The sequence below is a fragment of the Watersipora subatra genome, chromosome 8, assembly GCF_963576615.1.
Source record: "Watersipora subatra chromosome 8, tzWatSuba1.1, whole genome shotgun sequence".
NCBI classification, from domain to species: domain Eukaryota; kingdom Metazoa; phylum Bryozoa; class Gymnolaemata; order Cheilostomatida; family Watersiporidae; genus Watersipora; species Watersipora subatra.
In genome coordinates this window covers 15420664-15564842 of record NC_088715.1, presented here as the reverse complement: position 1 = coordinate 15564842, position 144179 = coordinate 15420664, and the positions used below count along the sequence as shown (strand labels likewise).

Below are 144179 nucleotides of genomic sequence, written 5' to 3'. Positions count from 1 at the left end.
CTTCCATCTGGCCATCCTGCAAATTAAGATAAACTAAATTACTCCGAGCAAATAACATTGATTGCATGCCTGAACAGGAATTGCAGAAAATTCATTCACGTGTTATCTGGAAATGTCAACTCTTAAGCAAACAACACTGTGGTAATTACCTCTTTAGTTTTCATTGCCTTCAGATTCATCTGGTTCCTCTTCTTCATGGTTAAAACAGTTTCTGCAAGTACAAACATCAGTGCACAGCATGTCATCTCTAAAACACTTGCACTGAGTGCTTCTGCAGTTTTTTTTCTGGTATCCACACGACATCTAACTTGCCAGAGCAGGTGATTCATCACATAGTATCTGTTTAAGCTGATCAGCCCAGGTTTTCCTTTAAGCGATGTAAAGCTAATAATGGGCTTCAATGCCTGTTTCCATAATCTGAATTGGTAGTTAGCATGAGCGATGTGATGGGTCAAAGCATTCTGACTTGGAGGCAACTTCGCTTCTTTATCGACAGCTGTGGTGGCAAATATATTGTACCTTGCATCTGTGATATTGTCATAGTTGCCAAACAGCCTTGCAATGAATTGCATGCAGTTTGCCATGATCCCTTTACGGCACAGTCGCTGTCTCTCAACTCTGATATATCTATTGCATTCTCCTTTATGGTGTTCAGGTCCCTTTTCTTGGATATCCGGAATATACCACTCACACTGTCGCAACTTGTCAAGTGCTAGTATATTTGTGAGGATGTGTGTGGGTAAGCTATCAACCAGATCCCGGACTGAGACATATTGCTTATGAAGTCGCGTGCCTAGCCACAAAGCTATCTACTAGCTAGCCACTAGCTATTGTCCTAGTTTAAAATAGCTTTAAAGTGATGAACTGCCAATACAAGCACATCTGTGTTAACATTTCTGACAACTACTGTATCTGATGTATTTAAAGCGTCAACAGCATGCAAGAGTAATCTGGTATCAGCTTCATCATGATTGGATATCAGCTGATCATAAATCTGTGACGATGCATTGTGATTTTGTAAGCTGAAACTCCATTAAATATCAGGGTTGTATCAGCAATCAACATCTGTTGTTGGAATTTCCATGTGTTGATCAAAAAAGAGACTAAATTGTTCTTGTTGGTTATATTACTCAGGAAAGCTACCAAATTAGTCAGGATACAAACCTTAGCCCCGATCTCAATGTCACACATCTTCTGTTCACCGTGACGCTGTCTTTCTGCTGATTTTATTGATTGAAGGTGGTAAACATCAAACACAACATCTATCATAGCAAAACCCTCACTCTTTCATCTTATTCTTGCTAACAGTTCTGCAGAATACAGACTAAAATTTCCAAAGCCTTTCACTGTTTGTACTAAAGACATTCCATCAATCACAATAGATTTTCCATTCTTGTTGTAGACGTGGACATTGCTGCCTGTCATCAAGCTCTTCAACTTTTTAGCCAGCTGTGATTTAGTAGACTTTTTCATGTCACCATTTTTGTTGAATAATGCCAATGGAGTAGCACATGTCTCATATTCCAGAATTCCTGATATATCCAGCTCTTGACCTTGCCCTAATATTAACAGCTGTTGATATTTTCTTCATTTTCATCTTTACTCTTTTTTGTGTTTCAGAACTCTTTGATAGCTTAGCAAAAGAAGGCACCATCTGTTTGGGAATTACTGCATCCATATGTTTGGCCTTTTGATGACGACGTTCTTCGATGAAATTCTTGGCTGGATCTGCTGCTACTCTGTGGGCTGACAATAGTTGTTGTGTTGTTTTCAGGTCTGACTTTGCTCCTGTTGTGAGATTGACTAAAGTAGTGCCTGATCTAAATAGACATATTTCTGCCTGCTACAAGATGCTTAGAAATGCTTGGACATCAGTTTTATCTTTACCGGTTGTTGAATCTGTGTCTTCTTTGTGTGACTGGAGAGCCCAAGTGCTGATGCCACAAAGATATCTTTGTGCAGCATAGAGGTGGGCTCGGATGTGTGATGTGAGTAACCATTTAGTCCTAGCATTCTCATCTCGACTGATGCTTTTCAACCCACCTGCACCTATAGAATTTTTATTCATGGTTTGCTCCAATACTTGGTCAGTTTGAACATCTGCAAATCTGTTCCCTGTCCGATTAATTACATACTACTCTCTGATGAATGAGTTATGGACTTCAGGAGCATTGTCTTCTAAATCAATCACGTCGGTGATGTACACTGGTAGCCATTTCAAGTAGTTTACCTTCTCATATGCAAAAAAGATAGACAACATTGACATTATAGGCTATCCAAGTAGAGCTGCCAGTCAGCAGACTTCTCTGCACAAACAAATGACAACATAGCTTGCACAGAATGGATGTAGTTGTTGTAGAAGGTTCCCATTGCAGATGTTCTTTCGATGTAGATGTCAAAGTCTCTGAGTAAGGCTGTCATCCTTTTAGCTGTAGGCTCCACTTCATCCATCTCAATGAGAAGATCATCATCTCCCTTTTCGGAAAGCCAATCACCCAAAGTTATCATTGTTTGAGGAAATACTGCTTTGTAAATCAGCTTGTCCAGTCTGACTCCCTTGTTATAGCATTTCCCAGCCATCACCTGGTTGGGAGTCACATCTGAGAAAATGTCTGCAGCTGATATTATCTCTTTCAGCCTACTGCTGTGGTGCATTGTGCCAAAGGTATCCATAAAGTTTGTGATAACATTGAAACCACTAACAAGTTATCTGCCTTATAGTTTTGATAAACCCTTCCGGTCTACTCCATTGTACTTTACCTTTTTCGCCATTTTGTAAATAGCCCAATCAAATGCTATGATTAAAAACTCTTGATTACGCTTTGTCATCATATGATTGAGCTGTGTCATTTCACTATACACTGTACTTGGATCGGTAGAGTTAGCATTTAGCATAGGGCAGTAGCCTATTACTGATATGAAGTCAGGAGGCGCACAAGCCTTACTGTTGAATGCACTCCATGATGGACATGATTGGCTGGTAGGGTTCACATCAAGGTGGAAGAAGCTCATAGGTTCATAAAAACCATGATACATCTATTCGGTTTGCCTGCGATAGCTTGTCTGTAGGTTTCTGATAGTCCCTATTCAGAGTCCGCAGTCCTCGCGCTAGGTTAAAATCAAGTAGGCTCACTTGTTTAGGCATATCTATGCGCTTCAGTTTTACAAGGCATTCGTAGTCATCTGGCTTAAGAGCTCTTTGTCGACTTCTCTGTAGATCTTTATTTGTGATCGCTTGTCTGCCGAAATCCCCTTGATTATGCTCTGATAGAGCACCATTGTTGTACCATGAGTTGTCTTCTTCCCATCTTTGGAATCTTCTCAGAAATCATCATTATCGGCTGCTGCCTTGATCAACCCTTTGCTCCCATCAGATGTATTCATCGGGATGATGATGTCATTTTTGTGAAGCATGTGTTAATTCAGTAAGTGCAACGTTAGTCTCAAAACGCTGAAGCTCTATGCAAGAAACAGAATGTTCAAGTTTCTTAAACTGGTTAATGACTAACTTGATTCCTGTGTGGTGTTTTATAGTAGAAGCTGCAGTAAGATGTTTGGGTAATGTTCAGCCTGTCAATACATACATGATCTCTTGAGAGATGGACATGCATTTCATAGCTGAATCCGCAAGAGCCATGGTTTTCAGAAGAGTCATGAACATGTCAGGTATAATACTTTCAACAAGCGCAACATCAATGTTATACCTGTGAGAATCCAGTGGCCTCTAGCACAACATTTCTCTTTGTATGATCTGTGCAGCTTGTGTGACGATTTAACTTTCATTGTTTGAATTGTTGAGCAAAACAACAATGATTCGTCCACCTTGAAGAAAACTTTACATGAATCTATGTAGGGTGAGGCCATGAGGTCTTCATATCTTTTTTCAAAGAAGCGTATGATGTTGAAAAGCCTCTTATCACTTTCTAAACTTTGAACGTATTGAACAAACATCTTTTGCATCCATGATCCAACCACTTTGTAGCCTATTTTTAAACTGACGGTAAGTCATGTCGATTTCATCCAGAGCATAATCTTTTTTTGTGGTTTTGAAGTCTCGGGTAACTGTAGAACGTTTGAGAAAACTGCTGTAGCAGTTCTTGTGGTACTTCACTTCTGCAGCAACCAAATCAACATCTTTGATTCTGTCACTGATCAAGCGGTCTAATGAAGACTGTAAACAATCATTGTTAGTAACTGCTGCCTTTTGAGTGAAAGAGTTGTACAATGAGCATTTAGATTTTGTGCTTATTTGACAAAAGACACAAAGTTTATTATCAAATGTCAGCTCTTAAAATCTTCTGGTTTTCTTGATTGGTGAATAGCTAGAACATTCCCCATCATTTTCACCTTGTTGTTCTTTTTGGTGCTTGTAACAAGATGCATAGCATCTCTTGTGATGCCGTAACTTATGACATACACTGACTGGTATCTGAAAGAAGTTGAAAATGCTAAATGCCAAGGTAAAATACTACGGCATAGATTGAAACATCAATGATTGTATAGACAAAATGTAGTTAAAACCATTCTAACCAAACCCTTCTCAAAATGCCCCTACATTTCAAGCTCCTGGGCAGGGTTCAAGTAGGTTTTTATCAGAAATATTGGAACCAACAGCAACCCGATCAGGTATAAGCAAATTCTATGCACTTGATATACTATGCTACTTTCACATAATCAAATTGACTAGCTTAACACACTTTTTCTGTTTCATCTGATGTCAAGAGAGCTCCTAATGTACTGAATTGTTTACGTTTCACAAGACACTCACCAGTTTGTTTTGCTAGCACAGTGCACACTTTGCACAATTGAAATGGCATGCATGGTTGTTGGCCTAGAAGTCAACGCACATAAATGGGAATATAAAACGAATAATGAAACGGCTTATGAATCATGAGCTAATAATACAAACTTTTCTCTGTCATTACAATATCATTCACTGCTACCTCACTTGTGGTGATATTTAATGCTAAATTGTTGTATTACTATATTGAAACGCACAGTGTACATCACGTTGTCTATTATGTTGAAACAAGAACGTGTACTGTAAAATATTCATATATCCTGCGCTACAACTCTCATCTGTGAGCATATAAGAAAGAAATTTACTATTCTTGTGTACTTCTTTTCACTCTATCTGCTACAAAATGGCTGCCAAGGTTAAACAAAGGTCGATGTGATCTTTGGGCAAATGAAAAAACAACTCCTGCTAGTGTGAAACATTGAAAATACGCAATCAAACAATTTTTAAATCATTAGAGAGGTTACGAACTCGGAGTTGTTTTCACCGGATCCGGGTTGCTAACTCGTGTATAACACGTAACTCATAACAGGGTTAAATTTAATTGGCCGCTACAAGTATGTGTTCATGGCAACCGGAATGACCTTGACTGAGCAAATCGACACAAATTGATGTGTTGATGCATTCCCGGAAACGTGTTTGAACTCGTTAAAACAGGTACGAAAAACGCGCCAAGTAACGAGTCCCGAGTTGCAACACGTAACCCGTGATAACACACACGATCCGGTTTTGTTTTGCAGCCTCTCTATTGAACAACAAAGGGGAACGGGAAAAGTGCAGTCTCGCATAAGTAGATCATCATGCGACTACAAGACGTGTTTGTTTTATAATTATATGGATAGGAGGCAGTTATTTTATTCTTTTAGTTTTTGTATTTTATCAATAAAATAGCTAAAATGCCATTTCATAATACAAGTTTCATAAACTGATATAGATATGGATGTTAAATGCACCAGATAGCACAAAAACATAAATAATACATAGATACATGATGAATATTATTTTACACTTGTTTTTGCTTATATAAATATTCAGTGTATTGCATTGCACACCAAAATGCTGGTAAGCCCACTTTTCAATATTAATGACTCACATGCTTTAAGTTAACAACTTCTTATATTTCTCGTATTCAACAGTTGTGTAAAATTATATTGTGTAAACTACACATGAGGAATGAGAGCTGAAGACATATAAAGGTGCTATGAAAGTTTGAAGCGCATTAGTGTGATTGATGTGGTTGATTGCATGAAATAGGAATACAGGGTTGCCAGCTTTTTCATTGCCTAATTTATTACGCACCTTGTCAAGCAATGGGCCAGTCATCTCCTTGCGTGTAAATGGCTTATATCCTGGCCTGCATGTTTCCATCAAAGCTCTGTCCCGTGCTCAACTAATCGAAACCAGTTTGTCGCTTAGATCATTTTTGCCACAAGCTGATCAATTCCTTCCCTTTCAGTTTTGCTTTTTGGTTTTTTTGCGCATTATGCGCTCGTAGTCTAATTTTGAAGTTTGAGTCGATTGGACAACTAGTTCTAGAAATATCGCCAAAATACCGAGGACACTTCTAGCTGATCGAGAAATTAAAAATGGCTGCTGACAGAACAATAGTGTCTGGCACTCTGATTAATATTTTATTATATATTATATTATTAATATTTTAGCAAAGAAAAATTTAAACTAGACAAAGTTAGTAAGTTTCTTTTTCGCAACTTGAGCTGCGCACAAAAGCTATTTGTTTTTCTATTCATAACAAATATACAGGCTCTCTCAGACTTTGTGTACTACAATAATTGTTTTTGCAGCTTCCACAATGACCTCTGATCACCACAATGACCTCTGATCACCACAATGACCTCTGATCAGAACATCTTTGAAAGAGTGTGAAAAAAAAACTATTAGCTTTATTTGACTTTTGTATTTTTTATTATTTTCTATAAGTTGGAGCTTCAATATAACGTGTATATATAATATAATATATATTATATAATATATATATATATTCAGTTCAAAAGGAATTGTGCTATTCCAAGTGCTTTCACAGTCAATGGAAATTGGTAATACGGTCTAGGAACAAATATATACAAAAATAGGTTTTAAAGTGTTATTGTTAAATTAGAGTGTTGGTTATGCAAATATTGTTTGTCTTCTTTAGAGTCGTCTCCTCATGTGTTCAATCAAGGATTTCATAAGGTCCCATTCGTCTTTCAAGTGCAGGCTGACAGGTGAGAATGTAATTCAACTTACTGTAAAGTCCCTATTTGGTTGCCATGGTGCTGTATTTTGCAACCTTTTTCCTAGGGTGGCGCTGTATTAGAGGTAATGTTTAAGTGGTGGTGCTTTATTTTTGATCAAATTATCAGAATTTTGGAAAAATAAATTTAATCCTTTTACAGGCGAAGCGATGGTAATGTCGCCTATATTTTGAACTTCCCTTTGGGCAGAGAGGCATTAGTGCCATCAGCCTCCAAATTTTTGCTATATACCATTCTTCATACATGTCAAAAAATTAGACTGAGTTAAACAAGGAACTACTTTGAGTAAAGCATTAGACAAGTTATTAATTATTTTGATGGTGTCGCTTTCAAAGTTGTAAGGCAAGAAACCGTAAAACTTTGGAGTTGGAAAACAGACTTCAATACGGCATAACAATGACTGTTATTACGTCATACAGTGTTTCTGAAGAGTATTTTCAGAGTCAATCAAATATTTTTAACTCTTTATGTCGGGTTGTGAACCACATTATGAACCATTCTGAAAACAACGGATCAGATTTAAACCCTAGTGACTTCGAATCAGAATGTAGTTCTGATGATTGTGACAATAGATCTTCTCAGGTACACCATTCTTAAAACCACGATAACCTCTTCAGCAGCAACTAAATAACATTATTATGTTTGTGGACACTTTTTACTAATCGCTTTCTATTAGGGGTTCGTAACGATCAAAGATTGTCAAAGTGGCAGTGTAACAGGGTGACATCCAATTAAAGAAAGTAGGAGACATTTTGCCTCGACTTACCAAATATATCTCATAAGTACATTTAGAAATTAATTTTAATTATATAAATGACCTACTCTGTTTCAATCCTCTACAAAACTCGGGTGTAATATTTGTGTAAATTATAAATACATGTACGTTTACTGGTTAATACCTCTAGCAGATACATGTACAAAGTACATGTAAATTTGTTCATTTTTGTCTATTGAGCCGTTTGATTCCTGTAGGTATGAATTAAAGCACGCCTTACTCAGTTTTTTTGCCAAGAAAAGTCAATAAATGACAAGTGTTTTGTTTCCATTCATCATGTAACTTTGAGTTGTCTTATATCACAGACTGAGAAAACTTTAGTTTCTAGTAATTTAAGTTCTGTGTTATATATTTGATGACAGCTTTTCAGCTTATGCCGATGTAAATAAATCTTTCTACTTGCAACTTTAAAAACATTTATTCTGACCAAAACCAAACCAAGACCACAAAACAACATCCACTTCTTCTGACTGCCATCCACCAACTGCCTGTAGTCTTTCCTTAGCCTTGTCTAGGCAAACAATGCCAGAAATAAACAAACAAAATGTTCATAGCTTTCATTTTTTTTATTTCTCAGTTTTTTCATTTTTTGTTGTGTACTTTATTTTATATGCAGCAATATGATTCTAATGTGTTTTTGTTACAGGTTTTAACCATTGCATGTATTTATAATTAATACAAATGCTAGCGGCATGTCTCGCATTGCAGAGGTCTTAAAAAATCAGCTTATAATGTAGTTGCCCACAACTTGCTATTAGCCTGGCACATTGCCAATGGCTAATTTAAGTAAGATAGTTATCTACAGCACTTACTAATGCATATACAGTCACATTGCGCTCTAACGGAGAACGGTAGCATACTTTCACCTACTTAGCCACATTTATCATCCAAATAATTCATCAATTTCGTGTGTAGTTAAATTGGTAAGGCTGGTGAGTGAGAAGTTCAAAGATCAAATCTACTGCAATACGGACTCTTTAATTCAAGATTGTAATAGGTATAACTGAACAGCAGGCCCGTATTCCCTGGGGCGGCTGGCCGGCTGAGCCGCCCCAACTTTTTAGGAATTTTTGGCGGCTAAGTACAGTCAAACTAGGATAACTCGCCCTCGGATAAAATTTTATCATGAACACTTGGTTAACTCGAACAGATTTGTTTGGTCCGTTCCCACACAATGATAAATTGCTTTAGATAACTCGAACTCAACAGCATTAACTCGAACAGTTATTTGCCCAACGGCTACAGGAACCGTTTTTTTATCGCTTGTCAAACCGTTTTTTTATTGCTTATGTTTGTCAAAGAGACAAAATAAGCAATAAAAAAACGGTTTGACAAGCGATAAAAAAACGGTTCCTGTAGCCGTTGGGCAAATAACTGTTCGAGTTATGTTTGTCAAAGAGACAAACATAAACTTTTAATAGTTATTGGGTGTCATTATTATCATCAAAATATTCTTGCTAATGACTTTTATAAAGGTTTGCAAAAGGTCAAGTTTTACAAAACATCCGCTTGGTAATTGCCCCACGAAAGCGTAAAAACCTTAGGGTGAACTTAAAATAAAATCGGCAAAATTGATCTTTGTTGAAACGCTCAAAAGAAAAAGATGTATTTTTTCTGAGCGTTTCAACTGCAGTCAAATTTAGCCTATTTTAATCTGAAAACCTCCTGGCAGTCATATTTCCTAAAACAAACAAATCTCAAATAATAGAAAAAATGTTTATACTTTCCGATAAAATTTTTTAAAACTTTACATGAGATGCTTGGTTGAGGCCCTACATAAAAGAAACTGTTGAGGGGGTCTGACACGGCCCCTCCAAACCCCCAAATGCTCATAACTTGTCGCCTAACATTAGCCGCCCCAACTTGCTTAGCCGCCCCAACTTGCAACCAGGGAATACAGGCCTGCTGAACAGGACTAATCACAAACCAATTCACAGATGGACAGACACAGATTTATATGTTTATATGATTTATATATGCGTATAGATTACTAGTTTCTTGCTAAATGTGTTTCCTCAGTATGTTTGAGATTTATACATTCTCTTCCTGTCAGGCACCTGCCTTCTAGCTACGCTGGGCAATGTGGTCGTGACACCTACTCGCTGAGTGCCAAAATGGACCGGTTTGGAGTCATCTTTGATGACAAATCCTCTCTCGTTATTAAAGTTTCAAACCCACCCCCACTGATCATGGCCCTACATAGGGTAGGTGACAATGTTAGCAGATGCTAATAACTAGTAGTTGCATGTGAGTTTCTGATTTAGCCTCTATAAAAGTTACCATAGCCAAAGTTAATCATTGAACAATTGGCGATTTCAGTGAGGTTTACGTATGTGACATAGAATTAAGGCTTACGTTTGAAGCACAGAATTGAGGCTTATGTATGATACATAGTATTAAGGCTTGCATAAGTTACATAGAATTGAGGCTTCCTTATGAGGCATAGAATTGAAGCTTACATATGAGGCATAGACTTGAGACTTATGTACGAGGCATAGAATTGAGGCTTTCGTATGAGGCATAGATTTGAGGCCTATGTATGAGACATATAATTGAGGCTGGCATATGAGGCATAGAATTGAGGCTTACGTATGAGGCATAAACTTGAAGCTTACATATGAGGCATAGAATAGAGGCTTACATATGAGGTATAGATTTGAGGCTTAAGTATGAGACATAGAATTGAGGCTTACGTATGAGGCATAAATTTGAGGCTTGCGTATGAAGCATAGGATTGAGGCTTATGTATGATACATAGAATTAAGGCTTGCATAAGTTACATAGAATTGAGGCTTCCTTATGAGGCATAGAATTGAGGCTTACATATGAGGCATAGAATTGAGGCTGACGTATGAGACATAGAACTGAGGCTTACGTATGAGACATATAATTGAGGCTTACGTATGAGGCATAGAATTTAGGCTCACGTATGAGGCATAGAACAAATTTCAGAACAACTAACTAACACCATGGCTTATCAAGGACACCATTTGATTTGTCTCCTTTGATATGCTATGTCCAAGGAAACATATCTTATTTTTTTGTTATCTTTAGGAGGAATACAAAAACCTTGTTCCATAAAACTCTTGATACTTTTGTGTTAACCAGAGTATCGAATCGGTTTACTTGTTGATCTATCTTTTATTCATACCAAACAAGTCACTTCCTTTTGACCTATTTTAGCACTCCGTCATTGCGGAAAATTCACATACTGATTGCTGCCTCTGTTGTATTTCTGGTCCTGTCATAGTGACAGCCAAATTCAACAAGTCTGGACTTCCGATCGGATCAGGTCTGCAGATTTTTGTCATATTACCTCGCTCGCCTACTGAATGGGTACCATCTGAAGTTGTCAGACCTGCCCCCATTAGACTCCACTAAGATTATGGGTAGTCCAACGTAGCTGATATCTAATTTTATATCAAGTGTAGCTAATAACCTCTAGCCTCCAATTAACACTTGGTGAATAATTATAGGAGTTGCTTTCCCTATCTGTTGTGAGGGAGGATAGTTCTAAATAGAATGCTTTGAAATGAAAATTGTTAATATTTTTTCTTCAACTTCAAAAAACCTAGTTGCAGTTCGTCTGTTATTTAGTATATGTAGACTCACTATAAAGGCTGGAGGAACTTTTAAATGTGCAGTTGAATGAATTTCATTTCAAATTAAATACATTTTTTGTGAGCATAAATGTTTCTGTAGTGTTACCGGTATTCTTTTTCTTTGATTGTTTTGGACCCAAACATAGCATACCAGGAAGAGGCTGTATAAATCCATAAACTATGAAAGCAAATAACAATGACATAATGAAAAGGGAAGATAATCCAGTAAGCACTTGATTACAGACAGTTCAGGTACATCTTTCCTTCTCCAATGCATTTATACATGTAACTATGCAAGTACAGTGACCTATGAATGCAGCTATCATCATGTTTTTGTTTGTAAAACTAACAGCGTACCAAAGCTGAGTACTATATTTGGTCAATGCCTAAAACTAAAATATGATTGGTCAAGCGAGCTGTCCCTCGATATCCTTCACCAATATAATTATAGATATGGTATTATGAAGGTCAGACAACTCCTTCATTTCAACGGTCTACATACTGTTTATGTCGAAGAGTTACCAAAACATTATTAAACATACAATAATGGATCCAGCAAGACCTGAACAAAATATAAAAACTCGAGCTTGTTTGTATTTTTGTGACCTGAATTTTTGAATAAACACGAGTTTTCTGCACAAAGACTTTTTTATTACACGGGCAGCGTCAGGCATTCATCTAGTCAGTTATATGTATAGCTTATTTAGAGTGATCTAAAATTGGTGTTGTTTTTCTTGGAATTAAAACTCAAAAATTCCTAACAGAACATATTGGAAAAACCAGTTAATTAGTCATATGTGCTTTGCTTAAAAACATTGAATATTGAGTAGATTTGGGCAGGTATAATTGTGTCTGTGTGCATTGATTTTGGATATTTGTGTTTTAATACGTTATATTGGCTTTTAATAAGTATGATCAAATTTTTATTGAAGTTCGTTTTTTGCTAGTATTAATATATTATTGTGCCTAATCAATCATGTTTAATAGTGCAACGTGTATATTTATATGATACATACATGTATTACATACACACATTATAGATAATATACATTATATATATTATACATATAATACTCTGGTAGTATATCATCTACCTGCAGTATGTTTACTCTGTACTACTTTATCAATAGTACTCTAGTGGTATATCATCTACCTGTAGTATGGTTACTTTGTACTACATTATCGATAGTACTCTAGTAGTATATCATCTACCTGTAGTATTGTTACTCAGTACTACTTTATAAATAGTACTCTAGTGGTATATCATCTACATGTAGTATTGTTACTATGTACTACTTTATCAATAGTACTCTAGTAGTATGTCATCTACCTTTAGTATTGTTACTCTGTACTACTTTATCGATAGTACTCTAGTAGTATATCATCTACCTGTAGTATTGTTACTATGTACTACTTTACCAATAGTACTCTGGTAGTATATTATCTACATGTAGTATTGTTACTCTGTACTACTTTGTCGGTAGTACTCTAGTAGTATATCATTTACCTGTAGTATTGTTACTCTGTACTACTTTATCGATAGTACTCTAGTAGTATATCATCTACCTGTAGTATTGTTACTATGTACTACTTTACCAATAGTACTCTAGTAGTATATCATCTACATGTAGTATTGTTACTCTGTACTACTTTATCGATAGTACTCTAGTAGTATGTCATCTACCTGTAGTATTGTTACTATGTACTACTTTACCAATAGTACTCTAGTAATATATCATCTACTTGTAGTATTGTTACTCTGTACTACTTTATCAATAGTACTCTAGTGGTATATTATCCACATGTAGTATTGTTACTCCGTAATATTTTATCAATAGTACTCTAGTAGTATATATTCTACCTGTAGTACTATTACTATGTACTACTTTATCATTATTATTCTAGTAGTATATCATCTACCTGTAGCATTGTTACTTTGTACTACTTATCGAAAGACGACTAAATGATAAAAGCATTACAAAGCTATTTTACAAAAATTTTGATCATAAGCTTTGGAGTAAAACGTTTGAATTTTTAGCTGTCAAACAAATCATTTATCTTGAGAGAATTCGTCCTTGAGCAGGAGGTAGTTTCGTGGTTATAAGAAGGAGAAAGGAGTTTGTTGAAACTATCCATGATTCTCTTGTGACTGATCTACCCTAACTATTGAATCATAATCTTTTTAGATGAAACTCTCAAAGTTAGCTTATCTGTGATCAACATGAAAAGGAAGGCGATTACTCCCAAGGTGTGCATCATAGAAATAACAAAGTTTATAGCGGTATTTAGTTCTTAAACTTGCACAAAGGTAATAGCTGTAGCAAAGCCAGGTCAGCCAATCATGCCAAACACTCAGCATAACAGGAGTTCATACGTGATTGGACCAATCCCTCCGACTGTTTGTGGAAACATCAAATCAACTCGAAACATTTTCGTCTCGTATGCGGTATTGGTGAGTTTCAATTGTGTATTGCTGTTTGTTGGCTGTTGCCATAGAGATTTCTATACTGTCACCACGCCGATTAAATCATAGTTATTCTGTACTGGCTTATCAATAGTACTCTATTAGTATATCATCTACCTGTAGTATTGTTACTCTGTACTACTTTATCAATAGTACAATAGTAGTATATCATCTACCTGTAGTATTGTTACTCTGTACTACTTTGTAAATAGTACTTTAGTAGTATATCATCTGGCTGCAGTATTGTTACTCCGTACCAATTTGTCAATAGTATTCTAGTAGTATATAACATAAGCATATACTAGTAGTATATCCCGCAATAGGTTTCATATTTTAGGCATATTTATAATAACAATATAAGTTTAACAGTATCTATATCTGCTAACTTCAAACTGGAACATTCACAGTTATGATCTAGGTGACGATGAAAGGCTCAAGATTTAAGATGCGGTATCCGATTTTCCTTGGAGAGGATAAAACTGCATATCCTAAACACCAGTTCCGTGGTTTGTCTTCAAAGCCCGGAGATGATCCCGATGCACCCCCGATGGATCATGGCAGCGCTAAGTATGCCCCATCTCAGCCAGGACAACCTGATGCCAAGAAGTATTAACTATGACGGTTCTGCATACGATTTTTTGATGTCCAACTTCTCATAACGAAAGCAGTCAAAATTATAACATTTTTAATAATCTAGCTTTTGTTCTACATCTTCGCTTCCGTTATTGCACATTCTTTTGTGTAGTAAGTTTTCTATCATTACATTCCTGGCTACTATTGTGTTGTGTTATTACTTATAACTACAGACTATGACGGTTATCAACACTCTATTCGTAATCTTTTACTTTTTACATGCTCACCATTATAATATTTCATCGAGTGTTTATTCATATACTACTTTTAGTTTTATTGCAGTTCTATTAAATTTATCGATTTGTACATTTTAATAAATTATCTGTGTTGATATGTTGGCAGTCTGACATTATGATAAATTGTCATGCGTAATAAGTATGTATACAAGTTTACTCAAAAATAATTTAAGTAACATAGTGGTAGCATAAAAACGATTAATGCGCCATGCAATTTTGGCGACAGATAGACACGCCTCTGTGTTTTAGTAAAAATTCATGTGATTGGTTGGTAAGCCCTGATTTTTAATTATATATGACATCATTTAAAAATTTAGACAGTTTAGGAGTTCATTTAAGATTAAGGTTTGTAACATTGTTCATTTGTGTAATCCCTTGAAGGTCTAGCATGTAAGCTACTGCAAGCAGAGCTGTGTGTGTTTTAAGAACATTGTTGCTAAAATTGGCGCCGTAATCTTGGCTGGACACGTCTACGACCATTAGCTAGGAAGCCTGTACGGCCATGCTGGTTGCAGAACAAAATTCATGCCATTCCCGTCACAACCAATTTCCTTTTGGGGAATTGAATCTAAACTTGTGGTTTGCAACAGGTTCAAGGTGTTCAGGTCATATATTCTAGATAATTAGGTCACTGTAGTCCTCTGTACACCACACATGCAATAGTCTATGCTACAGGTGACTAATTTGGAGCAGCACTCAATTAATAGAACTCATATTATGATATATAACTAGTAGATAAATATTATTCATAGAATCAATGTGAAAACCTCTAAAAATAATAACCAAGAGTTTACTAGGAAACACTGTACTTTGCCTTCTCTGCTGAGTATTACAGCTCAAATTAACATCCAATTAAAATTTACAATTTTACAATCAACAACATATTGAATAAAATGTCAAAAATACAATTTTTTTATGCAAAATTTCACACTAATGTTTATCTGATAAACCTTACATTTCTAATTAGCTATCTATCACACATAGCCAGCAGGTAGCTTAGGCACCTGTTGGCTATTGTATTTGCTCCTCAGTCCGTTAGCCTTAAGAGTAAGTCAATATAATTTTCTTTTTATGTACAAATCTACTAAATCTCTTCTCCTGATTTAAACTGCATTTACATCATACAAGTGCTAGCAAAACTTACCAATGATGTACACCAAAAAGTGCGTATCTACTATCGTTTGTGTCTCTATGTAAGTTTATTCACTGAATATCCGATTTATCTTCACATTCACATTATCTTCATATTCGATTTATCTTTAGAGTCACCGCAGGTTTGTTCAACATTAGTATTTTAATTAATTTGTCATTGACAAATCTCTTCTAGAATGGACCTTACTAAAATTTACCAAAAAAATATTTGTATCAAATATTAAATGTCATCGCAAAAAAGAAAGACAGGTTTTTTTCAACTTGGCATGGTGGGTCTTTTTATGTCTTCACATGGCTTTTTTTCAACTTTTTATTTCCTTCAATCATCATGACGTGGGTAAATTACCCAATGTGGATATTCGTCAACATTAGCAAAAACTTCACGGCATGTTAAAAGCAATCGATATTCGCAAATGCACCGTTACTGCTGAGACAGCTTGAAGGAATCGGGTCAGGGCACGTGACCTAACATATCCACCTTTTAGATAAGTAGCATACTGTAATAGATCTATTGAGTTAGACCCTAATGACTAGATTCTAATGACTTAGACCCAAGTACGATGCGTCAACCTTAATTATTATCTACTCGCATGTTTAGTTGTTCTTTAGCATAAAAACACATCATTCAATAACTTTTAAAATCTCTACATTTTGTTTTGCTTATAGATTACAACTTAAATCATTTGTTACACTTTTTGATTTCAGTGGTCTCTTTTTTCTCACTAATTTTTCACAAACCTAAAAATATATTACATTTGCATATGTTAACAAAAACATAAACCAACATATAATTTTCATGTTGTGGGTTCAAATCCTGTCTGGCGTAAACCTTTTTTCAAACACCAATCGTGGTTTCAGAAAGATGGGCACATATATATTATAGTAAATATTCATAATTTCAACACTAAAGTATAGGACACTTTATAATTTCAGTACTTTATACTTGAGTGCTGAAATTATAGATCTTTACTATAATAAGAGCCATGTCCAGCTGTCTGAAAGCACGACTGGAAGTTGGATAAAGGATGACATCACTCTATCGCCAATCAAACACCTTCCATCCAGTTGTAATAATTATGCAGATAATTATTTTCGGTACAGTGACAATTCCTCACAGCACACTAGACTGTTAGGTACTTGAATTTAAATAATTGTACAATGGCTGCTATGTCTTGCTTATGATGAATAGTAAAACCTTCCAGATCAGCCCTGACCCCAGCAGTTTCAAAGCCGTGAAATTATGAACAACTGTGTTGAAATTGTTAGTTTTTTGTGCTTGTACACATAGCCACATTTTTGGAGACATCAACAAATCATTTATCAGATTTAATCAAAGAGTTATTTTTCTATTACTTGTGATTATTTTTTGTGTTTGAGGTAATCTGACTGCCAAAATGTTTCAAGATGTTTCAAGCGAACCTGCGATTATGATGTCTATAGTTGCGTAAAGACTGACAGAAAAGAGAAGCGTAACGCTGTAACTTGAACACAACATCTGATATTACTTACAAAAGAGAGAGACAGACACAAGCAACTGGTGATGTCATTTTTGGCACGTTTTTCTTCTGAGCATTTTAACCTCGATCAGGTTTTTTGATTTTAATCTTAAAACACCCTGGCCATCACATCAACTCAAAACATCAAAAATAATGCAGAAAATAGGAAAATACCAATACGTTTTGATAAAATTCAATTAAATTTTGCGTAAGTTAATATTTAATTGTAATCTATTTGAGGTTTTATCCATTACAAAGTCATCTCAACATAATTTGAGAAAAGTCCATACAAACACAGCTCAACAAGTGTGCAGTATACATACGTTCCTCCAGCTCTATCACAATGGCCCCAGAGACACACAGACATCCAGAAATAGCTGGTGGAATGGTGGCAGGATCAGTATTGATTGTCACACAAAATACTTTTACTTTTCCCATGGTAGGCAATCTGTAAATGAATTTTTCATCATTTAAAAATGACTATGCTGTAGGATTAGAATATAAGCAAAACATGATTTGTTTAGAGATCATATAATATACAAAATAATTAGTTTGTTATGAGTTTCTGATAAATCAATTAAAAAATCAAGCGTTTGCCACACGGACCAATTATTGGTGTTAAAGGCCCATCGACACGCAATAGGCATGCCCAAATAATAGTAAACTCCTGTTTTTTTCTGTTTGATGACATTTGCTGTGGGTTGCCCAACTTTTTTACTATTGTTTTACAAGCATCATTGTATTATGAACACGTTCCGATATATATAATAAAAGTTTAAAAACTTTGGATCATTGGTCAGATTGCCCAGGGTTACTGACACGCATTGACACAAAGACCAGGCTTCAAAGGGTTAACATGTGGGTTATTAAACTGTGTTTAGAGCGCAGAGCGCAATAGACCGGGTTTTTGTCTACTCTACTTGACGAATCTGTGTAACAAAATCCGAACTCGCAAGTCAAACCCCAAACCCGCAAAATCAATTTGCACAATTGTACAATATCAAGTGAGGAACATAGGCCCTTTGAGTATATTGCGCAATATGAAGTGAGGAACGTAGCCCTTCTTGATTATATTTATATTATAATTAAATGAGGAACATAGGCCCTCATTATTATATTTATAATATAATAAAGTGAGGAACAGAGACCCTCATGATCATATTTATATTATAAGAAAATGAGGAACATATTATATTTATAATATACATAACTACACATGTATATATAAGTAATGATATAACTAATTTAACTAAAAAAATATTTGTGATATAACATTATTATATTTATAATAAAATAGCGTGAAGAACATAGGCCCTCATGGTTTTATTTTTATGGTAATGGAATGAGAAATGCAGGCCATCAGGATTATATTTATAATAGAGTGAGAAAAATAGGCTCAAACAAGTATATTGTACAATATCGAGAGAGGAACATAGGCTCAAGCGAGTATGTTGGGCAATATCACGTGAGGAACATAGGCCTAAGCAAGTAAACTGTGCAATATGAAGTGAGGAATATAGGACCAAGAGAATATATTGCGCAATTGCAACTGAGTAAAATAGGCCCAAGCGAGTACATTGTGTTGATGTTTGTGACTCAAACATAAATGTTTAATAAGTAGAAGTTGTCCGTTCAATGTATCTGTTCTATCAAACTGGTTTTTGGTTCATCACGATATTTTGAATACGTTTTCGGGTTACCGTTTTTACTTTGTGTTATTCAACTTTGTACTAGTTCAGTTAGACTAATCACCAATTAAAGATATACCAACCGCTGATACTCACTAACATTCACTCGTATTTAATAGCAACCTGCACATCATAAAACATGGTGCCCCGACTGAGGAGTGAAAGTAATCACTAAGCAGTTGATCGCACTCATCAGAAAAACCTACACCCCTCTAATGACACACGGCAACATGGCTGAGACCAACGATTTCCTTGTTCTCAATACACTACAAGATAGAACTGATCAATCAAATCAATGGACACGCTTCAAAAAAGAGTTTGGGTATTACTTTATCGCAGCTGAGAAATCGAAAAAAGTGATGCCATCAAAATAGCCATTCTTCTTCGATGCATTTGACCCAGAGGAGTAAACATTTTTAAGACCTTCAAGTACGAAACTGGAAAATCAAACAATGACTATGCTGATGTGATTAAAAATTTTTATCAATTCTGTAACAAACAATCCAACAAAATCAACAAAAGACACCAACTACTCTCCATCAAACAAGGAAGTCTATCAATAGACGAGTCTGTGACATCACTACACAAAGTAGCCAGAGGTTGCAGCTTGGAAGATATGTACGATGACTTCATGATGCAAGCGCTACTACTGGGGCTTATCGCCAAAAGATTAAGAAACTTTTTGAAGAATCTGAAGATCTCACTTTAGAGAATGCTATCAGGAAGTGTAAGATTTCAGAGAGTTCCCAAGCAGACCTAAAGGCGATCAAAACAGACGGAGAGCTTGTTCAAGTACAGTACTGGACAATAATCAATCCAAACCTAACAACAGAAAACTTTTTTCTAATTCAACAATTATGTCAAACTGTAGAAATTCTCACCAACGACGCAAGTGTCCGGCATATGGCAAATAATGCTAAAAATGCAAGGGGTTCAACCACTTTCAAGCGGTATGCAGATCAAAGAGAGGTCGCAAACTACATCAGGTGTCATAGGGAACCACTGCAGAGGACGAAGACAGTGAGTCCAGTGACTCCCTTATGTGCATCCGAGTAGAGAGGAAAAAGCTTACCTAAACTCTCGAGACTGACACTAGCACCGGGAGAACACGTATAGAATACCAACTGAATACTGGCGCCTCCTGCAATGTATTCAATCACAAAAATTACAACTTTCTTGGAAAACTGTCGCTGAGCAACAATAGGTTACCAAGACTGCAGCTTTACGATGGAACCGAAACCAAACCACTAGGGAGATGTGAAGTTGTGATGAACCAACAACACTTCAAGTTCTATGTTGTCAAAACAGAGACATGAGTCTACTTTCCCTAGAGCCTGCCTAAACTTACAACTCCTTAAAGTCAACAGAGAATGAGTGAATGTGATAAAGGAATCCCAAAACAATATACTACACGACGTAATGAAACAACATGCTGATGTGTTTGAAGAAGTGGGCTGTCTCCCTGGAACCGCATCGAGTTAGAAACTAGCGTTACTCCAACCCAATGTCACAACAGGAAAGTTGCACTCTCAATGAGACAAAATCTCAAACAGAAACTACAATCACTAGCAGACAAGCAGATAGTTGCCAAGGTAGATCATCCAACTCTGTGGATCAGCAACACATTAGCTAGAATAAAGCCCAATAGAAAGTTACGAGTATGCATCGATCCAGCCAGTCCGAACAAAGCCATAAAGCGTAACCACTTCCCAATGCCCACGCTAAGGAACATGTTGCCGGAACTACAGAGAGCTAAAATGTTCTCACTATGCGATGCCAAAGACAGGTTCCTCCAGGTTAAACTGAATAAGAAGTTTAGCAATCTTACCACTTTTTTGTCTCCGTTTGGCAAATACAAGTGGCTCCGCTTGCCATTCGGACTATCTTCAAGCCCTGAAGAATTTCAGAGAAGACTATCATATGCACTCGCCGGTCTGGATGGTGTGACACTAGTAGCAGATGACACTCAGGACCACAACAAGCTAAAACACTTGTTAAAACAAGCCCAACAGATAAAACTCAAACTGAATAAGGAGAAATGCAGATTCTTACTAAATGAACAGAAATATATTGGCCACGTCATCTCAAGAGAAGGATTGGAAAAGACCCAAAGAAATTTAGCGCCATCCGAGACATGGTGAAACGAAAAGATGGAGATGCAACTTAACAGCTCTTAGGCAACATCAACTATTTGGCTAAGTTCATCTCCAACTGTTCAGGTGAAACCGAACCTCTCAGAAGACTGGTTGGAGCAAAAGAAAGCAATTTTAACTGAGGAGAAGACCAAAACCAAGCATTCATCAAACTCATGCACCTAGCTACCGCAGACATCACATTGCAATATTTCAAAGTAAACGACCCGATCATCATACAAACCGATACATGCTTTGAAAGACTACGGGGAGTGCTGCTCTAGAATTGCAAGTCAGTAGCTTATGCACTCAGAAGTCTAACAGGCAGTGAGCGTAACTTTACACCTATAGAGCTGGAACTACTAGCCATTGTGTTTGCCATGAAAAGATTTGATCAATATGTTTTGGAAACCCTGAGGTGACGATACACGCAGACCATGAGCAACTAATTCCAATATTCAACAAGCTCCTGTTAAAAGCTTCAAAGCGACCAAGCAATGCCGTTAGCTTTACAGAGATACCCAGCACACATCGTCTACAAACCTGGATCTCAGCAAATTACTGCTGACATGCTATCTCATGCGCCGATCTACAAACTAACACAAAGTGAAATCCCTGAAAGACAGATTTTTTCAAATAGAGTCATTCTTATCAGATCTAGATATTGTGAACCCGCTCCAAGACTTACCTGTGTCAGGCAAAACATATGGAGGGATCAAAAAACCTCTAAACCAGATCTTGAGCTACTAGCAGTCAAAAATCTTATTATTCAGAGATGGCCCAAAAATCAGATTGGCCTACAGGAAAACCTCAAACCATACTTCCATCTTTGAGATCAGCAGTACTAGATAGTGTCATATACAAAGGTTCTCAACTGGTGATTTCTATGACATACCAGCCCACTATTCTGAAGAAACTTTGTGTCAGCAACACTTTTGCGAGCCAGATCGTGTGTCTTTTAGCCACAATTGTGACCCGGGCAGTCAGAATATACAATCGTGCTAAAACAAAATTTTTGAGTTATTTAAAGATTTAAAATCAGCAAAATTCTGAAGATTTTAATGCATTTCAAAGTTTTTAAATTGGACGATATATGCCAAGGTTATGCAAGATTAAATAGAGAAGGTCTCGCAATGAACTAAAATTGTTGTTCTGAGTTTAAACAGGATAAAGTTGACGATTCATGAATCGTAAATCATGGTATTTGTTTACAAATTAAATGCCATAGTAACTGACCACTTATAATCTCAACCTATATTGAGGAAACCTGGCATTCAACACATTAAAACCCTCAGAAAGATGATGGTCACATTTTTATTCAAATTCAATTCTTGGTTGACCTCCCAAAGGTCATGGTAAGGTCAACAATATATGTGGCTAAAAGCTCAACATCCTGGAGATTTTCATTAAAAAGGAATGCTTCAAACTGGGCCATTCTCATCAAGCTATATTGCGATGACTGCATATAGTAACAATCAACGAATTATCAAAGTGTTGAATGTGAATTCAGAATTGTCAAACTATAAAGAAGGTCCTGGTAAGGTCAATGAAAGGTGACAACAAAGGCCATCAGCATGTGGAAATATCAACCCAACTCATCAAGTGACCATTCAATCTAAAGCTCTTTTTATGTAGTTTAACACTCACACAGTGTAGCACAGAGTATACTGCAGATATTTATTGTAGCACATTAAACGGGTTTGCTTGTTATGTTAGTGGCAATTTGTTCCAACACAACCATATCCAATGTTTTTTCAACCAGATCAGTGCTTCCAACAAGGCTTTCATTTTACAATCCCCACCTAAGATAACATACTAAGAGAGAAGGCAGCCAGAAAGCTTACTACTCGGAGAAACTACAACAAAAGAGCAAAGGATTTTGTTCTTCTGGCCATCGGCTCACCTGTCCTCATCAAGAATATTCATAACACACAAAAAATCTATGGGCCTCAGATTGATCATATACTATTCTAAATGAAGAAATCGGCAATCTCGTTTGAAGAAACATAGGTCTGAGAGAAACTTTTACCGAACCTTCAGGGCTACAGCAGCCAATATCTGTAACATCTGATTCCACCACAACAACACGCTGGAATGAAACTAGACAGCCATCAACACCAAGTCTAGTAGCACACCCAGATGCAGATGAACCGCAAGCATCTACCACCTGTAACAACACTGTCACAAAAGATGCGCAGAAAACTTATGAACTAAGACCCAAACGATCCAGATATCCTCCAACCAAATACAAAGATTTTGTGATGCAGTAGCAGCTACTGTTTGAGATCCAACCAAAGAAGCACTAACAATATTACTTATTGCGACCAACAAAATAGGGTGTCCAAACAGTCAATGTAAAATTACTATGTTCTTAAAAGAAAGGAGATGTTGATGTTTGTGACTCAAACATAAATGTTTGATAATTATAAGTTGTCTAGTCAGTGTACCTGATCTATCAAACTGGTTTTTGGTTCATTATGATATTTTGAATACGTTTTCGGGTTACTGTTTTTACTTTGTGTTATTCAATTTTGTACTAGTTCAGTTAGACTAATCACCAATTAGAGATATACCAACCGCTGATACTCACTAACATTCACTCTTATTTAATATCAACCTGCACATCATAAAACACATTGTACAATATCGAGTGAAGAACTTAGGCCCTATGAGTACTATATCACACAATATCGAGTGAGGAACTTAGGCCCTATGCGTACTATATCACACAATATTGAGTGAGGAACATAGGCTCTTTGAGTAAACTGCGCAATATTGAGTGAAAAATATAAGCCCCAACCAGTACATTGCACAATTTCTAGTAAAGAACATAGGCTATCATTGTTATATTTGTAATACATGTATAATAGAGTGAAGAACATAGGCCTTCGTGATTATATTTATATTATAATAGAGTGAGGAACAAAAACGCTCATGATTATATTTATATTATAATAGAATGAGGAACATATTATATTTATATTATGCTTAACTATATATAGCAAATGGTATAACTAGTTTAACTAGTTAAGTATTTATAATATAATATCATTAAATTTATAATAAAATAGAGTGAGGAACATAGGCCCTCATGATTTTATTTTTATGCTAATAGAATGAGGAACACAGGCCATCATGATTATATTTATAAAAGAGTGAAGAACATAGGCCCTCATGATTATATTTATAATATAATAGTGTGAGGAACATAGGCCCTCATGACCATGATACCTGTAATATAATCAAGCGAGAAACTTGGGCCCTAATGATTATATTTATAATACATTTTAGTGAGGAATATAAGCTTCATGATTATATTTATATTATAATTGGCCATAATTGAGGGAGAAACATAGGCCCTCATGATTATGTTTATTTACTATATCATTTAGTGCAGAGCACCGGTTTTCTTGGCATACAATATTATGTGGTGAAAACATTACGTCTAGAAGAAACGTTATATAATATCACAGAGTACGTAACATAGGCTTACATGGTTATGTTAATATTGTTATGGAGTTCATGGCTTTTTATGATTAGAAATGTAGGCTTACACGAATACTGGCCCATACCTGCCAACTCTCACGCATTGGGCGTGAGCATACCTGCCAACTGTCACACATTGGGCGTGAGACTCACGCAATCACCCCAAAGAAAAAATGAAAATGCGTGAGATCTTTGCTCTAATTTCCACAACTTTATGTATACTATCAATGATACATCAAGTGCCCCAAAACCTTATCTCGCGCATTGCCCTACTCTTGGGTCGGCAGGTATGTACTGGCCTTAGATGTATTTAATTAAATAGAAGAATGAAGAAGTCTTTGGATTTATCTATATTACTTCAGTATAATAAATAAATGACTGGAAAAGATTGTTTTTTTTTTGCGTATTCTAAATTAATAATTCGTGTATAATTATCACTACTAATTTTTTGCGAACGTTCATTCGTCAGATTTTTTTTTTCAAGTTTAACAGAGCGACTTGTATCTTTCCAACGGCGTGATTTTGTAACGACGATTTTAATCTAAACAGCAATACTTGTTTTAGAAGTTGTCTGTCATTTTGAGATAGTCTGGTGGCCACAGGGCATTATCGTGTCAACAGGTGGCAGAAGATGGGGTCTAAGGTAGCTTGACACTTTTAACATGTTTATAATTTATTCATTACTAATTTAGTTTCCTACCGCTATTTTAGTTGATAAGCTAAGAGTAATTTGCCATTAAATGGTGAGTAGTTATACAAAAATAAATTTTTTCTTACGCCGTGTGCAGTCAGTCGGACCAGCCAATCAGAGCCGTAGACCAACATTTACGTCATGTTGTAGTACGGGGGTATTAAATTACCCCGATATCAATTAGGTTTGTTGACAGTTTCCTGTCTCATCGAGCGACCGCTGGCCTTTGGAGTAATGATCGAAAACTTTAATTTACTAATTATCCCGATTTCCAAAGCTAGCTGTCATGGATTACATAATTCAATATAATCAACTACCACATTCTAATAAATAAAAGGTTGTTCAACGATCTAACACGTTCAACACTGCATCTTTATGGCAAGTCTGATTCTACAAGTGAAGCCGACGCCAGATACAGGTTGTTCTCATCAAGGACATCTTATGAAAAAAAAAACCTTCCACCGAGAGGGTTCTCTCCGTCGGCATTTAATGAGGGTCAATTACTAAGCAGCAATACAGCAGTGGAAAATTCAACCATTAATGGTGCCCCCAGATCCCACAAACCATGTCTGGAGTAAAGATGATGATGAGATTTCTGGGCAATGCTTTCCTGGTGAGCAAAGAGCTATTCCTAGGCAGCTTGTCCAATGGACCAGTTGCTCATGCAAAAAGAGTTTGCACAAGTCTATGCGGCTGTGTAGAGTGCAGTAATGAAATGACTGATGAGATTGAGGATGGTAATCAATTAGATGGTGATGATGAGCTTTAAGATTATAATTATGTAATAGTTTTATTAAATACTTTGCAATACGCTTTCTAGAATCAATTAACAGTTTTTGATGTATCATGATAAACAGACTATGTACTTTGGTAAACATGCTATATAATAATCATACTAGTCTTCATAAGTCTTCATAGTCTTCATACTAGTCATCATAAGTACTAAGATACCCATACAAAGACATGATATTAATTAATCATCCAGAAAGTTGGTTGTCATCGAACATACTGCACCACACATTCCGTCATACTGGTTACATTCAACATTTCAACCATACATGGCTTCAAAATACTGCATGGTTTTAACATGGTACTAGTACAATAAATCTAAAGCTAAGCCAGAAATTTCGCATATTGATGTCAGTTAAATAAAAAAGAAATAATTTTAATAATAATAATTTCATTTAAAAGATTAAGTTTACATTAGATTCGTTAGTTAGTCTGCGTCACAACCAGTGTACCCAATGAGGTATACAGTACAGCCTGTCAATCAATAGTTGTACAGGTATCAATGTAACGAGCATGAAGAGGGTTTCTGGCAGATCAGTGGCTAAGGTGATGGCGAGAAATGTTTGTCATATCAAGTCCCTGGCGGCCGACTACAATGTAAAGAATCGCATCCATTAGAGACAATGAGTTCAAAATACAAAATGATCATATAGACATATAAGAGCTGACATACATTTATGGTGCAATATTTATCGATCATAACCTACCAGAAAAACGATCTATCAAAGCATGTAGCAATAAATTTAAAACTTGAAAATAGGAAGAGCAACAATACTGATTTGAACGTGTACGCAATGTGCATAGCCCTACATAAAAGTAATAGATGTACCCCCTTTAGCTTTAACCACAACAATAATTAGTTAACTCATACATCGCATACTTCTGTAAGGTAATAATTGATACGTAAGCGCTATAACAATACAATATAATTGTATTGGAAGTAATTAATGGGTACAGTTTGAGTTGGCCAAACATAAGAAAACATAGTTAGTATACACGTAGGTAGCGTAGTGTGTATCATATATGTGTCATCGCTACTAATGCATTTTTTGTGTGACCACAAACAGCCAGTTTTTATTATGCCAAGTGGTTGTTTGTTTCTTCCTCAGTTTTTCAGCTGTAACTGAACCAATAAGTCAGCCATTTTTCTAATACCTATCTTAACTTGGATTGCAAAGAATCATATACAATTATGTAGCATCAAAAGCTGTAAGTACTGAAATAATGTCAAATTCTATCAGTAATTTGTCTTTTTCTTGATAAATGCTTTAGTATACTGTGTAATTGCTCTTTGTATACAATTCTGATAAGATTGCTGTGAAATGTTAGCTCAACTTTCATTACTTTTAATACTTTTATTTTAGAACCTCTTTATTCCAACTGTGTCAGTGGGCACTTGTTTTGTGTAAACACTCCAAAAGACCAGTAACTTTTTGTAAGTAAGATTAATGTTTTAATTTGTGAACTTTTAACTTGAGTCATAAAGTAAAACCATAATTCATTTATTTGCTGCAATCCATAATGTAAAAAGTTTGTTTCCGTTTGTATAACAATTCAATACTGCTTTCTTACAGCACGGTTCTCTTAATAATAAAAGAGGTAGCACACTTTATGAGAGGACCAGTTGATCTATTACTATATGGTTTTCTGGATGTACCAGTACAGTGAAAAAGTTACTACCGCATAACCGGAGACCGACACACTTAGCACATCATGGAGAAACAGTTGCAGAAGCTCAGGGAGCAACGTGTCAACGGCATCACTCAGGTGAACTCTATTTCAAACAAGATTGCTTTGGCAATAAAGAGACACAAACCAGTTGATGTCCTGGACAGCTTCTTAGAAAGTCTGACCGAGATGATGGCTGATTTAACATCTGCAAACACTCTTTATGATGCATTGCTGAATCATGATGTAGAGGGAAATTTTTCTGCCTATAAACTGACTGCAGGGAAATCCGTTTCTGAATTTTTGCATAGTGCCCAGACAGTGTATGACAGTACTGTGACTTTAATAGTAGATTATGAGATGTCAATCAAATGTCAGTCGGCGACCAACTTGAAGCAAGAGATTGAGTCATTGCTTTATAGTAATGATTTTATGCTAGGGCAATTAGATGGCATCTCAAGTAATAGTGCTAGCCAATCACAGGCAGCTGTTGTTTTTGGGGAAGTGGATATTTTTCTAAACAAGCTACGCAATAGTGTACGAAGCCTAAAGGCTGCTGATGCAAGCGGAGATAATAGTGATTTATTTTCTAGTGTAGATAAGTGCATTACTAACTTAGAACACAAAGTAGTAGTATCTAAGCAGATGCCTCATCTTCTTGCAAGCCAAAAACAGGCAGTGACGCCACAGGCAAATCAGCATCAAACTAAAGCAGTAAACAAACTTGTAGAGAATATCATTACCATCCCTCAAACACATCAATCATCTGCCTTCAATCCTAGCACTTCTGGTCTCAGTGGAGACAACTCAAATACTCTCACCAGCCCTTCTGATTCTGTCAATGTTACCTCTGCTAACAGTATGCTATTGACAACTGACACCAGTGTGTCAGTAACTGACACAGGTGTGTCAGTTGCTGACACCAGTGTGTCAGTAACTGACACAGGTGTGTCAGCGTCATTGAGCGACACTCAAACACAGATCGGTGCAAGTGCACCTAGTACAATTCAGGTAAGCAGTCTAAGTACGCCCGTGATGACTGACACAAGTGTGTCAGTGACTGACACAGGTGTGTCAGCGTCATTGAGCGACACTCAAACACAGATCGGTGCAAGTGCACCTAGTACAATTCAGGTAAGCAGTCTAAGTACGCCCGTGATGACTGACACAAGTGTGTCAGTGACTGACACAAGTGTGTCAGCATCATTGAGCAACACACAAATGCTACCAGGTGCATGTGCACCGAGTACTAGTCAGGTAAGACAAAATATGAAGGCAGATCGGGTAGTCTTTTCTTCGAGAACACCAAGCCCATTAGTAAATAGTGGATTAGCCACCATCCCAGAAGCCCAAGATGTTTCAAGTTTTAGGCTGACAAATCGTAACTCTCGTTACCTAACTAGCACTCCACTAAACAGTGAGTCACAGGTAAGACCTCTAAATCTCAGTATTACTGCCGCATATGATAGTAGTTTGAGGACAGGGACAGGGATTGTGTCGAACAATACCTCCACAAGGAGAGAAAATAGTCGATTCCAAAAAGCCCCCCTTCCAACGTTCGGGGGAAACAGAAGAGAGTGGGCAGAATTCAGGGCTGTGTGGTTATCTTATGCATACCATGAAATAGACTCTGAAGAAGAACGAGCTTGGGCACTGAAACAGTGTCTTAAAGGAGAAGCTCTATCGCATGTCAGAGCGATTTTGGCCAATCAGCCAAATGCACATGAGAGGATGTGGAAGCGCCTGGAAGATCTTTACTCTGATGCCAGTGTAGCGGTTAAAAGTACGTTCCTGGAGCTTGAAAGGCTTAAACAGCTCACTGAAGGAGATAACAAAGGTCTTGTGAGTTTTGTCAACACAATTGAGCTGTGTTACAGTCAATTGGGTGAGGTACGACAACTCCTAGCAGTCACACCAACACAGGTTGATGTGCTGAGGTCGAAGCTGCCACCGATAATCAGACGCGAATGGATGAGAGTTTACTCCACACTCCCCACAGAGGAGAAGATACATCCTTTTACAAGTTTCATGAAATTCTTGGAAAGTGAGCGAGACTTTTGCATACGAGAATTGTCAGAGGATGTTTTAAAATCAACCAAGCATCCAGAGAAAGACAAGAAAGCTTCAGCAGTGAGGACACATGCTGCCTCCACTGCAGATGCACCAAACAGACAAACTTCATCATGCTTGGTACATACTAATCCAAAAGTCATACACAATACAATGGAGTGTCGTCAATTCAGAAAGATGGGAAGGAAGGAGAGGGTAGGCTTGTTAATCAAGCACAAGGCCTGCTTCCGCTGTGCTGGATTGCACAAGAGGGAGAACTGTAAGAGTACTGACAAGTGCTCAATATGCCGCAAAGAGGACCACCACACTCTACTTTGCAAAGGCAATGGTGGAGACGGCCAAGGAGCAAAATGCCCCAAACCATCTTCTGATCACCAAGCCCCTCAAACCCAAGATGACAAAACAACGAACCATGCAAAGCGGGACATGACAGACTCAGTGTTCCCGATTCAACTTGTTCCTGTTGCAGGATCTACACACAAGGCTGTAGTGTTCTCTGATGGGGGTTCCAATGCTACATACGTCGCCACCAGTTCAGTGAGAAAGCTCAATGGGAAAAAGATGGGAACCACCCTACTCCGAATTACTCGGGTCGGCAATACCACATCAGAACAACGGGCTAATGTATACCGAATCAGATTAGTGACCACCACTGGTAAAGTAGTACCGGTTATCGCATATGGAATGGAGGAGATCACCACAGAAGTACCGGGTCTCGACATTGATGTCCTCAAGACACTCTTTCCACATAGGAATGACTTGTCTGACTTGGTGCGGCAAAGGTGTCGGGTAGATATCCTTTTGGGCAACGACTACTATGGATTTCATCCCAAAGTGGAAATAGACACTGCAGGAACCCACTTAAGTCTTATGAGTGGAGCCTTTGGAAGGTGCCTTCAAGGTAGTCATCCGTCCCTCAAGCAAGGTGTAATGAGTAATCTGATAGGGTCTTCTTGCACAGAAGAAGATGAAAAATCATCTGTTGACTCATTTCTGACAAAAGCTGACATAAAAAAGGTTGAAATGTTCATCGAGGCTGAGGAAATGGCCACAGAGGTGCACCCCCGTTGTGGTGGATGTAAATGTGGTAAATGCCCCATCAGGGGCCATGACTTTTCTTTTCAGGAACAGCAAGAGCTGGAACTGATACGAAACAATCTGTCCTATGACAGTCAACAGAAAGTGTGGGTAACGGCATACCCTTGGATCAAAGAACCGAGCACACTCCCAGACAACTACAATGCTGTCTTTGCCACAATGAGAAGCACGGAACAAAACCTACGTAAAAGGGGGGAACAATGGGTCAAAGTGTATCAAGAACAGATTGAAGATATGATATGCAGAGATGTGGCACGTAAGCTTACAGCGGATGAGATAGAGAAGTGGGCTGGACCAAAATTCTACATCAGCCACCTTGCAGTTGAGAATCAGAAATCTTTATCCACACCAGTGAGAATCGTCTTTAACAGCAGCCAGAAATTCCAGGGTCAGTCCTTGAATGATGCACTGGCGAAAGGTCCAGATTGTTATCTGACAAATCTCATGGGCATCTTACTACGCTGGCGAGAGAAGCCCGCTGTTATGATTGGTGATGTTAGAAAGATGTTCAACTCAATCAAAATCACTAAAGAAGAACAGCACTGCCACAGGTTTTTGTGGCGAGATATGGATGCCAACAGGGACCCAGAGATATATGTCATCACAAGGGTCAACATGGGGGATCGACCGGCCCCTGCCATAAGTGCGGAGGCTATTCTTAAAACAGGGGAACTTATGAAAGACAAATACCCTCGAGTCAATCAACTGTTTCAACAATCCATGTATGTGGATGATATTGTTGAGTCAGTAGACAGTGAGGCAGAAGCTAAATCACTCGCAGATGATGCTACCCAAGTGCTAAAGGAAGGAGGATTTAACATCAAAGGTTGGGTTTTCAAGGGAAATGGAGAAAATATGGAGACAACTCACGTCTTAGGTGTAGAATGGAGCCAGTCTCAAGATGAGATTCGGTTCACACCCCGCCTCAATTTCTCAACCAAGAGAAGAGGTAAACACTCTGGACCAGATATCCGACCTAAAGATATCCCAGTAACACTGGAGCCTCCGCTGACCAAGCGCATTGTTTTGTGCCAAATTATGAGGCTCTATGACCCACTCGGGATCTTATCCCCATTCATCATAGTTGGTAAAATCTATCTCAGGGAAACCTGGGATTTGGGATTGGGATGGGATGACCCCCTACCTCCTCGCATGAAACAAAAGTGGGTCGAGTTCCTGCTTCAGATGGGAGACCTGGAACAAATGAAATATGACAGGTGTCTCATGCCTCTTAAAGCAAAGGGAAAACCTACTCTGATCATCCTTTGTGATGCTAGCGATAAAGCATATGGCTTTGCAGCCTATGTCCGCTGGAAGTTGGAGGACAACAGCTACTTCTGTCGCCTGATCTTGGCAAAGTCTCGAATCGCTCCACTCAAGAAACTATCAACGCCTCAACTTGAGTTGAATGGTGCAGTCCTCGCCAAGAGAGGTCGTGAAACAATTCTGAAAGAGATGAGGTACAACTTTGATAAAGTTGTCCATCTCACAGATTCAGAGACTGTGCTGTGTATGCTGGCAAAGACTTCCACTCGATTCAAGCTTTATGAGGGTGTCCGAGTGGGTGAAGTACAAGCTGGCACCAACAGCGATGAGTGGAAGTGGGTAGATGGTAACAGCAATACAGCAGACTGGGTCTCGCGTGGTTGCAAACCTTGTGAGATCGGCCCCAAGACGGAGTGGTGGAGAGGTCCTTCATTTCTCTATCTAGCGGAGGGCGAGTGGCCCACGAAAACCGTAGCTGACGTTGGTCAAAAAGGGCCACTGCCTGGTGAAAAGTCTGTCTCAACCCACCACTCGAGGGCAACAAAAGCACCAACATTAGACCTGAATTATGGACGCTTCGGGTCAGCTAAGAAACTGATATGGACAGTTGCACGCCTAGTCGCCATGGCTGAAGCCAAATCATTCAAGGCAGGAAGAACCAGTAACATCACCCCAAGACACATCGAGCAAAGCAAAAAGCTACTCATAAAAGATGTGCAACTAACTATGACAGATGAACTTACTAAATCAAAACGTGGTAGGTATGCCCGGCTCAAACCGACTAAGGACAGTGAAGGGATATGGGTGATAGGTGAAAGAATGGTGGAGAGTAATCCTCTGAAACACACACCAACAGACCCTCCTCAAAGACTACTGCCTAGTATGCACCCACTATCCAGGCTTTTGATGGAAGAGTCTCATAGACAAGGAGGACACAGGGGCCGAGATGCAACGCTTGCACGGTTTCGTCATGACTACTGGGTACCACAAGGAACCAGCTTGGCCAAGTGGGTAAAGAACAGTTGCAGGATGTGTCGCATCCGGGAACCCAAACTGCTCAGCCAACAGATGGGATGTCTTCCACTGGGCAAGTTGCAGCAATCAGCCCCATTCACCAACACAGTTCTAGATTTGTTTGGACCTTTCCCCATCAGAGGAGAGGTTCAAAAGCGATCTACTGGCAAAGCATGGGGTGTGATCTTCATGGATCTTTACTCAAGGGCGGTACATATCGAACCTGTGTTTTCATATGATACCAGCTCATTCCTTATGGCCCTGCGACGTTTCACCAACATCAGAGGATGGCCTAAAGTGTTGTATTCAGACCCTGGGTCACAGTTGACACATGCAGACAAAGAACTCAAGTCTATTTGGCGTAACATTGACAGAGATGCTCTGTACAAGGCTGGCACCGATAGTGGCATGGAGTGGATCTTTGGACCCGCTGATGCTCCTTGGTATCAAGGTGGCGCAGAAGCGCTAATCAAATCAATCAAAAAGTGCCTCCGCTTTTGTATGAGCGGTCAGAGACTTTCAGCCGCAGAGTTTCTGACAGTCTGCACAGAAGCGGCGAACGTGATGAACGAGAGACCTCTTGGTCGAATCCCATCAGATGATGGAGAAATAAACATGCTCACACCCAACAGTCTTCTACTCGGAAGATGTTTTTCAAACAGTCTGGGTCATGCCACTCAACTGGCAGACTCCAGTTCTATGAGAGCAGATCTAGTAGAACAGGTAAGTGATAGATTCTGGAAGCACTGGCTACAACTTCTTGCACCAACAATGGCAGTTCATACCAAGTGGCTGAAAAACCAAAGGAACCTACAGGTAGGGGATATTGTATTAGTGAGCGACTCAAATGCCTTGCGATCCCAATATCATCTTGCAGAAGTAATCAAAACATACCCTGACAAAAAGGGGCTAGTACGCCGTGCAGACCTTCGGTACCGCAGTTATAGTACAGGTAAGTCTATGAAAACATATACAGGTGGTGCGTCGGTAGTTATCACAAGAAGTGTGCATAGGCTGGCTTTGGTTGTTCCAGTTGAGGAACAGTAAGTGACATATATACATCTTATTATATCTCATCACTATCATATATAGCCATCAGCTACTTACATTTAGTCTTCACATACTCACTTCTATCACTCAGCATACACCCTTTCTCTGACATATATATGCATTATATCTAACACTCTATCTACAAAACCATTTGTAGGCGAACTATTTTGTTACAACGTAAATCGAGCTTGTATATCGCTGAGGCATCTCTTAGATAGTACAATTAATCAAGTACTAGTATTGTGTAGCACCAAGTACATTTAGTCTTCAACCATTTTATCTCATTATACAATATATGTTAACCCGTGTTTGACCAACCCCTACCCCTCCGATGTATTGGAAGTAATTAATGGGTACAGTTTGAGTTGGCCAAACATAAGAAAACATAGTTAGTATACACGTAGGTAGCGTAGTGTGTATCATATATGTGTCATCGCTACTAATGCATTTTTTGTGTGACCACAAACAGCCAGTTTTTATTATGCCAAGTGGTTGTTTGTTTCTTCCTCAGTTTTTCAGCTGTAACTGAACCAATAAGTCAGCCATTTTTCTAATACCTATCTTAACTTGGATTGCAAAGAATCATATACAATTATGTAGCATCAAAAGCTGTAAGTACTGAAATAATGTCAAATTCTATCAGTAATTTGTCTTTTTCTTGATAAATGCTTTAGTATACTGTGTAATTGCTCTTTGTATACAATTCTGATAAGATTGCTGTGAAATGTTAGCTCAACTTTCATTACTTTTAATACTTTTATTTTAGAACCTCTTTATTCCAACTGTGTCAGTGGGCACTTGTTTTGTGTAAACACTCCAAAAGACCAGTAACTTTTTGTAAGTAAGATTAATGTTTTAATTTGTGAACTTTTAACTTGAGTCATAAAGTAAAACCATAATTCATTTATTTGCTGCAATCCATAATGTAAAAAGTTTGTTTCCGTTTGTATAACAATTCAATACTGCTTTCTTACAGCACGGTTCTCTTAATAATAAAAGAGGTAGCACACTTTATGAGAGGACCAGTTGATCTATTACTATATGGTTTTCTGGATGTACCAGTACAATAATACAATTGATTAAAATACAACAAAATATGTATTAATATATATTATATGACACAACATAATGCAACATATCAATCCTATAACACAATTCAAATCAGTTCAATACAACATAATACAGCTATTATAATACAATACAATAGAATATAGTGTAATAACACAATAATACAGTACTGATAAGTTCTGCATGACACAATATAGTAACTTAAAACTAACCAAACCATCAGTTAAATAACCATCATACATTTGCATAAAAGTACTACACTTGGTGTTGATATTGGTTTGACGTTTCAAAGAGCAATACAGTCTCCAATTTTGTAAATAGGCGAGCTAAGTCTTAATAAAAATCAGCAGAGGCATTCTATATTACAAATAGTCCAGTATTACTGGTTTATTAAAAAAACACCCAATCTAGGTATTCTATTTATGAAGCCCAACAATATAAGTAGCTTATAATGTTATGTAGTGCTACCGTTTTAGCCTAAAAATTAAACAAATTGAGTTAAGCTATTTAGTGTATGAAACAGTGAGTGTCTAAAGACACAGCAACAATACCTACGACAGAGAGTAGTTTATTGTATAGTTTGTAACCAATATGTAAAATCTGGACTGAGAAGTTTGACTTGAGAGTTTGATTCATTATAATCAACACCTATCACTTATTGATCCAACTGACTGCAGTACACAGTGAAGGAAACGCAAGATTTTCAATAAAGCAATGCATTTAATCTTTGATTAATTATTCATAAATATTAAGTAAATGAGTTTGCTATCATCTCACCTTATTCTTTTTCAGGGGTTTGAGATTCTTTGCAAATTGAGAAGCTCTTTGTTATTTCGACTCACTAGCAATCTTCCTCAAGCATTCAGTGTGGCATTTACATACGACTAACACTGCGAGCTGCGATCTGACTGTTTGTAGATGGTGCTCTACATCTCATAAAAACTTTGAATTATCGCTTTTTTTCCGTTAGTAAAACTTTGTTGACTTCTTAGCATGTTAAACTTGATTATAATGAATTATGTAACCGATAATAGCTAGCTGTGGTAATCAATTTAAATAGAAGATACTAAATTTGCGCTACTACTAACCGACGTATACGGCAGTTTCTAACACGGAACAGCGGAAACAGACTAAGGGCACAAATGTTATCGGTGAAAGCAAATACGCCCCGTATTAAACAAATGCATAGATTTATGTTTACCTTGCTGATTGGCTGATTTGGCTAATTGCGCATGGCGCAAGGGAAATCTCATTTATGTATTTCTACCCATCTTTTAATGGCAAATAATCACTGCTTGACAAGAATAATTTTGGTAGGTATAATAAAAAAGTTAGCAAATGATTTATTCTATCCATTAAATCTAAGATTCGTTATACCCCATTGTCGTGCCACCTTGGCAAAAAAACGACACAAAAATGCCCTGTGGCCACCAGACTAAGAAATTTCATTCGATTTCGGAATAGGGCGGAACATAGGGCGTGCGGAACATAGACCTCTCACCAAAAGTGCGGAACATAGGGCTTTGCGGAACATGTGGCGTGCGGAACATTGACCCTTAATCATTTTCGATTGCTTAACATGTCTCACAATACAGGAAACAACGATTTTCGCAACACTGATGATGATGCTGATGATTATCATCATCGCAACACAGATGCATTGTTTACAAAATTCTTGCAGTGGCTTGAAAGCCGACCAACAACACTTGTAATAATATTGTCAAGCTTGAGGCTTTCTCTGATTATTGGTAAGATTGGGAATGTATAAGTATTGTGCTACTTTTCCAAATTCTTCTTCTCACTAATCACATCCGCTCCCGTGCAGAAGCCTTATTGTGATATCTTATAGAACTAGAGATTGGAGTCAATAGTTTTTTCAAAACTTTAGATTGCCAGATGGTGTTGGTGACTAGCATACAAATGGTTAAAGACTGTAAAACAAGACAATATGTTATAAGTGCGCAGTTCGATGAAAGAAGAAGTTTCGGGTTCAACTTCAATTTTTGTGAAACATGGTTGCTGTTTTTACTTTCTTCGAACAGTTTCAGTTATTTAAAAATGGAATGTGGATTGGTGTTTATAGATAGTACTTCTTTTCTTCACTGTTTTGATGAAATTTTATTCGTTGTTTTAAATATTTTTTGATAGTGTTTCTTTTTATGACCATTGCTTCTAAATTGACCAGCTTCGCCTAGTACATGTAATATTTTTTGGGTTAGTAACACCAAGCGTTAGTTATTGTCTCCCTTTGACCTTTCCAGTCGTGAGTTTCTTGCCTGAGATGCTGCTAACCGAAAGTGTAAACGTTCAGTAGTGATGTGAATATTTATGTGATTTGAATACGATAATGTATTTTTGTATTAATTATATTATCATTACATTTTATGTGATAATCTTTGTGGGATTTCAGTTCATGCTCGAATACAGACCTGCCAACCTGAGAGTGGGGCAATGCGTGAGATTTGGTTTTGGGGCAATTGATGTATTAATGATAGCATACATAAAAGTTTTGAAATTGGGGCAGAATTCTCGCGCATTTTCATTTTTCTTTGGGGTGATTGCGTGAGTCTCACGCCCAATGCGTCAGAGTTTTGCAGGTATGCTCGTATAATTTGTTGATAATAAAGGAGGAGTCTAAATGGCACATGTGTTCTTCGTATATTATTAACTGGTAAATTGATATAACATCGTCGATCGATCGAATAATGATAGGAAGAACTAATGATGACTTGCATTACTTTAAATAAATACTTTTTCTTTTAAATGTTTATGTAATCAGTGATGTCAAATTGTGTGAAATCATTATTCAGCTATTAAGGTATTATGTTGGACACAACAGGTGGCCAGTTTGATTTGCTAGATGCTATTCGACGGGCAAAAGTAATTTTACTTTCGTCAACTTAATTCTCAATGATTATGAGTAGACTTCAAATAAAGGGATTCATTTTGATCCAGCTCCGCTTATGGCGTAATCTCAACTAAACAGGTCCTAAACAATTATCTATGATTTAGTTACTGCTACCCAAAGTAATTTGATTCTGTGATTGTGTTGCTTCTATGAATTGACTGCAAGGCTGCTTAAAAGGTTTTTGTAGTCAAAAAAAGTTTTGTCATGTAGTGGAGAGAATTTGAAGATTATTAAGATAGAAATGATGTCCTGCTGAGAACTGTAAGTGAAACTGTTTTGCAAAGAGTATGAGAGAGATTTATGTATTTTAGTTTTTGTATTTTATTTCTTTTTTCAATTTTTAAATGAACGTTTTACCCTGTGAAGTATTGAAATCTGAAACTCGAAGTAGCAAAAGATTACTGCATGCTTATTGCATATCGGTGGGCCTTTGACACTAATAATCGGTCCATGTGTCAAACGTTTCATTTTTTAGTTGATTTGTAGAAAACTAATAACAAAACAATTATTTTGCATATTATATGACCAAGTTTATATGTCCATATAAATTATATGACCATATTATTTCTGACCAAGTCATGTTTTGCTTGTTTTCTAATCCTACAAAATATTCATTTTGAAATGACGAAAAATTCATTTGCAGATTACCTACCATGGGAAAAGTAAAAGTATTTTGTGTGACAATCAATACTGATCCTGCCACCATTCCACCCGCTATTCCTGGATGTCTGTGTGTCTCTGGGGGCATTGTAATAGAGCTGAAGGAACGTATGTATACTGCACACTTGTTGAGCTGAGTTTGTATGGACTTTTCCCAAATTATGTGGAGATGACTTTGTAATGGATAAAACCTGACATAGATTTGTTACAATTAAATATTAACTTGCGCAAAATTTCAGTAGATTTTGTCAGAAAGTATCAGTATTTTTCTATCATATACGATCGTCAAGATGTTTCAGATTAAAATGGATAAAACTAGATCGCAGTTCAAACACTTAGAAAAAAATGTATTGATATGATGCCACTAGTTACTCGGCTGTCTGTCTCTCTCTTGTAAGTGATATTAGCTATAATTGCTATAAGTTACAGCGTTAACTTGAACGCTGTAACTTGAACGGTTTCTGTCGGTTCAAGTTACTTCTTTATTCTGTCGGTTTTTTAGGAACTATAGACATCATAATCACACTCTCACTTTAATCTGAGAGTGAACTGCGATCAAGCTTTATCCATTTTAATCTGAAACATCAAAACATAAGAAACAATCGGAAACGACAGAAAAACGCCTGATATGTGCTGATAAAATCTACTAACATTTTGCATGAGTTTATCATTAAGCAACAGTTCTCCCATCTCTGAAATATAAACTCTCTCATTTTTCTCTGAAGTTTCAACATCGTAATTATAAATGCTAAATGATTATTACTGTTTAAGGTGTTTCTAAACGTCATTGAGTCATTCGCACCGTCTCTGATCAGCTATCATAACAGAATAATAATATTAATGATCTGAAAATTAAAAATTAGAAATTGGTTCTGCGCGTTTTAGGTTGTCTGATAATTAAGCATTTCATATCTTGTTGGTCGATCAATATTTTACAGGAATCTTCTAGTCCACAGATGTTCAAACTGAAGTTTAGGCATCATCTTTGAATCGTCCTGAAAGTTCATGAAAAAAGTATTTTTGCACTTCTTTTCAGCTGTACAGGTTAAATACCTCAAGGTTCAACTGAAGGGAGTGTCTGAATGCCGATGAAGGGAAGGGTCAGGAGATGATAGAAAAACAGTGACTTCTATTGATGTTCTTATCGACATTGAGCAGGAACTCATCAGATCTAACGGTAAAGGCAGTTTCATTTTTTTCACCTTCAAACTTGATTTGTCGGTTTAAATTTATTTAAACCAATTTTAAATTGGTTTAAATATTTTAAAAATATTTAATATCTATTAAATAAATATTTTATAATATTTTATAAATAATATTATAATAAATATTTTATAAATAATATTTTAAAAGTTTAAATTAATATTGAAATTTTCTGACCATAGGAAAACTTTCTTTATAAATGGTTTGCCACTCATTAACTTTTCAAGAGTTAGTTATGAAGCTGGTGCACTATCAGTAATAAGTTGGACATTCAGCCTATCGCTTAGCAAAACACAAAATAAGCGAAAGGCTACAGCAAGTCACATGGCTTCTTGCATTATCTATTTGAATACGTCTTCAAGATCTCCATTTATTAATTCATTTCTGCGTTAATTTTTCAAAATGTATCTACAATTCTGAGTGGAAACTTTGTTGCCTTAACTGATGGATTAGCAGCATGCAAAGGGTTGTCTTCTCATCCCAACTATTTGTCTTAGACCTTTAGTTTTCTTTTGTTTTTGTACGTGTTGGACTATGCCTAAAAATTTTCTCGAACCCAATGGTTGTATGTTTAGTCGAATCAGAGGCTATCATATTTTAAGTTTGCTACTGTAATTCAAAGGTTCATCAAGATATTGGTGTACACGTTACATGTGGGAGGGCGATTAAGTCATTCAACATCCTGCTTGGTTTTTTATAGATCTAAGGTCATTTTGAACTTTTTACATGCTTAGTATCCAGATAATGTCCATGTTAGCTCGTCATGTTCATTATTCAGATAATTTACTGTTTGATCTTCACTGGGTTAGTATCCAGATAATTTCCCGTTTGCTTTTTTATGTTTACTATCCAAATAAGTTACAGTTTGATTTTCACTCGGTTAGTATCCCGTTCTTTACGTTTAATATCCATATAGGTTACAGTTAGTCTCTAGATAATCACCGATAATGATCTACTTGTTTTATATCCACATAATTGATTAGCATAATTAATAACGCAAACGTTTTTTATTCAGATAATGAACTAAGAGGACCAAATCTCCACATGTTTTATATGCAATTTGAGTCAACTAAAATGATGTTTTGTCAAAGCTTCAATCCATGTTCAGTTATAGTCCCTGATTTAGTGTCTCAACATGCGGAGCATTTGTGTCTATAAGGTCTCACTTTGGTATGATCATCATTTCTTTGTCACACCTGCTGCTACACCCTAATGCTGCCATATTATTTCTTACATACTTCATATTAAAATTTGAAACTAATCGTTCATGTAAAAACTAGTTTTCTAAGGTTCCTTAATTTGTCAACAGCTATGATCCTTCCTCACTAGCTGTGTCGTATATCACAGGTGCTTTCTCACTAGCTGTGTCATATATCACAGGTGCTTCCTCACTAGCTGTGTCATATATCACAGGTGCTTCTCACTAGCTGTGTCATATATCACAGCTGCTTCCTCGCTAGCTGTGTCATATATCACAGATGCTTCCTCACTAGCTGTGTCATATATCACAGGCGCTTCCTCGCTAGCGTTGTCAAGTATCACAGGTGTTTCCTTGCTAGCTGTGTCAAGTATCACAGGTGCTTCTTTGCTAGCTGTTTCATATCACTTTGTTACTAAGCTCCAATTAGGAAAGGATAATATTGTGTGTCTGAAACTCATACAAATGGTTTATAGATCCTACTCAATCCATAAACATTATTAGTGCCTTAGAACTTACTATTCATCCAGTACTTACTATAGTCTAGACCCTTACTAAGTCGGTAAATTTCTATGGTGAAAATGCAATAGACATTCATAGTTGTCCATGTATTAGGGGGTTTATGTTTTGGTATAATCTTCAGATTTTGATTCTATTTTATACCCATTGTTAAATATAGTCAAGTCTCCACTTATGATCACCAGATAATACAGTGTATGGTTTGAGCAAGTTTTGGATTTTACTCATAAGGTAATTTAATTACAGGTTCGTAATATAAACATAAGCCAAGTTAGTCTTAACTTGACCTACTTTAAGCTAGAGTAAGGTAAAGTCCCCTTCGCCACTATCTCCATTCTACGTCTTACTGAGTCCGCATATTCATTTTGTGTGTTTTTAAGAGCATATAATAATACAAACTTATTTTCATTGCTTGTTACTCTATAAATTGAATTTTCTACCTGTAATTTATGCTTTAATTTAGTTTTTAGGAAGTTTAAAATGGGGAATCTATTTCAATGTTACAATAATTATTTAAATAATGTGGGTATATATTGCAGAGGTATCATATTTTTATGGGTTGTGAACCATGTTGAAGAAGTTACAGTGTATTCTTATGAGAATATTTGATCTGACAAATGACAGTTTCAGCATATGAAACAGATATGACAACAAATTTTTCTTCAAATAGAGAGTTTGAAGCATATTTCAGATGTATGTAGTAGTAGTACTGGTAGCTGATAATGACAGTTGTAATGAGAGATGTTATGACAGATGTGATGACAGATGTGATGGCAGTTGTGATGACAGATGTAGTGACAGATGTGATGACAGATGTAGACACAGATGTGGTGGCAAAAGCTGTTCGTTGTAACGTTGTTTCACATGAAAGTTTTGTGGTAAAAACTTCAGACTAGTTTGAACAAACTGCAGTGGTTTAAATTAGTTTTTATATTTCATCTTTTAACTTATGGATCATCTGTGGTATGGTGGTTAGAAATCTGTACTGCCTAACGGTAGGTCAGAGGTTAGAACCCTGCTACAAAGTGTCAGGAGCGGCATCTGGTATTAAATTGCTCCTGCTCTAAGGGAGACAACCCCAAGGTGGAGCAATCCGAGGCAATCAACAGTCATACACTGAATTTGAAATTCATTGCAGGATTTCAAACTATCAGTTGCCAAGTTTAAATTTGTTGGCGATATCGTAAGGCGAGGCAAATGCCGTAGCCAGGGACAAGCAAAACATTTTATTTCACATCGCTACCTGAAAAAAACCACTTTCTAGGGCCTCTAACCCGGCTTTTCAGTTGCCAAAAGCTCAATTTTCCTGGTAGATTTTTCAATATTTGTTGTCTAGGATGGCTGCGCTATGCAAACATGCTGATTATATGCTGTTGGGCCTCAAAACCACTTTTAAACTGATTATTTCACTTGCAATACTGAATAATGCAATAGATCTTTAACAAAGTGTTTGCATTGTCAACTCTAAGGCTACTCTTGTGTCATTTAAAGCACATCAATTATATCAGGACTTTTATCATATATTTCAGTGCTTCTGAGTTTTGGCTTTTGAATGAACCTATATTCAATACACAAAGAATAATAGAACTATGAAAAACAGGGTATCAAAAGTATGTCCTGCAATAAAAAACACTTGGTTGTGGTTCCCACAATGTGATGTCATAATTAGCATTTAGCCTCAGGTCGTCGATCCCTTTCGCTGCCATTGAGGCTGCGCTTTTCTGTGACAATCGGTGCTCTTAAACCCAGAGAGCGTTAATAATAAACTAGGATTCTAGATAATCAACAATGCCCGGGATCGTGCTAACGCCCGACCAATACAAACACATGTTCTTGGTTAATAGATTTCGGGTGATTGTGGAAGTCGTTGCTGTTGTAGTAGTATTATCATCTGAAGAATTCGTATCGCTTTCCATGTTGATTTATAAATATAATTATGCTTCAATAAATACAGTCAAACACGGATAACTCGAACTTCACGGGACCGAGCGAAAGTGTTCGAATTATCAGAGCGTTCAAGTTATCAGAGCACTGTCACAAGTCCATGTATTTACTTATTTATTAGTAGATACATGTACATATACAAACTATAATATAAATAAAAAGCACAAATGGCTTGTTTCAAATTGAATGCTTCTAATGTAAAGTTTAAAACGTTTTTATCAAAAAGTATAGAGATTTTTTTATCACTTGAGATTGGTTTGTTGTTTGAGGTGATGTTATTGCCAGGACGTTTTTTAGATTGACATTGGCAAAGCTTGATCGTTATTGAAATGCTCAAAAGAAAAGATATCAGTACATATACAAACTATAATATAAATCGAAAGCACAAATGGCTTGTTTCAAATTAAATGCTTCTAATGTAAAGTTTAAAACGTTTTTATCAAAAAGTATAGAGATTTTTTTATCACTTGAGATTGGTTTGTTGTTTGAGGTGATGTTATTGCCAGGACGTTTTTTAGATTGACATTGGCAAAACTTGATCGTTGTTGAAATGCTCAAAAGAAAAGATATCAGTACATATACAAACTATAATATAAATCAAAAGCACAAATGGCTTGTTTCAAATTAAATGCTTCTAATGTAAAGTTTAAAACGTTTTTATCAAAAAGTATAGAGATTTTTTTATCACTTGAGATTGGTTTGTTGTTTGAGGTGATGTTATTGCCAGGACGTTTTTTAGATTGACATTGGCAAAACTTGATCGTTGTTGAAATGCTCAAAAGAAAAGACATTTTTTTCTTTTGAGCGTTTTACCCACGATCAATTTTGCCGATTTTTCTTGAAGTTTATGCAAAGATTACTTCACTTTACCTTGCTGCCGAAGGGCGATCGCTAATATAATATCGCTAATATAAGCGGATGTTTGGTATAAATCAAATTTCACCAAACCTTTAGAAAAGTCGTTGACAAAAATATTTTGCCGATGGTGGTAATAACAACGCTTATGAATTACGAAAAGTTGAGGTTTACCTCTATGGCTTGGAATAAAGTGATTTTCTAAAGCTATAACAACTGTTTCGGCAGCCGTTGGGAAAAAAAACAGTTCGAGTTAACAGTGTTGAGTTCGAGTTATCTATAGCAATTTATCATTACGCGGGAACGGACCAAAGAAACCGTTCGAATTAACCATGTGTTCGAGCTATCCGTGGGCGAGTTATCCATGTTTGACTGTATACTGGCGTTGATAAAGGCAATGAAATAACATTAAATTAAATTGCGACCTGCAGTGGCGTGGCCCTAGGAGTATTTTAAATTGCACTCTTGTGAGATCACGCAATGCTTGAAATTAATTAGCCTCAGTCCTGCCCTTCAACATCACAATAAAAAGAAAGGGCTAGTGCATAATATACCATCAGGAAAATATAGAATGGTGCTAGGAATGTGAGCTATTTATCATAAAAATAATCTGTACATAGAGAGCTAATGACACTGATTCCTTTGTCATCTTCCATGGTTCTCTGGAATTGTCCTACCTTCGCCTGCCACTAGCGTCATTATCGTATTTGGTAAATAAGCGGTAAGAGCACACAACACCGAATGTAAAAATTAGGACGTCATAATTTGCGACCCTATACCATTGAATATTTCGGTGGTAGAGCTCTGGGGAAATCCTATAAACACCAACCAATGTCTGTCTCACCATGTCAAACAATGGCTTATTTGAAAGCCAAGATATTGAAGAACCTGAATAAGCTAAAACAGCACTGATAAAATTGATGTGCTTCAAGGCTGGTTCACACTATGTTGGAACTGTCTTCTCGGCGATTAATCGCCGATTGAAAGCATAGTTGATAATTCGGGAAAAATTGCAGCTGTCAAACTTTCCTGATAGATTTTCAAGCATCTACGACAGTCGGTGCAGTATGGACCACTTTGGAGATGGTGATCGGTCATCGTAGTCATTGGTTGGCTCGATCCATCTTTTTTATGATATTCACTGCATGACTAGTATTTCATCGTTTCCGCGACCGCATTGAATAACCAGAGCGACAGGCCAGAACATTTCACTAATGTAAAAGCGAATAGGTTTGTGATAGTGTAGACATTGTTATTACAGATGACCACCAAAGTATTGCGTGATTAATATAAACCAGACTTTAGAGGAGGGTCATGAAAGAGGCGTACTCTGAGTTGTGTACGTTGTAAGCATGATTAATGACTCACACCTGTTTACGTGCCCCACTCAAGTGAGACACAGTCTTCCTCGAGTAGGGGGGGGGGGGCACTGAACTGGGTCAGGGAAAATAATTGAATAAAACGCTTAACCATCTTGTTTATTCCCAACCAGTGTGCTGTTTCATGTGAACAAAGTGATACAGACAGTTCTGTAATTTATCCGGCACTTACTGTCCTCCCTTACTTTTAGTATTACTACTACCCTGACAGACTAGTGTGCTGTGAGAGATCCTCAGGTTTGCCGATACAGTGGAGAGAATAACCATGTGCATAATTATTCTGAAGTGGAAATGTAACAGTGGTTGATTGGTGCAGGTGTGAAAATGTCGGTCAATGATGCTGGAAGTTCAGAGTTCGAATCCCATACAACGCATTGTGTTTTCTCAACCTCCAACCATGACTTCGGACAGATGAACACGACTCTTATCGTAGCAAAGACTAGCACCCTGGTAGTCCAATGCACCGTGCAAGATCGTCCTGTGTAAAATAACTAAGTGCATAATTATTCTGGAATTTAAGCGTGTTGGTCTGCCAAGCTAAAGGCTACGAGTTCAAATCCTGCTAAAAGCAATTTTTTTCCAACGTTGAAGCGTGGCTCGTATTACTATAGTAATTATTGAAATACATCATATGTCCTCACTGTTTACCTACTGCTAAAGGTTATGTATCCGTTAAATCCTTTAGGTTAATTACAATATTATATATAATGTTATATTATAAATATATAGCTCACATGTTAGGTGTTGGCTTATGATTGGGAGGTGAGTGGTTTGAGTTGCAAAAAGACCATTGGTGGTGTTAAGAAGGGCATCCGAGTAAAATTGTTTCTGTGTCAAATCTCGTGAGCAAATGGTCAAAATAAATTCTATACCCAGAGAAAGACGATTTGCAGAAGCGATCCATAATGGGAGAAGCTGATAGTAAATATAAGCGTGTCTCATAATTGAAACTTTAGCTGTCAAAGAGCTGAAAGAACAGTCAGTTTGTAACAAACAAGCTGAGATAGTTGATGTTGTATTTGACTAGAATCGTTCACTCTATTCAATAGTTTTAGTCTGCATTTAGTTGTTACACTTACGGCTTTTTAAACTGAACAAAATTTAATAGGGTGGGATGAATAGGACTGACAATTTTATAGGGTAGCCATCATCGGCAGTTGACGAAATTCATTTTTTTGCTGCATCTATATTACCCTAGGACACTTATATTTCGCTAGTATTTAGTTTCGTGAGTAGCATACAAAGTAAAATTTCGCCGCAACTTAATTTCGCAGCTCTGATGAGTGCGAAAATATAGTGATGTGAAAATAAATGCAGTGGAACAAGCATAATTCGATTCTTCAGGTTCGGTTCACCCGGTAAGAAAATTTTTTTCAGTTTGGGACTAGTTTGTGATTTGAACCGCAGGTAGAATTGTGTGGCCGAGATTGATGATGCGATTCGATCGCTTGCTGCCATTTGTTTCTTGGATTATCAAGGAACAAAGCTATTTAATTCCGCGTTTTCGTCCGTTCGTTATGATAGTTTAGTTTCGCTCATGAAATTTTCGCGAGAGGATGACTCCGCCAAAACGCGAAAGTTAGATGAGGCGAGTACATAAGTGTCCTAGGGTATATATATGTTACATATTGCTTATATATTACATCCATGTTATATATAAGTCTCAAATTTATCGTTCATTTGTCTGGTTATAGCGATAAAGTGTTAGCAATGAAAAATCGGTGTCATGCTGGATTTGAACTCGAGACTTTCAAATCACAATGTCTACTAAGAAGCACGTGTAACCACAAGGCTAAGCCATTCTTATCACATCCATTGCTCTTACCATATAGTGTATAGCCTTATCGCGAATGCACACGCTAAATTTTTAGTTATTGCAGTGCGCCCTTGGGTGGCAATGCCCTGTCATAAAATTTTTTCCACTTTATAATATGGAGCACAATGTTTTTCCGTCTTTGCCATACGAGGACGAAAACCTTTTAGACTTTTTTTCGCCAGACGATATCAACAAAAGTTTTTCTCGAACAAAAGATTTGGCAGTCAGTGTACTGATTACGCTGAATTAACGAAAATGCTGAGATGCTAGTCCTTACTATAATAGTGTACCTCTGTCTGGCAGAAGCCATGGTTAGTGGCTGAAATCAAAGATTGCAATGAGACATTACTCGTGGCGTTCATCTTGGTAGACGGACACCCTAATACCTGGGCTAATCAATTACCTTCCAGCATTTTATATATTTTTAAACAGTTAATGCTTATAGTTTACATTAGCTGCTAAAGTGTTATAAATGCTTTTATTGGGTTCACTCCTTGACCATGTTCTGACTAATTACTGCACCGATTGCATATTGCGGAAGAGGATAACTCCCAGTATATGAGATAAAGATAGTTCATCTCAAGCACCCATCGAATGATAGATATTGTTTCACTTGTACCCTAAGTGTTTGAGTTTGGTAAATCCAAAACCTTTAACGAGCACTTCCTCATGACAACTAACAGTTTGAATTTAGTCACGTTTGAAACCAAGCATGATTTTTTTTTTGTAAAGGTCAGAGTTCTTGATTTTAATCAATGTTTTTAATTGTTGATGTTATACTCAGTCCATAAACAATGTCATTTGATAAGCAATCGGTGCATAATCTGTGCTCTTACAATGGGCTATATGTAGTACGAAGGGTTGGACAAATCCTAATTTTTTCAAAAAAAATGAAATTTTTTTATTTCAATTAATTTTTTGATTGGTATGATTTTTGTGACAAATTTGATTTTTCTGCTCATTTTTGCTCATGTAAATTGTCTGTGCATTGCACATCAAAATGCTGATGGACCCCGTTTTCACTATTAGTGACTTAAATTTCTTATATTTCTTGCAATCAACAGTTGTGTAAAAGTATATTGTATAAACTTCATATAAGTTAGTAGAGTAGAGCTATTAGCAGTTTCATACTATGAAGGAATGAGAGCTGAAGACATAAAAAGGTGCTATGAAAGATTTATCCACATTTATACATGATGTTACATGTATGCTAGTCTATTTTAGACAGCAGATATTCAGAAATACTAAAAGCTTATCAAGCCAAAGAGTCTCTAATCATTGATGTGTGCTTTTTCCTTGATGCTCATTTAGGTGGACAGCAGCTTTTACAAAATTCATTTTGTCTGAAATTTCCATGTACCGTAAAACCTCTAATTGAAAGCCATGGCGCTCTATTTTTCAACCGTTCCTCTATATAGAGGTTTTATGATAATTGATTAGTTAATTTCAACTATGAGTTGAAATGATGGCTAACACTCAACAAACTGTAAAGGCTATCAGCTTAGGCTCATACACTTACCTATATCGTTCTATTTGTAGTACTTAACAATGTTCTTATTGTGGTTCAAATGATTTTATCAGGAAAGATGCTCATCATTGACTTGTGTTTGCTACGTCTGTTAATTTAGTCCAGCCTGTATTCGTAAACTTTGAGTTATCCCTTACTGTTATCTCAGTATTTGTAATGTATTGATGCTTGCTTTCAATCACTTGTTTGTCAGCACAATCACTATGTTTCCATGGTGCGCAGTACTGCGAAGCAGCTCCCTCCGAAGTCGAGGGGATTGTACGTTTCCATGCTGCGCAGTGGTTTTCAGCAAATACCGCAAATTATCCAGAGAAGAGAAATTGTATAAATCGAATCGCCTGATGGAGAAATAGAAATGATCACGGATACCGAACGTCATAAACGGTCTTTTTATGATTCTGTCGTCATTATACTTTTATTTACAATACACATTCACAAGGTTTTACAAATCTTAACACACTTTTTACATAGTATTATATTTTTAATAAGTATTTTTAAGTAATATATTATTTAAACGTTAATTTAGGACTTGCCACCTATTTTTCGAAAAGTGTTGGCATCGATAACAAAGCCCAGCAAAGTAATCACCTCATCATCCTCGTGAATGCAGACCATAATTAAATTTAGGTGAAAGAAGATCGGAAGAATAGTAAGAAAACAAGATTAGCAGGACAACCTTTGTGCTAGTTTATGGCCCTCGAAGAATTCGTCTCCACGGCATGAGAGCTATGCGCAGCTACTGCGCAGTCGCAGTTTCCTTGCTGCGAATTTGCACTGGCTTCGCACTGATCAGTGCGCAGTGATTTCAGTGCGAAGACGCTGTTTCCATGATTCGGAGATAGCGCAACTCCGAAGCACTGCGCATCATGGAAACATAGTGAATATGAATCAACCGTTTCGCAATCTAGTGCAGGAATGTTTCTCTCTTACATTTCTGTGGTGTGGCAACACTTAGCATCTCGTTCCAGTTGTTTTGCTTTTATGTGGTTCATCAGATGACTTTGTTGACAAGAGGTTCATGGGAAATAAAGCAGTCTAGTCTAGCACAGCAAACAGTAAAGACGCTCCCTGTATTAATTAGAAACATTACAAATGTAAAATACTTTAAAGTAATTACTTTATAGATCACTAGTCATCGAATCCAATTAAAATATCTATTCTATCTATAAATCTCAAAGTTCGTGTGTCCTTTGGTTTGTCCAGCTATATAGCTTATTAAAATATTGGAATGAAAAATCTGTATCACAGAGGATTTGATCTCAAGAGGGTTTGCCAAGCAAATGCCTTTCTAATTAGGCTACACGAGATTGATGGATTCATTGCTATGTGGGTGAGAATACGCTACGACTCTTTTTTACAACACAGCGTGATTTTATGTTTGCTCTCACGGCTCTTATTAGTAAGCTTACAGAAATTAGCTATTGGCAATGTGCCAGGCTAATGGCAAGTGACAGGCAACTACATTAACTCTCACTGTTTATAAACTGATTTTTAATACCCGGGCCATGCTGGGCATTCCGCTAGTTGTAGTGTATATATTATAGTTGAAATCAATCATTTTTATACAAATCCAAGGTGGGCAGCTTTATTAGAATGCTGTCCAGCAGCACTGTGGGTGTTGCTGTCAAAAGTGGTGACTGTCAACTAGTGTACATGTTTATTTTTTGTCAGGTTTCTCTTTCATATTTAGTGTATATTTGCTTATGCATAGAAATTTCTAGTTGATGAAACTTATCAGACAACACAACTAACTGTAACTACTTGTTACATCATGGAGGTAGCCAATCACCTGTGGAGTTTGAGAGGCTTCCTGAAGGATTTAGTTATCAGTTTTGGTGCATTGACAAGACTCTGCTCTTGAAAAGGAAAACTGTCTAGTTGGTAAATTAGGTTGTGATATTGTATGTAGTTTCATGTGTGAATATAATTCTTACTGAGGGTAAGTTTGCAAAATGTAGTACATCCATGAAAAGGTTGTGCTAAACTTATTTTTATTTATTTTTTGTTTTCTCTTAGATTTCCGTGGACTAATTTTGATTTGAGTTATAGACCGATGCTTTATTTCATTAAAGTGGTTGTCTTGTATCCAAGGTGGCTCCGTGTAATTAGGTCGTGGTGTTAACCAATCAAACCTTTAATACTTTGAAGCCTGGCCCCGAGATAATTTGAGGACTTGTTTTCCTGTCCGAGTGAACTCGGCTGCTTAGTTTCACTTTTTTCGCACTTTCAGTTTAAGCGGAGTTATGAAAGTTTGGGCTCTCTGTGTGTTTTCAGCCTATTTCTGAAGTTTCAAGTCGATTGGACTACTATAGTAGTCTTACTAATACTTAACTAGTATAGTTGTAGAAATATCGCCAAAATTCCGAGGGCACTTTGAACCGATCGAGAAATGAAAAATGCTTACCAACAGAACAGCAGTTTCATTTTTGGTAACGTTGAGTTTAAATTAGACAAAGTTTGAAAGATTCTCCTCAGCAACTAGAGCCTTACACTAAAATCATGAGTTGTTCTATTCATAATAAATATACACACTCCATCAGACTCAGTGTACTATCATTATGTTTCTTCAGTTACCACAAGGACTTTTAAACATAACAGCTTTGAGAGTTTGAAAAAAACTATTTGCTCTATTTGATTTTTGTGTTCATTGAGTTCTGCAAGCTTGGAGCTTTGGTATGATATTCAGTTCAAAAGGAATTGTGCTATTATAAGTACTTATACAGTCAATTGAATGTTGTTAATAGTGTCTGGGATCAGATTTTCTTGGAGATAGAGACTCAGAGATTATGGAGATTTGCTTGTGTACACGAAATTAGGCTTCAAAGTGTTAACACTAACATGAAAGTGTTAACAATGAAGTGGCTAACACTTCCACTAACATAGAAATGTCGGTTTTGCAAATATTGATTGTCTTTTTTAGAATCGTCTCCTTACGTGCTCAACCAAGGATCTCATAAGGTCCCATTTGTCTTTCAAGCACGGACTAACAGGTGAGAATGTTATTTAACTTACTGTGAAGCCTCTATTCGACCGCCATGGTGCTGTATTTTGCAACCCTTTCCCTATAGTAGCATTGTATTAGAAGTGAGTGATGTTCAAATAAAGTTTGGCTCTGTATTTTTCAATCAGCTCATCAGTATTTTGAGAGATTAAATTTACCTCTTTTATGGGTACAGCGATGCTCATGTCGCCTATATTTTGCATTCTCCTTCCTTCGGGCAAAGTGTCATTAAAGTCGCTGCCCTCAGCATTTTTGCTAAACCATTTTTCATACGCGTCGAAGTATCAGACAAAAAACTACTTGGAGTAAAACATGAGACAGTTATTAATTATTTTAATGGTGTTGCTTTTAAAGTTTTAAAGAAAAACTGTAAAGCTTTAGAATTATAAAACGGACTTCGATGCAGCATAATAATGACTGTTATTAAATCATAAGGTGCTCCTGTAAAGTACTCTCATCATTCATCAAAATACTTCACTCTTCATATCAGGTTGTAAACCACATTGTGGACAACTCTGAAGAAAAAGGATCGGATTTAGACCTTCGTGACTTCGAATCAGAGTGTAGTTATAATGATTTGTCGATCTTCGCAGGTGCACCAACACTAAAACCATGGCAGCCACTACAGCAACAATGAAATAATCATTCTTAGTAGCATTTTGTGGAAACTTTTTTATTATGGGTTTGTAAATATCAAACATAATGAATATAAAAGTGTCGGTCTAGTAGAGGTGACAATCAGTTGAAGGGGGGCGCTGTACTTTTCAACCCTCTTCCTATACTAGCATTCTGTTACCGGCGCCGTTCAAATAAAGGTGACATTCAAATAAAGGTTTTACAGTATTTTTCAAATTAGATTTTTTTAGATTCTGGTCTTTGTTCATGAAAATATATAAAACTACAAAGTTAACCTCTATCACCAGCCTATATCTCCGCATCAGCTGTCTCATGCATCGCGAAGTCAACATTTTCGTTTGCTTTTCTCTAAAATCAAGTTTCTTCTTTGTATTGACTACTTTTTAGTAACCTGGCAGTCTTGCATGCTGTAAGAAGTAGTCAGGTATTTTAACTATATGTACGATTATTTGGAATTGCTCGAAGGTGGGTCGATTAGTGCAGTTATTAGAATGACAGGTTGTTAAGCCAAATGTTCAGAGTTCGAATCTTGTTGGAAGGAAATGTTTTTCCTAACCTCTAACTGCGGCTTTGGACAGGTGGATTTATTTATTAATATCAGTGTGTTGCGTGCACCTCAAGAGATCATCAGGTGTAATAAGTATATGCATAACTATTCCTCAGCTCAGAAGGTGGTTGAGAAGCACAACTGGTAGCCTGTCTGTCTGAAAAATGAACTTTCTGAGTTCGATCCCCAACCCAAAGGACAACTTTTTCCTAACGCTTAGTGTGACTTCGGATGGACGTCGTTCTTATTATAGAAAAGGTTGCTAAATGCATGGTGTTTTCTCGGTTTGTTTTGAATTTATCGTCTCTTTTCTTACCCTCAGGCACCTGCCTTCCAGTTACACCGGGGACTGTGGCCACATCACTTACTCGCTGAGTGCCAAGATGGATCGGTTTGGAGTTGTCTTTGATGACAGATCATCTTTTGTTATCAACGTTTCAAACCCACCCCCACTCAATCCTGCTGTACATGAGGTAAGTGGCAACGTTAGCAGGTGCTAATAGCTATGTAGTTGCTTGTGAGTTTCTCATCTAGCATTCAAGAAAGTTACCATAGCTCAAGTTAATCGTTTACCAATAGGAATTTTCAGTGAGTTTTGACTGTATAAAAATGTCTGTATAAAAACTGTGTAGCTTTACATTGAGATGTTGGATTTGCCTCCTCCGTAACCACTATGAATTCAAAAGAAAAATTGGACAAAATTAAAAAACAATCCCTCTGACAAATCAGCGATTATTTGAAGTAAAATGATTACACACTACTATTACCTATATAATAGGTAATAGTAGTGTGCTATCATAGGTGATGTCAAACTAAATATATTAACAAAATATGCAACCATATGCACATATACACACGGGCAACCATATGCAACATACAATGGTTACCCAAGGCGCTGCTGTAGTGTAGTGGTTGGTATGCTGGCTTATGATCGGTGGGTTGGGGGTTCAAATCACTTAACAACCATGTTAGTTTTTTGGAAAGGCATCCAACAGCAATTGCTTCTGTGCTCCAACAATCATGCCAGCATTAGTAGGCCTACAAGATATGGTTGCCCACAGCGACCCAACAAGGTAAAAGAAATTAAATACAAAGGTTACACATTAGGCTATGTGTCTGTTTGCTATAGTTCAACTCTTTAGCTTATTTACTACAGTCACATGCAAAAGTCCTAATTATGGTTGATAAGGTCAGCCTTGACCATCTTTATAGATGACCATATTTATAGTAATATTATACATAGTATAATAGTTATACATGTGTATTTATAGTAATGTTGGCTTCTTATCTCAAATGGCTTTTTCCTGCCACATTGTCACACAAGTATTCTTTTATCCGTTGAATCTTTCCTGTAGTGACTATAGAAGGGTAAAGTATGATAGGGTAAAGGAACTGACCTAGTTTTTCTACTTGCTCACCTTGAATCAAACCATTCGAGTACAAGGCAAGGCTATATGTACATAAATCTAAGTGTTTTTCTTGTCATTAAACTCTATGTCCAGTTATAGCGATTAAATTCTAGCAATAAAACATCTGCTTTGTACTGGGGTTGAACTCGGAAACCCGATTCGTTTGGAGCACACATTCACCTCACCACTCCACGCAGCTATCTTGCCCAGCTACTTGCATCATACTTGCAGCTACCAATCAAAGTGCACGTTACTTCGCATCCATGCATCTGAAGGCTCCCAGCTTGATTGCTGGAGTGTGTAATCTTTTTACCAACGTTTTAGCGACACGATAGTCAAGTTTTTTAGTGGCGTGAGTTTTTTTGTGATCTGAATCCGGTGTTAAAAATGTTCTTTTTAAAACATAGGCTTCTCTTAGCTGGCTTACACACTGAATATCTTGCCTGCAACACTCATTGAATACAAACAAAACTGTGCCTATTTTCTTTATTTACAGTTTTTACTTTATTTCTTTATTTATTTTAATTGAAACTAACTTCTTTTGTTACTACCTCTTTTATTTCATACCTTTTATTACTATCAATATCATTTAAAGCATGGTTGTTTGTATGCAGGTTATATGGATATAGTACATTAATATGCAGAATTTTCTTTTATCAATAGATGAGTTGAGTTTATTGGTGCCTTCATTTATAGTTTAGAATGATAAATGTGGTATGTTAAATGAAAATGAATTTTCTGCGCAAAAACATTTTTATTAGCCGTGCAACGCCAGGCATTCACCTAGTAATGGTATATTCATAAACTCCTTTGGTTCATTGTAGTGGTAATTGTGTAATGTAAGGTGCAATTGTTGGTGACCTTTTCGTGCCATTCTTGTAATATTTTGAGATTCCAACTTTAATCATTTTCAATAAATTATACATAAGCATAGAAACTGAAATGCCTCAAACCTGCAAATACAAAAGTAACTTGATTTTCAGAGTTTTTAGGTTTAATATGGCTCATTTAAACTACTGCTTGTGCAGTGGTGAGAATACATCTATTAAAATTACCATTGAGAAAGTTACTGACCTGAGGAGACGAATCCCAATTGCTTTTCAATGGATTTAAAACATAGTGCAGTCTTTTCTTTTGCAATACTCTCATTCACAGTAGAGCGGGCACTCCTACAATATAAATAATCCGTTCCATGAACGTTTACATTATAGTGATTTTACGTTATACGAACAGTAAAATGCCTAACCCATTCCGAAATCTTTTCAAACTCACCCCTTAGGCCATACTGAAAAAAAAAAATAGACTTAACTTTTTAATTTGTGGACTGCACCGCAACTGCAGTATCATTGGTTGGCATTGACAACATTTCTCCTTTTTCTGATCAACTTCACTGGTTCTATGGACCATGATTGCGATATTTTTGCAATAAGTTGATGGGGAACCCGCATCTTAACGTTCATTTACCACAATTTGCTTATTTTTTTAAACAGCAGTCTATTCTGCAAAGCAAAACTAGTGACAGATAATTTTATATGTCTGCAATAAAATGAAGCAAAAAACATTTTTACTATAAAAAAGCGGTACTACCTGTTCTTCGTTTATCTGTATCCAGGGGTCAAGGTTAGGATGAAAAATAACTTTCAACAATTCTCCAATTCATGACATTCAGATTAGTAGACTGATGCCGTAATACCTGCACCAATTGATCACCTACAAGAATTTATGAACAATTGCGCAGCTATCCTATTCTCTGTCGACATAACTGATGAACCATCACGACGAACTAGAAAGTTGCGGGCGAACTAGAAAGTAGCATATATATATATAATATATATATACAATTTACAATAGATATAATGCTATATCCGCGTCGGTTTTTCTCTTGCAAGTGCAGCAAGAAAGGTTACCATTCAAACCAAATGTGAGAACTCGTTCGACTTGACACTTTATGTAGATAGAATTTTTTATATAGTACGAAGCAAAAACGTCACATAAATTTTTAACGTTTTCTGGAATTTACATTATAAGAAATACGCGTAATAGGAGCGTCTACTGTGTAGTTGAACACTAGTACTATCACCATGTTTTCATTATGCGTACTTGGAGTTGTCCACACATGAGTTAATGTGCAATTAAGTATTTTAATAGACATTGCATGATGGCATTTAACGCCAGCCAGCGCTTTGTTAAAAAGACTAGGCTGTGGTGCTAATTATTGACCCGAAAGGTCAATAAGTAGTCAATAAGATGCATTCTTGTCACGCTTAGCCACATTCCAAACATTCACTATGTTTCCATGATGTGCAGTGCTTCGGAGTGGCGCCCTCTCCAAATCATGGAAACGGCGGCTTCGCACTGAAATCACTGCGCACTGATCAGTGCAAATTCGCAGCAAGAAAACAGCTGCTGTGCCGTGGCTGCGCATAGCTCTCATGCCGTGGAGATGGATTCTTCAAGGGCCGTGAACTAGTACAAATGTTATCCCGCTAATCTTGTTTTTTTCTATTCTTCCGATCTTCTTTCACCTATATTTAATTATGGTCTGCACCCACGAGGATGATGAGGTGATTACTTTCCTAGACTTTGTTATCGATGCCAACACTTTTCGAAAAATAGGTGGCAAGTCCTAAATTAACGTTTAAATAATATATTATTTAAAAAATACTTATTAAAAATATATTAATTTATAAAAAATTTTGTTAAGGTTTGTAAAGCCTTGTGAATGTGTATTGTAGATAAAAGTATAATGATGACAGAAGCATAAAAAGACCGTTTCTGACCTTCGGTATCCATGATCGATTCTATTTCTCCATCAGGCGATTCGATTAATACAATTTCTCTTCTCTGCTAATTTGCTGAAAACCACTGCGCAGCATGGAAACGTACAATCGCTCGACTTTGGAGGGGGCTGCTTCGCAGTACTGCGCACCATGGAAACATAGTGATTGGCAAACATTAGTGCAACTGAACTGCTCAAAACGAAATAAAAACTACTGCTGAAGCGCTAAAATGCTTAGAATGGAATATTTTGCATATGGAAAATCAACATACACGTTGTCTTATGGAAAATCACCTACAATCCTCTTTTTAGCAGGAATTAATTTGATTGGTTTATTTTGAGCTGGTGATGTGATGTCATTGCTGCAGCTGCCAACATTTCTAAGTCTAAGCGTTTTGTGAAACGTGTGCGGGACAATTTTGTTTTAAATTTGGAGTTATCTTTACATGAAAAAGGTTTTGATGATTTGGCGCGCAGTGCAGTTTATTGAAAAATTGGACTGTGGCCATTAATGTGATCAAGCCATTTTCACCTCTTTTTATAGTTTTTATAAAATTTTATTTGATGTAACATGGTTGAATAATGGCCGAGGGAATGCGTCTATTGTGGATATGATTGTGGGTGTTTTACTATCCAACCTACCTTGATGCACTGCTTGAGAATTAAGGTCTATTCCTCACTGCTGTCTAGAATTGGAACCATTTTATATTTCAAAAGTCCGCAAAGTTTTGTACTAAATGGTTGTTTTCTTTAATTTCAACGCGCTTATGTATGAGGCATAGAATTGCCCAAATTTAGCTGTACTAAATGTATGACTACAGGCCATTTTATGAAAAGTCATACTGCTGGCAAATATCCCATGTATTAGTTAATGGAATTTCAAAACTAGCAGTACCGCCAATATACATGTATGTCACCCTTGGTATGGTATGGCGTGTCAAGAGAGATAACTCTAAATTTAATTTTTCTTCAAGTAAGATTACAAAAAATTATTTCATAAAGTTCCTGATCTTTGTGATTACTAGAGCATGGAAGCAGTTTGCCTCTTGATCTATTTCCTTATTCTAATTCATCAAACACCTCACTTCCTTTTGACTATTTTAGCAACCTGCCGTTGCGGAAAATTCGCATACTGATTGCTGCCTTTGCTGTGCTTCTGGTCCGGTCATAGTGACAGCCAACATCAACAAGTCTGGACTTGCCATCGGATCAGGTATGTAGGTTCATGTCAGATTAGCTCGCCCTCCTACTGAATGCACACCGTTTGCAGTTGTCAGACCTGCTCCCAATACGTGCCACTAGGATTATGGATAGTCTACTGTAGATTGTATCTACTTTTATATTAAGTGTGACTGATAGTCTCTGGCTTTAAATTAACATACGACCGATTTGAGCTAATTCAAATATCAATTAGAGTTGCCTTCTCTTTTTGTTGTCAAAGGGGATCATTTTTATTAGACTTACATGGAATGAAAACTGTTAATGTTTATCATTAGCTTTAAATAGCCTTGACTCAATATCCTTGACCAATAAAATTATTCAAATAGTATTATCGAGGATAAACTAAGTTTTTATTTCAGTAGTCTACATACTGTGTCTATTAGAGAGTTGCTAAACATTACTGACATACAATAATGGATCCAGCAATAGCTGAAAAAAAACAAAAACTCGAGCTGGTTTTGTGTTTTTGTTGGCTACTGACTACTGGATACTAGTTTACTCAAATTAGCCAATGACATCTGCATTACCTGCCACTGTTTATAAGTTGTTTTTAATGCCTGTGCAATGTCAGACATTTGACTAATATATATATATATATATATATACATATTTTAATAGATAGTACATGAATATATAAAACAAGTTATAGAGCGACTAAATATGTCTGATTGTGGTGACATGAAATCAACACACTCAGACCAACTATATATCTCAAAGTTCGTCTGTGTATTTGTCATTGCCTGCGTTGAGATATAACTATTAAAATCTTGGAATTAAAATGCTGCAATCTAATGGATTTGAACTCACGACGATTGTTACCACAACGGTAAAGTTCAGGCGCTCTACCACTGACCTATACAAGGCGTAATGATGGAAGTTGTTATCATATACCGTATAGTGTATGCTCATGCTAATTATTTTAGCACTGCGCCCACTCGTTGCAATGCCTCTGTTGAGAAATATTTAAACATAAATATTACATTAAACCATATCAACAAACATTTCTCTTGAATAAATATATGGCGACTGTTGTACTGCTTTTTATTTAGTCATAATGATTTTTATTCGGTTTTTGCATTTTGTATTAATTGTATCATTACCAAATCATCTGTTTCGTAGTTTACATACTTGCTATTTATTTCACATCTACATTTAGTTTTCTACTAGTTTATTCCAGCTGCGCAGAATACTTCTCAGCTAAACTATGTTTCCTTGTTTCTCATTTAGTACCTTGCATTCCACAATCATTTAATCGAACAAATTCTTTTTCTTTTATACATTGTTATCATATACGCTATAGCGTATGCACTCGCTAAATGACGTATTATTTTAAACTATGAATTCTATTAACTCGATAAAATACGATGTTCTTTTGCATTTACTTGAACTTCCCATTTTTCGTAAGGTTCAATTGCTAAATCACGGTGAAGGTCAATACTTTTCAAGTAGGAATGGCCTTTACATTCTCTCACCCTTCGGTCACTCTTCATACAAAGACATTTCGTTGTCCCATTTTTACATTTGCACCAGTGTCGTCGTATTTAGAGTTTTTATGCATAGCCTCCAGTGGAACAGTAACATTTTTTATATCCACACTTCTATGTGCCCATTATTGTTATTATTAATTGAACATATTCAGGATTTTTATTTTGTTTTCTCAGCTCGGATTGTTTTCTCAGCTGTATCATGACCAAATCCTCTTTTATTGTAATCATAGCAAAACAGACTTAATTTAGCTAATACTTGCTAATTATTTTACATTTACATTTAAACCCTTTTATAGTTATTTTATTTTTTTAAATTTCTTTGATCTTCACAAAACATTTTCCTCATGACATGAAGTTTGAAAATTACAGTTGTTTGACGAAGTTTGAAATTTTTTACTATTGTTTTTATTTTCTCTCAATTTATTTCAATTACACAAAACACTTTTCTCCTGATATTTAGATTGAAAGTTAGAATGGCAAATGTTGTTAAATGCTAAATGTTAAATACAAATGAATTTTCTGTCCAATGATTTTTTAATTACCTGGGCAACGCCGGATAGTACAGCTAGTATATATATATATATATTTACCTTATTACATAATACAGTCAAACATGGATAACTCGGCCACGGATAGCTCGAAAACATGGTTAATTCGAACAGTTTCTTTGGTCCGTTCCCACGTAATGATAAATTGCTATAGATAACTCAAACTCAACACTGTTAACTCGAACTGTTTTTTGCCCAACGGCTACCGAAACGGTTATTATCGCTTTAGAAAATCACTTTATTCAAAGCCATAGAGGTAAACCTCATCTTTTCGTAATTCATAAGCGTTGTTATTACCACCATCGGCAAAATAATTTTGTCAACGACTTTTCTAAAGGTTTGGTCAAATTTGATTTATACTGCTATACGATTAATAGCACGGGCTTGCCGGGTCACGCGCGCAAGGATATTCACCACGCACATACAAAACAAAAACAGCATGTTGTTTTGTATGTGCGTGGCGAAAATCCTTGAGTGCGTGACCCGGCTAGCCCGTGACGAACAGTTTTCCGCCGTTGATTCCGTGTTGAATCAACGTCGGAATGTTGAATGTTTAAAACGTCTTAAAATTGTTTTTATTAAACGTATACGTTGTCTTAGCTAAAAAAAACTATTCATCGTTTGACCTAAACACAGAATACGTGTGTACATTCAATAAGTATCCATTCAAAAAGCGTGAGTGATATACAATGTACCGTTAAACCTCGTAAAACTTTTAATTGAACTGCCTCGGAGTGTTGCTCTTAACGAATCTCAGGTAAAGTAAGGGATTTTTCTTTGGTAACTTTTTCTTGAAGTTGCATAAACTTCAAGAAAAGTCGGCAAAATTGATCGTTGGTAAAACGCTCAAAAGAAAAAGATGTCTTTTCTTTTGAGCATTTCAACAACGATCAAGTTTTGCCAATGTCAATCTAAAAAACGTCCTGGCAATAACATCACCTCAAACAACAAACCAATCTCAAGTGATAGAAAAATCTCTATACTTTTTGATAAAAACGTTTTAAACTTTACATTAGAAGCATTAAATTTGAAACAAGCCATTTGTGCTTTTGATTTATATTATAGTTTGCATATGTACATGTATCTACTAATAAATAAGTAAATACATGGACTTGTGACAGTGCTCTGATAACTTGAACGCTCTGATAATTCGAACACTTTTGCTCGGTCCCGTGAAGTTCGAGTTATCCATGTTTGACTGTATATGTATTATGTATTTATATATATTATTTGTTTATATATGTTTTGTATTTATATGTTATATATTAATGCATTATATATGTTTATGTAATATATATATTTATGTGTTATATATTTATGTATTATATATAATTATGTATGATATATATTTATGCAATATATCAATCAATGTTTGTTTGTTTGTTTATTTTCATCTATAATATAACTACAAAAATAACATGAAGAGTGTTTCTAACAGTATAAAAAGACAAGGGAAATAGAAAAAAATGTCACTCCAGGGAAGGTGATGATGAGGTCCCTGTGCGCAATAGCAAGGCTAATCAAGGCGCGGAACCTGAAAGTAGAGTCAGCAGAAGTATGTCTAGTTGGTTTAGTCGTCTGGTTGTCTGAGGTAGCGCTTCAGTTCATTTTTGAAAGAATTAGCATTTACAATTTTACGCAGTGTAACCGGCAGTAGATTCCATAGCAATGACTCCTGATAATCCAAACAACATTGACCAGCTTTTGATTTAAACAATGGTATTTTAGGTTTATGTGTGTTTGACGAGTAGTTAAATGTGTTATCGTCCTGTTATTGTTTGTTTCGTAAAATGTGTTGTGTGCTTTTACCAGTACTTTGTATTTGTATAACTTTTTAATAGTTAAAACTCTACTTAGGTTGAATAGCGGATTAGCTGAAAAGTCACAAGCTTTCTTGTTAATTATTCTGAGTAAACGGTTTTGAAAAACTTTAATTTTGTTTAAGTAGCAGTCTGGAGCATTTCCCCACGCCTCAACAGAATACGAGAGTTTGGAATTGATGAAGGAATTGTACAGAATTAGCAAAACATCCTTAGAGAGGTACTGAGACAATCGAAAAAACAACCCAGCATAAGGTCTAAAGTCTTTTAACAGTTTGGATATATGATTGCTCCAATTCAGCTGAGGGTCAATAAGTACTCCCAAAAATTTTATATTGTCAGATTTATTTATTGCATGACCATTAATTAGTAGGGATTGTTCATTAAAGTGGTACGAGTTCTGTGGGTTTTTTAATAAAATGTAGCAAGTTTTGTCGAAATTAATCGTTAGTTTATTTTGGTTGCACCAACTCTGAAGGATTTTTAGGTCTTCATTTATCGAATGCATTTGCTTGTAAAGGTCTTTGGATTAAAAAAAAAAGATTAGTATCATCTGCATACAATATTGGGGAAAGTACTTTTAATTGACATGCTAAGTCATTAATATATATTAGGAACAAAGTTGAACCCAATACAGATCCTTGAGGAACACCACATTTTATAGTTTGTGGTGCTGATAGGGTAGTATTTATTTTTGTTCTTTGACTCCGATCTTTTAAGTAGTTTTCTATCCATTTAATAGCTGTTGATTTGAAACCAATAGACTTCAATTTTAATAACAATATATCATGGTCAATGGTATCAAATGCTTTGCTGAAATCTATAAATATACCAAGAACACAATTTCCCTTGTTAAAAGCTTGGAACGTTTTGTTTGTAAAGGAAATAACTGCATCTCTTGTTCCAATACCTTTTCTAAAACCAAATTGATTAGAGTCTAGAATATTATTGCGTTCAGGATAGTCCATGATTTAAAAATTTATAAGTTTTTCTGTGATTTTGCTAAATATCGGAAGAACTGAGATAGGCCTATAGTTTTCACATTTATTTATGTTTCCTTTTTTATACAGAGGGTTAATTCTTGCAATTTTCATACCATCTGGAATAATTTGTGTAGTTATGCTTTTGTTTCTGATGCGAGAGAGTATACAGCTTAAAGAATTAGCATTGCGTTTATAACTTTGCTTGTAATACCATCTAAGCCAGCAGCTTTCTTTTCGCTTACAGAATTTATTGTGTCTATAATCTTTTGGCTGGTAACTGGATGTAATTCAAAGCTTGGATTGTAATCGGGTAGTCTGTAGCTCAAAATTTCAGTTGGAAGCTTTTTTGCTAGAGAGGGTCCAACGTTAGTAAAATATGTATTTAGTTCATTAGCTATTTCTATATCTGAACATATTAAATTGGAAGCGTTGGAAATAGCTTCAAGTTGGGTTGGCACTCTGCAAATTTTTGATGTTGATTTGTTCAATATTTGTGTGTTAATTACTTTCCAAGTTTCTGAAGCATTGGAGCAATTGTTAAAACTGTCCTTGAAATAAGAAAATTTTGCATTCTTCAATTCGGTTGACAGTTGATTCTTGAATTTGTTGTATTTAAGTTTTAATTTCGTATTAAGAGGAGACTTAGATAACTGGCGGTAAATATTGTATTTCTTTTTAATTTTATTCAGCAAAGCATTGGTCAGCCAAGGTTTGGTATATTTGAATCTCTTGTTCCTGAAGGACCCAGACCTCTCAAGAGTGCATTTTGCTATCAGATTTTGAAGTGTTTTAATAAAAAGGGTGTAATTTGTGTTGAGACATTCAGAAATAAAAATATTATCCCAATTTGTATTTGTTATATATTGTGCTAATCTATCGTAATGAATATATTGTTTATTTGTGGTTGAAAGGTTACTGATTTGATCGTTAAAATTAGAGTTTTTTGTACTTATGTAAAAAGTAGGTAGATGATCACTTAAATCACATTTAATAGTTCCTGAAAATATGTTGTTTTCCATTGTGTTTGTTAAAATATGATCTAAACAGGAATGCTTTTGCTTTGATAGTCTTGTTGGAATTGTAAGTGTTTTCAAAATTATATAAGGAAATTATGTTTTTATAGTTTTCACTTGCTTTTTTATCTAGATAATCAATATTAATATCACCTAAAATGAGGTACTTAGACTCTGAGGTAGTTGCAAGAAACTGGTCAATGTCATTTAGAAATAAATCAAGGTCTGAACTAGGCCTACGATAAATTATAATTACCGTAAGGGAATGAACTGAAGCGCCACCAACTAGTCTAAAAGCGTGTACATCTGCCCCTCTCATTGTGATATCCACCGTCTCAACAGCCATGCCACACCGCACATAAGCCCCAGCACCACCGCCCCTGGAGTGTCGCTGTGTACCTGAGAAAAAGTAATTCTGCAATGTAAAATTTGAAGCTTCATTCTCGTAGAACCAAGTTTCAGTAACACATATCACATCAAAACTAGTGTTAATTGTTGAAAGAAATGTATTATATATATTTATATATTATATATATTTATGTATAATATATATTTATGTATTATATATATTTATGTATTATATATATTTGTGTATTATATATATGTGTATTATATATATTTATGTATTATATATATTTATGCATTATATATATTTGTGTATTATATATATTTATGTATTGTATATATTTATGCATTATATATATTTATGTATTATATATATTTATGTATTATATATATTTATGCATTATATATATTTATGCATTATATATATTTATTTATTATATTAATGTATGTATTATATGTAAATCTCAGTGTTTGTTAGTTTGTCGTATGTGCAGTTATACCGATAAAGTTACAGCAATGAAAAATACTATGGTTCTGCAATAAGCCACAATATCCACTATGCCGGATGGCCTACTTGCGATACTATTGAATAATTAGCTCACTTGAATAATTCTAGCTCGCTTGAAGATCATGATTGAGTGAGTGACTCGTAATGATTATGAATATAAGTAAAGGTATTCCAAGCCATGGCAAACTAGTTTATTGACTCAGCTTAGCTTCACATCCGTGCTTCCGCAATATGTAGTTTGTATTACTGTCAAGCCCAATCTTTTTCCTTAACGCCCTAATAAAAGGACGGATGCAGTTCTTATTACAGTAAAGATTCAGGCTCGCTTTAGTTATTCAAATTCATTCTGTGAAGAAACGTAACCAATTAAAAATAGTTTTATATTCAAAGACTCTTTTATCAACTGTGTTTTTCCAGGCATTCTGCTAGTATGTACATATATGTTTGTGTATATGTATATACTTGTATACATGTATATGCGTGTCTGTATATAAATGTATATATACTTACATTGTGCAATCCATCATCATATCGATTTAAAAAATCTTTTACATATGGTGCTGCCTTGAAAGTAAAATAAAAATATCATTAAGTGAAAAAGGATTGCCTTGTACTGCATACAGCACTCTGATGACAACGAGGAAGATAGTGGCTGTTATTTTGGACACATTAGAACGACATCGGAAAATAGCTAATTACTAAAAGCGTTACAAAGCTGTTTTCCAAAGCTGTTTACTTCAGTCTGAAATAGATTGGTCTATCAGAATAAATTTTAGTTTTTCAAACTAAACATTTATCCTGATAGAATCCGCCCTTGGTGGTTTTGTGGTTACTATAAGGAGAAAGGAGTTTGTTGAAACTATCTATGATTCTCTTGTCACTGATCTACTCTGACTATTAAGTCACCATCTTTTCAGGTGAAACTCTCGAAGTTAGCTTATCCGTAGACAACATGAAAAGGAAGAAGATTACTCCTGAGGTGAGCATCCTAGAAGTGACAAGGTTCGTAGCAGGACGGAGACATCGAAATAGGCGAAACGTAATCGCTGTAGCGCAGCCAGGTCAGCCCATCATGCCGAACACTCGGCATAACAGGAGTTCACACGTGATTGGACCAATTCCCCCGACTGTTTCTGGAAACATCGAATCAACTTTTAACATTTCCGTTTGTTATATGGTCTCGGTGAGTTTTTATTTTGTATTTCTGTTGTGTAATTGTTGCAATGGTGATTGCTATACTGTTACCATGGTAATTACAGCATAGCTATACTGTACTACTTTATCAATAGTACTCTAGTAGTATATCAACTACCTGTAGTATTGTTACTCTGTACTACTTTATCAATAATACTCTATAGTAGTATATCATCTACCTGTAGTATTGTTACTATGTACTACTTTATCAATAGTACTCTAGTAGTATATCATATACCTGTAGTATTGTTACTCTGTACTACTTTATCAATAGTACTCTAGTAGTATATCATATACCTGTAGTATTGTTACTCTGTACTACTTTATCAATAGTGCTCTAGCAGTATATCATCTACCTGTAGTATTGTTACTATGTACTACTTTATCAATAGTACTCTAGTAGTATATCATCTTCATGTAGTATTGTTACTATGTACTACTTATCAATAGTACTCTAGTAGTATATCATCTACCTGTAGTATTGTTACTCTGTACTACTTTATCAATAGTACTCTAGTAGTATATCATCTACCTGTAGTATTGTTACTATGTACTACTTTATTAATAGTACTCTAGTAGTATATCAACTATCCGTAGTATTGTTACTCTGTACTACTTTATCAATAGTACTTTAGTGGTATATCATCTACCTGTAGTATTGTTACTATGTACTATTTTATCAATAGTACTTTAGTAATATATCATCTATCTGTAGTATTATTACTCTGTACTACTTTATCAATAGTACTCTAGTAGTATATCATCTACCTGTAGTATTGTTACTATGTACTACTTTATTAATAGTACTCTAGTAGCATATCAACTATCCTTAATATTGTTACTCTGTACTGCTTTATCAATAGTACTTTAGTGGTATATCATCTACCTGTAGTATTGTTACTATGTACTATTTTATCAATAGTACTTTAGTAGTATATCATTTACCTGTAGTATTGTTACTCTATACTACTTTATCAATAGTACTCTAGTAGTATATCATCTGCCTGTAGTATTGTTACTCTATACTACTTTATCAATAGAACTCTAGTAGTATAACATCTACATGTAGTATTGTTACTCCGTACTACTTTATCAATAGTACTCTAGTAGTATATCATTTACCTGTAGTATTGTTACTCTGCACTACTTTATCAATAGTACTCTAGTAATATATCATATATCCGTAGTATTGTTACTCTGTACTACTTTATCAATAGTACTTTAGTGGTATATCATCTACCTGTAGTATTGTTACTCTGTACTACTTTATCAATGGTACTCTAGTAATATATCATCTACCTGTAGTATTGTTACTCTATACTACTTCATCAATAGTACTCTAGTAGTATATCATCTACCTGTAGTATTGTTATTATGTACTACTTTATCAATAGTGCTCTAGTAGTATATCATCTACCTGTAGTATTGTTACTCCGTACTACTTTATCAATAGTACTCTAGTAGTATATCATCTACCTGTAGTATTGTTATGATGTACTACTTTATCAATAGTAATCTAGTAGTATATCATCTACCTGTAGTATTGTGACTCTGTACTACTTTATCAATAGTACTATCGTAGTATATCATCTACCTATAGTATTGTTACTCTGTACTACTTTATCAATAGAACTCTAGTAGTATATCATCTACTTGTAGTATTGTATCCTCTGCCTGCAATATGTTTCATAATTTAGGCACATTTATAATACTAATATAAATTTATCAGTATCTATAATTAATATCTGCTAACTCCGATTTGGCACTTTCACGGTTATGATTCAGATCACGATGAAGGGCTCAAGATTTATGTTGCTTCATCCGATTTTCCTTGGAAAACGTCAAACTGTGTCTCCTAACTACCAGTTCCTTAGTTTATCTTCTGAGCCCCGATATGATCCCGATGCGCCCCCGATGGATTATGACAGCGCTATGTACGCCTCATCTCAGGCCGGACACCCCGCTGCCGTGAAGTATTAACTATGACAGTTTCGCATACGACTTTTCGACTTGCAGCTTCTTGGAACAGTCGAATTTATAAATATTTTTAATTATCTAGTCTTTGCTTTGTATTTTTACTTCCATTATTACACTATCTTATGTGTACTAATTCTTCTATCATGACATTTCAGGCCACTATTGCGATGTGCGGTTACTTTTAACTGCGGGCAATGATGACTATCAAAATTGTATTTGCAATCTTTTACTTTTCACATGCTCACCATTATAGTATTTTTATATGCAGTTCTATCGATGTACCACTTCTGGTTTTATTGCATTTCTGTTATATTATTGAATAGTGCATTTTAATAAATTACATATATTATCTTGTTGACAGTTTGAGATCACTGGAGATCATCATGTGGAGTAAATCTGTATACAAGTTTAATCGGAAATAGACAGATGATTGAGTAGTCTAGTGGTAGCATGTATATCTTAAAATCTGAATATTGACAATCTAAAGCCTGGTGCAACTTTTTCCTCGTAACAGCAATTATTATGGCGACAGATAAACACGCCTATTTCTGTAGTCAGATTCGTGTGATTGGTTGGTGAGACCTGATTTGTAGTTCTATATGACATCATCTGAAGAGTTACACATTTGAAGAGTTTTATTAAAATTAAGGTTTGTAACATTGTTTATTTGAGTGGGTAATCCATAGATATAGTAAACGCTAAATATCGGAATAATCAACACAAGTGAGGCTTATAATTAGCATGACGCAAGGTCATGGTGATGTGTAAAGCTAATCAGCTGATCTGTGAATTCCTATTGACTCAGCACTAAAATCTGCTCAATTTTTCCACATTTTTTGCATATTTTATTGATAATATATAAAACTGACTTTGGATGAGAAAGGCAAGAATCTTACACACATGGTAATGGGTAATACGAATGATTTAGAAGCTTCTATATCATCGATAATACAAAGAGTGACCAAATAAAAATTAAACTAATAACGAACTAATGAATCAATTGAGATTTAGAAGCAGTTAAGTTGGACTACTGTATTAAACACCCATTAGATATGACTGAAAATAACTAGACGAGATAGCGTTTGTTTAAGGTTGGTTGAACTAGATTCCTGCTTTGAAGTGGCATAGTGTATTCTGATTTTAATTTAACGATTTACTATAGTTTTGAGTAGATTGGTGGCATGCACTGTGCATGAGACAATAATTATCCTAGACACCCATCCACTGATGTAAGCTCTATATTGTTAAGTTTATTGTCCTTTTTCAGTATTGTGATCAAATTATTTTGAATCCTATTCCTCTGCTCTAATTGACAGACTCTCTGCTGTAGAGTTTTGATTTTTTTAAATATTGAGATACGCGTGACAGCAGGCTGTTTAGGCCTACAAGTGCGTCGGCAGCTCGTTGTCGAGGCTGTAGGTGTGTCCCGATTGCTAGAAGCCGCAGGTTGCTCATCATCATGGATAGTAGTATCACCAGGTGTAGTATTTTCAGGGTCAGGAAATATGGTGCTGGCTGCTGTCTGAGATGTTCTTCCACGTTTCGACGGGCTTTTTGTTCTTATGGTTGGTGTCTGTATGTTCACAGCTTTTGGCTGAAAGTAGGTTGGATAAGCTGTAAATATTGTAAGTATTGCGTCTGATTTTAGCATTGGTTTTCTTCCAATACCTGGTGGAATCTTGTAGCAGTCTTTCTCGACATGTTCACTGCATAATACAAAGCTTGATGTCGGAGTCCAATCTTATCTTCGCGCCGCCTTTATCCAAGCATTATGGGTTTCAGCTTATTTATCGTTTGGAAAGCGCTGAAATGCCAGATCTGGGCATTTCTCAAGATTGATTGAACATCCATAGGTGCAGCACCAGGCACCAATTGACTTTTTCTTTGCCTAAACATTAACAATACATACATGTAGTAGAATGAATATTATTACATCACTTGGAATGAAACAAAAAGGGCATTTGATCAATCATGCCAAGCTAGATTACAACCTTATCAGCTGAGAGACAAGTTTGTAATGTGTTGTTGTAATCAGTCTAGACACTCTTTCTTTTGATAGTCCCAAGCATTCATTCACTTCACTTTCAATTCAGAATAATCATAGAAAGGTATGTTCGTTGTTATGAGACCATGATAAGACAAGTAAGTTCAGTTGAGTTGGTAGTTGGTTTGTTTCCAGTAGTTTCTTACAACATGAACCAATGATATAGTACACGTGCAAATGTTAGGTTTACCAAGTATTTAAAATTTGTGTTAGCAATATAATAAAGATATTGCTGCGCAACACCAAGCTGCTACGATGACGCACCAACTTCCCCTTTGCCACCAGCCTTCACCACCATGGCGATACACGCCCACAGCAAAATGCTGTCACCAATCTCACGGCAGTACAAATCTGCCAACCCGTAGGCAACCAAATCAGCAGCCTCACTGCTGCCCAATGGACTCTCAAGTCCGATATCCACAGCGCAAATTGTTTTTCAGTAGAAGCACGGCAATACAAATGATCAGCTCACTTGCTCTCCACTGAGCCTTCTGCCAAGCATCTGTTTAACGCCTGCTTATATAGCGAGAGCTGTTAGTCTCCCAGCTTTTCCTTGCTTTAAGCTGGCGCTTTTCGTGAAAAGCCAGCTTTTCCTCAGCCCTGGCTTCCCAAGATAGCCAGCCCTTGCATTACCGGCTAATCAGGAAAAGCCTCAGATATTTACATAATATCCCACATCTCCCCTAGCTTCTTACAAAGCTCACAAGAAAGATGCATTGGTCTCGAGTGACTAGCACTCGTAGTCGTCCAAATACGCAGGATACCATCGCAAACGCTGCGACCGTCTAGGCGGTTCAGGCTGCTCAGGCAGTCTGGCCGCTTCGACCGTTGGCCTGTCTGCTTTAGCCTCGGGTTCGACTTCTTCAGCTGGCAGCTGCGCTCCGTCACCTCCTCGATTTTCTGCCGCTCCCTCGTCGGCCTCACTTAGAGGCCCAACAGGCAGTACAGGGTCAATAACCAGCTCTACCGGCGGCATATTGATGGCATCCACCTCTGGAAAGTGGTTGCCATCTAGACCCAATGATCTAGGTTGAATGTCACTGACAAGTTCATGGCTGACATGGTCAGTACCTATGTCATTACCATAGCGCCGTCGCCTGACATCCTTTACATGCCTAGGCATGCCATCCACACACACTGTGTGCTTAGAGACGACGCTGGTAACCTGACCTAGCATCCACTGCTTTGTGCAAGATGGGGGGTATGGTTTTACCCACACCTCATCACCCACACTAAAACAGCTCTCGACATCTTCCTCAGATGTCTTACTGTTGATATCAAAGGGCACTCGCCATTGGTATCGAAATAGCACATTCGAAGGAACAGAGGTCTCCTCCATTTCCTTCCGAGGCGTTACATTATACCAAAAAGTCGCCTCCTCCGGGGTGATCCCTCCCCTTTCGGCAATCCTCTTGATTGTCCAATGATTTCTCTCAACTATTCCATTACCACCAGGGGCGTAGGCGGCTCGAAAACGAAGAGAAATTCCCCACTTGTCTGCAAACTGATGAACAGCTGCTGACCTGAACGCCGCTGAGTTGTCCTGCAACAACTCATTACACGGCCCGCGCTCAACCATGGTGCTACACAGCTGTGTCACTATCTGGGCTGCAGACTCAGTTTGCAGCCTACGCCAGATGGCAAACTGCGACGGGCCACAGTCCACCACTGACAGAAAAGGACTGTCACCATAATTAGTCCCATCAATAGCAACTCAGCACCAGTTCTCTTCTACGGTCAAATCTCCAACGGCCACAATACTCTCGCCCCGCAATGCAGGGTCAATGCGCTGGCATGCCTCGCACCCAGCCAAGGTGGTCTTTACCTGTTTCCGTGACAGATCTTTACGAATCTGTCGTGCAAGGTAAAGCGTCCTGTCAACCCCCAAAAGGTGCGGCAAATGTGCTGCCCAAATGGCGTCTTCAGGACTTTCGCAGCTGACACCTCAGTTGTTTCACAGTCAGCCTCTCAGTATTCTAGCCAATGCCTTGGTACCCTGGTCATCTGATCAGCTTTATTCTCTACGGAAGGAACAAAGTGAACAGACACTGCAAGTCCATACTCGGCTATAGTGTCACGGATCACCCCCAAACGACGCTTCACAAGCATCTCCGCAACACCCTTTGTTCGGACGCAGTTTCGTCCATCAATGGTGTTGGTCAACCAGTTAATAACTGTAAGCGAATCAATTGCCAACGTGAAAGTTTTGAACCCCCACGCAATTGCCAAATTGATCCCCCGACCAACCGCCTCCAACTTGGCAACATTGATGTGCTGATGGTCAGACTCCTTTCGGAGCCATGAGGCATCCTCCACAATGTTGCCATCAACCTCCAAGGCCACACCCATGCCAAGAGAGCTTGCATCAGTCCACACTGTAACAGAACCACGAGGGTTCACCCTCCAAACTCCTTTGACTGGGTCCTCGCGGTGGGCTCTTGCCAAGAGCTCACCAGCCAGACTGCTGACTGTCTTCCCGACAGGAGAGTCCCAAGCTTCACTGCAGCCCAGCCGTTTTAAAAAACTGCACTGCGGGCGCAGCCACCCTGTCACAGTGTAGTGGCCAACCGGTCGGCCACATATCGAAAACAGCTCTCTATTCGTGAGCGCTGACAGCTCAAAATTGTACTCAGAAAGAGCTGTTCTCCTTGACATCTGCAGATGCCCGCTGGAATCTTTCTGCAAAGCAACACCAAGCAACTGGCCTCCATCTAAAGCCTCAGGCTCCTTTGTCTCGAGCCCATACCTAGCCATGTGGTCTCTCAATCCTTGAGCACTCAGTACGGACTCCTGAACCACTATGTCATCAATATAGTGATCAGTACCACGATGAACACGTTCGTTCAATGACAGAACTTTTTTAAGGGTTGAGGTCATGATCCTTGGTGCACATGACGGGCCAAAACCCAGTCGAGTTAAGGCATAGTGCACACCCTTGTACCTCACGACCTGGAACTTCCACAGGTCCTTGGAAATGTGGATCTGCAGGTATGCGGACTTAAGGTCCATCACCTTCAGCTCGCCCTGCAGCTGCCGCCATTTCCTAATCTTATCAGCGCACACCACCACCACGTCATCACCAGTATGACTCTCGACAAATGCATTCAGCTCACGATAATCCATGACTGGGCGCACATTGTCTTTCGTCGGCTGAACCACTGCCAGCAGTGGAATGATGCCTTCTACAGGCCTGTGCCACCGCTTCAGCCAGCCTTTCGAGATCCAGCTCTCTAGTTCGGCGCAATAGCGCTCCCGCACCTGAGGTGCCTGAGTACATTTATACTCAGATATCCTGGTCTGAAGCCCGTTAGGCAGCTCTCCAGACCACCGCCAACTAACAGTCCAGTGACCTTGGGCAAACTCGGCGATAAAATCTGGGTCCTCAACCTGTATTTCGAATCTACACCTCTCCCAACAGTGACACCACCCATATGATCGATGACATTACCCCCAAGAAGGCAGTCAACCCCGAGATTCCTTAACACACTTATTACTGGCGCGGTGACACGAAAGCAGTGTCCATGCAAACTAATAATAACTCGACATCGGCCTCTCATGTGAGAAACTTTGCCATCGGCCGTTAACAAAGGCTGGCCTGGCCTAATAGGAAGCCCCACCACCACCCGCGGACTCACCAATGTCCGCTCGCTTCCTGTGTCTACGAGACACATGAAACAACGGCCGTTAAGAACAGCCCGAACAACTGGCATACGACTACTGCACATAGCCCTACAAGTTGCCCCAGACAGTACCAAACTGTCCGACCGGACGCATGTACCAATGCGTGCTACTCCATTTCCATCGAAGAGGACGCATTTTTCCATCCTGTCTGCGCCCTCCTCGTGAAAACCCGATCCACCACTGGCATCCCGGCAGCTACGTCATCGCGGGCTCGCTGTTCAGGACAGCTAGCGACGAGGTGCTCAGTGCTGCCACACCTAAAGCAATCTCTGTTGGCAGAAGCCTCTGACTTCTTTCCTGTGGCGCTCTTTCGCCCGAGTCTGTTCTGTTGACAGGCTTTTACACGGTGATTTCCACCACACCGAAAACAGCCGGAACTGCTTTCCTGCTGCTTAGAAACAGCAGCGAGACCTCTTGTCGAGTCTCTACGTGAGCGAGCTTCCGCAGCTCTCCGCGAAACCAAGCGATCTCGCACACGGGCCAGCACGGACCCAAAATCGATCGTGTATGCGTGTTCATGCGCAATGGCCCACTCGTAAATGTAAGATGGGAGCCCCTCGTAAAACTTGACTCGAAAGCCAAGATCATCTGAGAACATCCCTAATCTCTTCCCGAATCGCTCCAAACGATCCAAATAAACATCAACTGTATCGCCAGCACCAAACTGGCAGTTGACAAACTGTCGCCATGCTTCCTGTCGAGGCATGGCATACTCGGCTACCAGTGCAGCCTTAACGACCTCCCAGCTGGAGGCCTCTCCCACCATCATACGGCTATATAGCCGGGCAGCCCCGCCTTGCAGCATATATGGGAGGAGTTCCACCGGCGCAACTCTTTCCAGAGCACAGAGTCGCTCATAGTCAGCGATCCACGCAGACACCTCCACTGGCCCATCGCCGGTGAACCGGAGCAACTGCCGGCTCAGCCGATCCAAAATCAGCCCACGAGCCTGATTGAGAATACTGGCCAAAACACCAGCATCTAACCGCATTGAAGCAGGTGCCTGTGCACCTATTCCTGAAGGAACAGCATCAGCAGGCGCTGGTTTCGGGCCCTACTGGCCCTCAGGATGAGGACCAGTGCCCTCGCTCCCTGACTCCATACCCTCAGGTATGGCCGCCAACTAAGTTGGCTACTTGGCTTCAAAAGCCCTGACCAAGGCTGAAATAGCTTGTTAGCAATATAACGAAAATATTGCTGCGCAACACCAAGCTGCTACGATGACGCCCCAACCTCCCCTTTGCCACCAGCCTTCACCACCACGGCGATACACGCTCACAGCAAAATGCTGTCACCGATCTCACGGCAGTACAAATCTGCCAACCAAATCAGCAGCCTCACTGCTGCCCAATGGACTCTCAAGTCCGATATCCACAGCGCAAATTGCTTGTCAGTAGAAGCACGGCAATACAAATGATCAGCTCACTTGCTCTCCACTGAGCCTTCTGTCAAGCATCTGTTTAACACCTGCTTATATAGCGAGACCTGTTAGTCCCCCAGCTTTTCCTTGCTTTAAGCTGGTGCTTTTCGTGAAAATCCAGCTTTTCCACAGCCCTGGCTTCCCAAGATAGCCAGCCCTTGCATTACCGGCTAATCAGGAAAAGCCTCGGATATTTACATAATATCCCACAATTTGTATTATGGGTTCACATACCTGGGGTGTTGTAGTTTTCTCTGATGACAATTCACCAATAATTTGGTCTTATTGTAACATTTATGACTTACACCTAGTTGGACAAGCATGCTTTCACTACTAAACTCATTGCTCAGCTGAAGGCTTTTGCAATGATGCATCACTGCGACGTAACGTCGTGAGAAAAACTGCCAATTATAGGCCTCACCTTTGCTCCATTGTAATGATAGCTATTCGCCAATCTAGGGTTTACTATATCTATGGGGTAATCTCTTGAAGGTTGAGTATGTCTGCTACTGCAAGCAGAGCTCTGTGTGTTTTAAGAGCATTGTAGCACATACAATGACTTTGTAATCTCGGTTGGAAGTGTCTGAGACGCTAGCTTAGGAAACCTTTACAACCATGCCTAGTTGCGGTCAAAGAATTTAAGTTGGATGCCATTCTCTCCGCCCCCAATGGCCTTTTGAGGAGTTGAGTCTAAACTTGTGGTTTGCAACAGGTTCAAGATCCTCAGGTCAGACGTTCTAGACAACTAGGTCACTATAGCTCGCTATGCTACAGTTGACTAATACGAAACAGCACTCTGTTCATAAAACTCATATTATGATACATAACTAGTAGATAAATGTTATACACAGAATTAATGTAAAAGCCGCCAAAAATGCTACCAAAGAGTTTACTAGGAAACACTCTACTTTGTCTTGTCTGCCAAATATTACATCTCAACTTGACTGCTAATAACAGTTCATGACTTTACAATCATGTATCACAATCACTGGACGAACTACCAAAAGTAGAGTTTTGTATGCAGAATATCACACTAATGTTTATCCAATGAGCATTACATTTCTAATTAGCTTACGGCTTAAGCCACTTGCTGGCTATTTTGGCTCGCTGTATTTTGCATTAACTGCTGAATATTACTCCTTTGTTTGTTAGCCTTAAGAGTAAGTCAATATAATTTTCTTTTCATGTACAAATCTACTAAATACCTTCTCCTGGTCTAAACTGAATTTACATCATACAAGTGGTAGCAAAGCTGATCGACATTGTACGCTAAAGAATGCGTGTCTACTATAATTTGTGTCTATGTAAGTTTACTCATCGTGTTTCTGATTTGTCTTCTCCTGGAGAATGATTGCAGGTTTTTCAACATATGTATTTAAATTAACTTGTCGTTGACAAGTCTTTTCTAAAATAGACTTGCTCAAAATTTACCAAAAAAACTTTTGTATCAAATATCATCGCAAAATAGAGAGACAGGCTTTAGTTTTTCTTCAACTTGGCATGGCGGATCTCTAAATGTCCTCACATGGCATTGTCATCTTTCAACTTTTTATGTCCTTTAACCATCATGACTTGGGTAAATTTACCAATAAACATTAATAATAGCAAAACTTTTGCAGTATGTTAAAAGCAATCGATATCCGCAAACGCACAATTACTGCTGAGACAGCTTCAAGGAATCGTGTAAGGTCATGTGACCTACCAATGCCACCTTCCGGGTGAATAGCATAAGGTGATAGTTCTATTGAGTTAGACCCATTGACTTAGACTCAAATATGGTATGTCAACCTTAACTACTATCTATACGCATGTTCAGTTTGTTCTTCATCATAAAAAACATGATTTAATAACTTTCTAGATTTCCACATTTTATTGTTTTGCTTATAAATAACAATTTAAATAATTTGTTATAATCATTAATCATAATCAATGCTTTGAGAGGTCTTCTTTCTTTCACTAACTTTTCTCAACCTGAAAATATATCACATTTGCATGTTAACAAAAACATAAACTAACATATAATTATCATGTTGTGAGTTCAAATCCTGTCTGAGGTAAATCTTTTTCCAAACTCCAATCCTGGCTTCAGAAAGGTGGACACAGCTATATTATAGTAAGGATATATAATTTCAACACTGAAGTATAGCGCACTTCATAATTTCAGTACTTTATACCTCGGTGTTGAAAAGCCGTGTTCATCTGTTTGAAAGCACGACTGCAAGTCAGAAAAAGGATGACATCACTCTAATGCCAAACAAACACCTTCCGTCCAGTTGTAATAATTATACAGATAGTTATTCCCAGTGCACTGACAATTCCTCACAGAACACTAGACTGTCAGGTACTTGAATTTAAATAATTGTACAATTACTTTGATGTCTTGCTTATGAAGAATAGTAAAATTTTCCAGATCAGCACTGACCCCAGCAGTTTCAAAACCATAAAATTTTGAACAACTGTTGAAATTGTTAGTTTTTTTGTGCTTGTACACATAACCATATTTTGGAAGACAACTAATTCTTTATCATAATTTATCATAAAGTTATTTTTTATTACCTGTGATTGTCTTATGTTTGAGGTGATCTGACTACCAAAATGTTTCGAGATGTTTCAAGCAAAAGTCTGATTATGAAACCCACAGAAGTCTATAGTTGCTATGAAACCGACAGAATAAAGAAGAGTAACGCTGTAACTTGAACATAATAGCTGATATCATTTACAAGAGAGAGACAGACAGCCGAGCAACTAGGGATGTCATTTCGGCACAATTTCTCTCTAAGCATTTTACCCGCGATCGAGTTTGGTTGATTTTAGTCTTAAAAGATCCTGGCAGTCACCTCAACTCAGAAGATCAAAAACATTTGCAAATGATAAAAAAATATTGATACTTTCTGACAAAATTAATTAAATTTATTTGATAAAATAAACTTTAATTGTAGCAAATCTATGTGATGTTTCGAAATGTTTCAAGCAAAGTGCGATTAGCTGATATCAGTTACAAAATGTACAAGAGAAAGACAGACACAAGCAACTAGTAAGATCATTCCGGCACATTTTTCTTCTGAGCATTTTAACCGCGATCGAGTTTCGTTGATTTTAATCTTAAAAAATCCTGGCAGTCCCCTCAAAACATCAAAAACTACACAAAAAATAGAAATACTTTTTGACAAAGTCTACAAAAACTTTGTGTAAGTTCATCTTTAGATGTAGCAAATCTATCAATAAAATATATATATATATGTGTATATATATATATATCCTTTCTCTGTATATATACATATATATATGGAAAAAGGACTTCTAGGACAGAGGTTGACCTAGAAAAGATGAAAGACGCCATTTATCGAGATTTATAAAAAATTGCACGAAATACACAATCTTTAACAAATTTATTTTCCCTGTTCGAAGATCTAATTCATGTTCATAATTGCTTGTCAGAATAGTCTAAGTATTTTTTCAATAAGCAGGGGTCTCAACTACTCGGATTTAATCCGAATTGGTCGGATTTGAAGTTCAAAAGCAGTCACTCGGACGGATTTTGTCCAATAAAGGTTTATGCTCGGATTCCTTGTAATCTGCTAGGATTTTTCAACCACTTACTCGGATTTTCTTGTTTACATTTCTTATCAGCTTAATCCCTGTGTTAAAAGAGATAGAAATTCATTAAAAATTTTATTTAACGAAGTTTAATTAATTAGCAAGACGTCTTTGTCTTTGACAAAGAAAGAGAAATGATTATTTGAATCGTTAAATTTTATAACCTAACTTCTGTAACTAATAAAGGGTGAATCATGTAAGTTTAATCATAATATACCCGTATGATACGAATGTAGGTAACTCGTTGTTGAGTCGATAGTTATATATAGTAATAATCACACATTTCAAATGAAATCTTATGTCTTTGGCATACGCAAAATGCTCATTTTTTATGATCGCAAGCTAAAGCTAGTCTGAGAAATACATGCAGCAGAATTAATGCTCAACGTAAGATGAAATTTATCATGCGTAACATGCATGTTATCTACAAAACAACTTAGTGTGCAGAAAAATGGCTGCTGCTTCTCCCTTAGCGGTCAGCAGCGATAGTGAAGAAGGGGTTGTTGTTGAGGGTGCCCCACCATCTAAAAAACCTAAGAAGCTTGCTGGCAGCAAAGCATCTGCCAATTTACTTGCTGAGCTCAATGAAAGTTGTCCAAACACGTTTAAAAAGCACTCTGAATATGAAGTGTTGTTTGGAATGCCGATCAGTTATTAATTAACATTCGGAGAGGGGAGCCAAAGATGCTAGGAAACATACCAATACCACCAAACATATCAAGGCAGTGGAACGAAATAAAAAGCAGAGTTCTTTGGATATGTATGGCTTGAAAAACAAAGAAGATAACAATGTAATAGAATCCGAGGTCATGCTAATTCAGATGCTTACCATGAAGAACGTCAGTTTTGTTGCTTGTGCTGAGGTTGCTAGGTAGGTACAACTGTTATATAAACGTGTGTACTCACATGTGGTTGAAGCAAGAAGAAAGCTCTCTCAATCTCCCCACGCCTTTATACTCCCGTAACCTCTTGTACTTCCTGTAACCGCTCGTACTTCCCGTGACCTCTCGTACTTCCCGTGACCTCTCGTAACTACCTGTAACTACCATGACCTCGGGCATTAGCGTAGCCCGCGGCCCACCAGCTCGATTATACAACATGCCCTTTTTCTTTTCTCTTTTTGTATGGGCCACTAACCTTCCAGAAATACATTGGGACTCATTCATCAACTCACCTTGCTGGTGAAGTTTACCTTACGCTTTAACCCAGGTCTTCCTCCATCGACACCTCCTGCGTACCATCACTCCCGAGCAACCCGGGGCTGCTGTTGTACTCGGCCGCACTACTCTCCTGATCTTCCACTCTCACTGTTGTATAAATCAGTGTGCTCTTCTCGCTACTGCCAGCTCCATTGCCAGTCTGCACTGGCTTTTCCACCACTCTGACCTCCGCCGCTACCAATACTTTTACCGTGACCACTGTCACTACCAACACTCCTTCCACCAACATCTCCAACACTACTTCCACCAACCCTGACAAGCCCGGAGTCTTTTGGTTGGGTCAGTAATGACTCCTCAACCGCATCTCCGTCTCTTCCGTCTTTACCTCGCTCTCCCCAGTAAGAGGCAGGCTCGACAGGCTTCCTGTGGGAGGTCTACACCTGGGCCGTAACCGGCTGCACAGGAGATGGCACCACAGAGCTGGGAGTTGGCATAGGCCCAGACCTATCTAGCTCGACCTCACCTGCAACCAGTGCAGGTCTGCTACCAGCAATTCTCCTCTGAACCGCGGCTAACTCCTGCACCACTACCCTGAAAGCCTTGACATTTTCCAACTCCATGACTGCTGCCTCCCGTTTGGCTTTCAGCTTAGCCAATTTCTCCTTCGACTTCCTCCGCACCTCCCTTTCCTCTCTTTCAATCTCTGCTACCTTTTTCTCATGACCTTCTCTGTCTAACATTCCATTGCTGGATACCTCGGGTAAAAAAGAGCAAACCTTTTCCATTACAGACACTGGTTCAGCTACTTTCTCAGCACCTTCCCTTACCTCATCGTGACTCTGTTCTCCATCACACCCCATAGACCCTTGCACATCTCTGATGCCTTGGGCTGTCCCCTGTTGGCTACCAATTTCCACGTATTCGCTACTCTTCACTCCCTTGGTTTTACAAGTCCACCAATCGTGACCTGTGTGACCTCTCTTAACTTCGCTCTCTCTGTCAGACTTCTTTGTCAGGTTTTGCAACTCGACATCATCTGAAACATAACTTGACCCAGCAATAATGGTTCTTGACGAAAACGGCTTAACTGGCTTAATACTTTACACTCCTTAACAGCCTCAAACTTACTTTCGCAAACCGCGTTTACAACAGCAAATAATTTAAGCTGCCTTAACTCAGTTATGCCCAAGAAGTTTGTTCTCAACCCTTTCACCACGTATACCTCTGTCTCCATAAATCTATATTTACTTTCCAACCGAACACCTGCTTTACCGACTACTCTTAGCTTACGACCATCTATTCCCGCCAAAACAGTAGATGGCTCCTCTAGCCGTAGGTTCAGCCTTTCGGCCGTCCCCTCGGTTACAGTCGACACCTCTGCCCCAGTATCAAACGTAAATTCAACGTTCTTCCCATTGACCTTCAAAACCTGTACAATTCTCCTTTCTAGTCAACTGTCATCCTCATACTTATCCCTAGAACCAGAGAACCTAACACTTCTGCCCTTACCACTATCTTGGTACCTCTCCTTATACTTCTCCCCCTCAAACCTATCCATACTGTTGTCCCTGTACCTGCCAAATTTGTCTATAATCTCGCGGGGGCTTTCTCGGCCCCTGTACCTCTCCCTACTACTGTCCCTGCTACCATATCGCTCGTAGCTATTATCTCGGCTACCTCCTGACCTCCTGCTACTACCTCGCCTGTCATAACCTACTTCTCTCCTATCCCTACAATAACGGGATACATGTCCTCGCTGTCCACAACAAAAACATTTAATGGAGGGACAACTCCTCATCTCATGCCCACTACGTTTGCAATTGTAGCATACTCTACCTCCACTGCCTTCTCTACTGCTTGCTCTATATCTAGAGACATGCCTCTCCCTGCTATTATCTCTATACTTTCTACTGTCACTGTCCTTGTTATACTCTCTGCCTCTTGTCCCATATCTACTAGCACCTTGCTCTTCACTACCATAATACTCTCTACTACTCCTAGGGCTCCCCCTAGGGGAAGATCTACTTGCTGAATCATAACTTCTGTCTCTATCATTACTCCAGTACTGCGCTCGGCTATCAAACTCTGATACCTTTGCTACTTCTTTCTCAACCTCACTCTTTAACTCGGTACTTCTACCCTCATTTCTCAAAAATCTATCAGAGCTGTTGGCCATTTCACGAGCCCTCAACGCCTCCTGCAATAACGCCCAAGTAAGATTGGCATTCTTCATTAACTCTCTGCTTACTTCTCTATCTCTCAACCCGTTAACCGCCACAATAAGGGCAAACCTTACCCTATCATTATTGTTAGTCACCTCTGCATATCTGCTCAAACTCTCTACCCGTTGTAAAAACTCTCTATCACTTTCCCCAAGTGTCTGCCTAGCCGTAAGGAACTTATGCCCCTTTACGAACATACTCTCCTGTCTACCATAATAATCCTGTAAAACCTCCGCTGCCCCTTCATAAGTAGAAATTACGCCATCTACGTCAAACCCTGCACCTCTCAATACTTCTCTACCACTGTGCCCAATAGCTCTCAATAGTGGCACTAACCTAGCTCTACCTCTCATAATAGGCACTCTGTTGCCATCTTCATCATTTACATAACCTCTCCTCTCGACAGCACTCTCTATACATGAATTCATCTCCTCTATAAATCTCTCCCACGACCCATCGCCGTGCTCACCGAACACCAGCTTCGGAAGACCACTCTCCATCTCTACCCGATACAATATCTCCCTCTCCACAAATTCACTCTACCCCTCTCGTATAAAATTAGTGTAACTCCCACCTCCGAATATGTAATAAATAATTACGCCTCACCAACACCGCTACTACACCCCACAACACTACCCTACCTCACGTTACCTCCCCTGCACGCCCGTGAAAGGGTCTATTCAACCGTTTACTTACCCCGCAACCAGAAAAATTATCGCTAATGATAACGCAAAAGGAAAAAAATCAGAGCTCCTGTCAACTGCGCCATGTTATATAAACGTGTGTACTCACATGTGGTTGAAGCAAGAAGAAAGCTCTCTCAATCTCCCCACGCCTTTATACTCCCGTAACCTCTTGTACTTCCTGTAACCGCTCGTACTTCCCGTGACCTCTCGTACTTTCCGTGACCTCTCGTAACTACCTGTAACTACCATGACCTCGGGCATTAGCGTAGCCCGCGGCCCACCAGCTCGATTATACAACAACAACATAGTTTAACTGAGAGTAGTTAGTAAGCACTCTTACATGACAGTGATTCTTTCCTCACGAGTTGTATATAGTCTAGGTAGCTTATTATTTTTCATAATATTTTTTCTTTTTCACTTGTAGTATTGATGGAATATTATTCTAACAATAATAGACTACATACTGTACATTGTTCTACATTTTACAGGGGATTAAAATCTGTATGCTATGACAGCAAGATAGCCAGGTCAATGATGTGTGGAGCTACTAAAGTGGCACAAATCACAAAGTGCATTGGAAATGATTATAATACTCAGGTTACTGCAGAGCTGAAGCTTAAGCCTTTTACTCTTATGATCGACGAAAGCAACGATTCTAGTGAAAAGGTATTAGCAATTCTGGCATCCTTATATGATGAACCTATCAAGACAAATTCCACAAGGTTTGTTCAGCTGGTCAAATGCTCAGATGCCTCTGCTAATGGCATATTCAAGCTCGTGGACTCATTCTTCAAAACTCATAGTGTGATAATATGGACTAATGTTGTTGCCTTCCAGAGCGACAATTGCAATGTGATGAAAGGCAAACACAAAGGTGTGATAAGACTCATTAGAGACCAAAATCCCAATGTGGTAGACATGGGTTGGACTTGTCATCTCTGCAATCTCTGTGTTAAAAAGGCCAGTCAAGCTCTACCATTTTCCGTAGACGACCTTTTGGTAGATATTCATTACCACTTTGACAACAGCATGCCCAGAACAGAAGAGCTGAAAAGCTATTTTGCAGAATACCCAGATCTTGAATATAAGAGGATGCTAAAGCATTGTTCTACTCGCTGGTTGTCAATAAGGCCCTGTCTAGAACGGCTGCTGGTATTCTATGAACCCATAATGAAGTACTTCATAGATTGTAAGGAGGCCGAGAAGCGAGGAAAGGCAAAGAATATAAAAGAGATCCTCACTGACCCGGTGACAAAGCCATTGCTGTTCTTTTTGAGTGATACGCTAAAAACTGTGGACAAGTACGATGTACTCTTCCAAAATGAGCAGTTTATACTTGATAGAGGTTATGAGGCAACCCTGTCTCTGACCAAGGACTTACTGGGTCGCATTCTCCCTCCAGAAAAGATTCGACCGTATCTGCGACATGATCTCTCCCAGATTGATTTGAGTAGTTTCCTAGAACCATCAGAGTTTGCCATCAGTACTGATTGTAGGATAGAATTGGAACGTATCTATGATGAAGACACCGAGACCGAACACAAGGTACTAATTTACTGCAAGGATTGGATACTTGCATTTTTTACCAAGCTCCGAACCACCTTTCCAGTTGACCTACTAAAAGCCTTCAGTGTCCTCAACCCACAAACCATTTCTGAGAATCGCAATGTCATTAAACTATTTATTGATCTGTGTAAGCTGATAGGAGCACCAGTGCCAGAAGACCTTAAAACACAGCTGAGGATGATGCTTTGTGATGAGTTTGACACAGCCAAGGATTGTATACCGTTCTGGATTCACATGGCAGAGAAGTATCCAGCTGTGCAGTTAGCCATGAGCTATATTCTAGCTTTTCCCAATAGCAACGCAGGTACTGAAAGGCTATTTAGTCTATTAAAGGCTGTACACACACCAGTATGCGATAGTCTTGCTATAGAGACAATAAATGCGATCCTACAAATGAAGGTCAACAAACGATCTCCAGCCACGGAAATTGACAATAAAAATGAATTGTTGAAACGTTGCAAAAAAGCTACAATGGACTATAACAGATTGCACAGTTCCTAAATTTCTTTGCCTGTATAGCGATTGTTCTTATTGTTCATACGTCATTAAGTGCTACATCCCACTCACTTTCTGTTCTTCATCAAGTTGAAAGCCCTCATACCAATAAAGCTTTTGAACTCAGGTAAGAAGTTCCTTACCAAAGAAGTGTGAAGTATTTGCTTGGATTTTTTTTCTGGACAGGTTGAGACCCCTGATAAGGTACTAGCAGTTAAAGTCATTTAAGAAGTACTCTTTTGTTTTTGTTGATGTTTTCTCGAGGTAAGATTTTGTATTTAGTCTTTTTTGTTATCAAGATGTGTCTTGCTGTTTCTCATGAGTATCGTTCCCTGCACAATACAATGGAACCTCGATTCTCGAAGATAATCCGTTCCAGAAGGTTGTTCAAAAACCGAGTTGTTCGAGATCCGAAACTATTATTCCCATTAGAATTATTGTATGGAAATTTCAACCTATTTCAAGTCAAGAAGACTAATTCGGTAAGGTATTTTTTTAATATTTCACACCATAAACTGTACTGTATATTACATACTATAAATAAAAACGGGTAGACATGGACCGTGTTTAATTTTAATAAAAGATTTTTTATCTACGAGGATGAAAAAAAGTAAACATTTCATATGTTTTGCTCTTAAAACATCGAAAACTTTCTAAGTTAAGATACAAAACCAAAATTTGATAAAAATTGAAAGAACGAAAAATGCAAAAGATTAGTTACATCAAAAATCGTGTGACAAAAATATAAACAGCAATGGCACGTTTATTTCACATCTTTGAAGGAGAATCCTCCCCAAAGCAATTTAGGGTATCGCGGCCGGAGGAGTTGTCCCCCTAGCAAATCTAGTTGGTAGAGGGACGTCGTCCCAGATAGTTCCTTCCTTTATGTAAAAAATTATGAAGCGTAACCCGCTCCTCCCTTTGGTAACAAATGTTTCCATGCTGTTTCTGAAGCTGTTCTGAGCGTTTGATACCAATGCGCATGCTCCGGTTTGGTCAAAAACCAAATTTATGTTCGAGATCTGAAACAAACAAATCTCAAATTTTTTGGGCGAAAACCAAATTGGTCGAGAACCGAAGCGTTTGAGAACTGAGGTTCCACTGTATATGTAAAATTTTATGGCTGTTTTAATATTTAAAGGTTGATTTGCAACAAAATTCACATTACCTTTATTTTACATGAAAAGAGTCACCATGTCTTACTCTGTTGTGTTGTAGGTGCAAAATATGTGGAAAGGTGATTACAAGCTCTTAAAAGCTCAAAAACGAACAGAAAATCGCAGCCACACGAGAATGCCGTAGTTTGGATTTCCTTTCCAAAACGGCTTAAATGTGATGTAGTTGTGAGAGATGGTTTCTGTTTACACTTTTTTGCAACCTTATTCGTTGAAATATTTTCACAAATATACTTCACGCATTCAATAAAACTATATCTATTGTTCTTACGCATTTGTTTTATCATCATTGTAATGCTGTCACTTTTAGCACTGATATCTGATAACTTACCGTAAAAAATTGTTAAACTTTTTAACCTTAGCTCGAAGGAGTACATATCATTGTCTGATAATCATGACGAGCCTGTTGGTCACCTGCGATAATCAAAAAGTGCTGCAAAAATTATTTGCAAAGTATTGGGTCACATGATCAGATTACGACTTGACGATTGAATAATGCCGAAACAAAACTGTAAAGTAGTGAACATCTATATTTGATACGGGGTATTGGGTAAAACCCGAAGTGTTTGTCATAAACTAATACTACGATAAGTTTTACATTGAGCTTTTTATTGGCCTTTCAATTCACGTGAGAACATACTTGACAAGACGATAACCAAATGTCGTGGTTACGTCATCGAAATAAAGAGATTCCAATCTACAGCGGCTTTTCGTTTTTGAGCTTTTAAGAGCTTATAATCACATTTCCACATATTTGGCACTTACAACACAACAGAGTAAGACATGGTGAATCTTTTGATACCAAATAACTGTAATGTGAATTTTGTCGCAAGTCAACCTTTAATTAATTGCACTGCAATGGCCAGTGGTCAGTCAGTAACTATTTTTATTATTATGAATGTTAAATTTTTACAGTCAGCGAGGAAATGTGATTGGTCAGCTTGAACAATATCTGTTACTCTCTAGACCATCTGCTTATGTCATATTAATACTGCTGCACTTTTTTGGATAGCTCAGCTTGTGTTTTGCTCTTGAAAGAGATACATGGTATTATTACTATAATAAATTTGTTTATTCATTGTAGAAACACTATTTGTGATGATTATTAAATGACTGGCGCCAACCTCGGACAAGATTGCAACAGTGTTTAGATAACCAAAGAGTTATGGTTCTTACACAAGTTGAGTTCCCTTCTGTTGGGCTCAGCAGGTTGTATCGCAGAAAGCGTTAGGTTCAGCACATTCTGCTGGTTTCAGCAGAGCACAAGTGAGTTGGTTTCAGCTGTTCCCTTTTGGTTTCAGCAAGTTGTATTGCAGGAAGCATCGGGTTCAGCACACTCTCTTAGTTTCAGCAGAGCACAAATGAGTTGTCTTTCTTTCCTGTCATATTCTGATCGACAATCTCTGCAGCAGTAAAGGCTGATCTGGCTCCACTCCTGCACTTCTTGGCAAAGTGGTTCAGCTTCTGGCAATGGTGACATTGTTTGCCGAATTCTGGGCATTGTCTTCTCTTGTGTTTAAGGCCACAGTTATTACAATTATTGGCCTCTTGGTAATTGGCATATAACTTTTTTACTGCCTTCCTGTCGCTATTCTTCTGGCTGGTGCCACAGCTAGCGGATGATCTGCTAATTGAATCAATGTCTACTTGTTTGGCAACCTCATTTCTGACAAGCTCAGCGTCGAGACATATAAATAGCCTTGCTAAGATCTGGGTTTTCCTCTAGATGTAGCTGTGCAGACAGTTCTTCATCTAGCAGTCTTTGATAGTATTGTATATTTCTGCTGCTAACTCGCAGTGTTTATTGAGTTTATATAAGTTCCTAATAATCCTCTTAATACGCTCGTCTGCTCTCTGAGCTCTTGCATGAAATACACTTCTAAGACGAATTACGTTACTCTTTGAGTTGAAGTAATCCAGAAGCTTCTTAGAAACTATATCAAAATCCTTCTCATTATGATCAGTAAATGTAAATGTTTCATACAATTGTTCAGCATCCCCACCCATAGTATATAAGCGGGTTGCTATTTGCACACCCCGTCTTTATCCAATAAGCCAGTAGCTACCCTTATACAGTTTAAATTGTTTCAACCATTCTGGCAACGATGCTGGTGATGAGAAATCAAATCATTGTGGTGCCTCTAGCTTAGACATGATTGTCAGCTAAAATAGGCACTAGATGGCTACTACTAATCGGCTAAAAGTAGGATTAAATAGGTAGTTTCACAGATAAAGGAGGATATGCTGCCACCATGTTAGATACTCAGACAGGAAGTTCCTTTATTTCATAAGGTCAAGGTTATAATATTGTATAATAGAAAGGTCAAGGAAGGACAATCAATAGAATAACAGAGCTGGTAGAATAGCAGATGAACTAGTTACAGCCAACACTTTGCACTAATTTTCACACGAATAATGCTGAACTGAGAGAACAAGCATCATATCTCTATGCGTTGTGGAAGAGATTTAGCCAAATAGCTTCTTGGCATCTTCGTTATTCAGACGAATTCAGAACCCTGATTGCCAAATGTGAAATTTGAGAGATTTTCTTGTCGAGATCGCAGGGCAGCGAAAAAGTATAACGGAAACACCGTAACCCGGGTTGCCTTATATACATATGGAATATTTTTATCTGCATAGTTGATTCTTACCGTAGCTACAGTCGAAAAGGAGAGTTTTAGTTAGTTTTTACACAAATCGTCTCAAACTAAACATGAATTGTTCACTACTCTCTTGCATTCAGAATAATTTTACAGTTTCCATTTTATTTAATAACCTTTTTTGCAAATAGAGGCTTTTTGTTATTTTGTTATCAGCTAAATAAAGATTGCTAACTAAGGAAGAGTGCTGTATTATATTGGGTATTGAAGACATTTTCGTGAACCTATGCTTTTAGCGATGCACGATAAAACGATATTGCACTAGCCTGGGTATGGCTCTCTTGGGGGTGGAGAGAGGGAATGAGAGAGCCTGGGACACATAGCAACACCCGGAAAAGACAACTATAAAAGTCGACTTCTGCAGTCGCTAATATCACAATCGTTTTTTCCGAAGGAGTATAACGGTATATTCTTTCTCCCCACTCCCCAAGAGAGCCATGCCGAGACTAATATTGCACGATAGATGTCGATTTTGTGTAGGACAAATACATTTTGAGGCGCTTTGTAGGTCGATTCTGTAATCGGGTATATCTACGTTTCGTTATCATGTTAAGACGATAAATACATGTATCTGTGTTTAATTGGCAGAACCAACATCAGCTTTCGCGGCTCAATATCGGCGTAGTACTAGTTCCTGAATGTTATATCTTTTAAGTAATAATATGCATGTAAGTCCAGCTTTATTGGCATAAAACATGTAACGAAAAAATAATATGCGACTCCACATGCATCCAAGATGGCGACTGACTACCGGAAACATAACCTGGGAAACCAAAAAACTGATACATAACCACAAGACTAACTAATATTGTTGTATAAAGGTGCGTACTCACATGTGGTTGAAGCAAAGAAGAACTCCGTCCGAATCTCCCGACGCCTTTATACTCGCCTTGACTTCTCGTATCTTCCCGTAACCTCTCGTACCTTCCCGTAACCTCTCGTAACTACCTGTAACTACCATGACCTCGGGCATTAGCGTAGCCCGCGGCCCACCAGCTCGATTATACAACATGCTCTTTTTCTTTTTTGTATGGGCCACTAACCTTCCAGAAATACATTTGAACTCATTCAGCGACTCACCTTGCTGGTGAAGTTTACCTTACTCTTTAACCCAGGTCTGGGTCCATCAACACATCCTGTGTACCATCGCTCTCAAGCAATTCGGGGCTGCCGTCGTACTCAGCCGCGCCACTCTCCTCACTCTCCTGATCTCCTCCACCTCCTTCACCACCACCGTGACCTCCGTCACCACCACCGTGACCTCCGTCACCCCCACCGTGACCTCCGTCACCACCCCCGTGACCTCCGTCACCACCACTGTGACCTCTGTCACCAACAACACTGCCTCCACCAATACCACCACTACTCTCAACTGGCTCGGAAACTAGTAGTTGGGCCGGTAACGACTCCTCAACCTCAGATTCCGCTCCTTCCGTCTTGACCACCCTCTCCCCAGTGGAAACGGGCCTAACAACACTGAAAACTTATTTGCAAGCCCACGGATTTCCCTGTTAGAAAGAAAAGACAACTCCTAATTTTTAGGTGTTTTCACACAATTTTCACCCTGTATTTCTGTGTTAGGTGAAACGTCACTATAATCTATATCGATAGAGCATAATACTAAAGTTTCAATACTGAACGATATAGAGAGCTCACTGGGCCAATATACTTTTTAGGCATGTGGTGCCATATCTAGCCTGTCTTGACAAGCTGTTGTTTTTGCGTAGTTGTCCCCCCCCCCGTCGAGCGGCGAGCAACAACAGCTTGTCACAAGACGTACTGCACCTGATGCATCAGCTGCACTTATTGGGAGTTGTTCTCTTCCGTCTACGCGGCTTGGCCGCGATGTTATGTCGGTCGCTCCATTGGTAATCATAACGGATTTCACGCAAAAACTTATGTAAAAAAAACAAGATTACAACGTTTAACCAAAGACCAGTTTTTGTGACAAACTTTAGTAGAACTTGAGAATAAAATAAACTCAAAATAAAATCTATAAGAGCAAATAAAACTGACTGATACAAAAATAGAAATAAAACTGACTGAGCGCACAAATAACGACATGTTTAGTCGCTGTTGTTGCCTAAGTTCACAAATTCTAATAAAGTTTACTGCAGAGAGGGGCCGCCAGTTAAACGTTCTTATCTTAATTTTTCTACATAAATTTCTGCGTGAAATCCGTTATGATTACCAATGGAGCGACCGGAATAACATCGCAGCCGAGCCGCGTAGACGGAAGAGAACAACTCCTTATAAGTGCAGCTGATGCATCAGGTGCAGTACGTCTTGTGACAAGCTGTTGTTGCTCGCCGCTCGACGGGGGGACAACTACGCAAAAACAACAGCTTGTCAAGACAGGCTATGCCATATCGTACAACTTTACACCGAACTTGCGTTCTCATACCGGTATATGTACGCCGGCGGTTTCATTGAATACGGCTTGATCGTTGTTTCAGGACGAATTATTTTGCGAGCGTCTAACTTTGGAGCGAATATTTTTGAAAAATGTTCGTGAACAAAGACTAGTTCTTAATATCTGCACCGCAAACAATCTTCCCGTTTAAACGCTACACAATTCACATAAATCTTTGGTCGTCAGGCTAATCAGCTCAATGATCTCTCTGCATTCTCACAATAGGATCAATCCGTGCGTTGCTCAGATCGCTACTTTTTGTTGTGGATACAGCTTTTCAATTGCCTACCATGCTTAATAATCCAGGAGACAATGGTTTTTACAACACTGATGCCTTGTTTACAACATTCTTGCCGCAGCTTGAAAGCTGACCGATAACGCTTCCAATATTTTTGTCAAGCTTGAGGTCTTATCTGATCAGATTGGTAAGATCTGGAGTGTATAAGTATTGTGCTACTTTTCCCGAAGTCGTGTTCAACTTCAATTTTTGTGAAACATGTTTACTGTTTTTACCTTTTTTGAACAATTTTAGTTATTTAACTAAAACGGTTCAATAATATGAGTTGATTTTGTGAATACTATCCCTTCTCTTTCTTGATGAAATATTAGCCGCGATTTTTAAATATTTTTTGATAGTGTCTCTTTTTATGACTATTGCTTATTTCTAAATAGACCAGTTTGGCCTAGTAATACTTTTTTGAATTAAAAACGTTAAGTGTTAGTTATTGTGTCCATGTGACCGTTCCAGTCGTTAGTTTGTTGCCAGAGATGCTACTAACCAGATATGTACCCATTCAGTAGTGATGTAAATATTTATGTGATTGTAATATGATAATAATAATGTATCATTATATTAATTATATTATCATCACACTGTATATATGTTAACTTTTGTGGGATTTCAGTTCGTACTCGTATAAGTTATTAATAATAAAGTAATAGTATAAACGGCACATGTGTTCCTCGTATATTATTGACTAGTAAATTAGTATAACATCGTTGATAATTGATGATGAACTCTTTATTGATAAAATATTATACACGACATTGAAAAAAGCCTCTTTTTGCAGGCAAAGATGAAATGAAGTTGTATGGTCTGATTTGAGTACATATTGACCTGAATAGATTATAATATAAAATATAGCAAAAAATATATAATTTTATATACAATTAAAATGGCTGTGTTTATTTTGATTGCTCATGTTTGGCAATGTTGGCAATGGCATTCGAATGAGCTTATATTCAATACACAAAGAATAATAGAACTATGAAAAACAGGGTGTCAAAAGTATGTCCTGCAATAAAAAAACACTTGGTTGTGGTTCCCACAATGTGATGTCATAATTATTATTTAGCCTTAGGTAGTCGATCAATTTCGCTGCAATAAGGCTGCGCTTTTTTGTGACAATCAGTGCTGTTAAACCCAGAGAGCGCCAATAATAAACTAGGATTCTAGATTATCAACAATGCCCGGGGATCGTGCTAACGCCCGACCAATACAAACACATGTTCTGGGTTAATTAATTATGCTTCAATAAATATACTGTCATTGATAAAGGTAATGAAATCTCATCGATTAAATTATGACCTGCAGTTGCGTGGCCCTAGGACTATATGTCAATCGCGCTTTCGCGAGATCACGCAGTGCTTGAAATTAATTAGTCTCGGTGGCGCCTCTCAACATTACAATAAAAAGAGAGGGCTAGTGCATAATATCATCGGGAAAACATAGTATGTTGCTTGGAATCTGAGTTATTTATCATAGAAATACTCTGAACATGGAGAGCTAAAGACACTGATTCCTTTGTCATCTTCATTGGTTCTCTGGAGTTGCCCTACCTTTGCCTGCCACTAGCGTCATTATCGTTGATAAATATAAGCGGTAAACAATAAAATAAGTGGTAAGAGCACACAACACCGAGTATGAAAATTGTGACCTCACAATTTTCGATCCTATACCATTGAACATTTCTGCGGTATAGCTCGGGGGAAATCCAATAAACATCAACCAATGTCTGTCTCACCATGTCAAACAATGGCTCATGCGAAAGCCAAGACTCTGATGTATTGAAATATATGACAAAAAAAATGTAATTTGCAATTTGCTTTTTGCAATTTTAGCACTCGTTGCTACATTTTCCAAGAAATCTGCAAAACAAGTTTATTGTGAGATGATAAGCATAAATTATTCTCAAAATTAGTTCTATCAGCAAAAACTATCTAGTATGAGATGTTATAGTACTTAGGAGAAAACACAAAGCTTTTTTTGTATAAATAGGTGCTGATTTGCTGCAGAACTCTATCAATTTCACCTTGAGCAGATGCAAGGCCGCTTAAATGTTTTTGTTGTCAAAAAGTTGTGTAGTATAGTAAAAAGAACTTTGGAGATTATTAAAATAGAAATGATGTCCTGCTGAGAACTGTAAGTGAAACTGTTTTGCAAAGAGTATGAGAGAGATTTATGTATTTTAGTTGTATTTGTATTTATTCTTGTGTTTTCAATTTTCAAATAATAATGTTTTACCCTGTAGTAAACTCAAAGTAGTAGAAGATTACTGCATGTTTATTGCATGTTAACGGACCTTTTACATCAATAATTGGTCCAAGTCCGAAGCACCTCAATTTTTTTAATTGATTTGTGAAAAACTCATAACAAAACAATTATTTTGCATGCTATATGATATCTGAACAAATTATGTTTCGATTGTTTTCTAATCCTACAAGATATTGAAATGATGAAAAAATTCATTTGCAGATTGCCTACAATGGGAAAAGTAAAAGTATTTTGTGTGACAATCAATACTGATCCTGCCACCATTCCACCTGCTATTCCTGGATGTCTGTGTGTCTCTGGGGGTATTGTAATAGAGCTGGAGGAACGTATGTACATGTAAACTGCACACTTGTTGAGCTGTGTTTGCATGCACTCTTCCCAAATTGTGTTGTGATGAATAAAACCTGACATAAATTTGCTACAATTGAAGATTAACTTACACAAAATTTTAGCAGATTTTGTCACAAATTATCAATATTTTTTATCATTTACTATTGTTTTTAATGTTTTGAGGTGATCTGACTGCTGGGATGTTTTGGATTTAAATCGATAAAACTTGATCGCAGTTAGAATGCTTAGAATGAAAATGTGCCAAAATGACATCACTAGTTACTTGTGTGTCTGTCTCTCTCTTGTAAGTGATATCAGATATTGCTTCAAGTTACAGCATTACGATTCTTTTTTCTGTCAGTCTCTTTGCAACTAGAAACATCATAATCGTACATTGGCTTGAATTTGAGAGTTTTAACCGCCATCAACTTTTATGTATGTCAATCTAAAACATTCTGTCAGTTAAGTCACTTCCAACATGAAAAACAATATTATATGATAAAAAAATATCGATCCGTACTGATAACATCTAATAAACTTTTGCGCAAAATATAAACTCATTTTTCGCTAAAGTTTCAACATCGTAATTATAAATACTAAATGATTATTGCTGTTGAGTGTCATTCTAAATGATGGTGCGAATGATATTGAGTCATTCGCACCGTCTCTAATCAGCTATCATAACAGAATAATAACAGCAATTATCAACCTGAAAACTAAAAATAAGAAATTGGTTCTGCACGTTTTAGGTTAGCAGATGATTGAGGTCTTCATGTCTTGTTGGTTGATCAAGATTTTACTGAAATCTACCAGTGCACAGATGTCTAAACTCAAGTTTAGGAATCATTTTTGAATCGTCTTACAAGTTCATGAAGTATTTTTGCTCTTCTTTTCAGCTGTACAGGTTAAATATCTAAAGGTTCAGCTGCAGGGAGTGTCTAAATGCCGGTGGACCGAAGGGTCAGGAGATAATAGAAGAACAAGGAGTTCTACTGATGTTCTTGTTGACCTCGAGCAGGAACTCATCAGATCTGACGGTAAAGGCAGTTTCATTTTCTACACTTTCAAACTTGACTTGTTTGTTCAAACTTTGTGACCATAGGCAAACTTCCTTTGTAAAGGGTCCGCCACTCGGTATTGATCTTTGATAAGTTGTGAAATATGGTTTTCTACAAATCAAGCTGGTGCACTATCAGTAGTAAGGTGGACTTTCAGCCTATCGCTAAGTCAAACACAAAATAAGCAAAAGGCTACAGCCAATCACATGTCTTTTTGCATTATCTATTTGAATATGTCTTCAAGATCTCCATTTATTAACTCATTTCTGCTTTACTTTTTAAAAATGTGTTTAAAATTCTGAGTGATGACTTTGTTTACTTGAACTGATGGATTAGCAGTATGCGAAGGGTTGTTTGCTCATCAGAACCACTTGTCTTAAACCTTTGTTTTTCTCTTGTTTCTGTATGTGTTGGACTATGCCTAAAGTTCCTCTCAAACACAATGGTTGTCTGTTTAGTCCAATCAGAGGCTATCATATTTCAAGTTTGCTACTATAATTCAAAAGTTCATCAAAATATTGCAGAGGGTAATGTAATAAAAATGTACACCCTCACATGTAATATTTTTATTACATGTTAGGGTGTACATTTTTGAGGGTGATTAGGTTATTTAACATCCTGCTTGGTTTTTATAGATCTAATGTCATTGAGAACTTTTTACATGCTTACTATCCAGATAATGTAAGTCTTAGCTCTCCTTGTTCATTATTCAGATAAGTTACAGTTTGATCTTCACTGGGCTTGTATCCAAATAATTTCCCGTTTGCTTTTTGCGTTTAATATCCAGATAAGTTACAGCTTGAGTTCAGACAGTCGCCAAACATGATCTACTTGTTTTACATCCACATAATTGATTAGCATAATTAATTATGCAAGCGTTTTTTATTCAGATAATGAATTGACGGGATTAAATTTCCACATTTTTATAGGTAGTTAGTCAACTGAAATGATGATGTCTTACCACGACTTCAATTTATGTTTAGTTATAGTCCCTGATTTAGTGTCTCAACATGCAGAGTAATTGTGTCTATAACGTCTGACTTTGGCGTGATGATCCTTTTTTGTCACAAATACTGCTATACCTTAATCCTACCATATTATTTGTTACATATTTCATATTAAAATTTGAAACTAATGGTTGTTGTAAAAACTTGTTTTCTAAGGTTCCTTAACTCGTCAACAGCTATGGTCCTTCCTCGCTAGCAATGTCATATATCACAGGTGCTTCCTCGCTAACTGTGTCAAGTATCACAGGTGCTTCTTCGCTAGCTGTGTCAAGTATCACTTTGTTACTAAGCGCCGATTAGAAAAGGATAATACTGTGCGTCTGAAACTCATACGAATGGTTTATAGATCCTACTCAATCCATAAACATTATTATTGCCTTAGAACTTACTATTCATCCGGTACTTACGATAGTCTAGACCCTTACTAAGTCAGTAAATTGCTATGGTGAAAATGCAATAGGCATTCAAAACTGTCCATGTATTAGGGGGTTTATGTTTTGGTATAATCTTCAGATTTTAGTTCTATTGTGTGCCCATGATTAAATAGTCTAATCTCTAACGATCACAAGATAATACAGTGTATGATTTGAGAAAATTTTGGATTTTTTATTTTTAAATTTTATATGTTACTCATGTATTGATGATTTAATTACAGGTTTGTAATATAAAATATAAATAAAATATAATAAATAATATAAAATGATGATTGTGGTAAAATAAAAATGTGAGAAAATTAAAAATAGTAAAATAATATAAGCTAAGTTAGTCCCTAACTTGACCTACTTTAAGTTAGAGTAAGTGAAAATCCCCATCACTGCCAGCTCCATGCTACGTATTGCCGAGTCCGCATATTCATTTGTGTGTTTCTAAGGGCACTAATAATATAAACTTATTTTCATTGCTTGTAACTCTATAAATTGAATTTTCTACCTGTAATTACGGTTTTTAATTTAGTTTTTAATTTAGTTTTTAATTTAGTTTTTAAATTGTTAAGAATAGCAAAGTTCTTTCTATGTTATAATAATTATTTAAATAATGTGGGTATTTATTGCAGAGGTGTCATATGTTTCTGGGTTGTGAACCACATTGAAGGAGTGATAGTGTATTCTTATGAGAATATTTGGTCTGACAAATGACAGTTTCAGCATATCAAGCAGATATGACAACAAATTTACTTCCAATGGGGAGTTTTAGCTGTTCGTAATGGTATTATTGGTAGCTGATAATGACAGATAGGATGACAGATGTGATGACAGATGTGATAACAGATGTGACGACAGATGTGATGACTGATGTGATGACAGATGTGATGACAGGCGTGTTGGCAGACGTATTGACAGACGTATTGGCAGATGTATTGACAGATGTTATGACAGATGTGATGACAGATGTGACGACAGATGTGATGACAAATATGACTGATGTGATGACAGATATAATGACAGATGTGACGACAGATGTGATGACAGATGTGATAACAGATATGGTGACTGATGTAATGACAGATGTGATGACAGGCGTGATGACAGATGTGATGACAGATGTGATGACAGAGGTGATGACATATGTGATGACAGTTGTGATGACAGATGTAGTGACAGATGTGATGACAGATGTAGACACAGATGTGGTGGCAGAAGCTGTTCATTGTAACGCTGTTTAACATGAAAGTTTTGTGGTAAAAACTTTAGACTAGTAAGAACAAACTGCAGTGGTTTAAATTAGTTTTTATATTTCATATTTCAACTTATGGATCAGCTGTGGTATGGTTGTTAGAATTCTGTACTGCCTAGCGGTAGGTCAGAGGTTAGATCCCTGCTACAAGGTGTCAGGAGCGTCATCTGGTACTAAATTGCTCCTGCTCTAAGGGAGACAACTCCAAGATGGAGCAATCCGAGGCGATCAATGGAAACCACATCGATACTTCGCGTTTGACTTACACAGTCATACACTGAAGTCTGAAATTCATGGCAGGATTTCAAACTACCAACTGCCAAGTTTAAATTTTTTGGCCAGATCGTAAGGCGAGGCAAATGCCGTAACCAGAGACAGGCAAAACATTGTATTTCACATCGTTACCTGAAAAAAACATATCCTAGGGCCTCTATTCTGACTTTTCAGTTTCCAAAAGCTTAAGTTTTCTGGTATGATTTTTCAATATCTGTTGTCTAGAATGGCTGCGCTGTGTGAACATGCTGATTATCCACTGTTGTGTTTCAAAACCAATTTTAAACTGATTTTTTCTCTTGCAATACTGTATAATGCTATAGATCTCTAACGAAGTGTTTGCATATTCAACCCTAAAGGTACTGCCGCATGTAACGAATTATTCGTTAATCTGAGCGAATTCACGAAATTAACAGATTTATTTGGCCGAATATCACAGAATTGTCTGAGCTGTGCACGCACACCGAATTCGTCGACGAAACGCTTTTAATTGGCTGAACAATTTTTCATTTTAGCGAGCATGATTATAGCAGCTTTGGCAATTGGTATAGTCCAAGACGTGCCACAACACACAATAGAAGTATCAGCACAATTGAACATAGTACATATGATGCAACTGCCTTAATTGCACTATTGATGGTTCTTTATTGTTTGCACAGCGTGGTTACAAATTGTTTTTAAAACATAATAATAATTTATTTTTAGAAATTACAGTCACGTGGTAAAAAGAGTTGCCATCTTTAGCGCACTCAAGTTAGATGCATCGTATTTACTATGGCTAACTGTCGTAATACTTTTTTGCTTGTCGCGATATTTGCCTCAGACGATACAAATTGCAAAAGCTGCTAGAATCATGCTCGCTAACCAACAATGACGCATTTTAAGCAGCTCCACCGTATGTACTATGTTGAATTGAGCTCGTACATTTATTGAGTGTCGTTATACGTGTCTCAGACTCTACTAATTGTGAAAGCTGCTAGAATGGTGCTCGCTAAAAAATTTGTTTAGCCTATTAAAACCGTTTCGTCGACAAATTTGGTGTGCATGCACAGCTCAGATAATTATGTTCATTTTGTGAATTCGGTCAGATTGAACAAATATTTTGTTACATTTGGCCGTACCTTAAATTAGGCTATTCTCTTGTCATTTAAGGCTGATTCACACCATGTTGGAATTGTCCTCTCGGTGATTATTCGCCGAATTAAAACATCGCCAATACTTTAGGAAAGATTGCTGATGTCAAACTTTCCTGATAGTTTGTCGAGCATTCACAACAGTCTGTGCGGTATGGACCACATTGGAGATGGTGATTGGCTGTCCCGAATTGCTCGCTCCATATTTTTTATGACAGTTGCTGCAGTCCTAGTATTTTATCGTTTCCGCAACTACATTGTATAACCAGAACGGCAGTTGGCGACATTTCACTGATGTAAAAGCCGATAGGATTTTGATAATGTAAACAATGTTATCACAGCTGACCACCGAAGTATTGTGTGATTACTACCAACATTCAGCGGTATAATAGAAACCAGCCTTTAGCACTGTAAGCGAAGGGCCATGAAAGGACTGTAATATGAGTTGTTTACATTGTCAGCATAATTATTGACTCGCAGCGTGTTTACCTGCCGCTCAAGGGACACGCAGTCTCCCTTGAACTGGTGGCATTGAACTGGGCCAGGAGAATAATTGAATGAAATGCCCAGCCATCTTGTTCATACCCAACCAGTGTGCTGTTTCATGTGAAAATGTGATCAGACATGTATCACCGTGTAACATACAGTAAAATGTAATGTTCTGTAATTTATACAGCAGTTACTGTCTTCCCTTACTTTCAGTATGACTAGTACCCTGACAGTCTAGTTTGCTGTGCGAGATAATCAGGTGTGCTAATAAAGTAGAAGGAATAGCCGTGTGCACAATTATTCTGAAATAGAAATGGAATGGTGATCGATTAGCGCAGGTGTGAAAATGTCGGTCAATGAGGCTGAAAGATCAAAGTTCAAATCCCGTACAACGCATTCTTTTTTCCCAATCTCTAACCATAGCTTCGGACAGACAGACAAACACGGCTTTTATCATAGCAAAGACTAGCACCTTGGTAGTCCAGTGTGCCGTGAGAGATCATCATTTGTAAAATAACTTGCCGCACAACTAATCTGGAATTTGAGAAGGCGGTCGATCAGGTGCAGGGTTCAAATCCTGCTGAATGCAATCTTTTTTGCCAACATCAAAGTGTGGCTCGTATTACTATAGTAAAGATTGAAATACATCATATATATGATCCCCACTATTTACCTACTGCTAAAGTTTATGTCTCCGTCAAATCCTTTAGGTTTATTACAATATTATATATAATGTTATATTATAAATATATAGCTCACATGTTAGGTTGCAGGCTTATGATCAATAGATCAATGGTTTGTGTCACACAAAGACCATTGGTGGTGTTAAGAAGGGCATCCAAGTACAATTGTTTCTGTGTCAAATCTCGTGAGCAAATGATCACGATAAATCCTATACCCAGAGGAAAACAATTTGCTGCGGCAATCCATAATGGGAGAAGCCGATAGTAAATATAAGGGCGTCTCACAATTGAAACCTCAGCTGTCGAAGGGCTGAAAGAACAGCCACTTTGTAACAAAAAAGCTGAGATAGTTGGTGTTGTATTTGACTAGAATCATTCACTCTATTCACTAGGTTAAGCCTGCGTTTAGCTCTGGGTATGGGTACGCTATGGTTTGGTTTTTTAAACTGAAGAAACGTTAGTAGGATGAATAAGATTGACAGTATCACGCGATCGCTGAGTAGGGTAGTCAAATTTTGTCAACTTCCCTGGCAGTTGAAAAAATGCACTTTTTGCTGCATCAATTTTTACTATAATAGTGTCTGTATGTTTGTCTGAAGCCATGGTTAGTGGCTGGGATAAAATGTTACAATGGGACATTAACTCATGACATTCAGCTGGGTAGATCGACACCCTATTATCTGAGCTAATCAACTACCTTTCAGCATTTAGAATAATTGTGCACATAGCTATGCTACTCTCTCTAACCATACTCTCTCTGCTTTATCGGCACACATGACGATCTCTCACAGCATACTAGCTGTCGGGATACTAGTATTAACTGACGAGAGATCTTTTTTAAACAGTTTATGCTTGTAGTTTACATTCACTGTTAAAATGTTATAAATGTTTTTATTGGGTTCACTCCTCGACCGTTTTCTCACTGATACTGTAATTACTTTGTCGATCGATATTGCAGAAGAGGATAACTCCCAGTATATGAGCTAAAGATAGTTCATCTCTAAAACCTATCGAATGATATAGATATTGTTTCACATGTACTCTAAATGTTTAAGTTTGGTAAATCCAAAATCTTCAATAAGCACTTCATCATGAAAACTCAGTTTGAATTCAGTCACATTTGAAACAAAGCAGGATTTTTTTGAAAAAGTCAGGTTTTTTGATTTTAATTGATTTTCTTGATCGTCTATGTTTTACTCAGTCCATAACAAATGTCATTGTACAACATACCATTCATCTGCACTCTTACAATGGGCTAAATGTGGTACAAAGGGTTGGAAAAAACCGTGATTTTCCTCAAGAAATCGGAATTTTGTGTTCCAACCTTTTTTTTGGTTGGTATGATGTTTTTGATAAATTTTATTTTTTGCTCATGTAAATTGCATTGCACATCGAAATGCTGGTGAACCCACTTTTCAGTATTATTGACATGCATGCTTTACCTTCTTATATTTCTCACAATCAACAGTTGTGTGAAATTATATTGTATAAACTACACGCAAGTTAGGAGAATAGACAAAAACAACAGTTTGTCACTACAGGCTAACTGTACAGGTGAAGGTTAACATTATTAAAACGGCATGGCGAGTGAACATTTATATGCGATTATTAGCGATGCAGCTTTATGTGAACAGAAGCTGCCGAGCCTAGCCTCGCAAGTGTTTTGCTGCGCAAGATTATCGTCAGAGTCTCGCAATCGATATGGGAACCCAGCACTTTTTCTGGTCTGAATTTTTCCATCGAAGCTATAAATGTCTCGTGTTCCACTAAAAGAAACCAGTTTGTTGCAGAGATCATTCTTGCTACAAGCTCATTGATTCCTTCCTTTTTAGTTTTGCTCGCTTGACTCTCATATGCTGACAATCTAGAATTTATCTGGCATCGCTACGTGGGCTTTCTTGTTAGTGTGGCAGCACATGGTTGAGGTGCAAGTGCTGTTGTTGTTGTTGTAGTCTCTTTCTGAAGCTGTCGGCCTCACATCTATGAGAGTGATGCCATTTTCTGCTGTTCTGGAAGCGCAGCACTTTTCAGTATGTGATTTCATACAATCCACAATTCCTTGCATGACAGTCTTCAAGTCCTTGTATATAGCTTTAAATCCCCTACCATGTTAACCAAAAGCTCTGACTTTATAGTGTTTGATTTGAGCGAGAGTTTTACTGAATGTTCAAATTAACTGCTTGAAGAAACAAAACACTTCTAATTTACATGGAATTATTACTTCCATAGTAAAAGACGACCTGGTTAAATGCAGATATATTTGATGTCATAGTATCATATCATTTATTAAATACAGAGTGTCAAGGAAAACCTGTGTCAGGTACAGTTTTTACCTCAAAATTTATTCTGCTTGAGGTTTACTAAATAACCCATAAGTCCTAACTTCAAAGGACCTTCGGCAGCATTGTGCTACGCATGCAGTCAGTTATCCCTACCATACTTGCTACTTCATGCCAGAGGAGTGTTTACAGATTTGTTGCACACATCAAAGTGCGATTGTGTTCCGAGAAACACTGATTTTTGTAAAATTATGGAAAAATAAGCTAAAATAGTAGTGATTTTTTCCTGGAAAAAGTCATGATTCAAATCAGTGATTCAAATCCTTTAGTTTATTCATGTGAAACTCAAGGTCGTATGTAATGCCCTCCCAACATCCTCTTTCTGAGATATATATATATATTTCTCAAAATTTGTCGTATGTGTATTCGTCGTTTTGATTGTCCAGCTATAGCTAGTATTTTAGCATTACGCCCACACGTTACGCTGCCCCTGTTAGGAAATTTTGATCTAAGGCGTTATCATGTTCAATATATCGTAATCACACGCTAATTATTTTAGCAATACGCCCACACATTAAGATGCCCATGTTAAGAAAGTTCTTTTGTAAGGTCAATTTACTATATATGGGGTCAAGGCAAATTCTTCTCACGCGGACATTTATGGGAAGACCTTCGACATACTCTTTCCTTTCAGTCAGACAAAGACAGTACGATATCTCATTTTCACATTTGCACCAGTAGGCCTATGGATTGTGTAGTTGCTTTTGAAGTGTTTTGTATGGTTGAAATAAATTAGGAGAAAAGATAAAAACAATTATGAAGGTTATCAAACTTTGTCAAACAACTGTAACTTTCAAACTTCATATCATGAGGAAACTGTTTTGTGCAGGTCAAATAAATTAAAAAAATTAAACAACTACAATGGCTTTACATGTAGATGTAAAATATTTAGCAAGTAATAGCTAAATTAAGCCTGTTTTGCTACGATTACAATAAAAGATGATTCGGCAATGATACAATTAATACGAACTGAGAAAACAAAATAAAAATCCTGAATATGTTGAATTAATAATAACAATTCGTGCACAAAAGTGTGTGTATAAAAAAGGTTACTGTTTCACCAGAAGCTGTCCATCAAAACTTTGAATACGACGATACTGGTAATAGAAAAACCTTTGCACAGAAAATTGATTTGTATTTAACATATAACAACATTTGCCATTCTAACTTTCAACATTACATATCATGAAAAAAGTTTTTTGTGTAGTTGAAATAATTTAAAAGAATATAAAGTTTCAAAAATAATAAAATAAATAAAGAAAATTTTGTTACTTTCAAGTTATGAAATTTTAAACTTACAGTTGTTTGAAAAACCTTTGCAGTTGTTTTATTTATTTAGTGGTCCGGCACAAAACCTTTTCCTCATGATGTGAAGTTTGAAACTTATAGTTGTTTGGCAAAGTTTGAACACCTTTACGGTTGCTTTTATTTTCTCTTTTAATTTATTTCAGCTAAACTTTTCTCATGATATGTAGTTTGAAAGTTAGAATGGTCAAATATTGTTATGTGTTAAATACACATAACATGCCTGGTAGCACAGCTAGTATATCGATAAGGAGGAGTCCCTGATGGTAAAGTATAATATTAGATCTACTGGTCTATAGTTGGGTACATGAAGATGAACTTGCTCAATATTTAATTAGATTTTATTAAAAACTAGCGGTATTTTTCTATCATCTGCGATTGTTTTTGATGTTAGAGGTGATCTGACTGCCAGGATGTTTCAAAATTAAAATCGATAAAACTTGCTATTAAACGCTCTGAAGATAAATACATGGGACATGATGTCACTAGTTGCTATTATTGCTATTGTTGGTATCGGCTATTATGTTCAAGTTGCAGCGTTACATGTCTCTACTCTGTTGGTCTCTTTACAACTATAGATGTCAGAATCATGCTTTCGCTTGATCTGAGCATTTTAACAGTGATCATGTTTAGTTGATTTTAATTTTGAAACATCCTGGCAGTCAGGTCGACTCAAACACGAAAAAGTAATCTCAAATTATGGGAAATACCGTAGCTTTCTGATAAAATTTAGAATTTTGTAGAAGTTCTTCTTTAACAAAAGCTGGATACAAAAGAGTAAACTAAATTAAAAAGGTTCACGTATATGAATATGATTATAGCAGCCAAGGGAGTTCCTTAAAGTATCCAACATATTTATACTGTAAGGAAGTCATGTCTGCCAGCACCACGCTGTATGTCCAGCCTAAGCGAGTAGCAATTGATCAACACTGTCTTAGTAATTATATGCAATGAATTCCATTATTATGCTGTAAGTTGACTATTAACAACAGGAAGTGTATCTGTTGACACTGGGAGGCTGCCATTTACTCTGTCAAATTCAGTGTCAGCTTTGATTGATTCAGATCATAATATTGATCCGTGTAATCATAGATGGTTAATAAGCTGTTGCTGGAGGAGGAGACTCCCAGCTGACTTGTTTGTTTCTCGTCAGTTCCCAATCTATGAATATTTGATGTATCACTGATGAACTCTTGGCTTATATGCATCACTTTCAATTGTCATACAGCAATAGCCACTGTTCATCAATGTTATAGTTATCTAGCACAAACAATTTTCGTTTTTATGTCAGTAGTTCTCGAACAAAAGTTTAAAATTGCTTCATTGTTTTAGGCTAATTATATAGAGATATCTTCGGACAATGTTGTCGATATCATAAAAGTCATAAAGACTGTGGGTTATGTTGTCAACGAATAATCAAATGAAGTTACTACGCAATTGCTGGAAAAGTTGCAAAAATGCATCTACGGCGTCGAAAAGGTTAACTCTTTCACCACCGTGAGCCGATGTATCGGCAATGGTGGTAATATAACTACAGACCGTAAGCCGATGAATGGGCTAATCAACAGGGTTTCACTTTTCTTTTTATTATGAAGCCTACACATTAGCCAGACCAATCAAATTTTGTCTCCAACGAAACAACCTTGTTGCCAATCACATGCAGCCAGTCGAACATCTTTTTGCTAAGCATTTCCATTTCTAGTTTGTTTTTCAAAGTGGGAAAACCAGATCGCTACCATCTCGGCAATGAGAACTTCACCGTAATCGGTCAATGCAAAGGAAACGTCAAAAATTTTGTGAGAGTGGGATTCACTACAAAAAATTGGCACTATCTTGTAGCGAGTTTTATTCTGATTAAGATGCATTTTACAGTTAAACAATATCTACCTTGATTCTCGAGATATTGCATAAATACTAGCGGTAAATCAACTTTTTGAAAATCTGTTTGAATTAATTTGGTGAGAATAATGAATTTAACGCAGCATAGTGAAAGAGTTATTTTCTTGAGCTATTTTGAGAGTTGCATTTAATTTGATGTTAACATTATTTCACCTGCCAATGCTGATAAAAGCAAATCAGGCTGTGTAGGAAATGCTAACAGCATGGGAAACAGCATCTTCGCTGGAACTAGAAGCCATGATATAGTTTCATTGTTATTCAATAGTTCAGTGTTCAGTGTTTATCATTTACTGAATGCTTGAATTTTCTATCAACGAGATTCTTCGAGATCACAGACAACTAGTTTTTAGCGCTAACATTAATTGCGACCTACAGTGGTGATCATAATAATGAGCCCGCCTGGTAATTTCATAATAATCTTTTTCATTTATGGCATAAACTCCCTTTCCCTATAATATCAGACCATACATATTACACATAATATTTGAAAAGCAAATTTTCTAGTTTATGACCAAAGGTGCACTCTAATAATAAAATCTGTTTAATGGGTATCCATTATATCCTATCCAGTCAGTCTAGGCTTATATGGTGTCATACCAAATATTAGGATGCTAGAAATACTCTAAAGGAACTTAAAAACACCCCCAATTAATTTTTATAGAGCTATGTTCTAAAATTATATAAAAAAGATATTAAAATACTGGAATGAAAAATCCGTATCACAGAAGATTTGATCTCAGGCAAATACCTTACCAATTGAGTTACGCGAGATTTATGGATTTGTTGGGTGATATATGTCGCTATGTGGGTGACAGTGCGCTACCGCTCTCTGTTGCAAAGCAACATAATTATATGCTTGCTCTCACGGCTCTTATTAGTAAGCTTACTCAAATTAGCCATTGGCAATGTGCCGGACTAATGGCAAGTGGCAGGCAACTACTTTAACTCTCACTGTTTATAAACAGATTTTTAATACCCTGCCATGCTGGGATATATATATATATATATATATATATGATTTTATATAATATATATATTTTCACTATGATATATATATATATCATAGTGAAAATCAATCATTTTTGTTCAAATTTGAAGTAGGCAGTTTTATTAGAATGCTGTCCGGCAGCATTCTAATAAAACCGCCTGGTAATTTCATAATAATCTTTTTCATTTATGGCATAAACTCCCTTTCCCTATAATATCAGACCATACATATTACACATAATATTTGAAAAGCAAATTTTCTAGTTTATGACCAAAGGTGCACTCTAATAATAAAATCTGTTTAATGGGTATCCATTATATCCTATCCAGTCAGTCTAGGCTTATATGGTGTCATACCAAATATTAGGATGCTAGAAATACTCTAAAGGAACTTAAAAACACCCCCAATTAATTTTTATAGAGCTATGTTCTAAAATTATATAAAAAAGATATTAAAATACTGGAATGAAAAATCCGTATCACAGAAGATTTGATCTCAGGCAAATACCTTACCAATTGAGTTACGCGAGATTTATGGATTTGTTGGGTGATATATGTCGCTATGTGGGTGACAGTGCGCTACCGCTCTCTGTTGCAAAGCAACATAATTATATGCTTGCTCTCACGGCTCTTATTAGTAAGCTTACTCAAATTAGCCATTGGCAATGTGCCGGACTAATGGCAAGTGGCAGGCAACTACTTTAACTCTCACTGTTTATAAACAGATTTTTAATACCCTGCCATGCTGGGATATATATATATATATATATATATATATATATATATATATATGATTTTATATAATATATATATTTTCACTATGATATATATATATATCATAGTGAAAATCAATCATTTTTGTTCAAATTTGAAGTAGGCAGTTTTATTAGAATGCTGTCCGGCAGCACAGTGGGTGTTGCTATCGAGTGGTCACTGCTAACTAGTATACATGTTTATTTTTTGTAAGGTTTCCCTTCTATATTGACTGGTGCATCGACAAGACTCTGTCCTTGAAAAGAAAAACTGACTAGTTGTTAAGTTAGGTTGTGATATTGTATGTAGTTTTATGTGTAAGTATAATTCTTGCTGAAGGTAAATTTGAAAAATCTAGAGCATTCACAAAATGGCTTTGTTAAATTTCTTTTCTTTCCTCTTAGATTTGCATGAAATCATTTTGATTTGCGCTATAGATTTTGCAAGATTTGCGCTTTATTTTGTTGAAAGGCCCATTTTGTATCCGAGGTGACCCTGTGTTATTAGGTCATTGTGCTGATTAATCAAATCTTCATCACTCATTGAATTGTAGAAGTATGCTTGTTGATAATTCGAGGAGTTGTTTTCTCACGCCCGAACAAACTTTGCTCTTTAGTTTCACTTCATTTTTTCGCACTTCTGGTTTAGGTAGGATTAGGAAACTTTCGGCTTTTCGTGCATTATGAGTTTCAGCCTATTTCAGAGGTTCAAGTCGATTGGACTACTAGTTCTAGAAATATTGCCGAAATACTGAGGGCACTTCGAACTGATTGAGAAATCAAAAATGGCTGCTGAAAGAACAATAGTGTCTAATGACACTCTGATTGACAGTTTTGGCAATGACGAATTTGAATTAGACAAAGAACAATTCTCTTCAGCAACAAGAGCTTCACAGTAAAACAATTTTTTTATTCGTAACAAGTATTCATATTCTATCAGACTCTTTGTACTGCAACCATTATGCTTCTTCCGTTACCACAAGGACCTCTAAACATAACCTTTTTGAAAGAGTGAAAAAAAACCATTTGCTCTATTTGATTTTTGTGTTTTTACTGAATTCTACAAACTTGCAGCTTTGAAATGATATTCAGTTGAAAAGGAATCACACCATTCTAAGTATTTTCACAGTTGATAGAAAGTTGTTAACATGTTTCAGGATCAGGGGCCCTGATAGTATATATAAGGCTAGGTTTCAAAATATTATTGTTATATTGGAATTGTTGGTTAAGCAAATATTGTTTGTCTTCTTTAGAATCATCTCCTTATGTGCTCAACCAAGGATCTCATAAGGTCCCATTTGTCTTTCAAGTGCAGGCTGACAGGTGAGAATGTTATTTAACTTACTGTAAAGCCTCTATCTGACCGCCATGGCGTGGTATTTTGCAACCATTCCTCTAGTGGTGTTCTATTAGAGGTGACTTTCAAATAAAGGCTGGCTTTGTATTTTTCAGCTAGTTTGTCAGTATTTTGAGGAACTAAATTTAACTCATTTACGAACACAGCAATGCTATTGTCGCCTATATTTGTCACTCTCCTTCCTTGAGGCAAAGGGACATTAAAGTCGCTGGCCTCAGCATTTTTGCTAAAGGGTTTTCCATACACGTCGAAGTATCAGACCGAGTTAAACAAGGAACTACTTTGAGTAAAACACTAGAGAGATACAGTTAATTATTTTGATGGTGTCGCTTTCAAGGTTTCAAAGAAAAACTGTAAAGCTTTCGAGTTAAAAAATGGACTTTGATACACCATAACAGTCACTGCTATTACCTCACATCATCAAAGCGCTCTTCATATCAACACTCTTCATATTCATGTTGTAAACCGCATTATGGACTAATCTGAAGACAATGGATCGAATTTAGACCTTCTGACTTCGAATCAGAGTGTATAGTTATAATGATTTGTCGATCTTCTCAGGTACATCAACACTAAAACCATGGCAACTACTACAGCATTAACTAAACAATCATATAACTAGAAATTCCTCTATCATACAGCCCATGACCAAAGTGATATTGGAAAAAAGAAAGGGTACTGATGGTTGAGAAATGCAATATTAGCAGTCAAATGGCGCTGCGGTGCAACAGGATAACTGCAATGATAGCTGTAATGTACTGAGTGTGGATGTTATTATGTACAACAAACAGCAATAATGAAAGGAAAGGATTATGTTTATATCTCTCCCCCTGCAATAGGAGAAATTTATGCAATATTAGAAGTGAAATTCACTGATATTATTAGAATAACCAATATTATTAATATAGTAATACAATAATAATAGAAAACCAATGCACAATTTTGTTTACATTTCAAAACGTCATAGCTAACAATATCAAGAAGTTGTGATAGTTATATAGATTTTTAGAAAATCTATTTAACAAAACTATTTAGAAAAAATAATAACAGTAACATATTGCCCCTCATCGAGGTTGTTAGTGTGACTATAACACTTCAATAGTCATCCAAACTTGTAATTAAATATTGTAATAATTTCATAAGAATCGTTAGAAAAAAATATAATCGTCATTTCCTTTACTTTCACTGCGTTGGACATCAGTTAGAATACCAAAGTACTCAAAAATGTCTAAAATGTCAGTTACTTTGAAATCGACAAAAAAGAAACGATTTCTGTACATCTACGTTAATTACAGAAACCTTCGGCAATTCGACAATGCTATAGACTGGTGAAATGTGCACGTTGTTTTTTTTTGTGAAATGCGCACGACTTGATGGTTCTATTCTCTGTCGCTCGGCGTTTCAATTGTCGGTCTTAATTTTGATAAAAGTAAGGCTTGGCAAGTTTTAATGAAGATTTTTAGCCAAATTAATCTGTCTATTTGTGTATAATCCGTTCAGATGGGTAAGGTCTAAGATACTGTCGACACTTTTCAAAGACTTGGTAATATATTTGAATAGGTTTATGTGTTTTGTATCGTTATTATACTTAGATGACTCAACAGAAAAATGGTTAAATTTGTTGATGAGATTTCGGTACAAGGGTTTGCGACGTTGTTTATGAATAATTTTCGTGAGTTGTGTGCACGTGCACTTATCATAAAACTCAAACATTCGCTCCGCTCGTTTGATCGTGGGAATACCAATTTGTGGACACTTTTCTACTGATCACTGTCTATTATGGGTTCATTAAGTTCAAACATAATGGATATCAAAGTGTCGGTCTAGTAGCGGTGACCATCAGTTAAAGGCAGACGCTGTACTTTTCAACCCTCCTCCTACTGGCATTCTATTACAAGTAGCGTTCAAATAGAGGTGGCATTCAAATAGAGGTTTTACAGTATTTTTTAAATTAGACTTTTCTTAGATTCTGGTCTTCATTTATAAAAATATATAAAACTAAAAAACCAAGTTAATATCTGTTTAGTTCAAGTTAGGGTAAGTTACGCATTGTACCTCTATCACCAGCCTATATCTCCGCACCAGCTGTCTCATGCATTGCTAAGTCACCAGCCCTACCTCCGCACCAGCTGTTTACCAACCAGCACCACTTGCACGTCTCGAAATGTCAGTCATGAAATTTTCAGGCATGTTAACTATATGTACAATTATTTGGATCATTTAGGCGTAATAAATATATGCATAATTATTCCTCAGCTCAGAAAGTGGTTGAGAGGCACAGCTGGTAGCCAGTCTGTTTGCAAAATAAACTATCTGAGTTTGATTCCCAAACCAAGCAACCTTTTCCTAACGCTTCGTGGAACTTCACATGAACATGGCTCTTATTATGGTAAAGGTGGCTAAATGCATGATGTTCCCTTGGTTTGTTTTGGATTTATCGTCTCTCTTCCAGGCACCTGCCTTCCAGCTACGCTGGGCACTATGGCCGTATCGTCTACTCACTCAGTTCCAAGATGGATCGATTTGGAGTTATATTTGATGACAGATCATCTTTTGTTATCAACGTTTCAAACCCACCCCCACTCAACCCAGCTCTACATGAGGTAGGTGACAACGTTAGCAGGTGCTAATAGCTATGTGGTTGCTTGTGAGTTTCTGATCTAGCCTACAAGAAAGTTACCATAGCTAAAGTTAATCATTCAACAATAGGCAGTTTCAGTGAGTTTTGAACATATGAAAAATTTGTAGCTTTAGGTTGAGATGTTTGTAGCTTTAGGTTGAGATGTTGGATTTGCCTCCTCCGTAACCACTATGATGTCAAAAGAAAAATGGTCAAAAATTGGGCCAAATTAAAAAACAATCCCTCTGACAAATCAGAGATTATTTGTAGTAGAATGATTACACACTACTATTACCTATATAATAGGTAATAGTAGTGTGCTATTATAGGTAATGCCAGACTGAATATATCAACAGCATATGCAACCTTATGCACATACACATGGGTAACTATGTGCTACATACAATGGTTACCCAACGACATGCCATAGTGTAGTGGCTGGTACGCTGGCTTGTGATCGGTGGTTCAAATCACATAACAACCATGTTAGCTTCTTGGAAAGGCATCCAACAGCAGTTGCTTCTGTGCTCCAACCATCATGCCAGCATTAGTAGGCCTACAAGATATGGTTGCCCACAGCGACCTCACAAGGTGAAAGAAATAAAAAACCAAGGTCAAACATCGTGTGTCTGTTTGCTACAGTTCAAATCTTTAGCTTATTTATGACATTCACATACAAAAGTCCTAATTATGGTTGATAAGGTCAGCCTTGACCACCTTTATAGACAACTATAGTTATAATAATGTTGGCTCCTGATCTCAAATGGCTTTTTCCTGACAAATTGTCACACTAATATTATTTTATCCGTTGAATCTTTTCTGTAGTAACTATAAAAGTATAAAATCTGGTAGTGTCAAGGAACTGACCTAGTTCCTCTAGTTGCTCTCCAAGAATCAAACCACTTGAGTACAAGTGTAAATCTTTTGTTTTGGAAATGGTGAAAGGATATAAATGACATTCAATGTATTCAATATATTGTTGGTGTCTCCATAACAAATCTGCTGCTAAATTAAAAGTTCTTGACATAAGCTTGTTTTTATCTACCTCAACCTCTGACGTTAGCCCTCAAAGTTTGACACCAACCTCTAATATTATGCATTCTACATTTTCACCCAAGGAAAAATGGCACATGGGAAGATTTGTTGCTATGGGTTTCCTTGTTCTATTGCAATGGTGGGGGAGAGGCTGGAAACCACTGGGGTTTGAACTAGAAGTCTCTCACAGTTACCTCCTGCTCTACATGATATTCCTAGAATGTGGCAGCCATTACTATAAGGATAGATTAGTTTTGATCATTATTAATCTTGTCCTAAGTCACTGTTACTATTCTGCCTCAAGTCTAGATGTTTAGGCATGCTGTATGACTAATAAGACTGTGGAGGAGGGTGGTTACCAATTGAACGCTTTACCTAGAAACCTTTGTTGTCTGGCTAAGATAAGATAATTATATTTACATGAATATGGCTGGTTTTATGACCATGTAGCTGTGATATTTGTATGAGCGCAAGGCATAGTTCTTCAATCAGGCATTAGTAATGTTTTGCAACACATTTGCCAAATTTATTGTACAGTTTATTAAAATCGGCCATACCATACTCATGAAATAGGCTTACAACTAGTGAATGAAAGTTATTCCACATCTTTATTTTTTTGATGCCTTCCCGCAGCCTTCTCTATGATTAGTAACTATCAAATCTATATAAATCTCAGAGCTTGTCATTTTGTTGTTGGACCATCGTGTGTCCAGTTAGAGCAATAAAGTTTTAGCAACGAAAAATGCATTTCTCGTTGAAAAGGCGCTTCCAACTCGAGACATTCAGATTGGTCGACCCATGCTGTAACACCTTCATCAATCGATCGCCTGCAGGTACTTATGAACAAGTGCGCAGCTCCCCTATACTATATTTTGTCGACACATCTGGCGATCTATACATGATGAACTAGAAATTCATGGAAGTTGTATATAACGCTATACGCACGTCGTTCTTTTCTCTCGCAAGTGCACAACGTAGACTACCATTCAAATCGAATGTGAGAACTCGCCCAACTTGACACTTTACGTTATATGAAATTTTTTCCATAGTACGAAGCAAGAACGTCACATAAATTTTTTATGTTATCTGGAATTTACATTATAGAAAGTACATGTTATAGGAGCATTTGCTGTATAGTTAAACACTAGTTGGTACTATTAATGTTTCCATGACGCTCGTTTGGAGTTGTGCACACATGAGTTACCGTGCAATTAAGTGTTTCAATAGACATTGCATGATGTAAATCCTGTGGCATGTATTAATCTGATCAGTTTATTTTGAGCTGGTGATGTGATGTCATTGCTGCAGTTGCCGACATTTCTAAATCTGTTTTGCGAAAGGACGGCGGGGCAGACATTTTATTTTAAAATTGGAATTATCTTTTCATGAAAAAGGCTTTAATGATTTGACATGCAGCGCAATTAAAAAAGAACTGTGGTCATTAATGTGATCAAACCATTTTCACCTCTATGCTTCTCTATATCTGAAGTTTTTATAAAATCTTATTTAAGGTAACATGGTTGAATAATAGCCAAGGGAATGCATCTATTGTGGATATGATTGTGGGTATTTCACTACCCAACTTACTTCGATGCACTGCTAGAGAATTATAGTCTATTCTTTTCTTCTGTTCAGCATTTAATCCATTTCATATTTTACAAATAAGCAAAGTTGAGTACTAATTGGTTGTTTTCTTTAATTTGAACACACTTATGTGTGAAGCTTAGAACTACCCAAATGTATTTCATACTAAACATATGAGTACAGGCCACTTTATAAAAATCATTCTGCTGGCAAATATCCAATGTATTTAGTTGGCAGAGTTTCGGAACTAACAATAGCATCAATTGATTTGTCTCCCTTTGTATGTCATGGTGTGTCAAGAAATAAATAAAATTTTAATTTTCCTTCGAGTAGGAATGCAAAAAAAATTTCATAAAGTTCCTGACTTTTTGTGGTAACCGGGGTATAGATGCAGTTTGCCTTTTGATCTATTTTCTTATTCTAATTCATCAAACACCTCACTTTCTTTTGACCTATTTTAGCAACCTGCCTTTGCGGAAAATTCGCACACTGATTGCTGCCTTTGCTGTGCTTCTGGTCCAGTCATAGTAACAGCCAACATCAACAAGTCTGGACTTGCCATCGGATCAGGTCTGTAGATTCGGGTCAGATTAGCTCGCTCTGCTACTGAACGAACACCGTTTGTAGTTGTCAGACCTGGTCCCAATACGTGCCACTAGCATTATGGGTAGTCTACTGTAGATTGTATGTAATTTTATATTTAGTGTGACTGATAGTCTCTAGCTTTAAATTAACGTATGGCCAATTTGACCTAATTCAAATATCCATTAGAGTTGCCTTCTTTTTTTGTTGTAATAGGAGAATCCTGAATGGATTTACATGAAATAGAAACTGGTAATGTTTATCCTTAGCTTTAAATGACATATTCATGTAATCATATAATAATTCATCTATTATGTAGTATTAGTAGGTTTACTGTCAGAGCTGAAGGAACCCTGAAATGTAGTTTTAAGGTAATTTTATTTTGTATTCAATAGAAGTAAATTTTTAGTCAATCCTTCGTTTTTTCGTGACGTCATTTTATCGTTGTCGGCCATCTTTGTAGACAATTTTATCGTTAAAAACACGATACTTTTGCAATGAACTTTTGAAAACGATGCTTTTGTTTACAATTTTTTTATTATAGTATCAAAACAACACCAAAAGTACTTATAATTAAAAGAAAAACGATCGTTTTCTACAAATATGGCGGCTTTTTCGTGAACGGCTTGATGACGTAAAAAAAAGGATATTAACGTTACTTATATGACTAATGAAATATTAAACGGGAGAATAATCATGACTGCTTACTGTTGACTTTTTGAGGTAAATAAAATCTCTGAGTACACAAGTACAGTACTTAAATTAAATATGTATTTTAGTAACAATGGAATGATGAAAAAGGGATGATAACTCTGCAAATGCTTGCAGACAGTACATTATGTACATTATGTCTTTTTCCAAACACTAATAACTAGTAGTTAAATTAATAATAATCTTTATAACTACAATAATTAGTTACAAGTACAGAGACCTATGAATGCATCTATTATTATATTTTTGTTGGAAAGCCCAACAGCATCCCAAAGCTGGGTAGGGTACTATATTTGGTCAATATCGAAAGCTAAAATTCGATCGGTCATGCGAGCGTTCACTCAATATCTTAGACCAATATAATTATTGATATGTTATTGTCAAGGTCAAACTAAAGTTTTATTTCAGTGGTCTACATACTGTGTATATCAGAGAGTTACCAAAACATTACTGACATACAACAATGGATCCATCAAATACTGAAAAAAACATAAAAAACTCGAGCTGGTTTTATGTTTCTGTTGGCTACTGGATACTAGCTTACGCTAATTAGCCAATGGCATCTGCATTACCTGCCACTGTTTATAAGTTGTTTTTTAATACCTGTGCAATGTCATGCATTCGCCTAGTATATATTTATATATATATTTATTTATATATTTATTTATATATATATTTATTTATATATATCTTAATAGATAGTACATGTATATATATATATATATATATATATATCTATAAAACAAGTTATAGAGCGACTAAATATGTCTGATTGTGGTGACATCATAGATATAGTAAACCCTAGATATGCGAATAATCAAAACAAGTGAGGCCTATAATTAGCATGACGCAACGTCATGGTGATGTGCAAAGCGAATCAGCTGATCTATTAACTCCTATTGACTTAGCACTAAAAACTGCTCAATTTTTCCATAGTTTGTGCATCTGAGACTGCATATTTTATTGAAAATATGTAAAACTTATACACAGTAATACTTCAACTTACGAGTGCTCTAACATACGAGAAACTTGAGGTACGAGCCAGCTTTTAAGCAAGTTTTAACACACAAGCCATGTTTGAGATACGAGCACATGAATCAGTTGCCAAGTATGTCGGAGGTGTTTTATGAGAGCAGCATCACTTTGTATTTTTCAACTGCTCAGATTATACTTTTGTACCATGTTATTTGTGCGCGGTTTTCAGTGCTGAATTATGCGAATTAAAAGTACCGTGCGTAGACCGAAAGTTTGCCAGTAAAAGGATAGATAATGCAAAGAAAAAGCGAATGATAATTGATATTAAACGGAAAATTATTGAAAAATATGCAAAATATGTATGCGTGATTGAGCTATATTGCTTTTGAGATATGTTTGCTTTTAAGTTTGTCTTTTAAGACTTGGATAAAATCCAAATTTATCAAAGTGAACTGTTGTAATGAAGAATAACTTATCTCTCCCTCTCTGGCAAATGCTAGCGTTAGCTGCTATTGTATGTATTTAATTTTACATTTTAATTTATCACATTTCTTACATTATTTTTTATTTGTTGCTTTTTGAAAGCATGTGGTAAGTTAGGACAATAACCAACATGTTCTTTATGTTACAATATATTGTTTTGAGTGTTTTATTTGCATTTTTAGAGTATGGTAACCAATCAATATATATTTAATTGTTTTATATATAAATAAATTGCACCAACATGCGAGTAAATTGACATACGAGCTCAGTCTCGGAACGCATTAAGCTTGTAAGTCGAAGTATGACTGTAATGCCTTTGGATGAGAAAGGCAAGAATCTTACACACATGGTAATGAATAATACCAATGATTTAGAAGCTTCTATATCATTGATAATACAAAGAGTGACCAAATAGAAATTAAACTAATAACAAACTAATGAATCAAATGAGATTTAGAAGCAGTTACAAGTAGTTAGAAGCAGTTAGAAGCAGATAGTTTTTGTCTATGGTTGGTTGAACTAGATTCCTGCTTTGAAGCGGCATAGTGTATTCTGATTTTAGTATAGCGATTTACTATAGTATTGAGTAGACTGTTGGCATGCACTGTACATGTAAAACCTTGATTGAGGTTATGTAATAAGACATATATGTTATTGTCTGTGATGTTACTTGTTTAAAAGCTCTCTGTGTGATACCATAGCTCTCCATGTGTGAACGTAGGCACTTTTCTGTAGCAATACATATTCGGCCTATCAATCTGGTCACCAATCCTCCTCTGTTTTTAACTGAGATTAGGGTTATGTCATCAATATATCTACTTCCCACTACTTCTACATCGGTCAAGAACTTGATACACTCATCACATTTGGGTTTAAAAAATCTTCATCACCAAACTCCTCATCTTCACTTTCCTCAGCTTTTGTCTCTTCTTTTTCTTTCTAGCCAGAGAATGTAGCAGGAGTTGACCAGTTTTTTCAGCCCTGCTCACATCCAGATCAATACAGTTAACATTGGGACTTGGTGTAATATCTGCTTTTATGAACAGTGCTAGAAGTGCAGATCTAAAGCACTGCACATCCGGGTTATTGTTATAGCCACCCTTAGATCGTATTGTGGAAAACAGAATCTCAATGTGATCCTGGTTGATCTTAAAGGTTAGGAAGTAGTTTATGTAAGGGTAGTTGCTGAAACGATATTGAGCAATGCCATGTACAGATTTGGCTGCTGACTCAAAACCAATGACAAAATGATGATGATTTTCCTATTATTTTCCACTTTCAGCTTGGTGTCTTTAATTGGCATAGATAGCTTATGATATTGTTGAGAACTTCTTGTTTTGAGTTGAAGTTCTGTTTTGTTATGGGCAATTCAGGATATACCTGGGGTGTTTTGGTCTCTTCTGATGACATTTCACTAAGAATTTGGTCTTATTGTTACGTTTATGACTTAAAAACTAGCAAGACAAGCGTGCTTCCACTACTAAACTTATTGCTCAATTGAAGGCTTTGATGCTGTGATGCACATCACTACGACGTAACGTCGTGAAAACAACAGCCAATTATAGGCCTCACTTTTACTCCATTGTAATGATAGCTATTCGCCAATCTAGGGTTTGCTATATCTATGGGTGACATGAAGTCACCACACAACATTCGGCTAGTATATATATATATATACTAGCCGAATATATATATATAGTTTATATGTGTATATATACTGTTATATTACTACTATTTTTTTAATAATATTTGCGCATAAAATGTGGCTTGCCCAAATACCAACAGCAATCAACTCAGGTGAGTTGCAGAAAACTGCGCTATAGGGAACAGCTAAGATCTTGAGGCGAGTGCTCAAACTCCCAGGTCTCTGGTAGTAGGCCCGAGTTAAAGCAGAACTTACCAACGCTATGTATGGGTTAACCAGGTTGAAGAAACAATTCTTTTTCTTTTATATATATATATATGTTATATGCATTATATCTATTATATATATTTATGTATTATATAAATGTATGTATTATATATATTCATGTATAATAAATATTTATGTATTATATAAATGTATGTATTATATATATTTATGTATTATATAAATGTATGTATTATATGTAAATCTCAGTGTTTGTTAGTTTGTCGTATGTGCAGTTATACCGATAAAGTTACAGCAATGAAAAATACTATGGTTCTGCAATCAGCCACACTATCCACTATGCCGGATGGCCTACTTGTGCTACTATTGAATATTTAGCTCACTTGAATAATTCTAGTACACTTGAAGATCATGATTGAGTGAGTGACTCATAATGACTATGCTTATGAGAAGACGTATTCTAAGCCATGGCAAGCTAGTTTATTGGCTCCGCTTAGCTTCACATCCGTGCTTCCGCAATATGTAGTTTGTATTACTGTCAAGTCCAATCTTTTTCCTTAACACCCTAATAAAAGGACGCACACAGCTCTTATTATAGTAAAGATTTAAACTCGCTTTAGTTACTCAAATTCATTGGGTAAAGAAACTTAGCCAATTGAAAATAATTTTATATTCAAAAGCTTTTTATTAACTGTGAAAGTCCAGGTATTATGCTAGTATATAAATATATATTTTCATATAAGTGTATGTATATATATTATGTATATATATTATTATAATGTCATGAAAAGTAAAATAATAGTATCAATAAGTAAGAAGGTATTGCCTTGTATTGCATACAGCACTATGTCAACGAGAAAGATGGTTACTATTATTTTAAAGTGCATTAGAACAGCATCGAAAGCTGGCTAATTGCTAAGAGCATTACAAGGTTGTTTTACAAACAAGTTCAATCATCAGCTTTAGAGTAGATTGGTTTAAACTGCTGTTTTTGAGACAATTCATTTTATTCATGTCAGAAACTGTCTTTGAGCAGTGTGTTGTTTTGTGGTTACTAGAGGAAGAAAGGAATTTGTTTTTTAGGGGAAACTCTCGAAGTTACCATATCCGTTGACAACATGAAAGGGAAGGCGATTATTCCCGAGGTGGGAATCGTGGAAATGACACGGTTTCTAGCAGGAGGGCACTCTCGAACTGGCACAAAGGTAATAGCGGTAGCCCAACCGGGTCAGCCAATCATGCCGAACACTCGGCATAACAGGAGTTCATACGTGATTGGACCAATCCCGCCGACTGTTTGTGGAAACATCGAATCAACTCGAAACATATTCGTTGGTTATATGGTATCGGTGAGTTTAAATGTGTATTTATGTTGTGTTTTTGTTGCTATGGCGATTACGGATAGCTATACTGTATTACTTTATCAATAGTACTCTAGTAGTATATCATCTACCTGTAGTATTGTTACTCTGTACTACTTTATCAATAGTACTTTAGTAGTATATCATCTACCTGTAGTATTGTTACTCTGTATTACTTTATCAATAGTACTCTAGTAGTACATCATATACCTGTAGTATTGTTACTATGTACTACTTTATTAATAGTACTCTAGTAGTATATCATCTACCTGTAGTATTGTTACTCTGTACTACTTTATCAATAGTACTTTAGTAGTATATCATCTACCTGTAGTATTGTTACTCTGTATTACTTTATCAATAGTACTCTAGTAGTATATCATCTACCTGTAGTATTGTTACTCCATACTACTTTATCAATAGTACTCTAGTAGTATATCATCTACTTGTAGTATTGTTACTATGTATTACTTTATCAATAGTACTCTAGTAGTATATCATCTACCTGTAGTATTGTTACTATGTACTACTTTATTAATAGTACTCTAGTAGTATATCATCTACCTGTAGTATTGTTGCTCTGTACTACTTTATCAATAGCACTTTAGTAGTATATCATCTACCTGTAGTATTGTTACTCTGTATTACTTCATCAATAGTACTCTAGTAGTATATCATCTACCTGTAGTATTGTTACTCCGTACTACTTTATCAATAGTACTTTAGTAGTATATCATCTACCTGTAGTATTGTTACTCTGTATTACTTTATCTATAGTACTCTAGTAGTATATCATCTACCTGTAGTATTGTTACTATGTATTACTTTATCAATAGTGCTCTAGTAGTATATCATCTACCTGTAGTATTGTATCCTCTGCTCGCAATATGTTTCATAATTTAAACACATTTATAATACCAATATAAATTTATCAGTATCTATTTCTGCTAACTCCGAACTGTCACATTCACGGTTATGGTTCAGGTCACGATGAAGGGCTCAAGATTTAGGTTGCTGCATCCGATTTTCGTTGGAATGGGTCAAACTGCGTATCCTAACTACCAGCTCTTTGGTTTGTCTTCTGAGCCCGGAGATAACCCCGATGCGCCCCCGATGGATTATGACATGTATGCTATGTACGCCTCATCTCAGCCCGGAGGACCTTCTGCCATGAAGTATTAACCATTACAGTTTCGCATACGACTTTTAGACTTTCCACTTTTTCTCAGAAGGGAAGCAGCTAATTTCATAGACATCTTAACCATCTAACCTTTGCTCAATATCTTTGCTTTTGTTATCACCCATTCTTATCTGTGGCAAGTATTTTATTGCGATACTTCTGGCTACTATTGTGATGTGTGGTCAGTTATATCTATGAACTATGACGACTATCAAAATTATATTTATAATCTTTTACTGTTTACACTCTTGCTATTACAATATTTTTAGTTTTCATTGATATACTGGTATTGTCGTGTTGGGATTTTCTTTATTTGAGTAATTTGTAAATTTTAATAAATTATTTATATTAGTATGTTGGTAGTCTGAGATTGTGAGAGATCGTCATGTGTAATAAGTATGTATACAAGTTTACTCAGAAATAGATTGAGTAAGGTCTGATAGCATGTGTATCTTATAATCTGAATCTTATGCTGCAATCCGAGGTTTAATTCAAGTCTGGTGCAGTTTTTTCCTCGTAACAGCAATCACTATGGGGTCACGCCTTTTATTCTAGTAAGGATTTATGCGATTGGTTGGTAAGACCTGATTGCTAATTCTATATGACATCATCTGAAGAGTTACACAGTCGGAAGAGTTATGTTAAAATTAAGGTTTGTAACATTGTTCATTTATGTGAGTAATCCCTTGAAGGTTGAGTATGTCTGCTACTACAAGCAGAAGCTGTGTGTGTTTTTAAGAACATTGTAGCTAAAACTGGCGCCGTAATCTTGGCTGGACATGTCTGCGAATCTAGTAAGGGAGCCTTTACGGCCATGCTTATTTGCAGAAAGAAGTTCATGCTCTAAACTTAATATAAACTCGTGGTTTGCAACAGGTTCTAGATGTTCAGGTCAGGAGTTCTAGACCACTAGGTCACTGTAGCTCTCTATACATCACACATGTAATAGTCTATGATACAGGTAACCAATTTGGAACACTCAATTCATAAAACTCATGATATATAACTAGTAAATAAATATTATACACATAATCAATGTAAAAGCCCCTAAAAATAATACCCAAGAGTTTACTAAGAAACACTGCACTCTGCCTTATCCGCCGAATATTACAGTGCAACTTAAAGGTTGACTTGCAATAAAATTCACATTACAATTATTTGGTATTAAAAGATTCACCATGTCTTACTCTGTTGTGTTGTAAGTGCCAAATATGTAGAAATGTGATTACAAGCTCTTAAAAGTTCAAAAACGAAAAGCCGCCGTAAATTGGAATCTCTTTGTTTCGATGACGTAACCTTGAAATTTGGTTATCGTCTTGTCACGTGATGTTCTCATGGGAATTGAAAGGCCAAGAAAAATCTCAATATAAAATTTATCGTAGCACTAGTTTATGACAAACACTTGGGGTTTTACCGAAGACCCCGTAACAAATATATGTGACCCAATACTTCGAAAATACTTTCTGCAGCATTTTTCGATTATCACAGGTGACCAACAGGCTCGTCATGATTATCAGATAATGATATGCACTCTTTCAAACTAAGGCTAAAAAATTAAACTAATTTTTACAGTAAGTTATAAGATATCACCGCTAAAAGTGGCAGCATTACAATGACAATAAAACAGATGCGTTAGAACAATAGACATGGTTTTATTGAATGCGTGAAGTATATTTGTGAAATATTTCGACGAATCAGGTTGCATGAAAATGTAAACAGAAACCATCTAGCACAGCTACGTCACATGTGAGCCGTTTTGGAACGAGAATCTCCAAACTACGGCGGTCTCGTGTGGCTGCGATTTTCTATTCGTTTTGTAGCTTTTAAGAGCTTGTAATCACTTTTGCACATATTTTGCGCCTACAACACAACAGAGTAAGACATGTTGAATCTTTTCATATCAAATAACTGTAATGTGAATTTTGGTGCAAGTCAACCTTTAACCTCTAATTACAAATGACAACTTTACAATCAATTACATACTGGGTGAAATGCCAAAAATACCATTTTTATGCCAAACATAACACCAATGATTATCCAATAAACATAAGTGGGATGTTTGTTATCACGTTAATGTTTACTATGCTACTAAGCTATAACACATTATGGCTTATGTTTGCTGCTGGCTATTGTATTTTAAGTTAACTCCCAGAATTCACTCCTCTGTTTGTTAGCCTTAAGAGTAAGTCAATTTAATTTTCTTTTATGTACAAATCTACTAAATCCTTTCTCCTGATTTAAACTGAATTTACATCATACAAGTGCCATCAAAACTTATCAACAATGTACACTAAAGAATGCCTATCTAGTATCTACAATAATTGGTGTTGCTATGTAAGTTTACTCACTGCGTATCTGATTTGTCTCCTCCTGGAGAGTCATCGCGGGTTTGTTCAACATTGGTATTTAAATTAACTTGTTGTTGACAAGTCTCTTCTAAAATGGACTCGCTTAAAATTTACCAAAAAAATATTTGTATTAAATGTCATCGCGAAATAGAGAGACAGGTTTTATTTTTTTCAAATTGACATGGTGGTTCTTTATTGGTCTTCACATAGCATTGTTATCTTTCAAATTGTTACATGTCCTTCAACCATCATGACTTCAGTAAATTTGCCAATGTGGATGAACATTAAATCAGCAAAAGTTTTGTGACATGTTATAAACAATCGATATCCGCAAGTGCACTGTTACTGCTGAGACAGATTCAATGGATCGGGTCAGGTCATGTGACCTACCAATGCCACTTTCAAGCTGAGCAGCAGAACATGATAGATCTTTGGAGCAAAATTGACTTAGACTCAAGTATGTTATGACAGTCTTGATTATCTTCAATGAGCAAGTTCAGTCTTTTCTCACGTAAAAAGACATGACGATTTATGTGGAAAAAACTACAAAACGTAAAAAAAGTTACAGACACGATTTATTAACTTTTTAGATTTCCACATTTTATTGTTTTGCTTATAGATTACAATATAAATTATTTGTTAGACTCTTTGCTTCTAGTGGTCTTCTTTGCTTCACTAACTTTTCTCAAACTGAAAATATATCACATTTGCATGTTAACAAAAACAAAACATATCATTTTCATGTTGTGAGTTCAAATCCTGTCTGAGGTAAATCTTTTTCTAACTTCCAATCCTGGCTTCAGAAAGATGGACACAGCCATATTATAGTAAAGACTAAATGATATTGAAGTTTAACAAATATATATACATGCAGGATACTCATAACTCTTTCTGCCTACTCTCTAGCATACTGAGTTTACCTATGAACCTTATAAAATGTATCCAACATATCTTTTTAAATAAACCTACATGTATGTCCAGCTGTGATTGTGTCACATTTTTTGGCTGATTGCTCATTTGGCAATAGAATTGCAATGAAAGTGCCCGACTATATTAGCTAATATTATGTCTATGCAGATCTTTATAGTAGATCTTTACTATAATAAGAGCCGTGTCTGTCCTTCTGTCTGAAGTCACAGCTTGTTGGGAAAAAAGATTACATCACAGAAGATTTGAACTCGTGACACTCAGCTAATTGACACTCTTATTTAATAGCTATAGTTGGACATACACAGATACACATAGATACACGGACAAACTTTGAGAAATATGTATATAGATTCATAATTTCAACAATCAAGCATAGAACACTTCATGATTTCAACAAAGTTTTAGCACTTCATGCTTCAGTGATGAAATCAGAAAGCTTTACTATAATAAGAGCCATGTCCATCTGTCTGAAGAGACAACTGTAATTTGGAAAAAAGGATGAAATCACACAGCATTTGAACCCACAACAGTCAGATTTTCAGACCAACACCCTATCACCTGTGCTAATCAAACACCTTCCAGCCAGTTGTAATAGTTGAGTAGATAGTTATTCTCTGTACACTGACAATTCCTCACAGCACACTAGACTGACAGGTACTTGAATTTAGATAATTGTACAATGGCTGCTATGTCTTGTTCAAGATGAATAATAAAATTTTACAGACGAGCACTGACCCCAGCAGTTTAAAAACCCTGGAATCGTGAACAACTGTTTGAAAGCACGACTGGAAGTCGGAAAAAGGATGACATCACTCTAACGCCAATCAAACACCTTCCAGCCGGTTGTAATAAGTGTGTAGATAGTTATTCTCCGTGCACTGACAATTCCTGACAGCACACTAGACTGTCAGGTACTTGAATTTAAATAATGGTACAATTACTGCTATGTCTTGTTCATGATGAATAATAGAATTTTCCAGATCAGCACTGATCCCAACGATTTCAAAACCGTGAAATTATAAAATATGCCAAAACTTTTAGTTTTCTGTGCTTGTACAAATAGCCACACTTTGGAAGGCTTCAGCAAACAAGTCTTTCCATTTGTACAGCATTGAGTGGTCTCTCAACAGCAAATAATTTTACCTCAGTACCCAAATAACCACCTTACATCTGTTTAGGAAGTTCATGAGAAAGCCTGTGGTTTAAAAGGAAATTTGTAATTTCAAAGTGTGTCCAAACGGGCCAGCATCGGTTGAAAAACTGAAATCTGTTTTCAAAGAACCTCTTTTTGTTCCCCAAAACAAATGGTTACCTTGAACTCCAAAATTTTCCTAATCATATCCTATTCCTTTGAAAAAATCCCGAAATGTTGGTGAAATTTGATTATTGGCCAGAAGAATAAAATGACCACTGGCCCTTGACTACTGACTAATGATCATCTCCTATCTACTATCGACCATTGACCACTGACTATAGAATGTCGACCACTGACCTCTGACCCTTGACACCGGTCCATTGATCATTGTTCATTGACCAGTGACCACTGAATATTGATCATTGATCACAAAAGAAATATTTTACTTTGTATATAGAGCTGACAGATAACAAAACTTTAGCATGAACATACACATGTATAGTAGTTTTGAGCTGATTATTTAACATACCGTTTGGAGAACATGTTGAGGAATTTTCTCCTTCTTACTTCAACTGTAACAAAAATATACTGAAGCATCAGTATGATGATTTACTAAAAGGTAATAAATATCTAAACATCCTGCAAATTGTAAAATAATACCTAACCATGTAAAAATACTCATCTAACTATCTAACCTTATTTAAATGTTTCCCTTCCACTAGCATCTAGCGATGCCATGCATATTATTAAGTAATCTAATAGACCATTTGCAATTTTAATATATTCTCAAAAGTGGCAGAGTTGAGAATGCTAAGATTTGCAATGAAAGTGACTAAAATGGATAAGATCAAAAATGAGTACATGTATATCAGGGTAAATACAGGTGTTAGAGGATTGGGAGAAAATGGAAGGCGTGGAAGCTAAGGTGGCATGGACACATTTTGAAAAGTGATGAAGAGTATGTAGGAAAACACAAGCTGGGTTAGTCTGGAAATGTCTGGGAATTTCCAAAGATAAGGAGACAGGGAAAACTCAAGAGAAAGTTTATGGATCTAGCGAAAGAAGATATGAGAGACCTGAGAATGACAGATGAGGATGCGAAAAATAGAAGTAAATAGAAAATATTATTTTCAGTAGCGCCCCTAAACGGAAGGAGCCAACCAAGAAAGAAGAAAATATTCTCAGAAGACTTCAACCAACCTTCTCTGCTAGCTGTATTACCATTATTACCCCAACCAGCCTATCATTAATAACCAGTTTACTATTACTGATATTTTGTACTGCTTCGAGTCAGAAGACAGTTGAATACAAAGTTTTATCAAATGGAACAGTATCCAAATAAATAATGAAAAATTTCAACAGTTAGTAGCTTTAAATAAAATGTCATGAGCCACTTGCTAAATTTAAATTAATCAAGACCTAATTATTTTTTTAATTTATTTTTTTCAAAAAGTAGAAAATTTTGTCCTTATCGCCAATTTATGCCAACTTCTGTAGGTTCAGCACATGGACTAGCTACTGCTCGTGTGAGCCTCATCATTCCTAACATTTCTTGGTTTTATTTAATAGATATTGGAACTTTGTTTCTTTTTTGCTCAATGCTGTATTATCACTAGCTGATAAAATAAAACACATGCACACGCACACACATTCCTGCACGCATGCGTGTGCATACACATTCAACAAGTAATTTGTTTGCAACATTAATATTCACACTTTGATGTATGAAACTGTGCTCATGGTAGTGGCTTTCTGATAAAAATGCTAAATTTAAGTAAAGGTTTGAGCTATTGATTTCATTCATAAAATAATGGTAGTTGCATTTATCAAAACATAATCCATGACATTTACATTAGCAATTAATAATTGGTAGAAAGGTCCACGGAGAAGCTTCACTCTACAGTATTAAAAGCAATTGCTATGAAAACTTTCAAACAATGGTACACGAACAAACATAAATTTTATAAATTCCAAAATACTGATAAGCTACATTTGAAAAAATATGACATAATATTGGTTTTCATGAGCCATGAAACCAAGGAAATTAAGCGAAAGCAAAAATGGCTAAAACAAAGGTGTGACAACTTCTCACCAAGTACTTACATAGAAATACGACTGCAGCTCCGGAGGTCGATCAGCACTAGCGAAGGACCAATAGCAAGCATCAGCTATAGCCTCATATCCTTGAATCTTTTTCTCTTTCAAGAGAGGGCACCGTTCAGCTTCTTCGTATAGATCAGCCACACACATTTTCATTAAAAAGAAGATTGCTATAACAGCCTCCCATCTGTCTTTGCATAGGTGTTTCCTTATCAATGTTTTTCTGATGAACTCTAAAGTTTCAATGATAATAAAAAATCTGATGATAATGCAAATTATAACCACTACAATGAAAACGGCCCAAATAGCTATGATAAGATGAATAATTGTAGTTAGTCAGAAAAAATAAATACTTTCACGGTTCCAGAATTCGACAACAAACAGTTTCCAGAATTGTTAAACCAATAGAAATGACTATAATAATAATCAATAATATCGTCTTTAAAATTGCTTATTAATAATTATTAAAAATTATATAAGATTAATCATCATAATGAAAATAATAACACCAACAACTATAAATAGTAATAACATAATAACAATAAAAAATACAAGTAATAACAAAAATAAGAGTTATAACAGTAATTATCATAAAAATAGCATTTTTACTAATGATAATAATAAAAACATTATGATAAGAATAATGAAATAATTATTAACAGAAATAATAGTTGTTTAATATTAACAACAAATAATAATTGTAATTAAAATAATTAATAATAATTTTTAATAATCATAATAATTTTTATTATTAATAATAATAAAAATACTAATTATGATTATATTATTAATAATTGTTATCATTATTAATATAATCATAATTTTATTAGTATCATATAATAATACTAATAATTAATTATTAGTATTATTATATGATAATAATACTAATAATTAATAATAATTATTAGTATTATTATCACCCTCATAACACTTAAACTAATAATGGATAATAATAAAAGTAACCAGGGCAATAGATATAAAATAGAAGTAGTATATACATTGTAAAGTAGAATTATCTGAAAACACCAGAAACTGAGCAAAAGGGCTGACTGCTGCTGGTCAGTAGGTAATTTAAAAACTGTGAGCTGCTTTACTCAATTAGGAACAGAATTAAATAGGCTAAATTATGAAAAAGTAAATACTAAGCTATGAACTGTAAACTTCAGAAATAATTAGCTATTTAACTTAAAAACAAAACCGTGCGATAAGGAAACTGATTTAGTACCGGCGCGCAAATGTCTGGTTGTGCATAATTATCAATAGATGATATTGACTAGCATTTTTTTGAAAGATTTTTTTAGATAATTTTGTCATATGATTTGTCTTTAACGAATTTGAAATATTAATTAGCTGTTCACCTTTTTGACAGTGAAAGTATTATGACGCTTTAGAGTTATTTATTTTTCAGACCAGAGTTTGTTGAAATTACATAAATCTACACTTAAGAATTGTTGGAATAATTTTGTCGATGGTGCATATATGTAATTTTCTGTTTTTGTGATATAGTGAGTTATTATCCTCCATTAAAATAAAGGAAGACAACTTCAAACAAGTCCATGAATTTTGCTTCGTTTGCTTCAACGCTGCTCCTTCACGAGACAGGTGTGAATAAGGTTTTCTGATCACACAACTGGAAAATCTCTAAAAATTTCCGCTTTGAGACATGCATCTCTAAAGAAACTTATGCCTATGACTCATCCAGTTTATGATATCTAAACCTACACTTGCGGGCCATCTTGTTAGAAGCAGTCCAGTATGTGAGAGCTGACAGATCATTATTTCAAAGTCTTTTAAAATCAGGGGTTATTGTTTCAGTGAACAAAAATTGTTCTTTGAAAATTTTTAATTATCTCTCCATTCAAATGTTCCCTTTGTTGCAATTGCTAGTGTTTATATGTGACATTATATGTGAGTTATAGGCCATTATTTTATGGAATACCTATGTTTTATTGTTGAACATAGTTTTGGAACTCTTTTTATAATGTTCAATGTCAGGTTGTTGGAACCATGTTTGCAATTTTTGTTCATTTACTCACGTGAAGTTTATTTAGGCAAGTGCCATTACAATAACTTCTAATTAAATTATTCAAATTAGATCTTTTTTAGGCCTATTATTGATGTCTGAGGGAAGGAGTAAAAAGATATCACTATCAGTAAGCTAGAGATGATAGCAGAAACAGTTTACACTTGTAAGTCTTTACTAGAATAAGAACCATGTTCATCTGTCTGTCTGTCCAAATGAAGCCACACTAAGAACATAAGAAAAAAAGACTGCCTCAAATGGGAATCGAACCCGGGCATCGGATTCAGAACGCAAGAGCACAACCACTACACCACTTCATGGGATAATTATGGACATAGGTGTTACCCATGACGATCTCTCAGAGTGAATGAGACTGACAATTGTACTACTAGTGGTATACTGCTTTGCCAATTAAGCTGCAAATACACTAGGCGATATTTAGTGCGATATTGTGCCGTGTAGGGCTAATCTGTGCTAGAACTTGCTGAGTGAGCTCATGCAGAGCGATAACACTAGACTTTCTCTATTAGAACTTTATTGCATTCAAGAGGTATTTTGATTTGTTAGTTTTTCTCAAAACGAAATGCTCTGGCTGTTTATTTTTTGTGTCAATGTTCACCAACATACAGTTGGTAAAACATTGATGGTTGAAACATCATCAAAATGAACACTGAATGGTTCATAAATTAAATAAGAACACACCCATCCCTGTAAGACACAACACACAAAGATTACAAAAAAAACCAACTAAAAACCAACATTTGGGACGTTTTTGTGTAAGTTTTTGCGCAGGTTGATCATCTTGAGAATAGTAAATATTTACTATAGTAAAAATAAAAAGCTATTATTTATGAAAAGTAAATAAAGATAAAAAGTAAACTATTTATAAAAAACCATAAAATATTTTTGTTAAAAATACAATACTCGAATTTTTCTTGCGCCTTCTCGTAGTGTCCAATCCGTGAAAATGAGATAGGCTTGATAACCATAGCGAAAGTTTTTTACGTTGTTGTCTAGAACTACAAAGAAACTGATGATGCAGGATTTTATTGGCAGTTTATGAGCGTGCCCGCGTTATTATTTGCTGGTGAATTGCTCAAGTTTATTAAGCACACGTCAGCGCTATTTCCGCGCTCCACTAGGCGATAAAATAATATTATTGCTTAGTGTGTTTTCACCTTTAATAAGAGAGAGATGCTATGGGAGAGTCATGATTGCGCTATAAATATAACAGGTTTTGTATAAACAGGAAATGCTGCCGGCTCTGACTACTGTTCTTATTGACAAAGAATATTTGGTCCCGACTCTAAGATTCTAATTCAAACCTTACCTTCTAGGTGCTGCTGATAAAATACCCCTGAGTTACCATAGTAACATGAGATGTCTTTTACATCTTCTAAATAATATCTGGCCCATGCTATGTTGTTTTCCTTTGCCTGTCTTTCAACTGTCCAACAAAGTTTGTAATTTTAGAAATAAATAGTTAGTGATGATGATGAGCGTTGGTAGAGTCTGACATATAAATGCTGCTATAAATTGCTGTATTTAGAAACTCTTTAGAGTGTTGTTTAGCGTAAAATGGGATTTTTTGTTGAGTTGTAAAGAATAAAACCATTTGAATAGCCTAAATATTTTGTAACCCAAAGATTGTTTTTACTCAGACAGAATTAAGTGTTTGATAAAACCCAATATTTAACCCAAGGTCTGTAAAAGAGGCTTGGACAAAAAAAAAAAATCCTAAAATTTTACATCAGCTCATGCTAAAAAAGTGTCTACAATTGCCCCCTTTCCTTACTACTGTGACTAATGACAAGTGTGTTCCGAGTCTAAAGATTCATCTCCATTACTATAACATACAACAGTATTATCATCATTGTTAAAAGTAAATACTCACTATCACTAATAATAGTACTCAATAAATAATCTTAAATGTCTATTGATCTACATTTCGTGAAGCTTTGGTTGCTGTAACATGTTTGAAATGGCTGGTCATTTTGGAGAGAAAAATTGTGACAAATAGAAAGCATTATTACAAAGCGAAACTCATCTGAGGCCAAAATGTAAACACGCTTTCTATTGGTACAACTCAGGCTGATGATTGTTTTCATTTGTTAATGTACAGACACAATAAATTAGTAAAATAGCTACTCACTAATCTTGAACGGTTTGTGAAAAGCCTACTAACGCTGCACTAGTATGCAACCTATTGAAACCAAAAATAAAAAGTAATGATATGAACTGAAAATAAATTTTTTTTTATAAAATCGATGATGCCAAATCTTATTAATCAAAACAAGTAACCTGTGATTCGCAAAATCTGAAGCATGTTATATCTTGATTAACCAGCCTTAAAATGATTCTCTTGGTAAGCAGCTAGGTGGCCACTCACCCTTTTTTAACACTAGCTTAACAAGTTCTCTGTAATGTACTTCGTTGTGAAAATCCGGAGCTTTCCTTAAGCGATGAAACAGCTCGCACTCTGTTTGATCAGTTTGACATATAAGTTGAACCATGAGCATTCTCGTCACATCTTCAAAGGCAACCTTGTATACTTCTGACATCTGGATGCACTCTGAGTTTTGTCCCTACATAACAGCAATTTAGTGAGTTGACCAAATTTAGTTACCATTTAGTGCAATAAGCTATTTATTTTCAAACAGTCGATAAGTAAATCTGAACACTGGTAAATTCTGTTTCTTAAAAGTTGATTGGAAACACAATTCTCATTACAGCTATTTGATATGAAAAAATTCACCATGTCTTACTCTGTTGTGTTGTAGGTGTCAAATATGTGGAATGGTGATTACAAGTTCTTAAAAGCTCAAAAACGAACAGAAAATCGCAGCCACACGAGACCGCCGTAGTTTGGATTCTCTTTCCAAAACAGCTCAAATGTGACGCAGTTGTGAGAGATGGTTTCTGTTTACACTTTCATGCAACCTTATTCGTCGAAATATTTTCACAAATATATTTCACGCATTCAATAAAACCATGTCTATTGTTCTTATGCATCTGTTTTATCGTCATCGTAATGCTGTCACTTTTAGCAGTGATATCCTATAACTTAGCGTAAAAATTCGTTTAATTTTTTATCCTCATCTTGAAGGAGTACAAATCATTGTCTGATAATCATGACGAGCCTGTTGGTCACTTGTGACAATCGAAAAGTGCTGCAAAAATTATCTGCGAAGTATTGGGTCAAATGATCAGATTACGACTTGCCGATTAGACCAAACCGAAACAAAACTGTAAAGTAGCGAGCTTCTATATTTGATACGGGGTCTTCAGTAAAACTCGAAGTGTTTGTCATAAACTAGTGCTGCAATAAGTTTTATATTAAGCTTTTTATTGGCCTTTCAATTCACGTGAGAACATCTTGTGACAAGATGATAGCCAAACTTCATGGCTACGTCATCGAAATAAAGGGATTCCAATCTGCGGCGGCTTTTCGTTTTTGAGCTTTTAGTAGCTTGTAATCCCATGTCCACTTATTTGGCACCTACCACACAACAGAGTAAGACATGGTGAATCTTTTGATACCAAATAACTGTAATGTGAATTTTATTGCAAGTCAATCTTTAAAGTGTATCGGATACGATGCTATTAAATTCCTTTAAAATTGCATTATAGAAATACTTATTTGAATAATAAGTATAATAGGTTTTATTCTCTAAAACGCTGTTGGCGATAACATGAATGGCATCAATCTGAAAATTGCTCTCTGCAATTGAGCACACGTCTCTAGCTGTCAAGGTTTCCATGGCACTGAGCTCAGACATGTCCAGCCAAAATCACAGAGTCATCATTTGGTTATCAACACTAAGCCTCTGCATGCATTAAACTAAGTAGACAACATGCTATATTTTTAAGAATCTGCTCATGTAAAAGCCAAGGCTAGGAGGCTATTATTTTTAAAAAATTGTATAAGGTTATTGATTGGAATGAGAGGTGGCCATATTGCCCTAATTTCACTCCACCTTCAGAGGTACATGTAGTTAGAAAACAAGACCAGGCAAAAAGACTCACCAACAGAATACTAATTGTATCTTTTACCATTTTATACCTTCCAATTCTGTGAAAAATATTTTAGCAAAATTTCTGGGTCAAAAATCGGACAATAATGTAGCGAACCTACTCAAAATAGAGAGGATGCAGAATAACAGCTATTAATAAAAAATTTTGTTCACAAAATGTACGATCTCCGTCAATAAACTTAAATAATACGTCTTTAGTTCCATTATGATTAGCTACATATAATATAAACTTACTGGGTACGCTTGCTTTTGTAGTGCTGACCTCTCTGCCTGCAGGTTAACTATTCTTGTGTGATGGCGCTGCGCCTCACACGTACATCTTCTGCATATTCTGTCCTTTCGAAACTAAAAAATGAGATAAGAATATTCAGCTGTTTTGACAATTGCATAGTTTAAGCTGACATATTTAATAACATATATATATATATCATTATTAATATAATATAAATTATATACCAGTGATACTATGTTATATAACATATTATATCATACTAGTATATATTATATGTAATACATACTAGTATGCATTTTATATAATATATACTAGTGTAAATTAAAATAATATATATTATTTGTTATACTGTACTAGGTATGCTATATTATTATTAAATTATGTACTATATATGAACTGTAAACAAATATATATATAGTATATATATTATATAAATACAAAATATCTAAATATATACAATGTATTTTTAATATATATTAAATATATATAGATATTAAATATATATGTTAATTATGTGAACCTAAAATATTGGAATAATATTTAATACATTAAATTAACAATGGTATATAAATGATATATATATATAAATATGTATGATATATATTATATATATTATATATGATATATAAATAGTGAATATAAACACATATACGATATGTAGTATATATAAGCACATACAAATATAACATAATAATAATAAATATATGTACATATATTTAATACACATATTAAATATATATAGATATTTAATAAATATGTATGTTGGGTATACATATATATATGTAAACTTACAGTATTGTAATAATATTTAACAAATTAAACTAATAATGCATTCTAAATAATATATATTATACATATTTGAAGAACGCTGGTACCAGCATTATCAATATTGACTTTGGCTCTAGAATGAATGACTTAAAAACTTTATGCAGACTTTCTTGTCTGGTCAGCTAAAATAAGAAGTTCAGATTTTGCTTTTATAAATTCAAGCTAAAATAGAATACATTGTAATCAAAAATGACAATGTTTGAACTTTGCAACTCGCACTGAAAGTACTGATTTTAGCTCTGGCATAGCTGTTGCAATTATGTATAAGAGAGAGGTGTCACGGTTATGTAATCAGGTGTCACGGAGTTTATGAAATGAGTCAACCACATACTAACAAATATCACATTTTTACATTTTAGTAGAAACATTAAAAATCTTACATTAAGTTTGATTATGAACAGTGGTAAAGCAATTCTGTAAAAGAAAAACTCAAAATATTTATTACCAACAAAAATTTGAACGTAACTTTGTTTACCATGAAACATTTGAATGCCACCTCTATTTAAACGCCACCTCCAATTGACCGACACCCTGAGAGAAGGGTTGAAAAATAGACCGCCACTTCCAATTGAACGCCACCTCCATTGTGACTGCCACTTTAACATTATTTGATCTTTTCGAGCCCGTCTTATCAACTGATCAGTAGAAAAGTGTCCACAAAATCGTATTATTAATGAATCGTTTATATCAATAACAGTTAATTCTCTTGTTGTCCAATTCTAAAAGCTTTTGTTTTTGTTAAAACTTTGAAAGCAACACCGTAGCAATAATCAACAACGGCTTCAGGCTAGTAGTAGCTCTATGTTAAACGCGCTCTTTCTACTTCGAAATAGCCTACATATATAAAAAATGGCTCAAATTTACCATGATAGATGAACTTTCCAAGCAGCGCTGTAGAAATAATTACTGTCTCAAGCTAATAGTGGTTTTTTGTTTAATCCGGTAATGATACTTCGAAGTAACGGTCTAAAAAGTATAAAAACCGATTTAAATTTACCATGGTAGATGGAACTTAAAAAGCAACACCATAAAATAACTACTAGTTATCTCAGGCTTATAGTAGTTCCTTGTTTAACGCGGTCCTAATACTTCAAAGGACATGCATACAAAGCCGGTTCGCAAGTTTTGGACCAAAAGTTATACCTTTAGCGAGCAAACGTTTAGTACTGCAACAGTGCTAAATGCAGCATGTGAAAGTTTTGCACTGCAAAAAAATTGTTTGGATGCTAATATCGACTGGTTCAGCAGTACATAAGAAGAATTGAAACCAGAAGATATTGTAGAAGGTATTGGACAACTAGAACATGTTCGTATCATCGAAAGCAACAATCAGAACGCAGCTATCCGAACAAACGACGAAAATATTTTTTTAAAAGCGTTAATTTTGGTTTCTGCATGTAATATAAGTGTAGTTCATTTATGCCACTTGTTCATGAATATATATTTATATAATTTGATAGGTTATTGTTGTATAGCTTATAAATACGCAAATTTATAGCATGTTATTTAATAACATTTTGCGTCTATCTTAACACGGCTTACAACGGATCGATTCTCATAACTGCACTTTTATTGCACATAAAAAAGCTAGTTTTGCCTGCAAACTGTAGCAAAATATCAGTGAGTGCAATGAACTTTTATGCAAGATTGTTAACTATAGATATAAAATAAAAATATGTCTTAAACTTAACATTGAAACAAAAACTGGAAATGCCAACAAATTGCGAAGAGGTATAATTTGTGAAAATGTCAGTATAGCCTTATTTTATTAGCTGTGAAAGGCTCAATCAGTCAGTAGTGGCGAAACATTAGTTTGGTTTCTATCTCAGCTTTTAATGTTTAAAAAACAGAGTTGGGATAGGTGAGCCAGCAGAATATCTGTGCCAGCACTCATGAAAAGGTTTGAGTTTAATCCTCATTGCTTATATCCTACCAGCCAATAATCTTTCAGGTACTTGTGGCCTTGACACCAAAACCACCATTTTGAAGTGTTTGAAAAGAAAAGTAAGCCAAAACTCTTTTCTAAAACAATTAAATGAAATTTACCATAAGCTTTTGCAGCATAATTACTTAATAAATATTAGTCAGCCAATTTGTTGTGTTATTGACTTGCTTTAAGGTTACTCTCTTTTTACAGCAAAGGATGAAAAAAAAATTATTTTAGTTTTGAGCAAAAATTCAGGTGTGTAAAAGTGTACTTAATAGGAGACACGGGCCGAGAATACATCTATTTCATCATTAAGCCTGGTTCCCGTATCGATTGCAAGACTCCGTGGTAACATTCGCAACAAAACGCTTGCGACGCTAGGCTCGGCGGCATCTGCTCACATAAAAGCCACATCGTTAACAATATCGTAAACACAATTGCGTAATCAAATACAATGATAGCTCGCCATGCCGTTCCTATAATGGTGACCTTTACCCGTACCCTTTACAGTGTATTTCTGGAAAGTTTTGCCTGCGGCCGTTTGTGAAATTTGAACAGCGCTAAACTATTGCGATGCCGCCGGCAACTACCGGCGGTCCTCGGCGGTACCCGGTGCATACGTTCCCATTTCATCGTATATGGGAACCAGGCTAGCCCATGTATCCTATTACCCTTTTTATTATCTTACCATCATTATTTTTGTTATTTTCACCATATTTTCCTTATAATTCCTAATCTATGTATGTAAATCTCAACGTTTCTCTGTCTGTCGCGGGTCTGTCCAGTTATACCAATAAAGTTTTAGCAACAAAAATAACCTTCTTGCTTGAATTGATCTCAGAACGATCGCAAATGCAAGTTTGCAAACACACTTTCATAACCAAAAGCTAAGCAATTCTTACCATTCCCAGCACTCTTACCACGTACTGTATATGCTTTTAGCGATTGCACCTGCTAAATGTGCACTTTTTACTTTTAAGGCTATAATATCATTGTAGATCAGTTGCAAGCAATAGATACCGACTGGTAGAGATATTTCTTGGTTTCTTGATGAATATTTATTAAGAGATCGTTTGCAAGTTAGAGGTAAATTAGCATATTTATTGAATTCAAAATGTTTAATATTGCTCCACCGTGAAAAAAGGGCAAATATAGGCGACATTCGCTTCGCCCGCAATAAAGCAAGACTTATCTTCCGAAACTTTGGACGAGCTATTTGAAAAGTACACCGCCAGCCTCTATTTGAACGCCGCCTCCAATTGACCGCTACCATAGAGTAAGAGTTGAAAAATAGAACGTCATGGCGGTCAATTAGAGGTTTTACTGGTAATTAAATTATAGCCAATAATTAATTAAAATCTAAAGGTGTCACTGCTGACATAAACATATTTTATATAGACTGAATAATTTTTCAAGTAATTTGTGAATTGGCAGCAGTATTATAAGACTTGAAAACATAATTTTTATTTAATTTTGTCGGAGGTTTAACTCTTAAGGTTTGATACAAAAGATGGCATAACTGCAGCAGCCACGTAAGAGCCAAAGTCATTATTGATAGTGTGGGTACCAGCATTCCTCAAGTAGGTTTAGGAAATTTTAGAAATTTAGGTTTTTAGATTTAGGTTTTTCTCTTTTCTCTAATTATTGTATTGCATAGTCTGACAATGCTAGAAAATCTGCATGAAGTTTTTTAGTTTTCTTATGCTATAGCCCAGGTCAATATTGTGGGTACTGGCGCTCCTTAAATAAATTCATTTTTCATTATTTTCTAGTTTAATTGTAATTAAAAAACATGTTTTTTTTTTAAATTTCATATAGAAATAGTTTTAGTGTCGGTAACATCAAAATCTACCACTCCCAACTTTTGCAATAAAAAATATCTTGCATCAGGATACATGGTAATAATAATAATATAAAAAATTATAATAAGAATAATGACATTAAAATTTTACAGCTGCGGCCCAAATTCTATAGTTTTTTTGTTTGTTCTATCAAGCTCTATTGATATTTTGCTGACACAGTGTCAGTCCATGATTATAATTTACAATGTATCAAATAACTTATGATAAAATATATAATGTTTTACATGTATATCATAGCAATAAATGCTATATTGCCAGTATTCAGATATGACATCGTTTAAATTTTAAAGAAAATAAATTTTTGAGAATTATTTACACTAGCCTATTGGTAATTGTGTAAATCACATGCAAATATCAGTAAACCTTTCTATACAAAAAATACCTATGAATCTCTTTTTTTAATTTTATAGTGGTCCAGAGAGCAATGAAAGAAAATTGCATGATGAGCAACTGTCTAGGTTTAGCATTGGTTGGCAACAAATCAAAGTCTCAGTAGAAATGCAGTCATAGGCTAACATTTTAACAGTAAAAATGGTTAAGAATTGGGTCCATGTAGTTGATGCAATATGAGTTGTGTCGATATTATTAATTTTAATAACTGATGTTGACTATTTCACCTATAAGAAAACTCATCAGAAAGGAATGGTTGACTTCATAGTTTCTAAAAATTAGCCATAGTGTCTACAAGCAGAACAATGGAAAGAGGGGGGAGGAAATTTTTGGATGTATGAGAAGATATTCCCTGTAACAGAACTTTTTAGTAAAAGATCATATATACACAGATCTCAGTGTTTGTCATTGGACGTCTGTATGTCCAGTTAGAGCAAAAAACATTATATAAACTAAAAAACAACTTCACGAAGGAATTCAAATCAGAAGCCTCAGTTCTGCAGACAGGCAAGCTATCCACTACGGCACACAACCTAAATGTTATACTATAGAATAATTGTGCAAATACTCATTAGACCCACAAATCTTTAATGGTGATTGGTTAGAGTGAGAAGGCTTCTCCTTTCAGTTAGCACGCTTAAGTACTAAAAGAAAATAACGTACCCAGACTTCCCAAAAGTGCTATAAATATGTACACATATAGCATAAACTTAATTAGACATAAATAGCACGCATCAACATAAACAAAAGATGCGTTTAAAATTTAGAGTAGTATATGTTGTACAGTACTGTATTGTCCTATTAGGAGAGTCTGGAACCATCTGGAGCATTTTTCTTCTGTCAAAATCTCGGAAATTGCGAAATCGGCATAGCGTACACCGTGGAAGTCATTACGTGACACTAAAATCCACAGGCCCGTATTCCCTGAGGCGGCTGGGCAGCTGAGTAGCCCCAACCTTTTAGTGATCTTTGGCAGCTAATTAGTAAGAATTTCAGACTAATCTCATTCACTTGGAATTTCCAACAGCTAATTACCTAGCTCTAGCACGACGTTGCGCTCTAGCAACTGGCGATGAAGTGGAGAGGCTCACTAATCTAGTATAGGTTTTGCCTGCCACCAATGCAGTAGGCGAGAGATACTTTTCTGCATGAAAGCGAATCCAAAGATTGATGAGAAACACCATGGATCAGGCTGTCTAAATAATCATCTAATGTTACACATATATAAAGATGATAAAACAGCTACAGAATCAGTTGTAAAATATTTCTGCCATGGACACATTGACAGATGAAGAGCTTTTTAAAAGACAAGTGTCAAGCTGCAACAATCAATCTTCTATGTACACATGTACATGTATGTTTGTGTTTGCAGGTCAAGTTTGTTGCTCATTGTATTCCTAGGTGGCCATAATTTAAACATAGTAAGTTTTAAGCAGGTCAAGTAATCTATTTGTTGTCTTTCCCTTGTGCATGTATTATATTATTTAAAATTATTTATGTAACTGAGACAGGTGCTCTTAAATTTAAATTTTAAAAGACAAGTGCCAAGCTATAACAGTTAATCTTCTATGTACGCATGTACATGTATGTATATTTAGGAATATAAATGTAAATATACATATATATGGTTACAACTCAAAACCATATAATTCTGTAGCTAGCTCTCTTTGCAAGACTTGAAATGACTCAACTTGGGAGGACCTGGATATCCACCTTAAAGGTTGACTTGCAACAAAATTCACATTACAGTTATTTGATATGAAAAGATTCACCATGTTTTACTCTGTTGTGTTGTAGGTGCAAAATATGTGGAAATGTGATTACAAGCTCTTAAAAGCTCAAAAACGAACAGTTAATCGCAGCCACACGAGATCGCCGTAGTTTGGATTCTCTTTCCAAAACGGCTCAATTGTGACGTAGTTGTTACAGGATGGTTTCTGTTTACACTGTCATGTAACCTTATTCGTCGAAATATTTTCAAAAATACACTTCACGCATTCAATAAAACCATGTCTATTGTTCTTATGAGTTTGTTTTATCGTCATTGTAATGCTGTCACTTTCCGCAGTGATATCTTATAACTTAGCATAAAAGTTCGTTTAATTTTTTAGCCTTAGCTTGAAGGAGTACATATCATTGTCTGATAATCATGACGAGCCTGTTGGTCACTTGTGATAATCGAAAAGTGCTGCAAAAATTATTTGCGAAGTATTGGGTCACATGATCAGATTACGACTTGCCGATTAGACTAAACCGAAACAAAACTTTAAAGTAGCGAGCATCTATATTTGATACGGGATCTTTGGTAAAACCCGAAGTGTTTGTCATAAACTAGTGCTACGATAAGTTTTATATTGAGAATGTTATTGGCTTTTCAATTCACGTGAGAACATCATGTGACAAGACGATAACCAAATTTCATGACTACGTCAGAGAAATAAAGAGATTCCAATCTACGGCGGCTTTTCGTTTTTGAGCTTTTAAGAGCTTGTAATCACTTTTCCATATATTTGGAACCTACAACACAAGTGAGTAAGACATGGTGAATCTTTTGATACCAAATAACTGTAATGTGAATTTTGTCGCAAGTCAACCTTTAAATAATACAAGATACACTTTAAAATGCTCTAATTTTGCTCTCAAGTCTCAAAATTTTCTCGGGAGAGAGGCCCCGAACCCCCCTTCTCCGGGAGGGCGCTTCTGCTCCCCTCCCAGACCCTCCCCGCACGACTGAGTCAGTCTTCGGCAACTAATAACTGACAGTCTCCTGACCACTTTTTTTTGGACAATATAGTCCTGATGTTGTACATGTTGATTATAAACAAATGTTCTAGAATTGAACTTTTTTATTGCTCGTGTAACCTGGGGCATTCAGATGATAAAACTACAAATTTAAGACTTGAAATTGCATTTTAAAGCTTCTCAAATCTCCAGTTTATGTTACTAATCTGTACACAGAATTTTTGTGGAACAATGAAAGTTATTGTATTATATTAATGTCAATAAACACATAGAATTAGACTTCATTGTTTTGATTAAAAAATGTCATGTTGGGACATGTGAAGGCTCAATTGAAAACTATCACAACTTTACTTTTTAGCTTGATGAAGTTTTAGAGAATTGATTAAAATTTAATCATGGCCTATAGTTTAAAATGTTTAAAATAGTTTAAAATAAACACTTGGTGTACAAGTTAGATTCTCAGAGACAAGTAAAAAATCAATTAGAAATATGAATCCTCATGTTCTTACTCACTGTTTTGTTTCATTTATTTAATTTTTAACTACTTTTTCTACACAGCCTGATTTGCTTTTTGCTGCCATTGGCCAGAGGAATATACTTTAGATCCAATCAAATAAAAAATACTTTTATCTATAAATTTATGAATAGAGAATTTTTGAACTAAAATACTTCATATCTAGTTAGATGTACAGACCAGCAAAGAAAACATCATTGTGAAAAATATTAATCAGCCCACAAACTTAGCTACTTAATTTTCTTTAAAAAAACATAATTTAGAAAAACTAGTAGGCCTATGTTAGAAGTCAAATTTTAATTTGATTGAGCCAGTGAACAAACTATTTTTGTAGCTCAACTGTAAGGATTCTAACATAAGAACTTGAAAGGCATCCAGTGTAAATCAGTATTATTGTAGGCCTACAACAACTTTTTTTTAAATTTAAGCCGGTCTCACCTTCACCTCAACGCATTCTAAAAGCTCACTTAGCCTTAGGTTTCTAATAAGCTAACAATTACAATGAGTCTTACCCAGTACTTTTCAAGCGCACAACCTTGATGCTGACAAGTCTCATAGACAGCGCTAGAAAGGGCAGCATAAAATTCCTCTTTTTTACATTTGAGCATGCTTGCTTCCTTGATTTGCTGAACTGCTAGAGAGACTGTGTAGAAAAGCATGGTCACTGTGTGCCTTTTGTACTTCTTCCAGTTGGTGCATGATAAAACCCAGTTAGAAAAATATTCTGAAATACATAAAGACAGAGAATCTTATATATAAACTACATTAATTTTATGTATTGTGTAATTCTATTTTATATAAATTACACATAATTTTTTTTTCAAATACACATAATTGCTTTACCATTT

General features: G+C 36.4%; 4 protein-coding genes across 4 annotated transcripts; 3 read left to right on the top strand and 1 right to left on the bottom strand.

Annotated features, from left to right (window-relative positions):
• The first annotated feature begins 3599 nt into the window (after nucleotides 1-3599).
• On the top strand, nucleotides 3600-14504 carry LOC137402319 (uncharacterized). Its single transcript, XM_068088817.1, has 6 exons — nucleotides 3600-3666; nucleotides 6951-7020; nucleotides 9879-10029; nucleotides 11009-11117; nucleotides 13614-13675; nucleotides 14310-14504. The coding sequence occupies exons 1-6, from the start codon at nucleotides 3600-3602 to the stop codon at nucleotides 14502-14504; spliced, it is 654 nt and encodes a 217-aa protein (XP_067944918.1).
• Nucleotides 14505-38979: 24475 nt separating this feature from the next.
• Nucleotides 38980-69264, top strand: LOC137401738 (arrestin domain-containing protein 3-like). Its single transcript, XM_068088206.1, has 7 exons — nucleotides 38980-39104; nucleotides 40033-40173; nucleotides 52359-52428; nucleotides 53945-54095; nucleotides 58915-59023; nucleotides 66653-66918; nucleotides 68715-69264. Exons 4-7 carry the CDS (start codon nucleotides 54006-54008, stop codon nucleotides 68907-68909), a joined length of 660 nt encoding a protein of 219 aa, XP_067944307.1. The 5' UTR covers nucleotides 38980-39104; nucleotides 40033-40173; nucleotides 52359-52428; nucleotides 53945-54005; the 3' UTR covers nucleotides 68910-69264.
• On the bottom strand, nucleotides 63858-65859 carry LOC137401838 (uncharacterized). The gene is made up of 5 exons (XM_068088309.1): nucleotides 65830-65859; nucleotides 65165-65297; nucleotides 64819-64908; nucleotides 64620-64638; nucleotides 63858-64038 (listed from the first exon to the last, which is right to left on the bottom strand). The coding sequence occupies exons 1-5, from the start codon at nucleotides 65857-65859 to the stop codon at nucleotides 63858-63860; spliced, it is 453 nt and encodes a 150-aa protein (XP_067944410.1).
• Nucleotides 69265-92272: 23008 nt separating the features above from the next.
• On the top strand, nucleotides 92273-122661 carry LOC137401737 (arrestin domain-containing protein 3-like). Its single transcript, XM_068088205.1, has 8 exons — nucleotides 92273-92450; nucleotides 94781-94905; nucleotides 95806-95946; nucleotides 109762-109831; nucleotides 112318-112468; nucleotides 115566-115674; nucleotides 120809-121074; nucleotides 122071-122661. The coding sequence occupies exons 2-8, from the start codon at nucleotides 94791-94793 to the stop codon at nucleotides 122266-122268; spliced, it is 1050 nt and encodes a 349-aa protein (XP_067944306.1). The 5' UTR covers nucleotides 92273-92450; nucleotides 94781-94790; the 3' UTR covers nucleotides 122269-122661.
• The last annotated feature ends 21518 nt before the right edge of the window (nucleotides 122662-144179 follow it).

Bases quoted from the DNA above. Each gene is read 5' to 3' on its own strand.
- LOC137401737 (XM_068088205.1), top strand. From the start codon at position 94,791: ATGGGAAAAGTAAAAGTATTTTGTGTGACAATCAATACTGATCCTGCC. The intron at 94,906-95,805 runs GTATGTACATGT...TCTTCTTTTCAG, and splicing joins TGTAATAGAGCTGGAGGAAC to CTGTACAGGTTAAATATCTA. The intron at 95,947-109,761 runs GTAAAGGCAGTT...TGTCTTCTTTAG, and splicing joins GGAACTCATCAGATCTGACG to AATCATCTCCTTATGTGCTC.
- LOC137402319 (XM_068088817.1), top strand. From the start codon at position 3,600: ATGGACATGCATTTCATAGCTGAATCCGCAAGAGCCATGGTTTTCAGA. The intron at 7,021-9,878 runs GTGAGAATGTAA...TCTTCCTGTCAG, and splicing joins TTTCAAGTGCAGGCTGACAG to GCACCTGCCTTCTAGCTACG. The intron at 10,030-11,008 runs GTAGGTGACAAT...GACCTATTTTAG, and splicing joins TGATCATGGCCCTACATAGG to CACTCCGTCATTGCGGAAAA.
- LOC137401838 (XM_068088309.1), bottom strand. From the start codon at position 65,859: ATGATCTTCAAGCGAGCTAGAATTATTCAA. The intron at 65,298-65,829 runs GTGAGCTAATTA...TTTACATTGCAG, and splicing joins AGCGAGCTAGAATTATTCAA to AATTACTTTTTCTCAGGTAC. The intron at 64,909-65,164 runs GTGGCGCTTCAG...ATTCCTGTTTAG, and splicing joins ACACGCTTTTAGACTAGTTG to ATCATATTTTAACAAACACA.
- LOC137401738 (XM_068088206.1), top strand. From the start codon at position 54,006: ATGGATCGGTTTGGAGTTGTCTTTGATGACAGATCATCTTTTGTTATC. The intron at 54,096-58,914 runs GTAAGTGGCAAC...TGACTATTTTAG, and splicing joins TCAATCCTGCTGTACATGAG to CAACCTGCCGTTGCGGAAAA. The intron at 66,919-68,714 runs GTGAGTTTTTAT...GTTATGATTCAG, and splicing joins CCGTTTGTTATATGGTCTCG to ATCACGATGAAGGGCTCAAG.